This window comes from Nesoenas mayeri (assembly GCF_963082525.1).
Source record: "Nesoenas mayeri genome assembly, chromosome: 2".
Taxonomy (NCBI): domain Eukaryota; kingdom Metazoa; phylum Chordata; class Aves; order Columbiformes; family Columbidae; genus Nesoenas; species Nesoenas mayeri.
Window position 1 is genome coordinate 56,696,861 of NC_137543.1, and position 144,179 is coordinate 56,841,039.

The 144,179-nt window shown below is 38.6% G+C and overlaps 2 protein-coding genes across 3 annotated transcripts; both read left to right on the forward strand.

The window, feature by feature from the left end:
* The first annotated feature begins 19,636 nt into the window (after window positions 1-19,636).
* On the forward strand, window positions 19,637-32,579 carry SEH1L (SEH1 like nucleoporin). Of its 2 annotated transcripts, none has more exons than XM_080339109.1 (9): window positions 19,637-19,807; window positions 21,694-21,744; window positions 22,745-22,891; window positions 24,284-24,495; window positions 25,738-25,836; window positions 26,894-27,034; window positions 27,331-27,488; window positions 28,125-28,275; window positions 31,831-32,579. In XM_080339109.1, the coding sequence occupies exons 1-9, from the start codon at window positions 19,697-19,699 to the stop codon at window positions 32,018-32,020; spliced, it is 1,260 nt and encodes a 419-aa protein (XP_080195235.1). In that variant the 5' UTR covers window positions 19,637-19,696; the 3' UTR covers window positions 32,021-32,579. The 2 variants fall into 2 exon arrangements, with proteins under 2 accessions (XP_080195235.1, XP_080195236.1); XM_080339110.1 differs by having other exon boundaries at window positions 30,191-31,964.
* Window positions 32,580-36,566: 3,987 nt separating this feature from the next.
* On the forward strand, window positions 36,567-102,616 carry CEP192 (centrosomal protein 192; the record flags this gene model as incomplete). Its single annotated transcript, XM_080364145.1, has 44 exons — window positions 36,567-36,733; window positions 37,580-37,702; window positions 39,244-39,398; window positions 40,892-40,938; window positions 42,390-42,522; window positions 43,143-43,297; window positions 45,642-45,782; window positions 46,022-46,361; window positions 46,729-46,869; window positions 47,259-47,323; window positions 47,403-47,594; window positions 48,547-48,670; window positions 50,775-50,905; window positions 51,834-52,875; window positions 52,986-53,112; window positions 54,537-54,708; window positions 58,445-59,345; window positions 60,792-60,940; window positions 62,715-62,945; window positions 64,424-64,549; window positions 65,474-65,611; window positions 65,840-65,903; window positions 66,541-66,680; window positions 66,810-66,902; window positions 67,883-67,998; window positions 70,796-70,972; window positions 72,795-72,885; window positions 73,663-73,839; window positions 74,288-74,548; window positions 74,762-74,880; window positions 76,658-76,767; window positions 78,760-78,901; window positions 81,295-81,467; window positions 81,813-81,936; window positions 85,011-85,116; window positions 86,536-86,668; window positions 88,387-88,466; window positions 89,364-89,459; window positions 91,010-91,129; window positions 93,588-93,761; window positions 95,826-95,947; window positions 96,835-96,958; window positions 97,420-97,478; window positions 102,478-102,616. The coding sequence occupies 44 exons, from the start codon at window positions 36,567-36,569 to the stop codon at window positions 102,614-102,616; spliced, it is 7,740 nt and encodes a 2,579-aa protein (XP_080220271.1).
* Between the last annotated feature and the right edge of the window lie 41,563 nt (window positions 102,617-144,179).

Sequence of the window (144,179 nt, forward strand, 5' to 3'; positions counted from 1 at the left end):
GGGTGTCACCTACCTAAAGGCCAAAAATTGGGTGCTGGAGAAATGCTGTCTGAGCACTAGGTGAGCTGAGTTCATGTTCCCCTCCACTGAGGTGTTTTGAAAACACAGGGACAAGGGTCACTCAGCATGATACGAGAGATCATAGAATCGTAGAACAGTTTGTGTTGTAAGGGACCTTCAAAGGTCATCTGTTCCATGTATGTGCAGTCGTGCAGGTAAGGCAAATGGTTTTGGAACAGACTTCTGGTTTTGACGTCCAAATGCCCGTCATCCGCTGTTTCATTTCCTTCCTGTCTGTGGACTGCAGTCCTGTGCTCCAAATACACCAGCTGATGTTTTCCCTCAGGTCCCATAATGAACCTGGTATCCTGTACTATGGGGTTTTTCATGGTGCACCTGTGAAGCATGGCTGATAGGACAGTATGCATCAGTAAGTTAATAGCATGTCTTCCCAGGTGACTCAAGGAAATGTTGCATACAATTTTCTTGAACTGTGCTTCCAAACTTTGAAAGCTACATAGAGAGTAGCTTTTCCGGATTTTTCTGCCTGCAAGACTGAAGGACAGGCTGTGTCTGTCATTCTGCAGGTGTTCTCTAGTTAATCGATGTGCTACAGGTGTTCAGTTGTGAAATATATTAAGACAACATCTGTGAATTATGTTTTTGATTTAGGAGTGCAGAGAAGAAGTACCCATCCTCTAGGTAATTATTATTTTTAATTTTAAAATGTTTTTTTGAATTCATGTTTCAGTGAACAAAAAGTTTTCTTAACCTTAGAAAACTGATCTTGCACAGGCTGGGTATAAGAAAGTAAACGGATACATAGAAACTGCAAAATATCAAATCTTAATTAAAAAAAAAAATAAAATATACAACTTCCTCACTGATTTTAGTCTTCAGTAGGCTTATCTCTGGATATGAACATGCTGACCCATCTGTATTTGCAGCATTTGCTACTACAGCCTTTTTTACCCCTTGCTGGAACTTCCTTTAGGTCACAGACATCATGATACCCCATGAAGCCATCTGACATGGATCACAGCTGAAGAAGGCCCAGTCACTGCCCTGTCAGTCCGGAGAAGAGAGAGTGATGCTGCCCAATGACATGTTACTTTCTCTTTATTCTCGTGCAAAGGCCAGGGAATACTTGGAGGCTGCTGCCTGTGAAGGGTGAGAAGATGTTGTGCTTGAGTTGAAGGACAGCTCTATCAGCTGAGGAGCACCCCATGTGTATCAGCTGAGCAGGCCACTGAGAGGTTTTGAGAAGGATGCAGGAGAAGTGGTAGTTTTGGTATATAAACACAAAAACATGTACTCTGCTCTTCTGATTAGCAACCATTATGCAGATGAGAAGCTTGTGTTTGTCATTGTTCATGATATTTGGGGATTTACAGATGTCTTAGAAGAGCAATAACTAGTAAAGCAGGAGTTTCTGGAGAAATTGCTGTTGTTTGTTTTTTGGTTGCTATTTTCTTACTGCAAATATGCTGAAAACATTGTACCAGTTGTCTGGTTTGGGGTAATTGAGCCCAGGATAGGCCCAGGAGTACAGTTATAATGATCTATGGAGGAGAACTGTGTATATAACATAAGCCAAGTACACTCATTAGAAAACTTCATTTATTCTATTGCCAGCATATGCCAGTTCTGTGTTAGCTGTGCAGCCAAACCCAGATGAACTGCTGCATAAACTCTTAAGCTTTTAAGATTGCATGAGACATGCAAAGCAAGATAATGGAGTTGCTGGAATATGTGGTATATTGTTAGTGTTTTTCTGTGTATAAACATGAACAAGTAGTTATTGCAATGTTTTCTTATTAAAATGTCTGATAATTTGAGAAGCCCCCTGCTATGCTGACAAAACAGTAACTTCAGGGTAGTTGGTATCCACAACAGTTCTGATCTCAAAATGGGTTTTGCTGCCTTTGTTCATGTGAATGAAAAAGATCAATTGTGTTAACTTTAAATGCTGCTTGTCCAGTGACCTTGGCCAAACAATTAACTTTAGTACCAGTCTGGAATGGACTAAGTGCGTGTTCCTCCATCTGTGCATTTTTTGGCTCATTCACTGGAATTACTTAAGTATCATTTATTGGAAATGATCTAGTTTGTGCTGCTTTTCTGAGAACCATTTTGGATACTGGTAGATGGAGAACAAATTCTTCCCTGAGGTGGTTTTATCCAGAAATATACTCCATATCAGTCTTAGCTGTTAAGGAAGAAAGCTGTAATGTGCTTAAGCTTGCCACGATGTGAGAGGATGAGAACATATCATTCCTGATTTAAGTCTTATAGACCAAGGCCTAAAGGAGAAAAGGATCCTCCCTTCTCACACAAACTGGGTAGGACTGGAAACCCAGAAGAGCTGGCTGCTCTTCTGGCATCTGCTATAGAGCAGGAGAAGCAGAATGAAAAGGCCCAATGGTCAGGATGAAATAGGTTTCCTTTGTTCTGTACATTTACAGTGGAGCCTTGTTCAAGTAAACGTTAACATTCCTATTACTTAAAGCGAGTGCCAGTGCAAATACCTGCCTCCAGCTGTGTTATTGATTTCCTTCCCCTGCAAACTGTATTTTGGCATACAACGAAATAAAAAAAGGAAAAGCAAAAACAACAGCAACAAACCCCACCAAAACTTCAAAATATACGTAGCAAAATGCAAATCCTTGTAGCAGCAACAGAAGCAGAAGCACAAGGGACCCTAACATGTTTGCATTCAGCTAAGGAAGTCTGTCACGTCAGTCACAGGTCTACAACAGCGGGATTCTGGTGTCCAATGTCTGTTAAAAAATGGCTATGTAGTAAAAGTGATGGAATTATGTACAGAAGCTGTAACTGTGCTTTGAAAAGAAGGACAACACAGCTGTGCCCAGACTAAATGATTGCCCAAACTGTAGTTTGGAGTTCTGGGTAGAAGAAATTCATGCCCAAGGAAGAAAGATTAAGGTCCCTTTAGGAAGTCCATTTTACAGCCCAGAGCTTTGTGCCAGTCTGTATGGCACTGGACTCCCACGGTGAAGCCAAGATAATTGTGGAATGCCAAAAGGAAAGGGCAGCTGGCAGAAGTGCTGTCACAAATGAATGGACACTAGCTAGCTGAAAAGGCAGCCAGCCAGGATGTCTGCTGGGTAGAGCGACTTTGGGCTCTGCTGTGGCTTTGTGAAACAGCCCTTCCAGCAACCCAAGCTGGGCTGAGCAGGCAGCCGCAAAACCTAAATGCCTGTGAGTCAATGCAGGGGGTGTGGGGTGCGGCTGCAGGAAGAGGAGGAGGGCCAGTTGCCAAGAGAAAGATGACGCCAAGTTATCATTTTTATCACTCTAGAGAGAATCTTGTTTGCTGGGGGTCCTTTTATATGTTGTTTCATTTTCTGTTCCTCTTTTCAGCCCTAGCTACAGTGACATTTATTAAAATCATAGTTTGCAAGTGAGAAGGTCTAATTCGGTGAGTGTCCAGAGTGGTTTAATGTCATTCCATGTTCTTGGCTAGAAAGTAATCTTTCACTAGAAACTGCGTCTATAGAAGCTGCTTATAGCTGGCATAAAGTTCTCACATTGGAAGTTTACTGAGACTTGCATTTGTTAGAAGGTCACTGGCTTAGTAGATTTTAGAATTGTTTGCCTCAGAGACTGAATAGAGTTGTTTTGGGCTGTAGGCCATTTCTAATCTCAGAGTTATTTCAAAGCATCAGTTTGCATTACTGTATAATGGTTAAAAAGGTGTCTAAAATGCAGTTTTGGAAACTGCTTTATGTTGCTGGTGAGTCTTTAATTCACATTCTCTCATAATTTTGAAATCATGTCACCATGATCTTTTAACTTGTCTGTAACACAGATTTGGTGTTTTAGTGGCTTCCATGCTTGACTGTATGTATTTTCATCTACATTCAAGCTTATCTTCCAAATTACAAAATTAAGGGCATTTGCTGAATTACAGCTGAAAAGATTGCAACGCACAGCTCATACCTTTGTTATTTGCTAGGGCAAGTTCTCGTAAGAAAATACTGTTTGGGGAGAAGAAGACTTTGTACTGAGGAGTATCAGTAAATGTTTCTGTTATGAATTTATGTTCTAAATGTTGTGTTCCAGTTTTTCTTTGGGTTTCCCAGCATCTGAACAAAGCAATTATGCTTATTTTCATGGGTGTAAAAGTCTCCAAATTGTGTTTGCCTGTCTTTTCCTCCCCCCAACAGTTTGAAATAATGTAATTAACGTCTTTTTGACAATGCGATTTAGGATTTTAATCCTCTTTGTAATTTATGTTTCTGCATTAGACAACCTGAAGTGCCAATAACAGGAAAGGGGTCTATTTTTTACTACTAGCTGTAATAACAATTTAAAAAATCTTATTGTTACCAGCTTCATAGAAACTTGATTCTACCATGTGGTGATGACCCTTCAGCATATGTTATAATAATTACTTTCTCCTTTCCTGTGCTAGCAGAGGTAGATCTGTGCAAGGTTTGTGATATCTTTGTCTGGTTTTAAGTTGACATTAATATATCTGATTTCATACAATTTCCCGTATAAGCTCGTCCTATTGAGATAATCAGCAGCCCTGGAGGAGCCACATTCTCTGAGTCACTGTTTCAATGGCAGAGTTCCATGAATGTGTGGCAAGTTTTGTCTGCTGAGATGTCCTTTGGTATGTTATACAGAGCAAGGTGTTTGTGCTTGTGTCACTGTGGAAAGGCATTGAATCTTCTAAGGACTGTGGAACACTGTATAAGAATTTGCTTAGCTACATTAACCCGGCAAGGCAGGATTGCAATAATCAATGCACCTCTCTTCTTGCCCTCAAAGTAGATCAGAAAGCAAGGAGGAAAACAGATTTTACCTGTAGGTGGCAAAGAGCCACAAAGGAAAAGTTAATTTTTCAAGCAGTATGATTTCCTAACAAAACCAAATTAGTAGTGCCTGCAAAATTTTTTTCTTTGATAAATTTTTTTCTTGTGAAAATGGCTTTGAAACTTATCTACCAAAGGAAGGAGTCTTAAAAAAACCTGGTTTGCATAACAAGTATATTACTGTTTCTGAATGTACGCTATGTTTTCTTTGGTCCAGACATTTAAAACCTCTAATTCATACCCTTATGGCATATGAATTGCTGTAACTGCTAAACCAATTTGTTTGTTTTCTCAAAGCAAAGAAAAACTGAGTATAATGTACTGAAAGAAGGATCCATAACACAAGGTTTCCAATTGGAATGCTGTCAAGGTCTTTAACATCTTATTTTAGCCAGTGGAACAGTTCCAGCAGCTCAAGTCGTGACACTCCACTTACTGGAATTAACAGCCTGGGGAGAAGAGTGCCCTTGTACAGAACACATCCAGTATCAAAATGGATGTATGAAATTCTATGGATCTTTTGAATTTTAGATCTTGTTTCTTGCTGTCTGCAAAGAGACATCACTGCTCATCAAAAGCTATTATTTTATTTTTTAAAATGCTGTGGTACCACTTCTTAGACAGTTGCAGCTTCTTCAGGGGCAGACAGTAGTACCCTCTAAATATACTGGAAGTCCTTTATCACAAAGAAAATGCTTAAGGTGTCCTAGTACACCATTTTCTTTACTGTGCTACCCTTTTATAAAAGAAATGTCACAACTGTGTGTTAGATCACTCAGATTCTTCTCAAGATTTAAGTATAAAATAATGTATTTACTAACACAGATTTGCAGTAATGGAATAATGCTACAAAGAAAAATAAGTGAGTTATTAAGATTGTATTTGTTAAGAAATATGCTTCAGGGTCACTTTAGCATCTCAGCTAGCTTCTAGCTCCCATTCTCTTACACTAATTTGGAAGCTCTACTCGCTTGAAATTGATTTTCTTTGTCCAGAATGGCTGTGTGCCTCCTCCTAAGCACTGAGCAGGAAAGGTTGGATGCAGAGCGAAGGCAAAGGGTTTTTTTTTCTGTGTGCAAGCAAAACAACCTTAGTTTTGCCCTTTGTTTTTCTTGATTAAGAAACAAAATTTAGTTGAGTCTGGTGATTAGATTCTTGAAAGTGGTTCTGTGAGAAGGGGATTAAGACACATGAGTGCCACAAGCCTGTATCTGCCTACCCCAACAAGTTGGTACATTAACATTTCTATCATCATCAGTACGCTCCTGCTTTCCCATTGCTTCTCAACACATTGCTAATACCTTATACATGATTTGAACAGAAATTATAAATGCACAATGTAATTTCTAGATCCAGAATATATTTTGCCTGATGAATACCATGTAAGGAATAGATATGACACCAGCAATGGCGAAAAGAGAAGACAAATGTATTATTTGTGAAACTGTGCCACACATGCACTCTTGTTTCTAGGAGTTTGCTCTGGGGAACATCACAAGTCCTGTGGTCTCAGTATTTCTTGGTCCCATAAAAAGTGGTAAGGATAATTCTCACCTAATTTCCAGAGTTTGGAAAGTAGGATGAGGCAGATCACTGATGGAGGTGACTCCTTGAGCCATTACAGCTAAATCTGCTGTCAAACATGCATCAACAGTATGCAGCATCAACACAGAATTTACACAATTCTGTCACAACAAGTGGCATAAATCCTGAATATCTTTGGAAAGGAGGTTCCAATGAAATAATGCAATGGTTATATCTTTAAAATATAAATATGTATGCCTTTCAGGATGCCATAAAAACTGTCCTTTCTCTTTCTTTTCCTCTCATTTTCCTGAGAGTGGAAGTAGTTGGGAGTGCTTTCTTCACATGGAAGAGTGAGTCATTAACAGGTTCAGTAATTAATTAGATTATTGAAATGTGATTCAAGTTATAGCCTGCTGGTTACACTAACTGGAAATGTACATGCACAGCATTTTATAAAACTTTTTAATAACGTGAGTTGCATATGTGTACGCATTTAAATCTACCAAGTGTTACCAAATGTGATGGAAATTAAATTAGCTAGAATTACAAAGTGCTGAGTTACATTTTTTTCAATAATTAAAAAATATTTATATAAAAAGTAGGGCAGATACTTTTAATAATCATGCCGATAACTGCATGATTAACTCTTTCAAGTTTACCTCTTTCAACATTAGAGTGTAGCATTCTTGGGGGAATATGGAAATAATATATCCATTTGACTAATCTGTATAATTGAAGAAACAGTGGATAAATAAACTCCATGCATAGAACATTTCGATTCAGCATTTCATGCATGTGTTTATCCTCTGTGCATAATACTTATGTATATAAATATCATCAGTTCCCGCTATCCTCCCACAGAGCACTGCAATGTGCTGCGTATTCTCTTTTTATTTCAGATGTTTCGAGGACATTTGTCAGGCTCAAAAGTTATGCTCAGTACTTGGGGACAGTATATCAGCCACTCACCAAAGCAGCACAAATCTGAAATAATTCGATTTCAACTTGTTCAAAAGCAGATAATTTCTGCGAAATGTTAAATAAGTTGTCAGTAGAAACGACGTCTGTTAGGCAAACAGTGTTTTCTCCACAACATGGCATGTGAGTTACCTTGAGCAGGCAGCAATTGCTGGTAATTAGTGTCACTGCTCTGACCTTTGCCGAAAAGCGAATTCACGGTTCAGCAGCTGCTAATAAGCCTCCACAATAGTGCTGTGCGGGAATGGTCAAAGTGCCGTTAATCCTCAGGCATGATGTGAACATGCCTTAAAATACTCGAGTGCTCTTTGCAGTGTGGTCACAGGGCAGATGCTCTCTCAGCTTTGGGCTGTGTTTGTTTTGACGTGTCCAGAGTTTTCAGTTTAATTATCTGTCACAGCACAAACATCCCTTATTCCTGTAAGGCCGACTAACCATGCTAATTAGTATGAGTCTGCAGAAAAGAGACTTAACAATACGCAGACGTGAGTCTTGTCTTGCAACAATGAAGTTTAGAAATAATTTAATTGAAAGTACATTAACATAAACTATGACCATACAGTTTATGCAATCACAATTTTAAATTATGTAAATTCTTTGCTGCTTCTAACGATTGGTGCCTTGGGTAATCTGTCCTCTTGGCAATTCCTGTTGGAAATTTCTCCTGGTTATGAGTCTGATCTAACAGTACCTCTGGCTTGAGACGTGATGAATAAAGTGGTCAGTGTAATGTATAAGTATAAAATCACTGCACAGTGCCTCTTTGGAGGGAGCACACCCTTGTAGCTGACTGTAAGGCAGTGTTTTTGTTAGTGAGAATTTCACTGGTGGGGAGAAGCCTTAAGTGAGCACAACAAAACATTTTCAAAATTTCCAGTCAATGGGAGATTAGCTGTTGTAGTCATGTGTCTTCTAGAAATTCAAGCATGCTTCTCCTGGAATCTTGTCTGGGATTTAATTTCGTGCTCTTAACCCAGATGTTTCAAATGCTTTGGAAACAATGAACTATTACTATTGTCAGAATAAATTCATCATCTTTGCTTTTAGAAATGTCAGAGGCAGGAGGAGTGTTTAGCAGACCTCCAGGGAGGTTTTCTCTCTACAGGAGTCTGAAACCTTCCTAGATAGATCTGTTCAGCTTCTCCTAATGGTGGTCAAACTAGAAAATTGTCCAGCACTGTCCATTTAACATTTGCTGGTATGTATTATCTGGACTATGTCCTGAGAGTGTTCCTTAGTTAAATTAATTCCATCTTGTTACATCTCACAATGAGCTATATATAACATATGGCATTCATAAATAGGTGATTCCAAATCTATTACATAGTTTACCCATATGCCATATGAAAATTCAAAATCTGAGAGAGAGACATGGTGAGATGAAAGAGTCTTCTAACAGGCTGAAAACTTTGGCTGTGCCCTTCCACGTTACCCTTTCAACAATGTTCCCTTAAAGTCTGAAGTTGTCCCTAAGTACAGATGCTTGCGCTTGCTGGGATTCCTGTTGGCTCTGGAGCATGTAATAGATTGTGATACCTTAAGCACTTGCTTTAAGATATATGAAAATGGCCCCAAGGATTATTCTTTTGCTGGAAGTCAGAAGTACAAGGCTGTTTTTAGCACGGGCCTTCCGTTTGTTAAACTGCTGCCCTTGTAGATGCAGAAATATATTAATGTCCTTGTAAAGCTGCTTAAATATTTTTTTTTAAATGGGTAATCCTGTTGAGTTTGGGGAATATGTGTTTTTTCTACAACATTAATTTTGAAAGCTCTTTAGTACATTGTGGCTAAATAGCATTTTAATGAAGCACGTTTGTTACACTTACTGACAAGAAAAGTATTGATCATGTAACAAGAGTAATGAGCAAGTTACTTCCATAGCTAATACTACAATGATAACATTGTGTTGTTATAATCTCTCAAACTGAATTCTACCACTTCTGCTGCACTAGAAGTTCAGATTTTTACCACAAAAAATGTTCAGATATTATGCCCTAATATAAGCATTTATTCTTCTTTTTCCAAATGAAAAAGAAAACATTCTTAAAAACATTTAATTCTACGGATAGGCAATGCTGATGTTTCCATTTTAACTTTAGAGTCTTTCTTTTATTTGAACAGAGAACAGCAGCGCCAGCAGCAGGTATAGGCAGTGTAGGCAGGTTGCCTATGGATGCAGATGTTTAGGGTGGCAAAATGGTCCAAATAAGCAGAAGCCAAGCTCTGCTTCTTCCTCTGCCAAGGCCTTTCTCCTGTGGAGTGGCAGACCATGTTTTAGCTGTTCATGCTATGTGAGCAACTGTTTTCTATCTCCTGCTGACAAACTCTCTCAGCCTGAGTGATTTGTACTTTTATACTGTATATATATATATGTGTTATATTTATATGTGCTTTATTCTTGCTCTCAGAGGGAGTATGCACCAGTGGCAGTAACAAAACTGACCCTTCTGATTCAGACCTATCTCTGCCCCATCTCTTTACAGGAGCAGCTGAGCCCTGCCAGCCCTGGAGGAGATGTACATGGTGACTTGTTTGCTGCTTGAGAGTTAAGGAGCGTGGGCAAGGAGAGGCACAATCTCCTGAATTGAGAAACTGGAGAGCTGGGATCCTGTGATGGACAAAGAGTCAGCAAAAACGCAATGAGCCTTCTCAGCTTATTTCCCTGCACCTCCCTCTTCTCTTTCCTCCACACCCTTCCACATGTACCTCCACCTTCCACAACCCCCATGTTCTTTTTTATACATACTCTGACTACAAGTGCTGCAAAATTAAAATTTTTGTGTACGTGGAGAAGCCGTGCATCACAACCACTTACATTTTTCCAATTTAATAAGCAGATTACATCAAGTGGAATACTCACTTCTAAAATGTGAGAAAGGAAAACATCAAATATAGGAAAAAATAAGATACCTGTGGTAAATGAAATGAAATCGCATTCAGGATGGGTGGCATCATGCTGTGTATCTGACATCAAACAGCGTCCTGTAAGAAACCACTTGGTGTAACATAGAATCATAGAATCATTTTGGTTGGCAAAGACCTTTAAGTTCATTGAGTCCAACTATTAACCTAGCACTGTGAAGTCCACCACTAAACCATGTCCCCAAGAACCTCATCTACATGTCTTTTAAACACCTCCAGGGATGGTGACTCAACCACTTCCCTGGGCAGCCTGTTCCAACGCCCGACAACCCTTTCCATGAAGAATTTTTTCCTAATATCCGATCTAAACCTCCCCTGGCACAACTTGAGGCCATTTCCTCTTGGCTTATCACTTGCTACTTGGGAGAAGAGACTAACCCCTCCATGCTACCACCTCCTTTCAGGTAGTTGTAGACAGCGATAAGGTCTCCCCTCAGTCTCCTTTTCTCCAGGCTAAACAGCCCCAGTTCCCTCAGCTGCTCCTCATCAGACTTGTGCTCCAGACCCCTCACCAGCTTCATTGCCCTTCTCTGAACCCTCTCCAGCACCTCCATGTCTTTCCTGTAGTGAGCGGCCCAAAATTGCACAGGATTCAAGGTGGGGCCTCACCAGTGCTGAGAACAGGAGAATGATCACTTTCCTGGTCCTGCTGGCCACACTGTTCCTGATGCGTGCCAGGATGCTGTTGGCCTCCTTTGCCACCTGAGCACACTGCTGCTGTGTGCCCCACCACAGCTGTGCCTCAGCCTCCTCAGCACAGGAGGGTTGCCATCTCTATAGCGTCTCCATCCCACAGGAGACAGGCTGACGAGGAAACGTTGTCAGATTTGCTCCTTCCCTCCACAGCACCACTTCCCCCCTCATGAGTGGCTGCTGAGGGGAATGGGAGTTGGCTCACGTGTGGGACACAGAGAGACTGTGGACTCTAGAAGGCAGACAGATGTTCACTGAGGGACATGTAGGTGCCAGAAGGGCCACCATCAAGAGAGGGACATGTGGGATAGTTCAATGCTATGCTGCAGCTTTCGGCAGGCAAAAGGGCAGGCTCCAGGCCATAGGAAGGACAGGTCATCTGGGGAGAAGAATTAGTGGTGTGAGGTCCTTCTTCAAATAGAGTTCAGCAAACCCTGTCCAAATGACTAAGTATTACTATGGTGTCTGGTGATGCTGCGGAATCTTTTATTAAGGCAGTGGTAGATTCTTGTTACCATCCATCAGTAAAGGCATTAAGGGCTTCCTTAGCTTATAAACAAGCACAAATACCCATTCTGTAAACAACAGCTTTAATATTGCATTTTGTGTTAGAACACAACTGTAGTCTGCAAAAAAATGGGTTAGTTTTCAATTTTGTCAGCAATTTATATGCCTTTTCTACTTCTGCTCTTTCTTTCCATACACACCAACGCAGACGGAGGAAAGCCACTGCTGCTAAGTTTAGACTTTTCTGTCTATTCTTACTGTGAAAACTCTCAGGGTCAGTTATTTTCCATTTTGACTCCTACAAGTTCAGTTTCTATTTCCCAACCTGAGATCACTAGTTTAAAGATAGCTTCGATGTACTCACACAATTTGAGATCAACCTTCATATTCATCTGTTACAAAACCTTTAGTATTCCCTTCCTAGCTGTCAGTTTTGTTCCTCGTCAGTCTGTTATTCCAATTTTCCCTCACATTTATTTGCACATTCTTGTGATTGAGAACAGTTTTCCATCCATAAGCCACTTACTCATATAACATCACTTCTGTTTCCCCTTAATTCATCTCTTACCTGCTGCAAAAGCTCTGCTTGGTCATGAATGGGTAACTGTTTTGCTCAAATGGCATTTATTGGTCTAATCAATTATTATTTTGCTTACTTTGTCTTCCTGTACTCTTTTTTACTCTCAGTTTACTCATGTAAAGACTCAGGAACTTTATTTACCTTCATTTTTGCCCATGAAATCTAATTTTTGCTACTAATTTCTTTCCATGACCTCAGCCATGCCTCTTAATTTGACTTACCTTTCATTGCAATAATTGCTGGTATTCTTCTTAACAGGAATGAATCACATATCTTTCAGACACTGCTGGGATTACATGTGCTTTCCTCAGAAACATCCACCTTTAGATTTCTAGTTTGCATGACACAGTATATTACACATACAAGACCACTTGCTGGCAGCATGACTAACATTTTCAAACTCTTTCAAGTAATTAAGCTTCAGATTCTCAAAGCTAAGCAACCTATTTAATGACTGGGTTTACTAGATCTTTCTCCCAAATCTAATTGCTCAATAATACCAATTAGTATTTCTACAGTGCCTTAATCCAGGAAACTCAAAATAATAGAATTATTTTACTCCCTATGGAATACTATGCATTGTTGGGAATCCAGTTTTTAAGTTAAGGAAAACATGGGACAGAAAAGTCTATGAATTTCACAGGGTCAGGCAGATCTTCCCTGTCAACAATAACATTTTTAAAGGGTTATCAGGAATGGAACCTTTAACTATGCTGCAAGCTGCTAGCTGTTAGCATGATAATCCACAATTCTCCATAATGGATCAGCTTCTAGTGCAGGTAAGACTGAAGCACATGATAGAGGCAGCCATATAGAACAGGCTTCATCAGCCTCTATCCTATGCTGATATAAACATCATTAATGCACACAGTTCATTATTTACTTCCTTTTGGGTAGGCCTTTGTATCTTTCAAAATCTCCCTCTATGGCCAGGAACATCTTTTACATGTAGAAGATAGTCAAAACGGAAAATAGGAAAGGTAACCATATTTTCTTTAAATACAAGACAGTGTCAGTTATAGTAATTTTGAATATCCCTACCAATGCTAATACAGTTACACTGAACTCCCAGCAGAAGTAAATTAAGTTATGCAGGTTTATATAGTCAACTTGAGAACAAAATTGTCCTGCTGTGTCAAAAGTGAAAAACTAACCTTATTATACTTTTATTTGTTCTCCTATACTGTAGTTCAATTTAATTTAATCTAGAGATAATACTGAACCCAAATTTTCAAAAATAAATATCAAGATTGTAATAATTCAGTGTGATCTATCTCTGCATGTGATCAAGCAAACAGTAAGGATAAATACAACTGTCTTTTCCACCTTATGCACACCACCACCATGAATTTAATGTTTTTCTTTTCCTTTTTAGCTCCAGCTCTAAGGGGAAGTCTCTGAGATTGGCTAACGGTTGAATCCAAATTCATGGCACAACTGGAAGCTGCAAATTTCCTGGGGTTTCTGTGAGTTCAGGTATGCTCCCATTACCTCGCTACAGGGCACATGGTGTGCTGGTTACCATCCGTAATGAAGGATGCTTGTGATCACCCTGCTGACTGGGATCACCTTGTTGTGCACCAACTTTTCTGCTTTCTAGGCACTCTAGAATTGCAGTTGCAGCACTTTTCAGCACTCAGTCTCTCACTTTCCAGGTTTGTTACATCATTCAAAGGGGAATGTCTTGCTATGCGGTAATCTTGAATTAATTCTTAATTTCATCTAGATTAAAAGAAATATTATTTCTTTAGTACTTGAGGTATTTTTTCACAAGATTGAAACTAGGCAACAGAATAAATAGGTTTATATTACACCTAAATGAGGAAGTAAACCATTTAAACTACATATACTATTTACATTATTTCCGTTTTATTAGGTTGGTGCAGAATTAGTTGCACTTTTGGACCATGAATTTTAAACAATTATAACTACGCTGAAACACATCTTTATTAACCAAAATAGGAACCATTATAGTCAACACATTTTTGCCAACAAGAAATAAGTTTGTTTATTCCTGTAGTGTAAAAATCTGTGCTTTGGGATTTGTTGAACTCTTGGAAAGCATTTTCTGCATCCTGCTGGTTGTGGAAGCATTTGCCCTGCAAAAGTTGTTGAGATGCTTGAAGAAGTGGTAGTCAGTTGGTGAGAAGTCAGGTGAATATGGCAGATGAGGCAAAACTTCATAGCCTAATTTGTTCAACTTTTCAAGCTTTTGTTGTGTGAGGTGTGGTCAGGCGTTGTTGTAGAGACGAATTGAGCCCTTTCTGTTGACCAATGCCAGCTGCAGGTGTTGCAGTTTTCAGAGCATCCTTCTCACATGTAACGGTTTCACCAGGATTCAGAAAGCTGTAGTGGATCAGACCGGCAGCAGATCACCAAACAGTGACCATGAATGTTTTTTGGTGCAAGCTTGGCTTTGGGAAATGCTCTAGAGGTTCTTCTTGGTCCAGCCATTGAGCTGGTTGTCGCTGGTTGTCATATACAATCCACTTTTCATTGTACGTCACAATCCAATCAAGAAATGGTTTGTTGTTGTTGTGTAGAACAAGAGAAGACAACACTTCAAAATCACAATTGTTTTTATTTTCAGTCCATTCACAAGGCATCCACTTAACGAGCCTTTTCAGCTTTCCAATTTGCTTCAAATGCCCATAGAACAGTCCACCTTGGTTCTTCAGCCATTTCTGGTGTAGTTGTAAGAGCATTGGCTTCGATGATTGCTCTCAGTTGGTGGTTGTCACATTCCAATGGCTGGCCACGATGCTCCTCATCTTCAAGGCTCTCTTCTCTTTTGCAAAACTTCTTGACCCACCACTGCACTGTACATTCATTAGCAGTTCCTGGGCCAAATGTGTTGTCGATGTTGTGAGTTGTTTCTGCTGATGTACGACCCACTTTGAACTTGAATAAGAAAATTGCTTGAATTTGCTTTTTGTCTAACAACATTTCCATAGTCTAAAATACACAGAAAATAAACAGCAAGTAATAAGTCAGTAGCAAAAAACCATAAAGCAAGTGCATTGAAATGCTGTCTAATATAACCAACTATATTTAAGAATGTATTCCAATATCAAACAGCAAATTTCAACAATGTAAAAACTGCAATTCCTTTTGCACCAACCTAACACTGTACTACCCTAGATGTCAAGACTTCTGTGGTCCTAGATATCTTATGCTCATGCTACATCATTGAAAACTCCTTCTTTTGCTGTAGCTTGTTAGCTTCTATGGCAAATTTCTTTTATAGCATTGTAAATCTTCCTGAAAAGGTCCAGAGAGATTTGATCTTATACAATAAATTTTATTTTAATTTTAATCCAGGAGGTAGTCTGGCCATTTAAAGAAAAATTTAAATACACATTTTTTCATTTCCCAGAAGATGCAAATGCCTCTTCATTAGACCAGATGTCATCTGCTCTACTTGTCTATTTAATGACTACTTGCCTTAAGAAAAGGTACATCTTGTCCTCTCATCTCTTTGCTAATTTTGATGTTTCACTATGAAGCATTTCCTCTGTTGAGCCGTGGTTCTACATCAGTCTTTCCACTGACAAGAAACACCTGATACAAATGTCTATGTGGGGCAAATATATTTATCTCATTACTGGCTGTTGACTGAAATCAGACACAGTGGTCGACTATCACTCTGGGATAACAATCCCCCACCTATTTCCTGGATTTTTTTTAAGTGAGTGAAGATTTTGGACTTAGTTTCTAAATAAATGTAAACTGGCATACCTGCATTGAGTCTAGAGACCGAGGACAGGGCTAGATTGTATTTAGATGAATAAATGATTTTCTAAGTGCATATGTATTAGAATTTTTTCACTTACTGACCAAATAGAAGGTAAGGAAAAAAGTCTAGGTCTTGATGTGAAGTGTAAAATTTTTGCTGTCAAAGAAAATAAAACTTATAGGTCAAACAAAAACATACATATGTACCATGTTTAAATATTTATATATTACTCAAATTAAACAGGTTGATGCCAATTATTTGTGAATCTGACAATTTTACCCTGCTCCAACTACACCAATATTACTGGCTGAAGAAATAAACTAAATTTAAGCAGTTGAAAATTAGGAATTCACTAGTAGTAACATACTCTGAGTCTTGACAAAATAATTACATCTCTAAAAATTGCAAAAGAACAGGTTTTTGACAGCTGAATCACTGACTGGAAACTATTTTTCTGGAAAAAAAAAAAAAAAAGACATGCATTTTTTTAGAAATATAATCAACAGTTTACAGTAAAAGACATTTCCCAAAAGTAGCTAACAAAATCAACCACTCAGGGACACCGCCATGAATTAAAGAATTTGTAAACCAGATCTAATGTTTTTATTAGGCAATGGCTCTCCAGCTATTTGAAGAAAGCAATAACTGACATTTCAAAGTATAAATGCCTCTAATCATGCTGAAAGAAGATAAAAACAATCTTTCTCTTTAGAAATCCAAATAAGTGCAGGAATATTATTTTTGTTTGTTTTATTCTTATATATGAGTGTTTTCCCTCAAGCATACAAAGCATAATACCTCTCTAATTACAGCACTGGAACAATCAGGAACAATTAACTTTACTTGCTTCTCCTACTGTATTACTTAATTTTTACCTATTACTTAGAAAATACTGAAATTTCAACCTCTAAAGTGATTGCATGCGATTGTGTAGCAGGGGGAATGGGTTTGTTGACCACAGCCCTACAGTTCACAGTGAGTTTTCTGTCTAGGAGGGGAATTGCACAATACCAGTTCATCTGCAGGAGCAGGAAAACATTACCCACCTTCTTTCATTAGCTCCTCGTTTTTTAAAATGCTTTACAAATTTTCTGTGTTGTTCACAAACTCCAAACCAAATTCCACCCTAACAGGTAAAACTTAGATGTCTTGATTTTCATGACAAAAACTTGCAAATTCCTCTCTTCAGCTCCATCTCATCACAGAATCACAGAATGTAACTCTGTAGTATTTTAAAAAATATCATTTTCAAACCATCATGGGCCAATTTAGATAATAATTGAAAACCAGCTGATAGTTTTTCTTTTAAATACTTCCACATTTTCCATTATCTGTAATTAAAAACATGTTCATCGTACGCCCCATACTCGCATAACAAAATATTTTTCAACATGTTAACTTTTCATTAATCCTAGCATTTTCATGCCATAGAATCCCTTCAAGTCCAAGTTTCTTGTAATTTATCTCATGCTTTTATCTCAGCATCTAGTCTTAATATGAGGTCTAGTAATGAACCACATGCTTTAGTGTGTTAAATACTTGCATAATAAGTATACATGCATATTATGCAAAAAACAGTGATCTCTGTTGAAGACAGTAAAACTAATAATCCTGTTAAATGTGTAGATATAACACGTTCTAGAAAAGGTCTGAATTGGATCTGAAGCAAGAAGGTTTGAATATATCTGATTTCGAGAAACCTTATATTTTATTCTCTTCCTTAGTCAGTTAATCTATGATTTGAAAACTCAATCATACACTTAGGGCAGTGAAGGTGTCCTAATGGCTTTAGTACTGTTTTGGAATTTAAATAAAGTACAGTCAAAATCAAGTGTGCTTTCTTTTATATATTACCACATCATCATTTCATTATTATTTTTGCCTCTTAAATCTACTAACTGCATTATTATTTGGGTTATAGTGAATGTTTTTTTATTTTCTCTACGATAATATTTATCAGCTATTGTAATTAGTTGCAGAATAACTAGCAAATAACTTGCCATCATATGCTTATGGATGAAACATTCCTTAAAACCAGACACTGGACCAGTCTTGTACTCAGTGGTATGATGACTGAATGGTATTTGAAAAATACTGGCAATACGCTTCCTAAGAGCTGCACGATCCAGTTTATGAGCTGATACTGCAGGATACAAACTGGAAGGATGTGCTTCTGTGAGCAAGGGGAAGCCCTCAAGATTCTCCATCTGGTTTGGTTGATTTTGTACACTCTCTGATTACGCACTGGTCATTACTGGTCTTTAGCTCCTGCACAGGTTTTCTACCACGTGCAAGTCTCTGTTCTGCTTCCCCTGCTTCATAGTCGGTGATGTTATCCAATACCCACCTTGTCTCATTCAGTGCTTCCCACCTGTCTTTGGATTCCCTCACTGTCTGCATGGAATATGACATTTCATCCTTCCTAGAAATCCTTCCAAACATGCACCTCTCCTCAAGAAGCAGATCTCATGTTCTTTTGCACCATAGTATTGTCAGGGCTGATCTGGTAGTCCTTGTTAGTACAGTAAATCATAAATTAAGTGAAGTAAATCATACTATACTGTGTTGAATGTTTGCTTGCTCATTGATCGCATCATTACAATGAACTCCAACACCCTCAGACACACGGCGTGAACTGTGGGGTTGTCATATGCAAGCACAGGACTTGGACTCGATGATCCTTGTGGGTTCCTTCCAACTCAGGACGTTCTATGAACACACTAAGTAATGTTAAGAGACTTAACAGCACCTGCTAAGAGCGGGGAACTGCGGTGGGTCTGGCAGGAAGGAGGAAGGCAGAAACAGCAGCACCGCTCAGGAGACAGCAACTGGGCTCCAGAAGACGGGAGGCGGACAGCGATAAGAGAAAGCAAGCGGGATAATAGCTGCAGAGGGCTCCTACGAGAGCGCGGAAGCGGCGGCAGGCGGGGCCGGGGTGGGGGGTCACGCGGGGCCGCACCAACTGTCACCGAGCGCCACCTGCTGGAGCCGCTGCACAGCCGCGCGCTTCCCCTGCGTGTCTGCGGGGCAAGAGTCCTCCGCGCAGCGTGTCCGCCAGTCTGGCCCGGGCAGGAGCGGCCTCGGACGCCACACAGGCCGGGGGAAAGCTGGCCGGCCGCATGGACACAGCTCCCGGGGCCTGTAAGGCTCCTCAGTGCGGCTCACCCGCCGCCACCGGCAGAGCAGCATGATCATAACTTCCTTACGCGGCTGCCGCCACACGCAGCGGCGCTGTTCTCAGAACGGAGCGGGAGGCCGGACGGGGGTGGCCGGCCCGCGCCCGCAGCTCAGCCCCTCCGTGCGTGCAGCAGCGCACGCACCCCGCGCTGGGAACCAGGGGCGCCCAGCCCGCGGGCACCACCGCCCCCCGGCGGCGGGCAGCGCACCCGGTCCCGTCCCGTGCTGGCCTGTCCCGCCGCCGCGTCAGAGAATGTTGGGGGTTGGAAGGGACCTCGAAAGATCATCTAGTCCAATCCCCCGGCCGGAGCAGGAACAGCTAGATGAGGTTACACAGGAAGGTGTCCAGGCGGGTTTTGAATGTCTCCAGAGAAGGAGACTCCACAACTTCCCTGGGCAGCCTGTTCCGGTGCTCTGGCACCCTCACTGTGAAGAGGTTTCTTCTCCAATTTGAGTGGAACCTCCCGTGTTCCAGCGCGCAGCGGCGCCCCCCTCGGCGGCTGCGGGCGCAGCAACGGCCCAGCACGAGCCGCCGCTCCTCCCCGGGCGCGGGTGACTCAAGCGCGCCGCGCTCGCGGCTGGGAAGGAGCGCGCACGCGCGAGGGACAGCGGCGGGCTCTGGGCGGCTGCGCGCGAGCGGGCGGCAGCCGTTGCCCCGCCCCGCCCCGCCGCGTGAGGAGGGCGCGCGCCTGGGCCGGGCGAGCGGGCGCGTGGTGTGTGCGCCGCGGCGCGATGTTCGTGGCGCGCAGCATCGCGGCGGATCACCGCGACCTCATCCACGATGTCTCCTTCGACTTCCACGGGCGGCGCATGGCGACCTGCTCCAGCGACCAGAGCGTCAAAGTGAGCGGGGAGCCGCCGGGCCTGGCGCTGGGGGGTGTCACGGCGGCTGCCGGCGGTAGCGCGGTACCGGCGGTGCGCGGCCTACCGGACTTGCCGGGCGGGCGGCGCGGAGCCGTCCCCGGCGCTCACCGGGGCGGCGGGGCCAGGCCTCCAAGCGGGAGCGGCCCGCACCGCTCTGCGTCGCTCCGCCCTGCCCCGCCGGGGAGTGAAGGGCCGCGTTCGGCGCCCGCGTCTCGCCGTCTCCCCGGGAAGCTGCCGTGCGCGCGTTCCGCGGAGGGTCCCGCCTGCGGCCCGCGGGCGGTAGCGGCCGGGAGGCGGCGGCAGGACGCGCTCGCACATAGCGCACCTTGTTTGTATACGCGCATGTACACAAACGCATTTAAAAATACATCTTTTTCTGAGCCGTTGCTGCAGCTGGGAAAATATCCTTAAACTGTTGTGGCTACGGAAGTGCTGCTTGTTGTGGTGGTTTGTTTTAAAATTATTTATTTATTAATTCAGCTGAAAATCTTTGTTTATTTAAGGGCACTAAGGGAAGAAGCCACAGTTTCGCAATGAAGTGCCAATAAGCAAAAGGCGGAGGTGTTCTGCGTGTGCTCTGGTAGATAAGGGAAGCTGTAAAATACTACAAACTTTTAATTCTACACTAAGAAGAAATAATAATAGTTAACGAAAAGTTAAGGACTTTTCCCGTTTTTTGCAGATAGTAAAAAGGTGGACAATATTCAGGAGTTAAGTGGTTGGATTTAAGAAATGTAATTTGCAGCGAGCAGTCATGTATTTTGTTAGACCAGGTAAATGGTTGAGAAAATTGGTTTTCCGTAGAAAACTATAAACAAATGAGCAGCCCCTTCTCCTTGACTACATATTAAAAAACAAACAAAACCTGACGACAAAAAACATTCCCAAAAAGTAAGCCAAAACCACGTCAGTATTTGGTCTGGACTGACTACGTAAAACTTGCAGCCTAAAACGAGTGTTCTTAAGAGAAATGCCAAATCGTAGGTAGAACTCAGAAACTATGTACTTTAGCAAGGTAACGTTCCTTTCCTATCATAGCAATATCTGTATGAGACTGTCTGAAGTATAACTTGAACCAGAGTGTTACCACACTTATAAAACAGTGGCATATCTGGTGTAGGTCCCATTCTCACTAGATGGGGCTTGCAGAATAGCAGCCAGGGAGAAGTTAGAAAGTTTGGCAGCGATGGTAACAGCTACTAGAGGTACAGAATAACAAAAATGAGGTCACTTGCAATACAGTTATGTAGTGAATGCAGGACAAACAAGGAGGGGATGCCAGGCCTCTAGAGGTGTCTTTCATCTAATTAGATTCATTATTTCCTTCACAGTTTTTCTGAAAAGCTCCCAAAGGTGTATGGGAAATCAAGAGAAGGGAAGGTTAATTGACTTGTGTATGGTTATGAACCAAGGCAGAAATATTACAAACAGAAACAAGATCTGCTTCCTCACTAGCTGAACTTTCTTTCGGCTGTCCTGCTCTGTCTTCGGGGTGATTGCCAGGGGCCACATCTGAGCACCTGCTGTGGTGAGGACCATGGGAGGCTCTACAGTGGTACTGGGCAGTGTACTCATGGAACAGAGTGAATGAAGTGTTGAGAACTGTAATAATTGGTATTCTACAACTGATTTATTGTTTAAACAATAGTGGATTTTGCAGGTGTATGCCTCTTCTCCCTACCCGTAGGAGGGATAATTTCAAGTTTGAGTGAAGTGCAGTTGTGTACTGAGCCAGATTGAGTTTTCCAGACGAAAATGTTTAGTGGTGTGTGCATATATATGTATATTAAAGTGGCTGTGGTTTTTAGTACTGTGTAGTAAGCTTTATATACAGATTTTATGAAAGTATTTTGATTTCTTAATAGGTCTGGGACAAAAGTGAAAATGGGGATTGGCATTGCACTGCCAGCTGGAAGGTTTGTATTCATAAAAATTACACAGTTATAACCATAGTTTCTCCTTTATTTTTGAGGAAACATACTTAGCTTTTGCTGACTTGTAGAGCAGAAATATTTCAGTTGTTGTAGATCCTGTATTTCTTATCATAAAGTACTTTTTTCCTGCTTTTATGAAATATCTCTAATGCCTCTCACTTAAAGCAGAGGCTAGTGAGCAGTCTTATATTATTAATTATGTTGGCAGACTTCGTTATCAGTAAACATAGCAATAACAGGTTTTTAAGGAGTTGGAAAACTGTATCTTCATTTTTAATTGAATATTCCTTTTTGCATGTTGTAAGACTTAAAAAAGAAACAAAAAAGCGGTCTGTCTATTCAATATTACAACATCTGATCACTATTTATTTTTTTTTCCAAAACCTTTCTGAGAACTGTATCATATAGAGACTCTCCCTCATCAGGATAATTAATGCATTCAGCTTCTGAATTGTCCTTAAAGTTATATTTGATAGGAGCACAATACAATAATCCCTGTAAAAGGAAATGCAAGTGAAACTTTTGAATCCCCCTCTAAAAAAAAGGTTGACTAGGTATGAAAGAGGAGTTTCATGTAAAGAAGATGATAAGTAGTGCTCCACATATGTTTTGGAAAAGTACAAGCAAGCTAGAAATGAGCCTGGTAATGGCTAAAAGTTGAAAATAAAGCTCTACTTTTTGTGTCAATGTAGAATCTTAGCTTGGAACTTATTGTTTAAATAAATAATAAATAATGCCTTGAAATACACTTGTAATAATTACCTTTTAATCATTGACTAGTAGCAAATAAAGTTTGCATTGCTTATAGGAATGAACAAAAAGTTGCTTTGTAACATTGAGCTTTATAAAAGAAGACAGGTTTCAAAGGAATAGTCTTACCACTTCCTAGAATTTACTTCTGCAGAAAATCATGAAAATGTGTGATCGTTTGGACTAATACAATAAGGATGTTTCTCTATAGTGTTTTCCTGTTCTTTTGCAGACACATAGTGGATCTGTATGGCGTGTGACATGGGCCCATCCTGAATTTGGGCAGGTCTTGGCTTCCTGCTCTTTTGACAGAACAGCAGCTGTGTGGGAAGAAATAGTGGGAGAGTCAAACGATAAACTCCGAGGCCAGAGTCACTGGGTGAGACTTCAACCTATTAATTACAGTTTCTGTATATTCTCGTATAAACAGATTCACTGTGTCTCATTGTTTTGTTTGCTTATCATAATGGGCTGAAGCTTTTAAGGTGTTTAAATTTCAGAATTGAACAGGAAACCGAGCATGAGAATTGTTCTGAATACCATGTTACTGGACATTCCTGGTTTTGCAACATATTTTATATTCCTGAAACGGACAAAGCACCCTGTTTTCTTCTGTTAATATAAAGTGTTCCTGATTTTGCCTGTGTTTTGTTAATTTGTGGCACTATTCCAATATAGAGTAAGTATTTTTAAAAGCATTTGGGGAAAACAGCTAAATGGCAACTTTCAGTGCAATTATTGTCAGTACAATTGGTGTTTCTTAATAAGATGTTCCCTGGCAAACAACCTGCAGACATGAATTCCCATCTACAGTAGAATTCAAGTTGTGGAGATTTTCTTCTGTGACAAGAGCTCATTTGAAACTGTCTCATTCAGGTCTTGGGGGGAAATGGTTTGCTCAGGAGTGGGTTTTCTAGGCAGCATTTCATCAAGGGAATTTGGGATCTAAACAGATTATTTTGCAGCTAGTCTTCATGTGTAATCTTATATAACTTAGTAGAGTGTTCCTGCCTCTATTGTTTTTTGAGTTACTAAAATATCTGCAGTTTTCTACTTTACTGAAGTTCTCTAATGTTGAGATACATAATTGTGAAGAGCTGGGTTGTCAGGACCTTTGGCACCCAGTGGGGTATGAAAGCTGACTTTCTTGTGCAGGTGGCAGCTGTGATGTGTTGTTTTCATCTCAAACTCATATAGACTTGGCAGGAGAGGAGACAACTTGAAAAACGACCGTTTATAATTTTTCTTTCACCCTAGCTAATCTTCCTGTCAAATGTCTGCTGTATTGACTCATTCCCTTATCAGAAATGTGTATTGTTTTGATGCTTCTCTTGGAAAAATGCTTCATGGTAAACTTCAGCAGCCCAGAAATTAGAAACCAGCGTTGCTAGGCACTGCAGTTAATATTGTCACCAGTAGGAATGAAGAGGACAGTTTCAAACTGCCTGTGGCAAATACTGTTGTACTTAACGTTTGTTACTTTTTTTTTCCCGAAGAGCATACTCTAAACAACTCTTTTTTGGTATCAGTTCTGATACTAGTGTATCTCTCTTGATGCTTGAAATTGCATCAATGCGATGATCTATCATTTCTCCAGTTCACTGGTATGTGAAGCTTTGGTGGTGGTTTTTTGTTTGTTTAGTTCTTGATGGGAGAGTTAAGTGATCCTATGAAATGGTGTTGTCAGACTTCCATTAGCCTTCCTTAGGGAGCACATTTTTAATGGAAATGTCTAGCATTTCCTTCAAGAATTTCTGCCTTTTCTTTGCAGGTGAAGAGGACCACTCTAGTAGACAGTAGGACATCTGTTACAGATGTGAAGTTTGCTCCTAAGCATATGGGTCTTATGTTAGCAACTTGTTCAGCAGATGGAGTTGTAAGAATATATGAAGCTCCAGATGTGATGAATCTCAGTCAGTGGTCACTGCAGCATGAAATCTCATGTAAGCTAAGCTGCAGTTGTATTTCTTGGAATCCTTCAAGGTATGTTATTAAAACTGTAGGTGTTGTTTTATGACTGTTTAAGCAGAATGTCCAAGGAGTGAGTTCTGAAATTTTGTAGAATAAATCGTAAAACATGCATGGAGAAGACTGAGTGTACATTATGCAGATCTGAAAGAAAGTGGCTAACATTTCTTTTAATGAAACAAGTTTGGCAGAGCCAGAGAAGTGTTACGAAACGTCCTCCTGTGTTCTATGAGGGAATATTCCCAGCCTGATTATTTTAGCAAGTAATGAGGTAAAGAGCTGTGAAGTTCTCTTTATTAATCCCACAAAACTTAACTGGGGTTTTCATAAGGGAAAATTCCTGTCTATTCTTTTCTTAAGAAAGGTGTTGAAATAGGTAATGATTTTCACACATCTACCAAGAACACACACCGTTGCCAGTGCAACAGAGTACTAGAAGCCACAAGAGTCTTGCTGGCAAAAATACAAAGCCTGAGAGTTGTTCTCAGAGTTTCTTCCTCAGGGGCTCAATGATATACTTCACCTTCTTGAACAGGAAGGAATCAGGAGTTTGATAGTTGGGTTGTCCCCACCCAGGAGAACACATACAAGCAGAGGTTCTCCTTCTCTTCCCATCTCACATCCTCCCCCAGCAATAACAGGAAGGGAAAAACCATTCAGGGCTGAATGGCATTAGATTCTCTTTGTCCAGAAACACTTCATGGCTTTTGCTATAGACATAGTGGTCCTGCTGATACAGTTATTTGTCTATTAATTATTAGTAGTCTGTAGTCCCATTAATGCACGGAATGGGGTTAAAAGTTGATTTAGAAACTAGAACTCATCTACATGCAGCTTTTGTAATCTAGCCTCCAAAACCTGAATAAAATGCTATTAAATCAATAATTAAAAGTACTGCAAACAATGCAGACTCTGGCATGAAACTTGGGGCAAATACTTGACTGCAGATGCATACATAAAATCAATCCTGCTCTCAGGAAGCATCATTTTGAATTGGCAAATAACGTTCTCTAATGATTTCTCTTTAGTGGGTGTATAAAGTGGACTTTCAAAACAACAGAATGGAGATTGTATTGGTAACTGTGAATAGCACTTACTCCTGTTTCCTTGTGATACTTTCTTTTTACCTTGTGAAATTTTTTTTGTTACTATTTTGTTTTCTTTATAGATAATGTGTCCGAAATGTAAAGAAAACTGGCTTGGTGTACTTCTGTGAAATAATTTGTAAATATAACAGTACTTATTTTCACCTTTTAGTTCTCGAGCACATTCTCCAATGATAGCTGTAGGAAGTGATGACAACAGTCCAAATATACTGGCTAAGGTTCAAATTTATGAATATAACGAAAATACCAGGTATGCTAAATGACAGATATAACATTTGAGGAATCCTCAAGTAGTTTGTAATATATGGCCTTTTATTCCTGTCATTAGATGTCAAGTGGAGTAGTAAACAATAATATCTTAATTCTGTTTTGGAGCCATTGGATGGGAGAGGGAGAGTTCAGAATCGTAACTGATGTTCACAGACATGATATTGATAATTTTGTTCCATCTCAGTGCAGAAATGCCAGTGTTTGTACCAGCATTTTAGAGAGATAATTGTTTCTGCTTCTACTAATTTATATGCTTAATTTTGCACAAGGAATTAATAGGGCAAAGTTGAAATTTGTATTGTGTTGCACTAGGCACGGTTTTGTCCAAGGTGGCCTTAAAAATGCTTTTAAATGCATGTTTATAATGACATAAAGTGGTGTGAATTACTGGCATTCTGTAAAAATTCAGTTTATACAGCTTAAGTATTCAGAACCAGAAAAAGCCAGAAAGTGTGTGCACAATCACTTTCAATTAAATGATGACAGAGAACCTGGGTTTCATTCAGGGTCATTGGTGTGGGAAAGGAGCCAAGGTGTGTTGTGGGTTTATGCCTGGCTTCAAACAATGTTCTTGGTGCATTAACAGTAGAGTTGTTGTAACTTACCTGGTGGTAATAAAACAGTGGAATAGTGTTTATCATTCTGAGAAGGAGGCAGATAGTGGTCTGCTTACAAGCACAGAAAATTTAGTAAGTTTCTGAGATACAAATTCCCTTTGGATTTGTGAAGGGAAGAATTCTTTTATTTCTCTCTTTGAACTGTAGACAAAAATTTTCTTTGTACTGGAATCCTTGCTTTGTTTTATGATTTAGCATAATGTTGTTAGTAGTTCCTGTATCCAATATATTAAATTCTGAAGAAATCAGTTTGTAATTATTACTTATAATTAAATTTTATGTTAAGAAAACGTTTTTATTTTTGCAAGTTTCATCATGTGTACTAGCTCCTTTTTTCCCTGTTATACTACATCTGATTTATATAATTTGCATTACTTGCAATTTTGATGGTACTAAAGGTTGATTTTTTACACTGTACAGGAAATACGCAAAAGCAGAAGCTCTGATGACAGTCACAGATCCTGTACATGATATTGCATTTGCTCCAAATCTGGGAAGATCCTTCCACATCTTAGCTGTAGCAACCAAAGATGTACGAATTTTCACACTAAAACCTCTAAGGTGAGCTTAAAAGGAATAGTTTGGTATGATGTGGTACATGCTATGTAGTCTTTTTTTATCTGCAAAGCAAAAGTAGTAACTTTTGATGCATGCAGGATTCTTTTTTAGCAGGTTGATTTTTAAGATGACAAGATTGTGAGCGAGTGTGTAATTTTGTCTGAATACCTCTTAATATGCCTGAGCTAGGAACGATTGTTATGTAAACTTGAAAGATGTAGTCCTCTCTTCTTGGCATCATGTTCAAGCCCAGACCTTTGAACAGTTGTGTGCAGAACTGTCACTTTTCTCTTAAACAGGAAAGAATTGACTTCATCTGGAGGATTAACAAAATTTGAAATTCATATTGTGGCACAGTTTGATAATCACAATTCCCAGGTGTGGCGAGTGAGCTGGAATATTACAGGCACAGTGCTTGCCTCCTCTGGTGATGATGGCTGTGTTAGGCTCTGGAAGGGTAAGGTCACCCACCTGAAATACATTAACTTTGTAGTATGCTGAATATACTTGAGAAATTCTACTAAAAAATAATTTTGGAGTAAAAGTTCATTTTAAAATTGTGAATGAAAGGTTTTTATCGTTCTGTGTACGTTTCAGAAAAATGAATTAACTTTCTGTGCTGGAACACTTGCATGATTTAGGCTGCTGTGAGTAGTTGTTACTCTACGCTCAAACTGTTTCACCAGACTAGAGCTATGCAAAGTTTTCATTTTCAAAATTAACATATGTATTGCATTACTATCTTTGCTTGCTGCCAAAGCCAGAAAATCTACATTCAGTCACAGCATTCAGGCAAAGTGGCTTTTTCTTCTGTTTAAATTTCTAAAAGCAACAGCAACAAAAAAATCTAATTTGTTTCTCAGTATTTTAGTAAAGGAAACTCATTCTGGCTGCTAAACAAAATTGAGTTTTGGATAGGGAGAGAATGTCAGACAGGTAAAGGGCCAGATCCACAGCTATTTGGAATTTATGTCTTGGTATTGAACTTCAATTCTAATTTGCACCAGGTGTGTAGCAGTTGAAGTATCATAGTTTTATCAAAAGCTGAGCTTCAGAAGAGAAACTAACAGGTTTTATATATCTCTATTGGCAGCTAATTACATGGACAACTGGAAGTGTACTGGTATACTGAAAGGTAACGGGAGTCCAGTGAATGGTAGCTCTCAGCAGGGAATTTTTAATGCCTCCCTAGGTTCAGCCAATACAAGCCTACAGAATTCACTAAATGGATCGTCTGCCAGCAGGTAGGTTAATTAGTAGAGAGACTGAAATTCAGTAAATAGTCTTTTTTTTGGCTTGGCTCTCCTTAATTTCATTTAGCTTTCATGTTTATTTTATATAGTAATTTTAAGTGCAGTGTAATTTATTGCATGAGTACTTCTATGAGCTCTTCAAGTTTTGCTCTGTCATGTTGTCTTATGCCAGTGTTAAGAGGAAAATGAACAAGGCTGAAAGCCATAGTGATCATTCCGTATATATGAGCAATGTAAACAACTATTTTCACTTTGTTCTTTCACATTACTAAAAATAACTCTTCTGAAATAGTTTCAAACAAGGAGCAACTTTGTCATAGTGCTCTGTAACTGCCCTTTTGCTTTAGATGGATGTTTAAAAGTGAAGCAAAAATACCAGCAACAAATTCTGGTTTTCACTGGGATAATGTAGCAGAAAGGGAGGAAAAGATACTTCATCATGTATGGTTTCAACAATTGTATACTAGAGTTAGTTTACTTGCATTTTTGCAGGCGTAACATCAATCAAATAAGTTTTGGGGTTTCTTTTTAGTCTTCCTCATATGTCATTGTTATTGCAGATTAATTTGCTTTCTGTATTTTTTATTCTGTAATAATTGCTTTTTAGTAGGTAAATTCATGTGCCTCTACTGAAAAACATTTTAATTTGTGTGCACCAAGATCTAGAAATACGCTGAGCCCTGAATTTGTACAGTGTAGTGTGTATAGTCAACTTTACAGGATGTGTCCTGTGTAAGGACCAGCTGTGGCCAAATTCCATAGTGGCAGCCTCAAAGTTTTGTGGCCACCTTTATTTTTTTCAAATGCCTTGGGATAGCCTCCATTAACATCCATATGCAGCTACTAATATGGTAATTTTTTTTCAGTTTAAAATGCTAATCTGTGAAGTACTATGACAGTTTGCTTTTGAAGAGTATCTCTTGCCCACCCCCTCCTCCGGCCCCCCTTTAGCAGTCAATCCTGACAGGCAGTTCTGGCTTCCAGATCCCTGGCTGCCTTGCACAAAGGGATTTTCCTCACAAGATAAAAGGGAGAGCAAGAGGTGGTAATGGTTTCCAGTAAGAAAAGAGGCCAAAATGACACTGGTCATCTGGTCCCAGGGGGTACTTAATGTAGCAAAAAATGCTCAAATGCAGTCCTGTCTTGGAAATGTGATACCTGAAGCTACAGAACTGTATTTGCTTGGGCTCCTATAGGTAGCTACAGGCCATTTTATACCTCTTTAGCATAGGGTGTAGTTTCACAGTCTCTTATATCTAAGACTATGCTGCTGCCAGCAAGAGCACCCTACCGTATCCCATTGGCTGTTCTCCCAGAAGTTGGTAGTAAGCCGTTGTGAAACTGAAATTTCCAGCATTATTTTAGACTCACTCCATTGCTCTGTATTTTGAAAGTGGGTTTTATTTTTAATCTTGGCATAAAGTTGGAATTAACTTTTTGTTGCAGAATTAAGTCTATGGCTGTGGAATTTCAAAATATATGGTGTCTTGTCCTAGGATTGATCCTTACTATAATGATGCACTTAAATACATGTTTTCTGTTGTAATCACATTGGCTTGAATTGTATAAGCACAGTTGCTAACTTTTTTTAGTGTATTAACACATATAATAAAGACGGATGTACTATATTTGACTAAAAGGGTATGCTACACAGAATTTATTTTGTCTGTACTGTCCATGCTATGTTTCAGTGTCTATAACACTTAGATAAAGCACGGGAAGGTCCGTAAAATTTTGTTGAAGTGTGTTCACCAAGCTGGATTTCTAATCAAAATAGTTTCAGAAGAGATGATGTAGATTGTTGGAAAATAAGTCAGTAGGGCTATATTGTTATGTTCATGTAATTGTGTGTCTAGATTTATGGTACAATTTCGATTCTCCATTTGTATTATGTCCTTTTTAACAGAAAGCAGAGCTGATACCAAGCTAACTGGAGTAACTGGTGTTTTGCTGCTTGTTGCATGCACACAGGAATGGAAAACGAACTCCTTTTTTCCCTCCCTAACGGCGTTTGACCTCTCCCAAGACACCAGCAGCCTGCTAACTACTAAATGCTATTCAAAAATCCTTTTTAAAACATGTTGTGTATGTTTTTTTGTACTAGCTCACACAGTTTGATACTGTTGGAACTCCTGGTAGAAAAATATTTGGAGAGGCTTCTTGTTTGGGAAAAAACCCACAAACAACCAACCCAAACCCCAAAACTTCCATCAAAACAGATTTTTTGAAAGCTTGTCAAATTAGAAGACTAGTTTATGAGTAAAAATGATAATTTTTGTCCTTGATTGGGATGGGGGGAGGGAAGTGACCATTAAAATTTTCATTAAAATTGTTTTGATAATTAATTTGGTTTGCATTTCATAGTGTTCAGCATTTGAGATTCCTAAACATCACAAGTTTGTAACTGCTTTGTAATATAATATACAAAACTGTTAGTTTTAAAGGAATAAGAAAACTGTTTTGACAATTGTACAGACGGTAGCTTTTGAATAGTTTGGTATTGCTTCATTTATAACTTAGTATGACTTCAAATAAATGTTTTGTAAGTATTGTCATACTTTTTTCATCTTAAGAGAAGTACTTTTTCTGATATGTACTTGTACATTCCTATGGTAATAATTCCATGGAGTGACTAAAATTCTTTGAGCATAGTATCTTAAAAACAAACAGCCATACAAAGATTGAAACCAAAATGCAGCTTGCTGTGGATTGTCCCATAATTCCATTAATCACATAGCTGTTCATTTATCCAAGTCCACAGAACTTGTAAACAAGACAGAAAACATCTGTAGGTATTCAATATAGATATATTAAAATGCATTAAGTATTACGGGTAAGTTCTAATGAAAACAGCAGAAAAATGACATGAAATGGTATGATTCCAAGTCTTGCATTCACCTGGAATCTTAAATTTACTCTGAGGATTTTGCAGAAATATGTAAATACATACAAAAGCTGTATTTCGCTGAAAGTAGTTTTCTCTGTAAATGTATATTATTAAATTTAAAGTATTGTAAAAACAATGATGTTTTTATGTCTATTCTAGAAGTGCTGTGAAGTTAATCTGAATTAGATGCATACGCAGAAAATGTACTTACGTAATATTTAATGTATATTTTGTGTCACAAATGAAGCGTTACTAAAAACTGTCGACAAATCACAGGAGTTCTGGGAGAACAAAAGCCTGTTAATAGCTGTGCTATATCCTTTTTGATTTCCAAAGCAATCTGTTCTTTTGTAAAAATGTATACTAGGATTATTATCACAGAATTCTTTTCTATGAATTTCAGTGGAAAAGACTGGATTATTTTCCTTTAAAGAGCAGTTTCCAAATTTGTCTTGTTTTGAATTAAAAGCCTTGATTTCTGCTATTATGTTCTATTGGTTTTGGCATGGATATACTAAAGCCTTTTTTTTTTTTTCTAGCATGTGTTTTCTCCCCTTTGGTTCTCCTTGTATTTACTACCTTTCTCTTTTTTCTTGTTTTGTTTTTTGTTTTGTTTTGTTTTTTGTTTTGGTGTTTTGTTCCTTTCTTAATTGTTTCAGGTATTTCTTTCCCCCTCTGGATTCCCCACGGGCTGGATCGAGATGGTCCAGTCATGCCCAGCTCCTTCCTCCTCCTCCTCTGATAGAGCACTCTTGTGATGCTGACTCTGCCAACCTCCAGTATCCTCACCCTCGCAGACGATGTGTATCTCGGCCTCTTAATCTGTTACCTGAGAATGAAGGGGTTTAACATGTGGCTTTAAATAAACTCTGAAGGGCCTTATTCTGGCATTTGTGAATGCTTCCATTTCTGGCTACCTTTTGTATTTATTCTCTGATACAGAAGATTTTTTAAAAATTGGGGACTTCATGCACATGCATGTTTTACAAAGCAAAGTACACCATTTAGAACATGTTATTTATGTTTGTTTATCAAAGGAGCATTTTAATCTGTACCCTCTGAACTATGGCAACACATACAAACAGTATTAATCATGAGCTATTTACAGAGTAGCTGACTTCAATGTGCCTGTCCCTTTTAATTTTTTTTTTTCTTTTGTTTTTGGAATCAGTGTGGTCTTGATTTTTTTGGTATATTGCACTGGCCAATGTGAAATATATTCTCAACATTAAACATACCTACAAGCAGTTGCTGAGTAACTAAAGGATGATATTGGATCAACTCCTAAAAGAAACAAAACCATTCCTGTGTATACTGCAGCAAAATAGTTGGGGGTGTTTGGTTACTGAAGAATTTTGCATCTTGCTATATAAATATTTAAATTTTATAATTGTGGTTGACTAATAAACTTATTCTAAAAGGTCTGTATTAGTATGCTTTTTCTTGTACTAGCTGTGCCTTTTTTTTTATTAACAGGCTTCTGATGAAGGAGCTGGTTTTGATTTAGGTGTCCATTCTGGTAGCCTGCCTTTTGTGAAGTCATGTGCCATTCTGGATGCTCTGTTGTGTATTACACTTTTCTGCCATAGGGTCTGCTCTAAGTTTTCACATGGGTGTATTGAAGGTCTGCAGAGACTATCCATAAGTGAGTTGGATTTCAAATGGTAACTCTTTCCTAGTGACTGAATGATTCACACAGGACATTTGGATGAAATAGTACTGACTGAAAAGCCTTTTTTGATGTGTTGGCACAGGGACATTGCTGTGGATCAGCATGCCGGCATTGACTGAGCTTTGGCTGGTGTGATACAGGCAGGAGAACAAAAGGGAGCAATTACTACATGGTGGTGTTAGGTTTTAGCCTTACTGTACAGGGTGTAATTGCTGAATTTGTTTGGTAGATCTTGGCAGGGTGAAAGGACAAAGGTGGGCTCTGTGCAGCAGAAACCCAAAGTGTAATACTGTATTTGTATGCTTCAACATGGGCTTATGCTACTTCATGGACTAGACCAGTAGAATAAGGTAATGGAGAGGGCAACCTACATTCTTCCAACTGGATATAAAGTCCCTGTGAGTCTTACTTATATTCTGAAAACATTATTTACTCATATGCCACATTTTTACTCAGATATGCCACATTTGTTTCTTATCTCAGAGGAATCTGGTTTTAATAAAAAGCTATGAGGGGTAACAGTGGTGTCACAGACTGCTTGCTGTGTGTGGAGGTAGGCTGCTGCTATTTTTTAACCAGCAGGAACAGAACTGGGCGGGGGGGGAGAGGTTTAGTAAAAGCAGGTACTTAGACCTTTTTACCAAAATGTTATCTTTTTTGGAACCATGCCCTATTTTGTATGTTACACACTGGAAATGTTACATGATTAAAAAATAAGGTTTAAATGGGGGTAGAAAGTAGCAATATTTCTCTGTGGAAAAATGAGTCATTAAATAAAAAACACAACCCAATCTATTACACTGGGATTCATTCTGAAAACAGAAGAATGTACTTTTGAAGATTTAAGCCACTTGCAGAATTTGTCTTAACCCTTTAAAAGGTCACTCCCTTCAATCCAGCAATTGATCTTCTTACTGCACTTCTTTTTGTACGGAGAAAAAAATGAGGGCTCCTTCCTAAGCAGCCATCAAGAAAAGGAAGGTGACAGTATCTAGATGTGCTGCTGTTTCCCTGTGCTAAGTTTGTACTGTGAGACCCTACAGTGTCTGTTACATGTGTCTCAGTTACTGCAGTTTAGCAAAAAGTAGTGTACAATATACTCAAAGATAATTCTTTACATACAACTGTCCTTGATAAATCAAATCTAAGGGAAAGATTCCTGCTTGCAGTTATTTTTTGTCTTTAAATTTGCTTCTGTTATTCTTTCGGAGCCCAAAATAACCAGTTATGGTAACAATGAAGTAATTGTCAACTTTTTGTAGCTTTTGATGCATTTGTTTATAGTAATGGTCATGTTATTTTCCTCTGTGCTGAGCATGTACTAGTAGTATTAGATATCCTAATTCTAGTCATGCTTCTTGCTAATGGAAACACGCTGTTATATTTTCACAGCAAATAAGTCACATTTCCAATGGACTGGCCAAGTAGGTTGACTTCGACAAATGAACTCATGCTGGTTTTGTGGCCAATGCTTGCCTTGCCCCCCTGCCTTCTACTTTGCTTTGATGGCTGCACAAGACCTTTCACTCCATATCCTTGACTGTCCATCTCTACCTCCTCAAACTCTACTTTTCTCACTCCCGTGACGCGAGAATATGAACTATGCTTCTCTGGAAGGATCTGGGTCCTTGAACATAAGCAGCAGAACCCTAGGGAGGGAGGGAGATTACAGAAGGGTTTAGAAAGGGATGATTACAGGAGCTACTGTCAGTATTTTAAATCTACCACTTAGTAAGGCTGCTGTCTCTTTGTCTTTCTGCTGAAAGGAGATACATGTTACCCAATATGCTGTTTATCTGCTTGGAGCACATCTTAGCTTGAACTTCCAGGGCTGAGTTTTTGGACTTCGTAGTAGCTAGGTGGTGGCTTTGGTTTCCTGTCATTGTTGGTTGCTTTGTTTTGAATATATTTGAACACAGTATAAAATCCTTATGATGTTGAGTGTGTGATTTTTTCACTCTCATTCTAGCTTTTTGCAATCTCCATACCAGGAATGCAACTGTAGGAGCTGGAGTAACACTGAATTTGATTTAGATCTTTCAAAGCTGTCATATATGCACATACATCTATTCCTATGCACCTTGTGTGGAAACCACTGTCTGCCTTCTCTACTTGAATGTGACATTTATGCTTCAAAACTGAAATAAAATTATCCGGGTACTATATATAAGCTGCGCATTACTCAACCTCATCTGAGTGACTCACATAGCAACAATACGACGGAAAAAAAAAAAAACAACAAAACAAGTCAGGAATATAAACAACACCTGTCTCATAAATATATATCACACCAGTAAATCCGACGAAAGCTTTTTCCTTTCCAGGCCATTATGCCTTGTCCCGGGGCAGCAGGGCCAGACGTCACATCTCGGGGGAGGTCGCCGCTCTCCCCTGACAGACCCCGAGCTACTCACCGGTACCGAGGTTCAAACCTCACCGGTCCGTAAGCAAATACCTCAAATACCCGGCTTCATCGCCCCCTTCCGAGAAGCCACCCAGTCGGCCCCTGCGACCAACGACCCAGCCCCGTTCGCTCGGCGGCCGCCTAACGGACAGCGGGGCACGGCCCGGGGGGGCGGGGATGGGCGGTGCCGCGTGCTCCTCACCCAATCAGCATCCTTCTCTCACTCTCCCCCTTCAAACTTTTTCCCCTTTGCCCGTCCTACGTCGGCCAATCACCGGTTCCGGCTGGGGTTCGCCCATTGGCTGGGTGCGGGCGGCGGGGCGAAGCGCGCGCGCGGGCTGTGGAAAGTTGGGGGGGGCTGAGCGGCGGCGCTGCGCACGCGCCACTCGCCAAGGGGTTGTTCTGGCGTGTGTGGGGGGCGCTCCTGGTGCCGTCGCTCGCCAGGTGAGTGGCCGGGGCCCGCCCGCCCTCTGGGGGGCGCTGCGCAGCCGAGTGGCCTGGGCGGGACGGGGCAAGGCAAGGAGGAGGGGGCGCCAGTTTGAAGTTTTGGCGGTTGGGCCGCGGTTCCTCCCGCTCCCCTCAGGCGAGTAGCGGCGGGGCGGGACGGGACGGGACGGGACGGGACGGGACGGGGGGTCGGGTCGCTCGGTCTTGGCCGTGGCAGCCCCCTGGGGGGAGGGTGGGCCTATCTCCTCCCGTTTTGGGGGAAAGGCGTCGTTGGCTTCGAGCCGTTCCCCGTCCCGAGTGCCGGCGGCCGCCTCCCCCGGCGGGGCCATCGTGCCGCTCCCGGGCGGCGGCGGGTGAGGGATGGGGGGGTGGTGCCTGCACCGAGCGCTGAGGGGAGCAGGGCCCGGGCCTTCCGCGGGCAGGTCGGTAGCGGTCGGTGCTCTGCTGCCGGCCCGAGGTGGTCGCGTCTCGGAGTCCGCAGCTCCCCAGGTGCTCGGCGCTGTGGAAATGGGGGGAGGCTGGCTGGGTGCAAGCGGCTTTGCTGGCTAAATATAGGCTGGCACGGGCTGCAGCGCCGGTGTTCTTCACTTGCAGCGAGTGCTCCTCCTTTTAGGAAAGTCTTAGGAATGTTATAAAACTCCGTGGCCTCCGAAGGGTTTGAGGGGAGAGGACTGGAAGTAATTTTTATGCGTGTTTGTGTATAAGGTGGTGTGACTGCCAAAGAACATTAATTAGTGATCTGTGAGTAATGTATTTTTGACAGCGTTACTGTGGTTTATATAACTGTTTAACTTGCTCCTGCTTTCAGATGCTGCTGGACCAGGGCTGATCGTGTTGCCGAGCAGAGTGCTATTTTAAGCAGCTTGTGCAGGATGATGGAAGAGTTCAGAAATATTGCTGATGAAACATTTCCAAGCTTCTTGGGCTATTCACTGAACAGCACTTCAAGTGCTATTGAAAATGTTACTATTTCCTCAAACCCTGGCTTACCTGTTGCAGCCTCAACTGTTGCCAGGAGTAGAACAGGTTGGGACAACAGGTAAGACTATCAGTTAATAGCAATTAATATTTAAAAACGAGTTGACTGATTTGAAACACTTAAATTTGGCGAGAAAAAAAAATATTTTGACAGATTATTTGGTAAATGATAAAAATGTTTACTAATCAGTAGCATGCTAATTGGCAAACTGAGGGATTATTATGTTAGTGGTGAAGAATCTGCATTACATTCATAACTTATAAGGCACTTTTATTAAAATTACCCTTTAAAATAACAGCTTAGTTTTTATACTGATAACCATCAAGTTCTGTTCAACTTGACTCTTCCGCTTAGTATACTCAAGTTTGAAGTGATGTAGAGAATAATTTATTTTTTACATGTGTGCTCTCTTCATTCTATTAGCTTTTCATGTAACTTCTCTGAATCCGGCACATTTTAGAAAGGGTAGTGTAAGAACTAGTGTTATGGATACCAATTAAAATTTAACACAATTTATAATGATTTGTTCAGCAAGGAGTAGAGCAAGGAGTAATTATTAGAAGCCTTTGATCACTGCTGTCCTGTAACCTAACAAGAAGATCAGACTTTTGTACCCTTGTCCAGAAGTGAGTGTTCTAAAGGGGACAGCACTAGCCACTAAAAATGGTAATGTGGTATTTCTCTAAAGAACTTAATGCGGAAGACCGGAAAGGATCATTCTGGGTACATACATGTACCTGTAAATACAGACTGGCTGGAAAATGCTAAAATATTCAAATAATTGAACTTATGGGAGATGAGTGGTCATCAATATGATTTTTTTTTTTTTTTTTCCAGTTCTGTGGAGAACAGGAGAGGTGTATATTAGAATGATTGTTGCGTTTTTTTTCCTCCCCTCCTTTACAGGCTTTCTGATGTCCTTGCATCCTATTTAGAAGAGCAACATTCACCTCCACCAGGAACTCCTCACAGTAGTCATTCAGATCCTGAGCCTATGGGGAAATTTGCCATCAGCTTTTGTGATGACATGTGAGTGAGATAGTTAAAATCTAATTCTGTCCTAAAATGCATGTACCAGCATGTAGATTTATATGTACTGTCAGGTAATTCTGAAATACTTCAGAATTGAATTGCTCACCTTTTGATGGCAGTAACTGGAGAGCTCAGCACTGCGTTAACCCATTTGCTTACAGTGTTTGGCAGCCAAGGCAGCATTTGCTACTGAAACAGCTCGTCCATGTTTTCTGAGGAGGGACAGTGGCAGCTTTGTGGAAGCATCCAGTAAAATGCTACCACTTAGGCTGTACAGCGCTATATGAACAGCATTCTGCTGTTTAATTGACTAATTTGGCTTCATGTACATGACAGGAATAAGCCTTTAGAAGTGTGGGGTTTTTTTTTAAACTGTGGTGTTTTGTTTTGTTGTCACACTAATTAAAAATTTCCTAAGCTTGATTAATTAATTTACTTATTTGAATCCAGCTTGTATTTACTTAGTTTACATTGCATAATCTAGAATTAAGCTGATGTTTCTGGTTCACGTCATGTATTTGAATAGTAGTTTGCACTGATTTAAATCTGTTCCAAGTAAGTATCCTGTAGTTTGCATACAGAAAGGAACATCAATTTCTATTAAATTTAGCTTCCTTGTAGCCTCAGTGATTGCTGTTCTGTAAGAAATAACTAGTGTTAATGAAATAATTTAGAGAGCGTTACTAAGTGTTGGAAGTGTTAGAGGCCATTGGATATATTTTTCTGATCAAGATCAAATTTGTTCCTACTGTTGCGATAGAAACCACAATGTGCATCTTTCTCACTGATAAAAATGCACAATAGGAAGTATGTCCCTATAAAAGTAAAGAACATAATATTTAAGAGAGTTGGCTTCTCTCTTGTATTCAAATTAAAAAAAAAATACAAAGCATGAAATAATTGCATTTTAAACTTTTAGATATATAAACAAAGCTGACATTTGAAATATTAAAGCAAAAGTATGATCCCGTTCCCTCAACGCGGAAATTTTAACACCTTATGTTATTAGCTTATCTGCCTGTGTGGAAATCCTATGAAATCAGAAACAAAAAATAACTTTCCCACAGAATTATAAAAGCTGTTATTTAATGGAGCTGTATGGGATTTCAGTGATTTGTGTTGTTTATGATATAGTCCCTAATTTAATGTTACAAAAGGCATGCTGATATTGTGGACTTAGGAAAGTCTTGTCTAGTGTTTAACTTGCTCTCAAATGGATCATAGAACTTGCCAGGAATAGACGAGTTTTTTCCCCTTATACTTTTCCCTCTTTTTTTGCAGAAATGAAAGAGAAAAGAACAAACTGAAAAATGTAGAGAAGCATGTGTTAAGTTAAATTTCATTATTAGTTCATACTTTGGATTGTGAAACTGAAACCCTTGTAATATGTTTTTTTACAAGTAACAGAACGGCTGACTTCCTAGAGATGAAGGCATTAAAATTGGAAAATTTATCACATCTTTATATAGAGAAGTGTTGTATACTAATGTTTATATATCTCACTGAGTTATTTTTCATTGAAATAATTCTATTTCCAGGGAAGTTGCTACACAAGTGAAAGAACCTCAGTCAACTTCTATTAGTTTGAAAGAATCCAACTCAATAAACAGACAGCAAGATCAGAATGTCATTGAGCATTCAAATCATAATCAAGATACCTTGCTTGAGGTATTGCCAGATGAACGATTGGAAGGTATTAATATTTGAGAAAAAATGTTTACTTGGCGTAATTAGCTTATTATGCTATAGGTGTCTCCTCTTGACCCTTTCACTCTTTTACGGCATAGTGTAAATGGGTTTTGAAAAAGAATCTCTTAGATTTGAACAAACGGAAAACAGAGATAGCTTGTGGCTGACGTTGTTGTTCTTAGATTTCTCCTCAAAGTACAAAACTAGACAGAAGCTGGTCAGAATGTTTGCTATAAAATACCATAGTTAGAATGGTAGAATCTGAATTCATTTCAGGAACTTTGCTTGTGGAAAAAGTGTATGTAAGTTGTTTTCTACCCCTTCTCTTTCAGTAAGTGTAAGCCTGTGAGATTATATTTTGATGAATGTCTCTTTTCTTGCTGTATTCCAGCCTGTAATAAGTGATTTTTAACTGCAGTTATGGAAGCTGGAAACCTACTTTTGTTGTGAGATGATGCATGAAAAAGTAGTTCAGAATTCTTGCTGTGAAAACTATGTATGAGTGGAGTAGTGGAAGCAAAATAATATTATGTGACTTATTTTAAAAAGGTGGCTATTGGCATTAAACTTGTTTGGGTTTTTTGCTACTGCTGGTCCTGTGATAAAATTCTACTTTCTCCTTAAAACTCAGTAAATATACTTAGTAAATATATACTTCTAGTCATTACCCTTTTCTAAGTTCTGTCGGAATATTTGCATAGGTTTTCACAAGGAAAGTGTTACTAGTTTAATGGAGAAAGTACTATGGTTTGTAATATAAATGGGTCCTTACAAAACACACTCCTAACAGTGAAGTGTTGACATCAGTCACTTATTCTTGTAGATCTAGGAAGTGGTAGTAACATAGCAACAAAAATCAAGATGCTTTGGAAAACTGAGGCTGACTTGATAGTGCCTGATCATATTTCGTTAATTGGTTTTAACATTTTATTTATTCAAGGTTTAGGATTCTGTTCCAGAAATTGCCTTTTATTTCCATCTGTTATTTAAGAATTAGGAACCTTTTTTGCTATAATCTGTATGTTCATGTCTAAAATGTTCTCTGTCTTGTGGGACTTGCAATTGGATTATGGGTAGATGTAACAGCGACAAACAGAAGCTGCTTACAAGTGATCCAAAAAAAAAAAAAGAATTGGCCCAATGGGTGAAATGCAACAGTGGAACAGAACACTTGTTCCTACTTCTGCTAGTGCAACCTGTGACTCCTTTCTTGTGCTGCCTTACAGCAACCCTTAGGGCAGTAATTCTCTTGTATAATTTTTACTGTTCTAGCCCTGATGAATCCTTGCCTTTTTAAGTACTCCCAGATACTTTTGATCATTGTTATAAGAACATGCAAACTTTGGTATTGTGATAAAGTATATGTTTCAGGATTATGTTTATGGTATATGCCAAGACCTTCAAGAATTCAGTCTGCTGTCTTACAGAATAGTTAGCATTTAGTAGTATACCAAGAACATAGTAGAATACTGATTACGCTACTTTCTTTTATTCCAGATTTGTCAACTGGCATATGTCCTCTTCCAGACAGTAAGAATAACAAGGTGAAACCTTTTGTGTGTATAGCGAAATTAAAAGTTTTCTAATAATAATCTTTTGCTAGACTTAATTTTGTGAGAGGAAGAGGGAGGTAATTGAACTGTGTTTGTCTTATGTCATGTATCCCTTAAATTTGTAACAGTGCCATCAAGCTGACTCTGTTATGCCTCACTTTGCCTCCTTTTTGCAGATCATTTAGCATAATTAGTACCATGGGAGCATGACTCCACCTGATCTTTCTCAATTGTGACAGTTGTTGTTTACTCTTTCCCTCTGGTGTCTTGTAGTTCTTTATCCATATAAGGACCTTACATTTTACTCCAATTGTAGTCTAGCTTAGTAAAAAGCCTTTTGAGGAACTTCTTGGAATGCTTTTGGAAATTGAAGTACAATATCCACCTGATTTGGCTTGCCTCTGTACTTGTTCATTCCTTTGAGGAATATGAATGAAGATGTCTTCTTCCTGCTGCCTCTGTATTTTTTTTTTTCTTTGTGTCTATGCCAGACCTAGCACATAGCTGCAGGTATTGACAGGCAGAGCTGTACTTCAGCTGTTTTTATATACTGTGTTAGACAAGGTGACAGTTACAGGCACAGAGGTACAAGGCAGACAGGAATGGGAGATCTTGTGTCCCTTACTGAAAATATGCCTCGGGTTTCAGCCAGGTGCTGTCTGGTATGTGCTCCTTAGTGTGTCAGCTGGTATTTACTAAATTGATGTAGTTTTCTTTTATTTTATTTTTCTGGGGGCCACAGTAGCCAGTGGGTTGCAGTTGAATGCTCACAGGCTATCATTTGAAAACTATAATTCAAATTCCTTTCTAATTCTTTCCTTTCTAATTCTTTACTTTCTGAACTTCAACTTTTTTTGCTGTCAAAGATGATCTATTTATCACAAAGAATGTGAGACTAAATCCAAACCAGACATTACATTGTGTTGTTTTTAAAAATCAATCAGGTATATAAACAATACAGTATTTACAGTTAGCTAGATTTAGCTGAAATGCTACTTTATAAGTAATTTAGTGTGCTTATTTGAAGAAACTGTCAAAAGAGGGTTGATCTGAGTATATGATTTCTGAAGAAGCACTGTTGTAGCAGCACAGGAAACTATTGAGAACTTTCTTTGTGTTTAGAAATTGGGATTGAAAGTTAACGAAGGGGGGCAATTTTTTTCAAGTGTAAACTCTTAAATGCAGTTGTTTGGTGTTTTGTTTTTGAGGTCTTCTAAGTTTGGTGTCCCTCAGATGCTTTTTCTGTCTTTCCCCTTTATGATCCCTCTGTTTTACGTGTGTATGCATTCTGGAAGCTAGCAGGCAAAGTCCATTGAAAGTAGAATGTTTGCTGGGATAAGTATGAAAAAAAAAGGGAGGGGGAAGTTTTGGAATATCATTAACTGAATTTATACAACAACTAGTAACTCCTAGAAACATTTCTGTGTGGGTACTTTTTGCAGGTTGGTCCATCTGAACCTTCTGAAAAGCTGATGGAATGTGAAATCTCAAGTGATCATCTTAGCAGTAGCCTTTCAAGCTTTTTGGAAAACGAGAAACTCTCATCTCTCACAAACTCAGAAGAAGATTCCACTGGTAAGTGTGCTTATAATTCTGGGTGGTTGAGTCTAGAATTCTTACTCAATGTTATTGTTGCAGACTCAGGAAGAAAGGTATTGTTTTACTGTAGTATTTCATACAGGATTATGCTTGGTCAAAAACTAGTGTTAGGGATATTAAATCTGTTCATTGGGAAACTGGCTGTTTTAAAATTGTAATAGGAGTCGGTGGCTATGGAATTTGTCAGAGAAGATCACAACTGGAAGTTTAATCTAAAAAATTAAACTACAGCCCTTGGTTACTGTGAATCGAAAATGCAGGTAGAAATGTGGGCATTTGTTTAATAAAGTGGTAACCCTAGCTAGAATTTCAGTTTAGATTAGTGGAGATAAACTTCTGTGCTAAAGAACATGTACATGCAGTTAGAATTTTGAGTTTCAGTTCAACTCTCTTTAGATGCCATGCATTCAGGGTGGTACCCAAGTTGGAAGACTACAGGGTGTTTCAAAAAGATGGGCCCACTTTCAAAGCAGTCTATATTTCAAATTTGGTCCATCTTTTTGAAACACCCTGTAGTTTACCCATACAGATAAAATTGAGAGCTTGAGTTCTGTGTAACTAAACAAGTTTTGGAATATTTTCTTCTCTTTCAATAGATGATGATATTGATGATGAAGTGTTCTTTGATAACCAACTAGAAGCCTATTTTGAGAAGCTGATACAACCAGAAACGGCAAGAAAAGGCACCAACATACAGAAACTCTCAGAATACTGTACAGCGCTGAAGCTTTCTGAAAATGGCATACCTCAAGTAGGTTTAAAGTCAAGTTCAAAGCTCAGCATGCCAAATGGCCCTAAAAATTGTTAGTGTCATGGAGGGCTATCTGCCAGGGTGAACTAGGTTTTATTTCTTTCCTGACAAACCCAAATACTGTCCAACAGGTGGCCTGTACAGCACAGGATTCTTTTTAAATTTAAAGATAGCAAATACAGCTCTAAACTAGAAACAAAGCTGTTTGAATGAGCTTCTGAATTTTTCTGCTCTCTCTGCAAGGGCTTTCCCTGGGGAAAGTAAAATAAAACAAAAAAAGGAAAGAAGCTATGTAGCTGGTTTTGTATTTTTTTTGCTCCTCCTCGTAGCACAGACCTAGCAGCTGATTCATCTGCTTGTTACAGAAAGTCTTGCTGCATATGAGATAAGGTGGAATTAGGGAAGCAGCTGGCTGTCCCAAATAGCATTGGTCTGGAGCAAAGCTGAAGGGTTTGCTATTATGGTGTCTCTTTTATTCAAGTCAGGTTCAGGTTTCCCACCCCTGTCTAAGCCTGCTCTTCGTGCTTCCTTTGCCCTGTGCATAGCCTTCCCTTTTCTCCTGATAAGCATATCTGCTAGAGAACCTTATGCAGCTAATTCTGTTTCCTGATCCTGCAAAGAAGGAAAAAAAACCCCAAACTCTTAAGTCTGGATTTCTGTCCTGTCTCTGGGATGATAGAGACTTGTCCTCAGAGAAATCTTGTAATTAATATAGCATCAGTTGTATTTCCCGAAGGTGGACTTTACAAAAGTAAAAATTAATTTTAGAGTTGTGGATTGTTTATGGTGGTCTGAACTTAATGTACCTCTGAGGCATTCTCTTGAATCGTTTAAGGTATGAATGTTTCTTAAACATATTGTTTCCCCTCTCAGCTTCCTAGTGGTGGTTTTTAGTGTCAGGGATGGTAAAATGTTTGTAGGTAAATCCTTTGGATCCTCTCAAGTCCACTAAGGGAAATAATATAATTGATAACTAATTGGAAGCCTCTACTGATATTAGTTACTGATATCAATACATTGTCTTGTGATGGCATAATTTTAATTTTGATTACCAGCTTCTGAATGCAAATATTTTTTTGACAAAAGATAAATGTCTGTAAAAAAGCTAATACCCATTAAATGCTTGCTTTACACTGTCCCCTGCAGCTCCAGCAAGCTGGTCAGCTGAACTGAAGCCAAGGCCGTCTTTTCATCTCACTTGTGACTTTCTTGTAATGTGCAGGAGATGGTCTTATTTTCTGTGTAGGAATTGCTTAATTTTAATCTGATGATTCTGTGACAAAGCTACTATTAGTAGTTTAACTTGTTGGTCTTCTTAAGTAGAGTTAGTTTTAACTGTAGCTGATTCTGTTTTATTTTTTGTTTCTATAACTGGAGAAGTAACATTCTGGCAGTTCTTTTATATCATACAACTAGTTTATAAAATCTTTTTGATCGCTGGTTTATTGTCTTGGATAGCAATGTCCAAGGTTTTAGTAAGTGTATATAGCATTACAGAGACACTTTTTTTTCCAGCAGAGTAAGTAAGTCTCTTAAATAACTGCTCAGTGTGTGAAAGGTAAGTGTGGAGCAGCAAACTGCTGGCTTGTGGTTTGCCTTTGAGCAGCAGTTAGCTCCATAACAAACAGATTGTGGGGAATTAGGTGCCTTTCCATTTTCTTGGCTTTGAAGCAATGGACGCAATTCTGACCAGAATGGGAAAGTGTAATTGATTTAAACAGTTAAATGAACTGTAGCTTCTGAAATTTCAGAAACTTCCCAACTGACATCAGGGTTTCCAAGCTGAGGGAAGTGATATTTTAACCCTGTAAAAGTAGTCTGCGTAGGTTGCCGGTTGCTGATGTATGGCTGTATGTGAAGCGGATAGGTGGTTGTTTGAAGAGCGAGAATCACACAGTTTCGCTCTCTGACTTCAGGTCTTTTCTGTTTGTGTAAGACATTCCTGCTTCGCTGCCATCGTAGATAGGCAATGGGATAGGTACAACTGGTTCTGAGTTGGATTTGGAGTCCTCATCCAGCAGCGGGTCATCCAGAAGGGGAAGAGGAGTAGCACAGTTCCCTTGTTAAAGGGAGTGAAAGGATGTAGCAGGAATAAGAAGAGGTCCTGCATCTTCTTGCTGTGTGTGCCCTTGGAGGCAGATGCATGGGTTGGCATAGCCAGGGACTATTGTCCTTGGTGGTGGTGCTGTTACAGCAGCTAGAGATGCACCTGGGTGAACAAAGTATGATAATTTCTTTACTAGAGAATCTCTTAACACTGTGAAAACAATTGTAGTGTTACTTTTTTTTTTTTTTCTTTGGTATACCTGTTTGAGTGTAACTGAAATCTTCTTTATTTTAAAAGGAGAACTTTAAGGTTCCTGGCACTTACCAGGCTGTGACAGGAGCAGACTCTGGAAATGCTACTGATGAAGGTTCACAAAATCAAGCAATAGCTGGATGTCCTGTGCAAAGAGAAATGCTGCCCAGAGCAGCACGGCAACAGGTATGAAATTGTAATTTAAATTTTTGTTTATCATATAGAGTAAGACTGCAGTAGAAGATGGCAGTGCATTTGAAAGCTTGTTAGAGGTTGAACTAATAACCCAAACTTCCTTTACAAAAAATTCATAACATCATTTTGGTTTTAGATACATTTTTCAAACAAGTTAATACCTGGAACTGTTATCACAAACAGTTAAAAACTGCACTTCTGACACTTTTATATGATTATTGTTTTCTAAGAATTCCGTGACTACTGGGGATGTGCTTGATTCCTGCACTGCTTCTGAGCTGCGATTAGATTCACTGTACCTTCAGTGCACTGACAGCCATAAAGCTGATGTCTCAGGTGTCCTTCCAAAGCAAGAAACACAGTCCTCTGAGCGTCAGTCTGCTGCTTCTGGTGCAGAAGGACTACACACAGCCAAAGGATTTTTAGGGCCCTACACCACTCCTAAAGTTCTTCCCAGTGCAAATGCACCTCAGACAGATGCAACTGAAAATGAAGTCGGTCTTGCTGATACTTACCTGTCTCCAACTGCAGATAGCTGCGAGAACATAAGTTTAGCTACAACAGACAAAGGTAGGTTGCTTTAGATGTAACCCATTTATACAATTGTGACCAGAATCTGTTGCATGGAAAAAGAAATAAAATTATAAGCTATGTATTTTTCTTTAGTTGTACAAACTGATAATAAAAATGTATGTAGCATGAATAAATTTTAACTTGTTTTTTTTGTTTTAAAAAATACTGACTGATGCATATTGTACTTGACTGTTGTTTATTTGATGATGAAACTAGTTTAAGCTTGCAGTTGCAGCAACTTGAGCTACATTTTTTTAATTTATTGTTTACTTCTGCCAATTGAAATCTTTAATCTAAACTTAAGAGACTTTGCCATATTCCTTTTTATTTTAATCAACAATGTAGCATTTGATGTATCTTTCAGGTGATTTACCACACAGCATTGTCTATCAAAATGAAGAGGGCAAATGGGTGACTGATCTTGCGTATTATACTTCATTTGATGAAGAACAAGATTTAAATCTCTCTGAAGATGATAAAATAAATGACGAGTTCATTACTGGAGGTATGTGATCTGTTTTCTTTTTAGTTAGCTGTTATCTGTAATAGTGTTAAATTAAACTTTCCTCCCTTTTGTTTTTTTTTCCATTTCAACAAATCAGTATTTGGTGTTGCGAAGCCTCCAGGCTTTAGATACTACAAATTACTTGCGAGCTGTTTTTGATACTAGCCTGTAATGATATTATCATTAGTTATAGTTGTTAGCTTCTTTCTGTGTTTCCTACTCTTCCTATGAAGAGTCTTTTGTTTCAAAAAGCATTCCAAACTGTCTCAGATATAGAATTAAATACTGCAATATCTGTCCCTCAAAATTTAGTTTAATGATGCAAAATAGTAATTACAACACTTAATAACTTATGCCTTATTTTAATAAATTTTCTCTTTGATTGGAAGCTGAAGCAGCAGCTATGATTGCAAAAGACCAGGAAGAATTTGAGAAAGCACACAGACTTGTGCAGGTAACTGATTATCTCAGTGTAAACAGAATAGTTCTTTAATTTATTTGCTGTTTACATCTTCTGAAATCTCTGTCTGCAGGTGGAAAAAGTAGACATTGCAAATGCATCTGAATTAGCAGATGCTTCATGGAGATCTCCCAATAGCTGCATTCTGCTGAGAACATCTGATGTTGATAAAGATGCCAGTTATTTACGTTTGTCTTTGGGGGAGTTCTTTGGTCAGAGATCTGCAGCTCTTGGGTGTCTTGGTGGAGGCAGTGATGTGAAACGGGTATGTATCCTAATGTTAATATTAAAGCAAGGAAAGGACAAGAACAACAACAGCTAGCACTACTTTTGGTCTTTTTTAATATTGTAACTTTTTTTATGAGAACTGCTTTTCTAAGTTAATTTGCGAAGGAAATTCTCTATGTGTGACAAGTCTGGATTGGCTTTTGTTTTCCAGTGGGCGTTGCTGATGTGAAGGACTGGCTGGCTGATCTTCATCTTCACCTTTTGGCCAGGAACTAATTATGTGTAGGATTAGAGAGAGAAAAGTATACCATATACAGGGTACACAGTGGAGGTCCAAGCAAACAGTCCATACAGCAGTTGAATGAAAAGCTGCTCAGACAGGGGTATTTGAACAGTGAGGGTATCTCTGAATGGCTGTTGATTGTTGATGTGCTATCTAGGTGAATGCCCAACTTCAGTAAAACAGTTATCTAGACTCTAACCTGCGTACTTCTGTGTGCTTCTTGCATCTGTCTGATACTTGTCTCTTATCTGCTGTTGGAAGACAGCACTTCATTTGTGTTGCAGACAAAAAAAAAAAAAGACAGGGAAGTGTGTAAAATGGGAGGAAGATGTCAAACATGCTTACAAATATGTGTAATTTAGTCATGTCCTGGTGAATTGGTAGAGTTGGCATGTTCTGTCCTGGTGTGTTCAGAGGATGAGAGGCAGATCATGCCTCCAGGCAGAGATGATGAGAGCATATGTACTTTATTTTGTCTAACTGGTATAAATAAGTTGTTAGTTTATTTTATGTGTATATTGAATATGTATGTATTTGGATTAGGTATTTGGGATGCTAGGAGGCATATGCTATTTCTCAGTCGTATGAGAGCCAAACACCAACTGGGGAGGCACTATGGCTGAAACTGCTTTGTAAGCACACAGAACCTATTAATTAATGATTTTATTTACTTATGCTGTATTCTGGGATATTTTTGTTTTTATAGCCATCTTTTGGTTACTGTATTACATCTCCGAAGAAAAGGCAACCTGTTGCTTTACTAAGGCAATCTGATTCATCAGGAGCTGACACTGGCCATGAGATTTCACAATTGTTTGAGATGTTTCCAGGTAATTAGAGAACAGAAGGGTCAGCCTTAGGCAGTGGTTATAAGAGTAGTTAAGAATTACTTGTATTAATATATAGCTATTAAAGACTATTAAGAGTATTCTGTGACAGAAAGACTCTAGTTTTCATTCAACAAATACTTCACTTTCTGTTAGCACTTCCACTCCACCACCCTCCCCTCAGAAAAACACAGAACCTAAACACTTACAAGAAAGAAGGTTCCAATGCCAAATACTACCCTAAATTGTTTTGGATATTTCAGCATTTTCAGATACTGGATAATTACCAGAATGTCTTGTAATAATTAAAGTTTGTTCAGAGTTTTCCTGTTGAAAGAGCTGTATAAATGCATTGCCAACAAAAAATCAACCGAACAAAAAAACCACAGAAAATTGGTCTGTTTGCTCATATAATTGTAGAGGATAGGAAAAGGAAGGAAAACAGTTTGGGTTGTAGCTGAGCTGACTGTATCTGCATAAAACATATTCTACATTTCTTTCTGCCATCTTTAAAAAAAAAAGTAACAATCGCATGGTATCTGTTTAACTTAAATAAATCATTTAGGAGATTCCTCCAAAATTCTATATAGAAAGATCACAGCATGCATTTTATATATATATATGCCTATCAATAAGGTTTGTTTAGGAAAGGATAAGTGCATTTTAAAGCATCTCTACTGATCTTGATAGGATTGTGGCAACATCAATCTTTGTGAATCTTCTTGTACTGAAAGTGCAATGACTTAAATTCTTTTTTACATTGGTGAAAAATATCAGGCTTTCATGGAGCCTGCTTCTTTGAAACAGCTTTACAGCTGTAATTTTACTCATAGTGGGACCTTGCAAATATTTTTAAAGGGTCTCTAATAATTATTTTTTTTAAATCTAATGTTGGTGTACTTAAATTCACTATACAATAGTCTGAATTTTTGTCAAAAATACCAGGATTTCATTGAGTTCATGACCTCTATTCAATGAAGCTAGAGTATAATTATTGCTTTGAATAATAGAAAAATAAGAAGATGTATGTATTTTGACATGAGGGTTGCTATAAATGCTAGTGAAGAGAGATATTTAGGTCACTTTTTGGCTAAGATATTCATAGTTATTGCTATCTGATTTTCATTAGTACTGGCAATAATAACCTTCGTGAGCACTACCAGTATGCAATTCCTGCTTAAGGAGCAGGGGATGGAGAGGAAGCTGAGGGGTGACCAGCCTAAGGAGGGTGTTACTTGAAATACAAAGTATGTCCAAGCCCTGAATATCTACTACAAGAACAGAAGTAAATAATAGTAATAAAAAATATATTAAAAACCAAACAAACAAAAACCAAAAACAACAAAAAACTACAAACAAAAAAAACCCCAACCCACAAACAACTACACCACAACACCCAACAACAAACAAAAAATAAGAAACAAAACAAAACAATACCTTCCCCCAACCAAATGAAACCAAAACTATTGTTTCATACTTGTTTTCTCACCTGTCTTTAAAAGCTGGTTTTAGTGTTCTAGGGAATCCAGATATTTTCCTTCAAGTAGGAATAAATTTGTTGAAATGGTAGCCTCTGGATCTTGTATGAATAATACCTCCTAGTTTGGGTTTCATCTCCCAATCAAGAAGATTATTCATGGCATTGATCATTTCAGAAACAAACTGTCCCTCCTAAACATAATCCTTCTAAGTCACCAGTTCCCTGCTATCTACCTCAGTCAAACACTGTGTCCAGCATAAGAAAGTTGACTTTGCTCAGATGTAACTGTTCTTGTTTTCTGTTGGAGTTTGGTCTATGCTCATATTATGTTAAAAACACCATTGTATGGAAAGGTTTGTTTAGCTTATGCTGTTAGGATAAGCTACGTGAAAATAAAATTTGAAGTGTGTGAGCATGGTATTCATAATACCAGCTAATTTTGTGAGTTGAGTGTAAACTTTGAGTACTGTACAGGAAACAAATGATGCTTTCAGTATTTGGATCTGTGCCATTATAACAGCTCTGTTTTCTATAGAGCATTAAAGGAACATGTATATCCCAGGAATGCAGGTGTTTAGACAATTTACTTACTGTGAATTAATTCCCTGTGTTTTGGTTTGTTCTTAGGTGACTTAGAAGCAAAAACTAAAGAACATACAAATTCTACCAGCTGTGAAGATGCATGGCATAGCATGGATACTGTAAGTGAAATACATGAAAGCATGAATACAGAAGCTGCTACCAAAAGTAAAGCTAAGGTATTTCTTTTGTTTTTTTAATTTCAACTGTGAACTTGAGCAAAATTCAAATAACTCAAATTATTATTGTTTCTTTGCATATGGCTAAGTTTGGACTTTCATATCAAGCCACTACTTTTTTATATTGATCATTTGAACCCTAGCAGGTGCCACTGTTTGTTAAGATAGTTTGATTAGAATGCCATGATCCTGTAGTGCTGGGGTGTCAAACTCATTTTCATTGGGGCCCACGTTAGCCTCCGCGGTTGCCTTCAAAGGCTGAATGTAATTTTAGGACTGTATAAGTGTATGAGCAGTTACATTTATACAGTCCTAAAATCACATTTGGCCCTTTTAGGCAGCTGCAAGGCTGATGTGGCCCCCAAGAAAGATGAGTTTGTTGTCCCTGCTATAGTGAGTCAGGTGTTACTATCACCACCTTGTTTTCCTTTTTCTCCCTTCTTCACTTTTGTAGCTACTTGGTTTGTCAGCCAATAGTTTTTCAGATTCCTATTGACATAATGTGATCAAGTTTCTGATATTTGGCTGTGTCTTCCCTTTTTTAGTGGGAAGACACTGTATTTGGTCATAGTCACTGCTTCTCTGCTGTTTTTTCCTGATGGGATTTTACTCCCAATTCTTGCAACTGAATTAAAACATTTTAGGATTTTAAAAGTTTTATAGGAACTAAGGCTTCCTAGTAGGCAATCTTTATTTAATCTTTAAAAAAAAAGCAAGCAACTTTGTGGAGTAGACTTAAAAACTCGGTACAATGAGAATTATGCCTATTGCAATGTTCCTTCTTGACAGGCAATTAAAAGTGTAACAACTGGAAATGTTAATATATTACCATATACCAAAATGCAAAATAATGAAACAAAACACAGAAAACAAAGCAATAAACAAAAATGTCTTGATTTGGTACTTAAGTCATATTGGTTTCTTGTAGGGTGGAATTCAGGAAGACAAGTTTGAAGACAACGTATCTAATAATTCTGACTCTGTCCTGAGTATTAGTACTATTGCATCTGCTATTGCTAATGCTTCCTCCAGTGCTGATCCTTCCCAGCTGGCTGCTATGATGATGGCACTCTCTAAAAAAAATAAAAGAACGTGTTTCCTTCCTGGAATTGTTAAAGAGACGGAACTCTCTACTAATCAGGTCTTATCCAGCATTGTGGAAAATAGAGAATTTGATATGGAAAAATACCTCAAAAAAACAGATGAGATTGGACATGAAAGTGAATGTGAGAGCATTGTGAAACATGAAGCGTCTGTACAGAACTTTATGCCTGATGCCTTTTTACTGGGCAAAGATAAAAATAAGGATACTCTTGCAGAAGACTTGATAAATAATCATAGCAAGCAGCAAGAAATAGAGAAGCCATTTGTGGATTATTTTAATGAAAAAAACAATATTCAGAATTTCTGTAGTCCATCTGGTGTTCCCAGCCGTGAAGATGTAACTGCAAATAGTGTTAAATATTCGGAAAAGTTATCTGGTTTAGTAAATAGTGAGCATTTACAGTCAGTGAATGCTGATCTTAGATCAGATACACTTGATACCCATACCTCACCTACTGGAAATGAAGCACAGATGTGTGGAGTTCATTTAGCAGCTGAAGTGGAAGTGGCACGGAGAAGTCTGCTTGCTTACCAGACCAATGATCACACTGGTAGATCTTGCATCAGGGAAGATGCAGGAACAGTAGATGACGCAACGAATGCTGTTCCTGGACCAGGTAATGATTTGGTGGAGAGAAGTACAGGAAGTACTCTGTCAGCCAGCAACTTAAAACCTGACAAGCAATCTAGTCAGTATGTCTCAGTAAGTCCTACAAAAGCAAAGCCTAAGCAGAAATTGAACACTGATGAAAAGAAGGAAAATGCAAAAACAGAGAAAAGAAACAAAGATGCCGGTACTGATTGTGGTGGGAATGTGAAGCATGTAACTTTTGAGAAGCTCTCCCCAACCTCCCAGAATAGTACTGGTAAGTAAACCTATATAAATGTAACCAGTTGCTGAAAAGCCTTTTCTTGACAGTAGACTTGTTCCCTGTGCTTAAATTAATACTGTTATTAAATTCTGTTTATTTACCAGAGCATAAACCCATTCTACCTGAATGTGACTTGCAGCCTCTAGACGATGATCAGTGTAGCTTCAGACCTTCAACTTCACCACTAATTCACTCTTCTCCTAGTGAGGCTTCTGGAACAGCATTTTCAGGGTAAATGTCTTGGTGCAGGTTGTAAGAATTATTAATGCTTCATGAGGTTTTTTGAGGGATCAAATTTTAGTTTGATTGTTATCCTTGATCTCTGTTTATAGAAGATATTTATTAAGCTAAGACTTAATTGTTGGACTAAGCTTTCTGTTTGCTTCTATTATGTGTATGGGCAGGCAGTCTAAGGAATTGTTAACTTTATTTTTCCTCACTGCCCTGATAAGACAGAGATGCTGTATGGGAACATTGTTGCTATTTCTGCTCAGGATTATCCAATAATGCAAGAGTACGAAATAGCCAGTCAGATACATAAAACTTTGTGTTAATGGATCTATAAATGCTGTGTTTATTTATTGTTATTCGAGTGTAACTCATACTACTTGGTTGGGGGTTATGGTGTTAATTATGTGATAACAAAGCTTGACATTGTATAGGCCAATGAAAATGTGTTTTTTATACTTGCAAGTATTTAACTCAGTTTGGTTCTCTGCTTCACACCACTGCTTGTTGTGAGAGGGAATGGGTAGAATTATTTGTATTCCTTCTGACCATTTTGTATTTTGGAATTGCTACTAGTGTCTAAGATTTGAGGCTTTTTTAAAAACTGAAAGGGCAATGTTTTTTTTTAAATGAGGTCCCATAACAATAAGTGTTATATAAACTATAAGATTACAGCTAAGTTGATTTTTTTGTAGTCTGAAACAAAAAAACATCACCAGTAGCCAGTGGCTATGTATATTTTAATAAAAAGAGGAGGCAACTGATTTCTTTGCCTTAAATTTTAAGTTCACTGTTTGATATTTGACCATAGTTAGAGTATTGCACATGATATTAGAATTAAAGGCTGTCTGGCATTTCTGTGAAGTTAAAATGAGCAGAAGTATATGTATTTTTATAAGTGTGTTATATAGACATTAGGATTTTCAGTTAAAATTGTCAGTGACTTTAATTGGTTTCATGTTATCTCTTCTTGTTTGACAAAGTGGTGAAAGATCCTGTGTTTTCAGGTGTGTGAAATGACGAGAATCTCAGCAGTGAATAGGAAATAATAATGTGTGCTGCCTGAGATATTGAATGATTTTTTTTTTTGACATTGTTCTGTCTAGGTAGATACAAGTATATTGATTCACCTTTTTTATTTTAATAAGTTGTTGTTTCTGTGACCTTAACAACTGAGTTCAGTTGTGGAACTCTGATGCTTTGCCTTATGGATTTATATCCAATGAAAATGATTTTTATGTACATGAAAGACAGAACTTGTAAAGGTTGATTGAGACCTGATTTCTCATTCCTGTTGACTGTACTAAACAGAATGGCTAAGTAAGTTGACTTTTAGAATAGTATAGCTAATGTGCAGCATTGATTTTTCTTGGGGGCAGCATTAGAAATATATTCTAATATTGACATACTTTGAGTCTGTTTTTCAGATCTGAAGCTGAGTTTACTTGCACGTCACGTTATCAGGCATCTTCTTGCAAAGAGAGTCTACTGCCCCAGTCAGTTTACTCAAGTCCTAGCATGAGCAGATTAACATATGTCTCTGCATCTGACATTACCTTTAAGAACACAGCTGAAATACATGATCCAGACACATACTGGGTAAGCAAATTTTGAACTGTAAGTATGTATTAATTCCCTTTCTTTAAAACAAACAAAACAACACCTTCCCATAAACCCTAAAACAAATCCTTAAATGTTCAAAATAATCCTAAATTAGAAAAGCCATAAGGGTTTCAGAACAGTTTAGGACATGCTGTGCGTAGGGAAAAGGTTCTGCACCATTCTTGACTTTCAGAAATTTCAGTTCTGAAATAGATTGTGTTAAATGCACAAATTCTAATCAACATAAACATAGTAATACGTTCAAAGAACTACTGACTTTTGAAAAAAGTTAGTCAGTGTGTTTTTCCCCTTTTGTTTTTTCCTCAATTCCTTTTAAAGTCATTCCATTCTTGGAATGCAGTGCAGTGTTCCAGTAGTAGTTTGTAGGATCTATATCTGATTTAATCACCCCTGAGGCTCCCTTTCTGCACAGCTTCAGTTGTTAGGAGAATATTTTTTCCCCACCTGGAGAAACTTTTATAAATATGTCTTTCAGCTAAACTTCTTTTTTTCAGAACTGAAGCTATCATTTTCTACCTCTGAAAGTCATTCTGACTGTTTTTACAGCTTTAGTAAAGAGTGTACTCTGAGACTGAAACTTTTGTTCAGACTTGCAATCTTATACTGGTTAAGATAATTGGCATTTTTATATCTAAATGCATGGGTTCTTTGGAATCTAAAATCTTTGTCATGCATCCTTCCTTCCAAAGTGTTTGGAAATGTGGATGGAGCTTTAAAAACCAAAGCTGAAAAACCTCTCTGACAGCATCCATGTCTGTGTAAATCTCAGCAGTTGCATTTATTTTGTAGTATCTTTATCAGTTGTGGATTTCTCTATCCCAGGAGATAGCAGTGCTATTTACTATGCACCTTTTTTTTTTCATTTGCAGAGGATGAGGGTTTTGAGGACTGGTAGCTAGTGAAAGCTTAGTGAAGCCTTCTCTTCCTCCACCAGCAGCAATGTTCTCTCATGCTGAAAGCATCAAGAAGAAGGAAGTGTGTGCTCTGGCCTATAGCCCATTTCGTTTTAGGTCTAGTTGTTCAAGTTACACAGGGAATATCTGTTCTCTTCCATCTTGATGTTTCCAGTGTGAATCGCGGTCCCGTAGGAAGGAACTCAAGGGCAAATTTAAATGGGTATTTGTCTGCTGTCTGTGCTGGCATAGCATTGCCTCTTGGGTCTGTTTCACATTTGAAATGCATGTGGTTATAGATTCCTGTCATCTCATGGTGATGAGTGGCTCTTGATGCTTTGGTGTAACTGGCTGCATACTAGTTTGTCCCCCTGTCTTGAAGAGATGGTGCTGTTTGAGTGGTCAGCAAGGAGATCCTCAAGTACTTTCCTGAAGTCTTATATTAGTATTATGAGTACATTTATAAGTCACATGTATCATGCTGCAGTCTTAATGTATTCCTTTGGGTTAGTAATTGCTCATGTTGAGAGAGACTGAGAGATCTGTCTTATTTGTACTTGTTAAGAGCCACTTTCTTGTCCCTTGCCTGAAGCTTCTTACAGACAACAAGAATGGTTGTATTGGTATTATCTTCACATCTGAATACCCAGTCTGGCATTATCTCTTTAACCAGTAGTGCCCTCTCCATTTAATGCTAGGGTCAGGTTGCCTTTTTTTTTTCTTGTGTGGTTGATTTGACCTGGTGTTACCACAGGCAGCTGGCCCTGAATGCCCTTTTTAAAGGATTGCAACTCACATCTTACCTTTCTACAACATTGTGAACAGCTCCTTTCCCTTTCTCATGCCTTTCCCTGCCTCCCAGGTCCTATTTACTTAAACTGAACAATTGCTTTATGCTGTAGATACTCATTATCATTTTTTGTATCTCTCTTCTTCCTGTGTAGGAGTTCTGTAGGTAAGCCTGTCCTGAGCTGATATCTGGTTGCTTTGATACCACACTGTCTGGTTCTGGTTTTGAAACTTTTAAAAGTTACTTTGAAAATTGAATCGGTGATCTGGATGTACTTTACAAGAAAAAAAATAACGTTTGTAGCACAACTAAAGAACGCTTTCATTTTCCAGATTGGTAGGGGAGATACCTGGAGTTCTATCCACTGTATTGCAAAGTCTACCAAGTGTGATGCCACTTGTGGGAGGGTGGTTCTCCCATGGTCAGTCTTCTGCTGCTGATTAGTGCAGATGCTGCTGTTAGTAGCCATGAACAGTGCATTACAAAGTGTAATCAATTCTGCTTTTGACAGTTAACCCAGTAGGAAAGTTCTTGAAACACATTCTGTGTGCTTATTTCACCTACACTGTGCATACCTGCCAAAATGGAAGGTTTCTGGGCTTTGATTTTTTGTGTGAATGAACAAAGAAAGTGTTTGTGTCAGTGCATTTTCATGTATCTCAAATGAATCCTTTTTGATTAGAGATTTGATTTAGGGCCATGCAGTTGTGTTTGGTGGTTGTTGTTTTGTTGTTCTTGTTGGTTTTTTTTCCTCCAAAAATCTGCTATGATGTCACTGTAACTTACTACTTCTAGGTCCTTGGCTTTTAGTAAAAACCCTAAGTACAGATTTGATACCTAATGACATCAGCTTTTCGTTAGTGGACTGTTAGTACTTGAGGGATTCTCATTTCTTGTTACATGAAACTTAGACCTTAATAGGCGTCTTGGCATTCAAAGGCGTCATAAAGAATAAGGAGAGAAATTATCTGTACTGCACTAGGTTGCTGCTATTTAGGACTGATTAATGAATTTTTAAGTGTGAAAATCTTCCTGGTATTGGATCCAAACACAATAAATAAGACAACACACTGCAGGTCTCTGTTTTTTAGAATAATGTTTGTGAGCCTGTCAGTGAGTTTAAGAGTCTGCTCCTTTTGTGTGGTTTGGTGTTTCTATGTGAGTGGTTTGTTTGTTTGTTTTTTAATAGTACAGTTACCTTTCCGCAGAATGGTTTTCTACAAATCCTAGAAAGTCAAACATTTTTGGCCCTATGGAAACTTCTAGTCAATGGTAACTTCAGAGAGCAGAGCATTCTTTTACTATCAATGCCTGGATGGTGGTGGCTTGACCCCAGCTGGTGGCACAAGGGATTGGAGCAGGCAATTGGAAGGGCAAAAAGGTGGAGTGGGTGACTTGTGGGTTGAGATAAAGATGGTTTAATAAATGAAGGGGGAGGGGGAAAAGTGATGCAAAGGCAATCACTTGCTACCACCAGACCAATGCCCAGCCAGTCTTGAAGCAACAGCGACTTTGGAAAAATTCCTCCCCAGTTTTATTGCTGATTTTATTACATGGTGGAGGTTCTCAATTTGGTCAGTTGGAGTCAGCTGTCCTGACTGTCCTCTCTTTCTTGCTCATCCCCAGACTACTGGCTGGAGTGGCAGAGTGAGAAACAGAGGCGACCTTGACACTGTGCAAGCACTGCTCAGTGATAGCTAAAACACTGGTGGGTTATCAACATTGTTTTGTTCGCAAATCTAAAAATACAGCACCACAGAGGCTGCTGTGAAGAAAACTAACTCCATCCCAGCCAGACTAAGAACACCTGTCTAGAATGTGACTTTAGATAGCAAACAGGTTGAAGTTGCAGGCTTTCTATTTCAAGGTCAAGAGCCACAGATGTTACAGAACCCAAACTTCAGATAAGACTTGACAAACTGGATTGTTTCTATTGGATAGCAATACCAGTATTAAGCTCTGTCTTGTTTTATGTACCCTATTTGCTTTTCTAAAATTTGTAAAACTGTGTATTGTATTTGTGTACTAGGATGAAGATGATAGTGAACTAAGCACAACAATAATTCGAGCCAGCCCAACTCCTTCGCAGGAACATAAAAATGAAAATCTGGAAGACCACTTACGTCAAGGAAAGAGAAAAGACGCACTGCTTAGCATTGAACAGAAATCAGAAGAAAATGAACTTGCTGGTCTTAAAAGAAATCTTGATGATGTACTGAGTCAAGAACTGTCCAAAGAAGGCTTTCCAAAGAATGGAAAGCACCTTGCATCTGTTCCTTCAAATGTGGCAGGAAATCATGAAGAGCTAGACCATCTTAAATCAGCTTTACCAAGTAAGTTTTGCATCCTTCAGCCACTTTCTCTTAAAGTTGATGCACAAGAAGTGTGGCAGAATCGAACAAACACAGCACAGAGACAAGAATTACCAGCCTTAAATATACTACCTGTTATTCCTGGATTAAGCACTTATATGCCATTCAATCAGAACTCCCCTGGTGAACAATATGTTTTCATTTCAAGCTTTAAATCCCATGTCACTACCTCTGACAGTCAAGCAGTTTCTTCTTCTGTTCCCACATTGCTTACAGGACCTCCTCTTGCAACAGCTCCATTTGCACAACAGCATGTGGGAAATCTACCATCAAGTGGAAATACAGTTTTGTCTCGGTTTCATGGCTGCAGCTCGGCAGGTTTTGGTCTTCCAGCAGGACTTCCTTGCTCAGGGATCCCAGCAGGACATGTTGAGAATCCACTTACAGCAGGAATTCCTATAGGTCCAAATATTGGTCCTGGCTCTTTGGGTGCAGCTTCTCTTTGTAAGCCACATTCTGCTTCTTGGAATGAGAATATCTTGAATATAAAATCATGTACTGGACAACCTCTTGGAACTGGTAGAAGTGAGTGGGAGTTGTTAAAGTCACCTGATATTGGTAAGTGTGTTTTTAGAGTCTGTTTAAAATACAGCTGTGGACAAGAATGGTGATAATGTTGATGCTAAGATACAGTAAATAAAATTGACTACTAAGTGTAGCCGCAGTTATTCTTTATGCAAACTTTGTTATTTTAAAAAGTGGAATTGGTAATTTTCCTTATTTAATGATGTTCTTGGAATTCAATGTCTATTCTTACGGTCCTGCTAATGGTCTTAAAATAAATTTTTCACAATCTAGAAGAAATTCAGTATTCTGCTTCAGCATTTGGTAGTTTTGTATTTGTTTAAAGGATCTGGCACTGTCTTTCATAGGAGGAAATCTTAGCTGCAGTTCATGCTAGGCAAGACACGTTGTGCTCTGGAAATTCAGTTTCAGAATTCTGAAATTTCGGTCTCTAGCTTAACTTGGTATTAGCAGTCAGTTAAGCTGAGAAATTTGAGAAGGAGCGTGGAGGTGTAGATGTTTTTGAACTCTGAATATTTATGTAGTCTAAGCTTCATTTTTGGCGAACTTGAGTTTTTGAACTGAATTTCCAGTGATGTTAGTCTTACTTTATATTTTCACCTCCATACTTGTGCTAGACTTTCTTTTTTGGAGGGGAATAAGAATGTGTGGCTTTATTTTAAAGCTTGTTGCTCAAGTAACTAAAACTACTTCAGGTGACCATGTGTCTAACAGAGAAGTGAAATTTTTTATTTGACATGAGTACTCATTAGTGTGTTTCTAGATGTAATGATGATTGATCGTTGGCGTGCCAGAGAACTCTTATCTCCATTTGAGTTTTGAGTTGCCATTATGATGTTGCAATTATGCTGAAAGAGTTATTTTGAATATTTTGGAAGTAAGGACTTCCTGGAAGTAATAATATTTGAAGCAGGATTTCTTTTTATTTGGTGACAGATTTGATGATCACACTTTTACAGCAAAAATCTGGTCTAGGAGTACTCAGTACTTTCTGGAGCAAAAATTTCCTGAACACCTTTTTGGGGAACAGTTATACTCTGGTAAAAAAAGAAAAAATCCTTTTTGGTCAGTGTAAATGTTTTAAAGCTGATGTAATACTGATATTAATATTTTCTGAGTGGGACTGGTACTGGTTAAACTCTGAACACTTAGTATTTTTTCTATATTATACATAGTATATATATCTATACATAAATACATGTACTTGTGGGTTAGTGTCTGCATGGGATATGCTACTTCCGTGAATATTTTTGTTCATGATACTAGAACTCCAAGCAAGAAGCAAATTACAAACAGTTGCTTGAAATTCTGAGTGTCAGGCTTATGGAAAACATTCTTATGAAAAGTGTAGGAGCCGAACATTTTGTTTCCATAACAAAGAATTTGTTTAATGAGTTTACGAACTTGACATGATGACAGCCTGAGTGCTGATTTGCTTCTGGGTACCTGGTACTAACAGGATTGTATTTTCTTCCAAAGGACATATAAAAGTACCAGAGGAATTGAAGTTCCCTAATGCCTGTTGTGTGGGAATTGCATCACAGACAGTTCTTGGCATTTTTAATCCAACTGAACGGTGGTTGCAAGTCAGCATTGGAATACTCAGTGTTTCAGTGAATGGGGTAAAGGTAAGAGTTTGGTTTTTTTCAATGAAGTTATAGGCATAATGCTGTAATCTTATCAGATGTTATATGTAAAATTAGAGCCCTCTGTACAGATCTGTGCAGATTTTTCCCGTTTTATAGTTAATATGCACAAAACCAGTGCTACCTTCTTTCAGCCAGCCCACCTGACCTATTCCAAGGGGCAGGAATAGTGCACGTAAACGCCACATGAGGGAATTGACTTGCCGAATTGTTTCGCCTGTGTAAATTGTGGTAGATGTGAGTTTACTGCTTGTTCATTCCCACCTTTGTATGCAAGAAAATTCAGCCCTAGAAAAGAAAACATCCACGCTGGGGACTCTTACTGCTGAAATGTTTTGTAGAGTTTGCTCCCAGTTTTTATGAAATTAGGGAGATCCTGTGTGGCAGAGAAGAAGAAATATTTGAAGCAGGCTTCAAGCTGCATGGGTTGCTCTCCAGGTTATATGTGGCTTGTAGGCCACAGATTAGGCACCTTGCACTCCAATTTTGTTAAATTCTATCTACTTCTGTCAGCATAGTAGTAGTTCCAAAGGTAAATGATCTCAAGAACAGGAGAATGAGTTAGATTAAAGGTCCGTTAGTATAATTTAATTTTCTTTACTGATAAATACTCTTAGTAGAGAGGAATATAACAACAGAACAAGCATAATATATTATGAGCTTCTAGCAATTTGATGTTTGGGAACTTCTGAGCTAGGTGTTGTTTATGTTCTTATTAGTTTTTGGTGGACTGATCTTTAATCAATTTTTTGAAATTCTGTAGTGATGTTGGCAGTTCAGTTGTGGATTCTATGCACTACTACTTTTTTTCCCTTTAAAAATCTGGTTCTTGCTGGTTTTGTTTAATGGTCCTTGTTACTGAAAAATGACAGACAATGTATTTGTATTGTTTGTAAGTTTTATAAATCTTTATCTCTACCTTGCGTGTATTTTTTCCAGCAGATGTAGCACGTGTCTTTCCAGGAGCATGACTTCTGGTTTGGCTTGTTTTCCCTGAATATTTCCTCTTTAAAAAACACCAAGGCATGATTCTGTGTTTGTGTACATACATATATGTATATATGAGAGTTAAGATTTCTTATGTATTTTTCCAATTACTCAGTATCATAAGGTTGTTATCCAGCTCTTCAAACCTGAGATTCTATTGTACCAGGAGGTGCTTTTTTCATTGAATTACTTGGCAGTTGACAGTCCCATTTACAATTGTTTCTGTGAATAAATATATGCATTTAGTTTGTTTGCTGCACAATATAATTAAAAAATACTTTCTCAGTAAAGTTAATTCTGAGATATGCTGATTATGAATGGCAGTCTGTCTCTCCTGCATGAAGATTATCTATTAATAAGTTCAACATAAACTTTAAAGCATCTACACTGGGATTTACTGGTGACCTCTGTCCACTGACATTTCTGTTAAGAATGAACTTTATTTTTTTTGTACTGATGTTCTTTCTCAAAATCAGGATTTTACTTATGAATTAATTTTCATATGTAATAAATACTATATTCCTAGTGTTAATCTTTCACTAGATGCTGGAAAGGAAGTCCAGCAACTTTTTGGGCTGACTTGTCTAACTTCTTAAATTAGAAGAAAATGCCCATAGTAGAGTGAAATGGAAGTGGGACATGAATATAAAGATGTAATAATATACAAAATTTCTGTGCTGAGCAGTGGTGCCAGTTAAATGTGGTATTTTGAAAGAAGCTGTCCTCTGGCAAGACATCTGCTGAAAATGACAAAGATTTTGTTTTTCAGGTGGATCCCGTGAAATACCAATGCCTGGTTTTCAAGAACAAAACCATCGTAGGATCCTATTCTACCAACGATCTGAAAATACTTTTCTTACCTTGTCATTCAGGGATCTTCCAGTATATTCTCAATGTTTCATCTTGGCCAGTTTCTGCAGATGCCGAGACGATTGTTCAGGCAGAAGCTTTGGCGAGTAGGGTAGTTCTGACAGCAGTTGCTGAAAATCCTGATTTAGAAGTAAGTAACTACTTATTGGGGGGGAGGGGGTTATGTGTTGTTGTTTTTTTAATTTTATGAATAGTTTAATGGCACTAGCAAAGAACAGGAATTAAAGGTTGTTCCTCAAAGGAACCTGGAATTTCTCATCTTTGGAGTTAGGAGAGAATACAAGAGAATGTTTATGATAAGCTTATAACTATCTGGGATGTTTTAGTTGTGGAAAAGCACCTAGCTGGAAATGAAGAATTATTATGCCACTGTCTGAAAAGAATACATTAAAAAGTATTACTTTTTCATTATTAGAAGAATGGACGAGTTCTTAAATGTCTAATGCTTTTTAAGTATCTGCCATGTTGGATACCATTGGGCATTAAAATATAACAGAAAACATTTCTTTCCAGTTGTAAGGATTTATTCATTTTTAATGTCAAGTAGGCCTTGTCTTGGTTACTTACTACTTTCAGCTCATTTATTATAACAGAGAATATTTTCTTATTTTGGACTAATTAAAAATTAATTTGAATGTATAAAATGAATGGTCCTATGTGTTATCATGAAGAACAACCATGTGGGAGACAGTGTGACATTAAGAATGAAATCTGGTTTTATGTATTCCTAAATTAAAGGGCTTGGTCAGGCAGAAATGGGCTTAGTGGTACTTTTGGAGGTGCTGGAACAAATTACATGATAACCTGTGACCTCACTGATAAATTCAAATTTTTAGTGATTAACTACAGCTAACAATTTTTTGTTCATTTTAATGTGATCTGTTAAGCTGCTTTGGGCTAAGTGTGTGTTTTAAAGTAATTATATTCTATTTGAATACATATGAATGGGTAATCTTTTTATGCTTCTTCCACAAATTTTAATTTTAATGTATTTTTTAAATACACAGTTTAGCAAAAAGCCATCATTCCTCATGGTATAGTTCATTCAATCTTGCTTCATATTTAATTTAAAATTAAACCCTGCACTAAATCTCTGCATATCTTGTTATATTTCTGAGACTGGAAAAAATACCAAAAAACCCCCTGTATTTTGCTGCAGATCACAACACTTGAGTATTGTTATGCTATTGAAAAATTAACTAGTCTTTTTTTCTGACGTTTAACTTGCTAAAATGGCATTTTATCTATCTAAAACTGACATGACATTACTTGCTAGCAATAATGATAGTTTAAATTTTATTTTAATTTAGGCAAAGTAATTTGATTGTGCACTGGATTTTGGTGGATAAATATTACATTAAGATTGAATTAGTTGATTGAGGCAAAATATGTGGGAGAAAGCCAATGGGATACAACTCCTTGTGATATCAAAGGAAACATTTTTCTTAGACAACTCCTGCCCCTGGTAGGAGATGTGTATTATATACAGCTGTGGCGTTCGCGGGATAGAACAGGTGAACAACAGCCTTACTTTCCTGATGTTTTTGTATGGTAGCATGTTTTGGAGGTTTCTCTTCCTTATAAGTTCTGTTTTTCCCTTGAAACCAGGTGGATACAGGAAAAAGAGATTATCTGGATTTTGGTGACTTGACTTCTGGCAGCTGGAAGGCTCTTCCGCTAAAACTTATCAACAAGACACATGCTTTTGTGCCCATTAGACTTATTATTAATGCAGTAAGTACTGTAAACTTCCCATATATGAAAGTTATCTTCTTGTAATACTGAATGTTAATAACAAAACACTTTGGTTTTTGTCATTACGAAGCATACCTTGGACACTAGGTGTAAAATTCCCAAGAAATCTTTGGTTAGTCAGGAAATAAAATGTGAGTCAGCTATGATGTTACTAACAGAAACGCTTCTGGGATAGATGTGTGAGTGGTTTTTTTTTTCTGTGCTTGTGGGGTGGGTTTTGTTTTTGTTTTATTTCTCACAACCCAGCCATGAACTGCTGCTTCTGTATGGCCTGATCTGAGAGCATAGGGCAGCAGATGGCAACAGGGTTGTTACCTGAACCTTCCCTTTGAGAGGCTGGACATGTGTTCTACTGTTCAAGTGGAACAGCTGACTGTTAAAACAAGCAACCAAACTGGCTTCGTAGCAAGTTTAACGTATTTTTTCTTCCTGAGCAGTAGCAGGTCGCTTTGCTCTCTGCTTTGTCTCTCACTGGACAATAACAGCCTGTGTTATAGGCTACAATATGCTCCTCTCTGCTTTTCTGTGGCAATGCAGGTTTCAGGTTTTTTGGCCAGGCTGGTTGCTGTTCTGTGCTGTAGTAAGAGCTGGTCTTGTATTCTTGTGTGGGGGGACAAGAAAGGACTGGCCTTATGTTAAGATTGGTTCAGGTCATCTTTGTGACTACTGAGGTTTGGTCTTGAACAGCCGAACTTCTAGAAGGTTTATACTAACCAGTTCCAGCTTCTCTTCATTTACTGCCTAAGAGTTCCTCACTTTTAGAGGGTTTGCTGGGCTATGACATAGCAACTGAAATTACACGCTAATCCTTGATTACTTTTTCAGCAGTACCTTGCATTTTTCAGCAGTTTTGTTATTGACAAGAAGAGATTTAATACTTTATATACTTTATTTCTTTGACAGAATGCAGTAGCTTGGCGTTGCTTCACATTTTCAAAGGAACCAGTTAATCCTTCTAATGAGCTCCAAACGGATGCAGTTTCTCAGACAGCAGCTCCATCAGTTTTAAATCATGTTATACATGCAAGCTATGATGGGCAAGTGAGTAGTTTGTGCTTGACCGATTCTTCATGTTACTTGCTGGCTGAAATGATGATTCTGAATGTCTGAGTTCACAGTAATGATTTTTTGGGGAGTCTGCCTATTTGAACGGTATAGTTTTGTTGCTAGGTTATGATTTTGTTTTTTGGGTTTTTTTGTTTGTTTATTTGTTTATTTTTCAGTAATTATCTCCATCATGTAAGATAAGTCAACTAATTTCTTTTTCAGGATCCTGAAGCTTTAACGGTTTGGGTTCTGTTCCATGCACCTAAGAAACAAGTGTCTTGTTCAGGTATAGCAATTTGATTTTCATTTCAGTTAAAACAAATTTGACTTTTTATGTATGTGTCAGAATTACAGGAACAGGCTGAAAACTTGGAATTAAACATTACATCTTTGGTTTGTATGTCCTAGTACTTCAGATATCACGTTCAGTTTTAGTAACTGAGGGAGGCAGAATACTTTGTCTTAATGTTTAGATGTTAACAGAGGTATTTCTACTTCAGTATCAGATGGTACACAGTGGTTATCTGCTACAAGATGTGTGAAATTTGCTTTACTCCTTTTGCTGAGGGTATTAAATAATCACTTAAGAAAACATTGTATTGGTTGCAAAACAGATGAGAAATTTGAAGAAGCCTCTGAGTTTTTCTGGCTTCCTAAATAGTAAATACATGAACTAGCTTGGTTAGTATGTTAAGATTTGTTGTTGTTGTTTGCTTTAGGGACACTTCAGACAGAAAGATAAAACTCTTAAATAAGAATCTGTGAGACTTTCAAGAAAAAAAAAAAAGTGTTGCCAGGGTAATGGGAGGATCTTCTGTTAATATCAGCACAACATTAGTATATAAAGATTGGACAGTAGCTGAAGTGAGACACGGATCCATAGGAATGGCCTTTGCTGCCAGCAGACTTGCTTTTGTTCCTAGATTCCTTGGGTCTAGCAGATGAATTCTTGGCCAGAGTTGATGTGGAAGTGGATAGTCCAGGACCCAGCAGTGTGATCAAAAGTATTCCCCTCCGAGCGAGAGCTGGAACAGCGAGGATACATGCTCCAAAGGACTTACAGGTTTGCATGTATTTACAAAGTGTGTTTTAATAATAGTTTGCCTCTCTTAGCCTACTTCTTTTGTGATGTTTGGTTTTATTATATATGTATATATACATACATATATACACACTTCTTTACTTTTTCCAGACAATACATCTGTCTACTAGTGTGAATTCAACAGCTAGACAGCAGCTGCCATTGAAAAATGCTGGAAACATTGGTGTATATTTGAAAATTAAGGTAGGTTGGCTTCTCCCCCTTGAAATCGTCAGTTGAAACTAGAGATGAGCCTTGGGATCCTAACTCAGCTGTGTGGTTTGACAAAAGGTTTACAAGTTACATAAAGAAAATGAAAGATAGCAGAGGTTAGCTCACATTATTGGAAAAAGCATATGGGAGTTTTGTCGCTCAGCTTCAGTTATATTTGTTTTAACAAGAATACTTTTATGTTTGTTAACAAATAGATTTTAACAAGTGTATAACAAATAGGTAAAAGTAGTGAATCCTGTGCTGCACAGCAGATGTTAGTTAGCTAGTGGAGTAAAGGCCATTTAGAGCAAAAAGGAAAATTAGCCTTGGAAGCATCTTTAGTTTTCAGTGGACATCTTGTCCATGCAAGTATGAAGCAAGTTCTTTTCAGATATGTGATCTCTTTGCTTTAATTTTCTTGAGAATCCATGGAAAGTATTGTTCCAGACTGAGCATTTCATGTCAACAGAAGAAGCAGTTAGTCCCCTTTTACATTTAATTTAAAAAAAAAAATTGTGAGCCCATCATTTCTCAAGCGGAGCCCATGGAAATAGGATGCATGGCTAGTATCATGAATGTCACATAAATGTGATTATATTGGATACTAATTGATACCAGTAATGGTTGGTACCACCATTGAGACTGGTGATGTTAACTTCACTAGTGGTTTATGAGTCCTGTGTTGTACTCACTGTTAAATTCTTTAAATCTCTCTGTGGCCCCTTCAGTGTTGTATATGCAGCTCATGTCTTGAAATGCCTTTGTTAGGGGTACTTGTACTATGGTGTCCAACTTTAGAAGAGTGTAACTAGTGCAGGGTTATGGGAAAATTCTGAAGCTGCCAGGTGTATTTGAATTGTCTGAACTGTATGTACAACAGATGCACAACTAGATTTTATTACATGTTTTGGAAATGTTTACTCCCTTAAAATAAGTAACCAACCCTCCCTTTTCCCTTTGTCCACCTTCAGACAGCAGATCAGAACAGCTGCTTTGCTGTTGAACCTGAGGATCTTTTCCTTCTTCCTGGAGAAGAACGAGAAGTGACTGTCCTGTTTCTGCCAAAAACCGTAGCGACTACAGAAAGGTAACAGAACTGATTTTTGTGCTGCCTATGCTAAACAGACCTGCTTCTGACCTTAAGGTTATTAACAAATTGGAAGTTTTACCCACAGGGGAAAGAAACTTTGACTTGAGAGTGCTTATTATTAAAGAGTGGATTTTTTTTGCTGGGGTTCACCTGTTCCATATTATCCCTGCCTCTTTTGCTGTATGTAGCTAGTATTTCCTATCACAGATAACCAGATGACCGGAGACTTGTTTAGTGTAAGTAAATTGAATAAATCCCTGAAGCTCTTTATATGGTACTTGTTTCTGAAGTACAGCAAAGTTTTAAAATACTTGTCTTCAGCAGCCTTTTCAGTTGCTTCCCTCTTCTTCACTTGGCTGAGACAGGGACATGTTAATTGTATTTTCCATATGAAAAAACTCAATGTTGCTGTTTCGCACTGGGCTGGCAGCTAAACAGCAAGCCAGTTGCTCACTTAACCTTTCCTTCTCTGGAGGGAAGGAAGGGAAAGAGGAGGAAAGACTCATGGGTTGAAATAGAACCAGATTTAGTAAAACAATAGTAAAAAAAAAAGTTTAGAAATGATACAAAGCAAATACTTAGCCACTAGAATGTGTGCTCCCAGCAATGAACACCAGCAGGTGGATGCTGCAAGCACAGTGAGCTCAGTAAAGATGCAGAGAGCAACAGCAGGGAACAGGGAAAGTACTGGGAGCACAAACAGGAGCAGGACCCCCTCAGGGATGGTGGCCTCTGAGGAAAGAGGGCTGTTCCCAACAACGTCCCACTTGAGTATCACAGTATAGAATACTTCTGTTGGCCAACTTGAGTCAACTGTCCTGTATCTGCTCCTCCCAGCATTACACACTCACTCACTTGCAAAACATGAGAAAGTGAGGGATGACCTTGGCTTCCCTATCAATAAGTATCAACATCAGTGAATTCTTCCTTTCTTTCTAAGTCCCAAACACTGAAAGTTAGTGGAAGAAAACATCAACTCCATCCCAGGTTGCTATCTTGTTTTGAATGTAGTTTGAGAATAACAAAGGACCATACTAACTATCAACAAGAAAACTAACCTCATGGAAAATTACTGTGGTTCAGCCCAGCCAGCACACTCAAGCACAGATCAGGATCAAAAGTATTCCTTAATTTTGGATGCCGTAATAAAATAAGTTTGGCTGTAAATCCTGTACAACATTAATGTACATGTTACTCTTGCAGATATAAGCATTTGTATTAATATTTTTGCACATTAGCACCTGTCAGTCCTCATTCTGCAGAATAGACTTGATTGGTTTAAGTGGCCATTTCGGTGTCATGGAAGAGGTTTTGGCAATCACTTTTCTCCAGAGCAGCTTTTTCTCTTTAGAGAACATGTTTTCCAGCTTCTGCAAGAATGGACAAAGGAATCTGTCCAAAATATGTTAAGCTTCACTATCTAGCTTTACTGGGCCTACTCAGTGCATTAAACTGTGAAAACTTCTGTGCTAATGACAGATGATCCTAATGGACAGTCACTTGAAGTGATTAATCTTTGCTTTCCTGTGGCCTTATGTGTAACTCTGTTGCTTTATAGCCTCTGGGTACTCAGCAGAGTTGGAAACTTTGCAGTCCACTTGCAAGTGCTGCCAAAAGACTAATTAACTAAAGCAGTAACAAGAGTTCATGTTCCCCACTGGTAGGATGCTGGGCTGTGTTAGTAGGCATCACAGGGATTTAATGACAGAGTAGAGATTCTTGAGTTTCTTTCCTGGCTCTCAGGGGGTCTGTGCTACAGAAAATGCTGCAGCCTATTTGTTAAAAGCTTTATTTCATTCCTGCCCTCTACTTTTTTTTTTTCCCCCCTTCTGCTTGGTTTTTCTGATTGTTTTTCCTCTCGTTCCCTGTGTAGTTGGTCAGATACTTCCAATCTCCACTTCCTTTGCCATATACTTTAACCTTTTGTTTTATTTCTCTGACTTATGTCTCCATTAGGAAAAATAAAGTGCTGTCTGGTTCCTTTTTTTTTTTTTTAATTTTATGTGTATGTGTCTAATTTCTTCTCTGTTTTGTTACTACTTACGTTCAGCTTTCCTATCCAGTACTAGCCCCTTTATTTCCACTTCATCACTTGTAGCACCTGATGCTCTCCTTCATCTCTTTCTCCGCTCTGCCTGAAGAATGCAGCAGTCACCTGCGCTGTGCTTGTGTCCTGCAGGGTAGAGACTGTATCAGCAGTAGCCAGCTGTAGGTGGCTGGGTCCTTGTCTGTGGGCTCAGTGTTCTTTCTGACAGCAATTCCAGCAAACAAAGAGAGGAAAAAAATCTTGGCTTTGTGGCTTAGAATACTACAATTGTTAACAGAACCCAGAGTTTAATTTTGATGCTTCTGGGTATCTCACACTTGTAACACTTCATTGAAGTTTCACAGGTATTTCGAAAGGTGTCTCTTTATTGTACATAGAGACAACCAGATTTCGTTCCTCTCCAAAATTATTTTGTCAAAATAATCAGAAGTTAGCATAGGCAAAAAATAATTGGCCTAGTTGTAGTCTCTGAAATACTTATCTGAACTGTTTTCAGATGAAATACTTCAGAAGATTGCTTGAGGTACATATGGCATGCATATTTGCAAACCAAAGGATTTAAATTTTGCTATGCCTAAAGCTGGCCTTCATCATAAAATTAGGAAAAAAAAAATATATATTTGTATTTTTGCCTGGAGAAGGTAGTTTAAAAAGGCTTATCTATATATTTTTTTTTCAGTTATGTTTTCTTTCATCAGCTATTATTTTTCCATTGTGGAATTTAAATTTATTTGTTTCTTTTTAAAGTACTTTGAAAATCCTTGTGCTGCCATCTGGACCTCAGTATGAGGTGGTGATAAAAGGTGAGGTGGTGTCTGAGGCAAACAGACCTGTGTCTACAGCTGCTTCCTGCTCGGACATTCCCCCCATTCTCTCTAACAAGCAGTTCATTGCCTGGGGAGGAGTAACGATTGGCGCATCTGTGTAAGTATAAACTGGGCAGCCGTTCAGGTGAAATATTGTGTTACGTTGTTTTATATTGCACTTATTTGAAGTAAAACTACCTTACTGTCCCTAGGCACATTAGTAATCCACAGGTGATGCACTAAACTGTTTTGTGACTCAAGTGAGAGAATCAGTATATTACAATTAATTTTTTTGTGCAAGAAATTTTTGGAAACAAACTGTGATCTTGTTTGAGCTTTTTGAATTCTTCAGGGCTCTTTGGTTATTGTTAGAGTAATATCTGATTCTGTAAGATTAGTTTGTTATGTAAGTAGAAATGTAGTGGAAAAATATTTTCTAATCAAGTCGATTGGAAAAATTCTGTTGGATCTTTCAACCCCTACCTTTTGCTAGAGATAAATCTCTATGCTTGTTTTTATTAAATTCATCCATCAAGACTAGAAGAACCTGGTCTGGCAGTGTAATTTGACTATCTGAATAGCACAGGCTGTTGAATTTCCCTGAATTGATTTATTTGAATTTGATTGTGTTCCAATGCTAAAACTTTTAGTGAGGGAGAATCCATTGCATCCCTAATTATTATTAACTTGTCCTTCAGACTAGTCTGTATCTGAACATTTTTAGTTTCAATTTTACAGCATGAGTATTCCATGATTAGTGCAACTGCATAATTGTTTAGATATAATCTGCTTCTTTTGTATGTAAAGGCTGCAAGTTTTGCAGATCTCTGGTTGTGTAGTAAATATTACTTTAGGGAGTAAAATCCACTGTTGTTTTGATACTGAACTTTTTGAGCAACTTAATAATGTTCCTGATTGTTTGAAACTGATCCATGTTTGTAGCCAAGAACTGTTTCTATATTCCTATTTTTCTGTTTTGTTCAGATAGTCTATTTCTAACATAGTAGTTTCAGCTGTTAGGTGATTAGGAAACAGTTTCTCTTCCCTGTATGCTGCTACCTTCTTATTTTCTGTTCCTCCTGAAAAATAGTTTTGATTCACAATTGATTTTGGGAAGCTGAAATTATTTTCAAAATTTTTGTTCCAACAGAATACAAAACAGTGTCTGCCACTGAAAAGTGGGCACAGGATTTGTGCTCTCTCTGTCTTCCTCTTTGATTCTAACTGCATGATCCTTCATCTTCTTTTATGTTTTTACCAGGTTTAGGGCTTGTCACATCCTTCTGTGATTGTTATTTGACTTGTTAAAACGCCAAAGACACTCTTCTTGCTGTAGAGATTTCCTTCCTATGTCGAGGAAGGATCTGAGTGCCAGAAGCCAGAAAAAATATAGGAGAGGAAAAAATGTACTTTTTGGTCAACCTGTTACTGCTAAGTGGCTGTAACCTTCTGTGGTACTATTGTATTGAAAAGTACATGAAAAGGAAAAGTTATCCTTAATTTAGTTCTTTATAACTGTTCCAGTGAATCTGGGCCAGAACTCATAAGACTCTGTTTCTGCATAACTAAGTGACTCTGGATAATAAATTGTAACTGTGTCTTAAAGTGTGTTGTGTTTTATTTTTGTATTAAACCAACTTGCTTTAAAAGTTCAAGCTGTTAAGTGCAATACTTGAACTTTAGAAAAGCTGTGTTTATACATATTTCGGGGTTTTTTTGCTATATGAGGACTGATGCATAATGGCGTATAATATTGTAAGGTCTAGAAGTTAAAAAATGCGGAAATTACTTTCTAGCTAAAATATTCTGTATCAAGAGGTATTTCATTTTCATGAAATAACTTCAAAAATTGACTGTCCCATTTCCATTGTTTCCATGAATAAATATATGTAGTTAATTTACATTTGTTGTAAAATATAAATAAAGTTCATATTTTTCAGCCAGAAGAAGTTAACTCTAAGAAATGACTCTCCATCTGTGACCCAGCATTTAAGACTGGTGATAAGAGGCCAGGATCAAGACTGCTTTCAGGTAACCGCCATGAAAATTTCTCTTTAGTGTTTAAGAAAATTATCAGGATATGTTTATTATAAAAATCTTTTTGCCCTGAAGTCTTGCTTTATAAGTGTCAGTGATTTGCAGGCTATGTAAGTATTTGCTATGAAACCGCAGAGAAGGACATAGTAGCAGAGCTTAAGCTGCACTGGCAATCTTGGGAGGAGCTGAAACCATAACAGTGCTGCAGCAAGATGGGGCTCAGTTTACAGCTCTTAACCTGCTGTAGCCCAGCAGGGTCAATATCTAGTGAAATAAACATGGCATTTCTTGCAGGAGGGATTCCAGACCTCACTCTGAGGGACTCGGTGTACACGAGCGAGGGAGGAAAGAAAAACTGGAATTAGCCTTTGAGAATTACCATAACTAGAGAGTTTTTTTGTTACGTAGTCTGCATAGATTTATATCCTGTTTCTTCCTCTGATGTTCAGATTTTATATCTATAATCTTGAACTGAGAGAGAATTAATGTAGTGCTGGTTAAGTTCAGCCTTAACATATTGTGGATTGAAAGCAAAAAACTCTTATGGTCTAACCTGAGAGCCATCAATATGTTCATTGTGGGAATACAAAGTATCTTGAACTCCATCTTTTCTGTTGCATATTAAGCTTTGCAGCCTTAAATATGTGCCTTTGTCAACCGAATTAATTCAGATTTTGAAGAAGTTAATTTCGGGTTACTAGTGAATTAACTTTTATTAGTGTATGTTTTTCCCATTGTAGTCACTCACTTCCGATGCCTTTGTTTTTACAGTTGCAAAGTATATTTGGATCAGAAGAACGCCTAACTAGTAATTGGGAACTCAAAATCCGTCCCAAAGAAGATACTAACATATACTTGATGTTTACACCTACTGGAGTAACTTACTTCTTTGCAAAGCTGGAAATCAAACAGCTGGGGATTCGATCACAACCAGGAATTAAGTTTACTGTAAGAGTCCAAACCTAACTTCTGATAACTTTAAACATACATTTTTCATAATTATTTTAAATCTAGCACCGAATAGCTGTTACTATGAAGAAGCTGAAACTTTTCCAGATATACACTGTGCATATCTGTATACTTGTTAAAAATTGTATGGACACTAAGTTTTACAGTTTGAACATTGTCTTCAATTTTGCATGCACTTTTTCCCCTATAAAGGAAGAAACATTTTTATGTACTATGTTAAAAGTAGCCCAAGATTTTGACTCTAAACCTGTCAAAAAATCTGAACTGGTCTTGTTTTTTAGGTAGGCCTTAAATGAATTTTCACTGAAACTTGAATCAGGTTGAATAAACTTAGGCTTTTCTATTTCTTGCAAAGTCTTTTCAGTTCACATTTTAGGCATTTGCATTTGTCTTTCTGATTTTTTTTTTTCTTCTTTTTTCCCCTCAGATACCATTATCTGGATATGGAGGAACAAGCTATATAACTTTAGAAAATGTCAAAAAACTGTCAGATAGTTACATGGTAACACTGGATGGATTATCGCCCACAAGATTCAGGAAAGCTTCTTTCCGCATAAGAAATACAGGTTCTCGGGCTGCCTATGTTAAAGCTCTGTGCTTTGCAGACCTAGAGACAAAAAGAGTTATGGAACGTCGCATAATGACGGTATCTCCAGAGAAGTTTGTACTAAGAGAAGGAGCACATGAAGTAAGTATAATACCTGATTATGACCAAGTTTTTATTAATTTAAATTACATTCCCATTGATCCCATTGATTTTATCTGACTAGTTCTTTATTAAAATATCACTTATGTAAAATCCTGTTTCACTTGTATTGCAGTTATTTGTTGACTCATGTTCCAAATGTTAATACTAACAATAAGAATTTTTTCTGAGTATGTTATCTATTAATTTTATCAGGTAATTACTATAATGTGGAATCCAAAGGAAAACAAAGAGAACTTCCACGAAACAAACACATTGGTAACAACAGTATGTTTTTTTTGTGGAGATGAAGTTTCCAGACAGCAGTATCGCAGGTAAGATGTAGTTTGCTATTGTTACAGAGACAGATGTTTAATAAAAAATTAAAACTGGAGGTGTATGCTAACACGAGTATGGTTCCTAAAATGCTTCCAAAAACTGCAGGAACGAAGCAAAAGACATTTATATGGAGAAATCTAGTTAAGTCTTACATCTGGTAGGTTGTTTGGTGGGGATTTGGTTTGTTTATTTGTGGTTTGTTGTTGTTTGGGTTTGGTTTTTGTTTTGGTTTTTTACATACTGCAACTTCAATCCTAGTTAAGGGGTTTATTTTCTTTTTACATTATTGAGTTTGAGTGTGTTGGATTTTGTGGGGAAAAAAATGTTCTTTTTTGTATCAGAAGTGTTGTGTTCTATCTTGGTATCTCTCTAATATGTATGTAGGTTTTTTTTTTAAAGAAAAGGCTCACGAAAGAAGTAGTACTGAAATTAGATAGTATTAAGTTTGGAACAAGATTCACATCTTGGTTTGTTGAATTCAGTAGATAAAGACAGTGTTTGAGTAGATGTGTATGTGAGAGAAATAATATCCACATATGCTTGTAACACCCTAAATAAATTTGTAGAATATATCTTATGAAGCTTATAAATAGAGGCTGTGTTACTTAGTATTTCAATTTGCATAACTCAAATGCACAAAAATGGCATTTTCTGCTTTTAATGTCATAAGTGGCACTTTTGACTTGTGCTGTGTATAGTGGTAATGCAAAATATTAAGGACAGAACACTAAGGGTGCTCATGATCATCATTCAATGCAAAATTTCAGAATGGCAGTATTTCAGTCTTGCTCTTAAATGACATTGCCTGAAAGTTATTGTCTTTATTTTAATCCAAATAAAGTATTAAACATAACCGAATTTAACTGCAGGACTTCCAATAAAAAGCTCATGGAAGAGCTGTGTGTATGATCTTCTTGATAGCAAATTGGCCTTATCTTAGATATTTCAGGAGATGCTTCTTACTGATCTTTTTATGAACTTTTTTGCTGAGGCAATGCTCGCTGTCATTGAATCCTTCTCAAAGGGCAGAAAAACTTTGGTAAAAGTTTTGATCTACAGATCAACAGAAAACCCATTAAAAAGCTTTATGCACCTGTGTAGGTAGTGTTGAAACTTTTTATTTTCATTTGGCTTCTGGACATTGGTATGTGAGTGAAATTATTTGTTGCTGATTTTTAGTCAGCAGGTATAGTATTGATTATTTAATGGGGTCTGGTTGGTTGGTTTTTTTTCTTGATGGGACCTCCTCTGAAGTCTCCTTGATAATTTAAAAGAGATGCTTATTTCTTGAAATGACCGATTACTGTAAGCCAGTCATAGAATCATAGAACAGTTTGTGTTGGACAGGAGCTTCCAAGGTCATGTAGTTCAACCCCCTGCCACAAGCAGGGACATCTTCAACTAGATCAGGTTGCTCAGAGCCCCGTCCAGCCTGGCCTGGAATGTCTCCAGGGATGGGGCATCTACCACCTCTCTGAGCAACCTGGGCCAGTGTTTCACCACCCTCATTGTAAAAACTTTCTTCTTCATGTCTAGCCATTATTTCAATGTTTATTTTTACTGTGCAGCAATAGAGGTGGTGTTTCTTTATTTCTTTAACCATTGTAAGATTATGAAAATATTTCAGTTTAAACAAATGCTCCCAGGTTTGAGCTTGGTGTATTCCAGAAATGATACATATAAAATTATGCTAGATTCGTATGAATCTTTTCAAATTGTTGTTTCCAATACCTTGTGTAATTTAATGACTCTTGTTTCTTATTTCTTTAACAGAGCTATGATGTATAAACCTCAGGTAGAGAAACACATAATCCCAGAAAACAGCTTATTGAAAAATGTTGTATTTGATGAAGAATTTCAAGGGGAGCAGCTTGTGACAGAAGGTAAGCCTATGACATGTTGAAAGAAATACATAATCACAGAATCACGTTTTGAGTGGAAAAATGTGGTTTTAGGCTTGAATGCTACTTATTTTTCCACTATTTCTTTTTTGAGAAGTGTAAAAGCAAAATTCTCGATTTGGACGGAACTTGCGTTCTTTTATTCAATGCCTATCTATTTAAACTATATACTGTACTTTTATCCTAGCAGAATGAAACTCCAGTCTATGAATGTTACGGCATTAAAAATGCTGTTTATTAGGAGGGTATTCATCTTACTGTTAATAATTGTGAAAAATACTTGAAGTTTCATTTTACTGAACATTTCAGTTTCTTGTGCACAGATATATTTGAAAATCGAGAGGCAGAAACTTTGCTGACATTAAAATATATATTTCCCCTCTCAAATAACTTCATATTTTTTGCACTACTGCTTGTGTTAGCAAGGAATTTATAAAAAATAAACAACTCACTATATTGTAAAGGTGTCCTTTAAAAAACCACAACAAGCAAAACCACAAAAAAAGGCTAAACAAACCAGTTGCCCCCTCAAAACTCTTCAATCCCTTAAGTGCTATGAACAAATATACTTTCAAACCCTATTTCTTGAACTAGTTCTATTCACATATGGAAAGATTTTACTGTTCTAAGGCTACTACACCTGAATAAATGTTATAGTCCCTTTTTTTCCCTATAGATGACATGTTGTCTTTACTTGGAAATGTAAAGGTAGTCGATTGTTCATCTTGAGTGAGGTGAAATTCTAGTGAAGATACTTGGGTTCTTGAGTGTGCTCTGAAGTTTTTAAGCCATTGTTAAAGCCCAGGCATCCTTTATTATCTCTTATTGCCTTATTACTAGAGTTTTGCTGATGCTAGCTTAATTTTTTTCTGTTTCTGTGGAAAACAAGACCTACCTTTTGCATCCTCATGTTTTTCTGTCTCTTTTTGAGAGCATGCTTTCCTGAAGTTGTCAAATAGAGCTTATTGTTCCCTATTTGGTCACAATTGTTTTATTTACTTGTATTTATCTTGTGTGCACTGCAGTCTTGGCATTCAAAATATATCTTAATGATATCATGAAGTAGCCATTTTGATATTTCAAGTTGGTGAAAATAAGATGGGCTGTAAGAGTCAAATATTTTAACGGGATATTTGGAAATGATGATTTCCTGAACTGAGTGGATTTCAGTTGGGAAGTGGGATAAAAGAAACTTAGAGTAGAAATAATGGTCATCCTAAAGGAAGAATATATTTCCATACTGGATTTTGTTTTATATATGAGAAATAAATTATTTCTTCCAAAAAACGCAATCTGCTAGACATCCTTTTGCAAGACTTAGCTTTGTTAAAAAGTATCTAGATGCATGTAAATTCCAAGAACACTTCTACAACAGATGTTGCTCTGTCTTATCTGTAGCTCAGTTGTAGAAGCTATATATGAATATTAGTAATTCCCCTTAGAATCTATTACTCAGCAAAGGTAATAATGGTTGGATCAAATGTATCCTGTGTGAGAAGTATTCACTCCTTCATTCTATCTATTTAACATGAAATAGCTCAAAGCAAGGGAGAAAACTTTGACTTGATTATTAAACATTTTGATTAAATATTTTATTTTTGAATCACACTCTGGTATTTGTGGCCTTTTGGACATTTACAGGTATAATTAATTAAATAATCAAGTGTTAGATTGAATATACTGAGTAATTCAAAAATAACTTCTCTCAAGTTGAATCCCTTTCTGTGAAGCCTTATGAATGTATTGGGTCTTCTGTCTTGTAATTAAAAAGTCAAAATTGGTGTATATTTAGATTTGTTACATCTCATGTTAATGTTGATTTATGCCTGATAACTGAACTTGTAGTATGTAATTTTTTGAATGATCTAGGATATCTTAGCCAACAGATTGTTAACTAGGTCTATATCTCAAATATCTGTGTAACTTCTGAGTATTGTAGGTTTGTTCTCATTAGAATTGCTCTATTACTTTTAGTATGTGAAATACCACGGAGGACAAATGATATCCATCTCTTCTATGCAAATATGCGAAAGGTTATCCTTTCTGTGGTTGGATATTCGCCTTTTGATCAGGATGGATGTCAGCAGTCTCCTGGACATCATTTGGAAACAGACAGGTAATGTAACTATAAGGATAGCTCTTAAATAATGCCTAACTGCAGTGTACCTCCTCTCATTTAAAATCATAAAGATTAAAATCTTTAGTCAGTAATGAAAACTGAATTGCTTTACAAGTGAAAGAGCTGGCTCTAGAATGAGAATGGCCCCAAATAATATCTAGGTGGCTCTTCTCACCGTTTTGATATAGTCTGTTTAAAGTGTTAAAGTAACGTTGAAACTGTTCCCTTAACTGACATCATTCACTTTATCTGCAACTTCCAATTCTTCATCTGAAGAAACTGTTTGTGGTGGTGTTGTATGTTTTGTTGTTTTGGTTTTTTTGGTTTTTTCCCTTCCCCATAGACACTGCCAAAGTGCATTTGTTGTTGTTGTTTAGTAGTACAACTAAACCACTTCATTCCTTGTAATGAATGTTGGGAATCCGTGATGGAAATAGACATATATTATGAAGACTTAGCCTGTATGCCAGCATTTCAATGTAGTTTGTACTATACTCATCAAAAAAATGATGGCTGCTCCACCCCTGTCACTCCCTCAGATGAAGTGGTCTGTTACTGGCAAGATTTATTTGGAGGATTGGCAGAGACCTGGTCTTTAAAATGGACCTGTCACTTCTATTTAGACAGGTTGCTGTAGTATTTAGAAGCTCTGAAAAGGTTAAGAAACATCCCAATTCTGTACAAGTCCTACTTATAAAACAATGCAGCATAAACACAAAATAAAGATGGGTTAACATTACCACTGTGAGGAACGTATTTATATAGGTTGTTTCTTGAGTTGTCTTGTTTTTTTCTTCTTGAGATCATGTTATGTAGGTGAAGAAAGTGTCCTGCCTAGTCCTGGTGTTCAACATCTGCATATGTAGATGTAGTCTTGGAATTGCTTGTACCTATTGAACTCTAGATGCTGAGCACTTTGGAACACTTGACAGATTTATCGACTAGCAAGGTGTTTGTTGGGCATAGTGGGATTGTGAAGCCAGAGATTGAAAACAAATACCTGCAGCAGCAAAGAGGTCATTTCTCTTATTTGGTGGTGGTCTTTTCTTCTTTTCTCCCTCCTCCTTTCCTCTTTCCCTTTTATTTTCTCTTTTTTTTTTTTTTTTTCCCCACCCACTTGATAGCTTTAATGGTTCTTCTAGATTTGAATTTATTCCCCAGCTAAACATCATGAGGATGTTCATTTTCTGAGTAGACTGTAATTTGTAGAAGAGATCCGAATATTTTAACTACCAATCTGACTTACGAAATTTCATGTCAAGCAATTATGTGAATCAGTTGCCTTCCTGGTTCCGTTGGTATCTTAAAGGATAAATTGTCAGCTGTCCTGAACTGAGTCAGGATTCTCAGAAGCATTAAAAATAGAAATAGAAATAACAGGAAGAAGAGCTGAATGTTTGCACAACATTGTATGGAGCAAAAGTTATGTGTTTTTCCTTTAATTGTTGATTTCTGCTTTTGTTTTAGTATTATAAATCAAGCTTGTTGTGAGTTAAGCTTTAACTTAAGTAAATTTGGTGAACCATAAAATATTGGATTCCTAGCTTTCATATATGAGCTTATCTGCCGTGTATTTAGCAAATAAAGGTGTGAAATGCTAGGCCATGAAGATGATGAGAAGATTGGAGCATCTGTCTTGCAAGAAGAGACTGAGAGCTGGATTTGTTCAGTCTTGAGCAGAGAAGGCTTGAGTGGGAGGATAGATCTTATCAATGTGTATAAATACCTGATAGGCGAGTAAGGAAGAGGAAGCCAGAGTCTTCCCAGTGGTGTCCAGTGACAAGACAAGAGATGACAGACACAAACTGAAATGCAAGAAACTCAATTCAGATATCAGAAAACTCCCTTTTTTCTGGTGAAGGTGGTCAGACACTGTAACAGGTGGCTCAGAGAGGTTAAAGTCTCCATCTCTAGAGAAATTCAAAACCCAACTGGACAATGTCCTGAGCAACTTGTAGCTGATCCTGCTTTGAGCAGGGGTGTTGGACTAGGTGTGATCCCAAGAGGTCCTTTCTGACTTGCAGTATTCTGTGATTCTGTCAAGCACAGTTTGCCCGGCCTTATTTCTCTCTTTCATGCCTTCTTAATCTGAATACAATATGTATAGAGAAAGTATTTTACTTTATTATCACCAGAAGATAATTGTTTATTTGAGCACCTTCCATTCTAAGTGGTACCTTCTGCTTCTAAATGTTGTATGAAAAAGCTGTGTCATGATAGAGCTGCTGAATTGATTTTTGTCTGGCTAATGGAGAATTGAATTAAATTGAAGGTGCATGTAAACAACACTGTATTTCAGTATTAAATTTTGAGATATACTAAAAATAGGCTATTATAATTACTCATGTTATTTTTATTACTACTTTTGCTTAATGCAGTCTTATTTTCAGATTTGAAAGCTCTGTCAGACATATCAATGCAGCTTTGGATGTTCTTCCTGTTAAAGGACCTCAGGGTCCTTCATTACCTGTGAAAACTGATGATCTGGTTCAGAATAAATCAATCACTCAACAGACTTGGACAGTTACACCTGAGCACTTGACTTTAACATCTCCTTCTATTAGTAAGTACTTTTAAAGTTAATAAAATAACCATTTAAGTATTAAAATAACTGTACTACTTACTGTGTTTGTAATTATTTTGTGTTTGTAAATGTGGCTTGGCCAATACTCTTGCTGCACTAATGTTCTATCTAAACAATAAGCTTGGTTTGGGTTAAATTGTCAGATAGTGTGCTATGTATGTGTATGCGTACAATATCAACTGCACACCTATGAAGATTTTAAAGGACTGTAAATGTAAAAATAGGGCAGAAGATGCTTTATCTGAATTGGTGTATCTCTGAATCTTGGGCGCTTCTGTGGATTTTTGTACATATTAGATTTTTATAGCTTTTTTTGTATTACAGGTGGAACAGCAGATACTGGACAGGTACAAGTTTTCAACAATTCTAATAGGCCATTGGTATTTGAGCTTTCATGGCCAGCTCACTGCCTTACTATAACCCCACAACATGGAGTTATTGAACCAGAGTAAGTTTCTTATAGGTTTCATTTACATGTGGAAGTGTGTTGAGATTTTGGAGAAATTTGGTTTAGTTAGTTTAGGAATTTAGTTAATTTAGGAATTTTAGTTAGCTTTTATGAATTTATTTTAGTTTGTTTAGACTATACCCTGGAACTAAGTAGAATAGGTAGCTTTTTGTTAGCTAACTACCTTATCTTTTCATAGTTCTTTATAGGAGGAATGTTCTGCCACCTATAAAGTTACCTGGAGGCCAGGAGTTTTCTGTGCCTAGAGATACTATTATTCTTGCTTATTTTTCCAGGAGCTGGATAGCCGTCAAAGCTGAAGTTTTAAAAATCTTCTTTCACAATAGTTTTTTTGTTTAGAAATGACCTGTGTTTTTAGAAGGAAAAAGGACTTCTCCTTCTCCCCCAATAAAACAAACAAACAAAACTAAAAATACCAGTTATTATAGAATGTTTCTCCTCTTGGGACTTATTGGTTTTGTTTGCAAATGTGCTGATATTCATCAGAATCTGATTGTGAGGGGGTGGGGTTTGTATTCTGACAAAACTCTTTATTTCCACTGAACTTTGGCTTCTTGGTGCCTGTAGGTATGAAACGAATGACAAACCAGTGTCAGGTCACAACTGTCTTACCTAGCAGTATTACTGCACCATGGTCATAACATCACTGCATGTGCATATGACTTTTCAAGGATGTCAGCAAAGTCTTTCAGAATAAAATGCATGAAAGTTCTGACCACTTCTCACTTCTGAATTTTTTTGTTTTAAGAGCAGTTCAGAAAGGCTTTCAAGACCCTGTTATTAAACTATTCTCATCTTCAAAAAGAAGTCTCATGTTCCACAAAAAATAAGTTTTGCTTTTTAAGTTTTATTTAAATAGTTGCTTTAACTTGGTAGGTGTTTGCCCAAAACAGATATTTTCTTTTCAGTCCTGCATCACTGTACAAGATGTGATACATTTAAACAGTTAATTCCATGTTGATGTAAATTCTTGTAAGTTTTGCTGGGGAACTTTCATCACTAGTGAGAACAAAATAAAAGAGGATTCTCTGGAAGGGCTCAGATATCTGACACTTCTTGCAGATTCAATCAGTGCTGAGAACAACAGTTTCTAAAAGAGAGAAAAATGAACATCTTGCCAGTAGCTATGGAAGTAGGGACATCTCGAGTGTGTCATACTCTAGAATCGGGACTGCCTGTGGAATAATTTCTTAAAACGGGGGAGTTGAAGGCCTTCTGCAAGCAATTTTCTTGCACTGCATAATTTTAAAATGTGTTCCCTTCTCTGGAAAAGGATGAGCTGAAACCTCATATGTTGAGTCCGATTAAGTAGTCTGGATGAAGAACAGAGGCCTGCAAGTAGGAACCAGACCTGTGGAACCAGCTGACTTAAGCAAAGCAAGCTGCCCTTGCCTGGTTTTCTGCTTTTCATGACCATCTCCCAGCAGTGCCAAGAGCAGTTACCTTGTCAGGACAGGAGCCAGACAGAGTCATTTAGACTATGCATTGCGGTGGCTTGGGCCAACAGAATTCTTGAACTGATTTCAGCCATGGAAGGAGGAGTTCGAATTTCTCAGTGATGGTGAAAGAAGGTCCTAAGATCAAGGACTGATTCTGCCATGCTAGAGTAAGCAGACCAACCCCTGATTCACCTTGACCAAACCTCTTAAGTTCCATGGAATGAGTTAAGGCAACCTCTAACTTACCTGACTCTGGAATAATAAAGTCCTGAGGCCTTACTGAAATTGGTAGCATTCCCACAGATTTTTCTCATGGAGGAGAACTGAAATTAGCCTCTGACACATTGCTGTGCCTCAGTGTTGAGAATATTGGTAAGCACTGTGAAGGGAATTGCACTTTTGAGGCAGAAATTGTTACAATCTCCAAAGGCTGCAGGAGCTGACTTTGGAAAGTGTTTCTTCCCTTGGCTCTGCTCCTTTCTATGGCAATGCAAGTGCTGAGAGGTGGTGTCTTTAGGTTGAATATGATGCTTCTGAGAAACACATGGCTTGTTGACCTTGTGCAAGTTGGATTTGCATGAGAAGTTTGCAGTAAATGTCAAAGACAAGCTGGTAGGAGCAAAGACAGTGGAATGGTTTGTGATAACAGATAGTGTGTCTATTTAGTAAATCATAGTCTCACATACATGGCTTTACATTTAATATTTACATTTAATATTTATAGGGCATTAACATCTGTTAGTTGAAGTTTGTAAAGATGGTCATATTGTGACAGTGATTATGGAACTGACTTTCCCATGGGGACTGATCTGATTCCTACACTAAACTTTTCAAATATGAGGTGCTGTGCTAATGACATCTTAACCTGATTCTTCAGGTGTAACTTGAGTGCTTTTGCTAACATACAACCAATGACCTTCACTTCAGCAATTTTTGTAATAGTTTTTCAAATACTTCATTGCTTTCTTTTTCCCCTCCTTTCTTTAAATGTCTCTAGTATAGAATAAGGAACATTGTAAATCAGAATTTATGTTCTCACTGATCAAATTACTGTGTAGTGCCATAACTGCTTCAAGTGAGTTTAGACTCTTCAGTCTCCCCTACACTAAATAACTATGGAAAGCACTGCTAACTTTGAAAGGCTTTTCTTTTTTCCAAAACCAGTTCTGCATGGGAAGAAGGAAAGCAAGCTGCCTCTCTGAAACTAGAATTAATTTAAAAGATACTTGAAATGCAATTTGTGCAGTTTATTTCATTTGTACAGTATGATTCCCTTGATGACTAGCATTGAAGCTTATTTTTCTGAAACGTAGTTACATGTTATATGTGGCCTGACTGGTTGTATATGTTAACAATAGATAAGATTTTCTCTATGACCACTTATACAACCATCAATGAGAAGTTTATAAAGTGTGTTAGTGTTAAGTTTCTACTACTAAAGCTTGATAATATATCAGGTATCTGCAAACCTTACATTTAACTATCTCTACATCATCTTCACCTACCTGCTATCTTAAAAGTGTATTTTTTGGGGGGCAGAGGGCTAGTGAGATCTGTTGTAGATACTTATTCTAGTATGAGGATCATGCTAATATTTTTTTTTTCTTTTATTAGGAGCAGTATACTAATTCTGGTGAGTCCTAATCCATCACTTGCCACAAAGCCTTCCATGATTCCTTGGAGCGGCCAAATCTATATCCTTGGTGACAGTGGAGCAAAGGTACATGGCTTACTTGGGAGTTGTGTTTGCAACTGTTTGTTTTACTTAGGGTAAGGTCTAGGAATGTTGCTAAAACCTTTTTAGGTATGAGACAGAGATTCTGCCAACTTTCATTATTCTTTCTAATTTTTCTCCAAAGGAAACTCCAAAACCCCACAACAAACCAACAGCATGGTTAAGATGCTGGTTTGCAAATTGAGACTCTTAGTTCATTCATCACTGAAGAAATGTTATGTTGTGACCACTTAAACTGAATTGCCAACAAAATGGCATCTGTATACCCAGCAGACTTAAGCATAATTTTCTAGAAATGCTAAATATATATATGTACATGTGCATATATAAAAGTAGTCTATATAATATTTTAAAATAAGGGGTTAAAGGAGGTTATTGGACAAGTTACCATAGTTTCTTTGTGTTATCAAGGTAAACAACCATCTGGCCAACAAGTCTTTGATAAAGAATGTCTAGAAAAAGTTCTTGCTCTTCATGCATTTTAAGATTTTTTCCCTGATTAAATTAAGGCATATAAATAAAATTTATGAAGCCAACAGTTTCATCAACGTAAAAGCAGAAAGACTGCTTGGTACTCTCCCACAAAGAAATAGAGACACCTGGCTTTTATTTTTACAGTCAGTGTGTATTTTGGGTTAATTGTAACAATGTATGGAGGGAAAAATAAAAAACACTGAAAGGATAAAACAGCATATCTGCTTTCCTTCTCCATGGAGGAAGTTGAGGTGTGATACAGGATTGGAAACTGTCTTTTACAAGCCCAAAACAAATGGGAAAGTTGTTGAAAAAGCAACTTGAGAAGGAAATGGAGACTATGCATATATTTAACTATGTTATGTTCTACAATATGAGACAAGGATTTCAGAGAGGAAACACACTAGGACAAAAGTAGAGAATGTAGCAAAACAAATCAAATTTTAAGAGTTCTGGTAGATAATAATGATTTTGCCATTTCTTTGCTATTAATACCTATCCAATTAAGCAAAAAGCATGCTAAGATTTTACTGTCATTAACTGAAGTTTTTAGAAGTGCTAATTATGTAGCAGAAGTGAACACAGAGCTTGTTCTGTGTGAGGCAGCCTGGTTCCCATTCTCTGTGGGCAGAGAATATCATAGGAGTTGTCAATTAAATTAAACTAATTTACATTATTATTTCTATTGAAGTAAAATGTCTCGATAGGAGAACAGGAAAATTTACTGAAAATTTGCTAAGTTAAACTTGTCCTAAAAATATTTAAACTTAGTGAATTGAAGTTAAACAAGACCTGGTGATTTAACTTACCAGACTCTTTCTCTGTTGGAATGTAAAGTTGAACATGAGCTCAAGGAAATAGAGCGAAATATTTGTTAATGTATCAGCGTTCACTATTTAAATCTTCCTTTTTCTCCTAATTGTGCAAAAGTGTGTTAAAGTGGATATTCAAGAGACAGTTGCACAGAGTAGACCTGAAGCAGACTCAGTGTTCCCTCTAACAAAAATGGAAATAAAAAGCAAAGAAGTCTTTTTTCCTGAAACAATATCTGGCGAATGCTCAGGTAATATTGCTTATTTAGTACATGTAACATCTGTATTATCTTGTGTTCAGAGTTTTTGTTTACTGTGTTGCACATTCGGGAACTTGAATGCTTTGACATTGTTTTTGTTCTTTTAGTGACTGACCAGTTCCACTCTTCTGACTTGAGTTTGTTATGTTACTCCTTGTGATGGAATTCTATTTAGAAGTTTGGGATTATTTTTTCCCTTATCTGTGTTTTGTTTGTTTGTTTTTCTTCTCCTTATGCAGTATAGCCACACTTTTCCTCACAGATAGGTTTGCATGCAGACAGGTGAGTTGCCAATCATTTCATCAACTCTGAAGGCAACTGTACTGTGCCTGGGCAAAGAGGGCACTGTGAGGTTACTGCATTTTGTTGAAACTCTTTTGGGTCACTGCACTTTTGCAGTAGACCGATTCTCCTCATCTGTGTATGTGTCCCTAAGATGTGAGGTCAATATATCTGTCTGTAGCAGAAAAATAAGCGTTATTCCTTAAGATGATAGGAATGTCAGCTATGAGTCTGGCTGTCCTTGTCTTGTACTTAATGATCGAGGAGGACACTTGATAATGGAGTCTCAAATCCTCAGTCTGTACTTTTAATTCCTGTAATGCTTAAAATTCTCCAAATTACTGTATGAAACTGTCATTCAAGATACCAGATTTTTCGGTAGTGCTTAAGTTTCTAGGTAATGAAGATTTTTTTTGGCAATGATTTACTGATGCTACATTTTTATTTAACAGACTGCAGAACTTTCAAGGCTTAATATATCAATTACATCTGGGTTTTTTTGCTACCTTTATGAAAGAGGAGTATAATACAATACTCATTCCTAATTTTATAAATGTCCCATGTAATACATATGCATTTCCTGAAGTCCTGCTCTAGACTGAGATGATCTTACAAGAGTCCTGTTGATTCTTGGCAAGAGGCACATTTCAACGTGTGAAATATGGTTGTTGATGCTATTGTAGTTGGGATTTTCTGAGAATGTCATTGAGTTGTTCTCCTGTCTGTAAGTCAAGCATAAGCTTTTCATTGAGGTTTTATACATATGTGTATATATATATATATATATGTATGTATGTATGTATATGTATGTATGCTGAGTAACAAATCCATATTAGGATGAGAACAGATTTTATTTGATGCAACTTTGATTGGTCCCAAACTAGAATACTGTCAGTGTTTTTCCCTGAACAGTCAAACAACATCTTGGGACAGAGTTAGGCACCTTGTAGGGGTTTTTTGGTATTTTTCTATATACTGGTGGGTGAAGGTATCTGCCAAAAACCTGAATGCAATAAACTGAAGCTGTTGGAAGTGACTCAGATCTCTCTATTTACCATGTTCTTGATTTATAAGAAGCTGACTTCCTACTACCAGCAATACATTCATGTAACATTCTTTGTTGTGCTTCAGGTTCTTTTAGAGGATTAGCTGTTATTGCTTTAGGGTTATTGAAGGTGAGATTTAGGTCTCACTTTGTTTCTTGTAGGCATCTTCAATCTGATTCTTCACTAGAAGACTTCCAAATTTCTTTTGTATAAGCTTTTGAGAATTTTATGACAGTGAGCTTTGAGTCTGCTCTCAGAGTTGGCATCGTGAGAACTGGTGCCATTAAAATTCTGTGTGTCTGGAAACATAATTTCTGTTTAAACTCTTCCTGCTGAAGACATTTGAACATTTGACGTATTAGTCTGGTATTTCTCTTCTAGAGAGTTACCTGGAAATGGAGAATAAAGGGGATGAAAATGTGAAGTGGCATTTGTCATCTTTTACACCAGCCTATGTTAAAGTGAGTGAATACTTGCATTGTTAGTTTTATGCAAATATCTTGTTGTTTCTGTGGGGTTTTTTTTGTTTTGGCTTGTTTTTTTTAAATCTCCTCTCTTCCTACTGCTTTCTTTCTCCCTCCATCCTCTCAAGAAAGAATATATATTTGAGCATGAATTTGGCTACAAAGATTCTTTTTGCCTCTGTGCACGTCAGGGACTTGTTTTACTCCTTTTTTCATCACTAATATGCTCCCTGACTGTGAATCAGTGCTCTGTGAGACCGTTTTTGGTTCACTTACTGGCATATAGAGTTTGCTTGTGCTCATCCAGTATAGTCATTCAGATTGCATTAATTAGTTAAGCATATGTGAAAGATGTGCGTCCCTTTTAGCTCCAGAATACTAGATTTGCCTTGAGAATCGTGCTGCTGGAATTACACTGTACATGGTATCTCTGCAGGTAATTTAAGTTAGGTCAAGGATATTTGAGTTACACTGCTGTCACCTGTGCAGTTACTGTAGCTGCACCATTGATATTTGTAAATGCTTCCCTGTTTCTTTGATAGCCTGAAATGCTGTGGTGGTCACTTGGATTTTATGCTGGAATTATTATGGTCTGTTGTCATTAAATGACGAAAAATGGTTGTGTTATTAACTGTAGCCTAGAAGACTGAGGATGCTGTGTTCCAGCCACTGCACCACCTCAAACTACAAGTCAGTAGTCATGGTGAATGGCCTAGATGTTGTAGTAGCTTTAGTTCTTATTAATTTGCTTTCAGGGAGTCAATATTATTACTGGAAAGCATTTTGCTGGGTGTATTTTCTTCAGTCCTTTGAAAGGGTGATCTGTGTGGGGGTGTGCTGTGTGGTGGTTTTTTGCCTTTCCCTTCTGAATCTGACTCATAACTTTATTTACAGGGTGTGGATGGAACTAGTTGTGTTCATAGAGTTACTTACTCCGCTTTCAGATGTTCCCGTGTTTCTGGTACTCTTGAAGCTCATGAAAAGGATAAGGTAAACTGACATTTATAAATATTTCAAGTATATTAATATATCTCAGTTGTGAAATGCAATGTTATATGAGAAATTTTGTAAAATAATGTCTGAATTTTTGAAGCTGGTCATACTTCATCTGATAATGATAAAATGTTGGCCTCTCAAAACTAGGTTTGGGGTGTATCAAGTAGGCAGTATCTATTTAACCACAGCTGTTATAATGTCAGCTGACTTGATTATAAGAATTCCTACCATCTGCAGTTTGACATGGTGGTATTTTTTGGTTTGTGGGGTTTTTTTTAAGATAAATTATTTTAGAACGGAAAATTATTAAAATTGTTTTAAAATGTTTTGCAAAAATCTGCAAGATAAACACAAATAATACTGTGTTCTTACAAAACTGGTGCGAGAACTGGTTTCCTTTCCTTAGAAGGAGTCTTGTTATATATGTTCAGGAACAGTTGTCTGTTTCTAAAGTTAATTTCATTTGAGTTACAATTTTATCTCCTGGCCAGTAGAGGGTTTCATAACCACAGTTATAAAGCACAGCCAGGGACATACCCAGTGGGTTTCTGTGGGGCTTTTGTCCCTCACCTTCTCCCTCAATGCTACTTCAATTCTATCTGTTCATCTTCATGAACACCTGTCTTTTAATCAGTATGAATTATTATGATATTCCTTAGCTACGTTATTTCTATGATGATGTGATTTGTAATCTATAGACAAGGAATAAAAATCATACTCCTGTACAGTTTCATAGTTATTTCATAACATTGAAAATCAATATTGGAGTTTAGACAATTGTCTTTGCCTTAACAATTCTAGTTCAGGCCTATTTGAATAATATTTACATTATTGGCATGTCAGGCTGTTGGCTGGAGCTGATAAGGTACAGTGCTATCATGATTTGCTTTTTTTTGCAGTGGGTATGATAATATTTGGCTGATTAGATACAGTTGTAGTGATCTATCTTAATTTGTTGCTCCCCTTCTCTTTCTTCCCCTAAGCTCAACTCAGAAAACAATACAAGTTTACTCCTGCATTTATGTGGTACAGCACTATACAGAGACAAGCCTTTGTTATGTAGGTGGCCTTTAAGGATGATCAAATGCGTAGCCTGCAAGTTGGCTTAAATTTCAGACCTTCTGGTAATTGTAGCACAGTGTGCTGACAGACTTGGAGCTGGAGGAGTGCAGTTGTTCACGGCTGAGCTGACAGATGAAGGAAGCTATTGCTGGCCTTCAGCTGCACGTATTTCCCCTCCTGATCCCCTTCTCCTCCATTGTACTAATAGAAATAATTGTGCAAGCACTTCCTGGGTTTACTTAAAGCAGATTAGTTGGACTCAAATGTTGAGATCTTTTGCACAACCTGTTTGATTAGAATTGTCTCTCTTATGGGCAAAGGAGGACAAACTGTATTGTTTTCTGCAAGATGACTTGTGTGTGGAATGTATGTTCTGCAGTGTATACATTTTGTGCTTAACTGTAACTTTGTGTAGGTAAAATTGTGAAGATGTACAGATTATCTTAATAAGCTGCTGCAAAATTTTTCACTTGTTTTGGTAGATTGCCGTAATGTTTTTACCTAGAGATAAAGGAGATTACTCCCAGTTCTGGGACATTGAGTGTCACCCAGTTGAAAAACCTAGTTGGAAACACAAATTAAGATTTCATCTTTCTGGAACAGTAAGTATATAAATGTGTTATAAACACTGTCCTGAGTGTGCATTTTTGATAACATCTTAATTTTACTATACAGTACTCTTTCTCATAGGCACTGGCACATTCTGAAAAAAACCCTGCTGATATTTTATTGGACTAAACTGTACTGTTTTTCTTATGTTACAAAAATACCTTTTTTGCTTTGCTTATGTGATAATGCATTATCTTTTGCCATTTAAGAGATAAGATTTTATTTTGTTTGGAGAAAGTAGAGACAAACTTGCCTTCTGTGGTAATTGTTGCTGTAGATGCAGATTTGTTTGTATCAGACGCTACCTGGATTGGTTTTATTTTTGTAAATAAATGGCAAAGCAACTGACCTTTGCTGTATTATGGAACTGAACTTATTGGAATTTTCAAACATCCATATTGGAGATACGGATTTGTCTTTTATAGAATCTATTTGAGTATTTTATCAGAGTAACAATGTAGGTGGGGGTGGTATTTGAGATTGGTACACGGGAGCGATTTTGGATTTTGCGGGAGCTGGGGCTCTTTAACTTGAAGGAGACTGAGGGGTGACCTCATTCATGTTTATAAATATGTAAAGGGTGAGTGTCATGAGGATGGAGCCAGGCTCTTCTCGGTGACAACCAATGGTAAGACAAGGGGCAATGGGTGCAAACTGGAACACAGGAGGTTCCACTTAAATTTGAGAAGAAACTTCTTCACAGTGAGGGTGCCAGAGCACTGGAACAGGCTGCCCAGGGAAGTTGTGGAGTCTCCTTCTCTGGAGACATTCAAAACCCTCTTGGACGCCTTCCTGTGTAACCTCATCTAGGTGTTGCTGCTCCAGCAGGGGGATTGGACTGGATGATCTTTTGAGGTCCCTTCCAATCCCTAACATTCTGTCATTTTGTGATTTGAACTCTTCTTTGCTCCCATATTGTTCCTCAGTTCTAACTTTATGGTGAGGCTTGGAAAGAGGGATTTGAGAGTTAGAACTGATTTTCTGTGCTGTCACTCCTTGCTTTGCTTTTCATGCCTACCTCACCATCCACACAAGAGGAATCTACAGAGGACAGATAATCTAGTACTATTAGGAAGAAATAATTCTAATAATTAGTTAAATGAGGTGAATATGAGGACTTAGTGCATTCAGTATTGTATGACTGCTATATATGCTTTGCTGTCCTCTCCAGAGACTGACTTGATTTTTCTAAGAAGCGCAGCTGAAGATTTGGGATCTTTCTTTAGAGTATCAAACCTTTTTGTGTAGTAGGAACCTTATTTACCCTTCTTGCTGGGGTACCTCACCTTTTATTTTGCAGAGTCCTTGTTCTTCCCAGTAGCTAATTGTCTTGAAAGGGGGCTTGTTACAAAAGTATATTTTAAATAGCTTCTAATTTTGGCATGAAGAATGAGACCTGTATAATGTTTGGTTTGGGAGGAGTTTTTATTCAACTTTCATCTAATTCTCTGAATATAATTTTCCTTAAGAGGAGGAAAATGTCTATGCTGTTTGTCTGTTTAAAGCTTGCTGAAACTGAGAGATTAGTTCTTTATCAGAAACCCAGAGTTGTGAAGAATTCTCTTTTTAAAACATGACTAGTTGTCAAGAGTTGTGTAAATCTGAGCAGCACAACTTGATATTAATGTTTTTGAAATACTGTGTCAGATTTGTTCCTCTTGATTCTTTTCAAAGCTGTTAACAATTAGATCTTTCCAACATCTCTGTGCATATGGGAAAGAATCTGTAGAAATTACGTGAGATGTCACAATCATTTTGAAAAAGAGTTGAAAGGGAAATACTTTGTTTATCTGCTAGTTAAGGAACTATACATCTCTTTGGAAGAGGGGTCAACACAGAACTTTTACTTAAATTGTTGCAGCTTTTTAAACATCCACTTTTGGTAGAGAAGACAACTCAACTATAATTATTATGTCCTAATGATTAAGAGTTTAGACCAGGGATATTAAACTCATTTTCCCCGGGGGACACATCAGCCTTGTGGCTGCCTTTCAGTGGGCCAAATGTAATTTTAGAACTGTATAAACGTAACTGCTCCTGCATTTATACAGTCCTAAAATTACATTCGGCCCTTTGAAGGCAACCGCAAAGCTGATGTGGCCCCTGGTGCAAATGAGTTTGAAACCCCTGCCTTAGACTGTGTTACTACAGCTTTCAAAAATACTTGGATCCTGCTGGGTTTCCTAAGGCAGAGGGTTAGGGTTACTAGGGCTCTGGCTAATGTGACTTTTGATAGAATGAAGTGAGAAGACTGACTGACTGTCATTCAGAATTGACTGAGTGGTACTTATTTATAGCCCCACTTCAAAAGAAACGAAAAATCTGGGAGAGCTCAGGAAAGAACTAAAAGAACAAGGTGAAGTTAGGAAAATCAGTGGATTTCACCACTTTTATTTTTTCCTGAAAAAACAGTTAACTGTGACTTTCATTATGCTCTGCATGCGTTTACAGTCCCCACCAGTGGAAACCATAGTCAGGAGCTCAGAAGATCGTGTCTCCAAAACTGATCCCAGAGATAAAGAAATGGAGGATTCTACATGTGCTTTGCAGCGCCAACCTCTCAGCACTGGCCATTCAAGCTTAGTTTTTTCTTTCGCTGAGAAACATTTGTTAGGCTGCTCTCAGGTATTGTTCTGAGATCTTTGAGCTAAGAATGAGTATGACCATTGTGTGCAGGAGTCTTGGTTTGGTATTTCGGTCTAATTATTGGTCCGTTCTGGGTGAAACTGGGAACTAGCAAGAACCTGGCAGAAGGCTGAGGCAGCACCTTAGTTGCCATTGCTCCTTTGGAGGTAGAAAGCTGAGGACTGCGTGAAGAATTCCTGCTGTTGTTTGAAGATATTATTATACAAGTGTTAAGTGCAGACCATTTTTAAATGTACATGGTTTATGTAGTTTAGTTATGTAACTATGTGACTTCTAAATGTATCATTTTGCAACAAACTGAGCTGAATTTCTTAATACTTAACACAAAACATTCTGCTAACTAAGAGTCCTGATTCAATTAGTAGTATTAGTATCAATAGTACAAAGCTTCATCTTCTTTGGGTATCCCAGGAGTGAGAGAAGGAAAAATCTTTTGAAGCTCTGTGAGCAAAGTAATTCCAGTTTTAAAGCTAAACAAATTTCTATGCTTTTGAGGTTGCTTTGAAACAACAGCACTCAGTTGTAACCATTTGGACAGTATTAACACACTGCTTTCATTTGGACAGGAAAATACAGTATGGGCCACGGTAAAGGGTGCAGTACTTCAAGATGCCCTTATAAAGACCAGGGGAACTTCTGATAGTTTTCCATAACGTGCTTTATTCTTGGGCTGTAAACTTGCCTTATCGGTAAATTAGAACTTGAATTATAACACTGAGGCACAAGACCATCATTTTTCCCTACGTGGAAAACTGAAAGCTCTTAAAACAAGATACATGTACAAATCCTTTCTTGTCTTTATTGATTGGGTTCTACTGTGGTTCATGGATTATTTGCAAATGGAAAATATGCTTTAAATAAGTTTTTTGGGGTTTTTTTTTGGCTGCTGCTATTTCTGACAAACTGTTTAGCAGCTCTTTCAGTAGAAGAAATGAATGTCTAGAAGACGAGTTTGTCATAGCAGGTCTATTGAAGATGACTCTTTTTTTAAACCTTCCCTGTGTAAGGGAATCAACTGGTTGTCTAAAACATCAGCAGAGTTTCAAAAACTCAGGTGGTGTTCTACAACGGTAAGTGTAGGAGGTTCTTCTGGTTCTTCAACTTTGTGCAAGATGATGTGACCCAAGAGGCTTCAAACAATATCTGGCTATATTTGTGAAACAACACAGAATTTGAAATCGGCTATTTGGTGAAGTATTCCCTTAGTGTGATCTGTTCTCCTTGTGTTATAGTACACTGAATGATGGTAAGTATTTTGGCCTAATTTCTGAATGTTAACAATTGCCATATAATACATTATCACATTCAGTTTCTCTGGAGAGACCGACCTTTCTTTGAGAAGGATATATTGTGGCTAATATAAAATTATTCCAAAGCTTTTTGCTGCTGTGAGACTTCAAGCTACAATAATGACTTACACCTTCCTTCTTTTGAGCAGTTGTTAGCCACCTGCTGTTCTTGAGGCATATGGGCAGAATATCTGCAGAGGAATTGTTTTTTTGTTTTGGCTTTTAGTAAAATCTTCATTTCTAGCAGCCTTCTTGAGATTCCACCTGCACTGCTAGTTTGTTGTGAACTGGCTTTTAACTTTTGGGTTTCTTTTTGTTGTGTTTTGGTTGGTTGGTTTGTTTGTTTGTTTTTTACAGTGCAGGTGGTAAAACACTGGCCCAGGTTGCCCAGAGAGGTGGTAGATGCCCCATCCCTGGAGACATTCCAGGCCAGGCTGGATGGGACTCTGAGCAACTTGATCTAGTTGAAGATGTCCCTGCTCATTGCAGGGGGTTGGACTAGATGAGCTTGGAAGGTCCCTTCCAACCCAAACTGTTCTATGATTCTATGAAATAAAGTATGCATAAGACACAGAAAGCTGTTAGAGTATTCCTCCTAAATCATTGCTTCTATCTCAATGATCCAGACTCTGCTGTTACTGAAAAATGATACTTTAAATAAAAAGTCTTGGATTGGGCAAGAAAAATGACATATTTGATAACTAAAATACTTTTGAATGCAAAGGTTAAAGACTTTCTCTATTTTTGCCAATAGGGTACTAAACTAGAAAATTGCACTTCAAATGCGAAAACTTCTGCACGTGCCTTCACGAAAACTGAGCTTTCAGTTATACCAGAAATGAAGGTTTGCTCTCCAGCACGTACAGCTAAAGCAAGGTATGTATGAACAGAACTTGAAACAAGAGAGTCTGCAGTTGGGTAAAAGTTGGGAGCAGGAACCCACAACCAAAATCTTGTTTACCATTAAACCAGCTATATGGTGGAAAAGGCTGTGCAGAGAGGCTGCGTGATCTCTGTCCTTGAAGGTTTTCGGGATCTGACCTTACAAAGCCCTGAGCAGCCTGGTCTGACCCAGCTTGGAGCAAGAAGTTGAGACCTCCTGTGTCTCTTCTGACCTGAATTATCCTACAATTCTACGTTAAAGAGTAAATAGCTGCAAAACCCAGACTCGCCAAGCCTTTCAGTGGCTTTGTGCTGTTCAACCTCCCGTGCCTTTTTAGTTGGGTTTCTAGGTTGCCCAACCATGATTTACTGTTGTAAATGAACTAGTATCAGCAGCAGAATCTTGTGTATACTTATGTACTCCCCTTTTGGAGACTCCATAAAACTCTAATGGCATTTCTGAGAAGACCACTGGACTGTATGTCTTAACGTTGCTGTTCTTCAGTCTGAAGTTGATTTCCGGTTCTTTTACTTGGGGGTTGATGTGAGTGTGTCAGGGGAGTAAAATGTTTTGTTTAAACGCAGATTCTCTGAGAGGAGTGTCCATTTCTGTAGCAAAGCATATGTGGAGAAAATGCAGATTGTGGAAGTGTGTTTAAGCAAATGTCTATATATTTATGCCGTGGTGATGTTTTCATTCTTTCTGGCTAAAATGTTTTTGCCTATAAAATTTAAGGCGTGAGAGTGTATGCCTTCAGGATCTTTCCATTTTTTGTAATTTAGTCACAAAAAATACGCCTGTTATTTTGACGTATAAAATCAATATATCCAGACCATATAAGTAGGAAATTTTAATATCTTTAATTCCTTTTCCAAATCAGAGAAGAGGAGGTGCCTCGAGGGGTGTATGCACCAGAAGACCTGTACATATTTCCTCCAACTAGAGTTGGAGAGTCATGCACATTAAAGGTCAATTTGCGGAATAATTCCTTTAAAACACATGTGGTAAGTTTGACAGATTTTATTTTAAATACATTTTCATGAGTCCTTCTGGCAATTCAATGTTTTTTTTTAATCTTGACAGAAGACTGCAATAGTACAAGTCTTAGTTTGTTAGTTTCAAAAGTCAATATTATATTTGAAGAATTTTGCTCTCCTGTAATTTTTCTCTTTTCTTTTGTCTGAATCAGTGAGTGTATTTGTAATATATATGCAACTGAAAAAATAATAGATTATAGTTTGCATAGATTTGTTGTTATCCTGATTCTTTTTTTTTTCAACTTCATTAAAATATTGAGATGTAAATTTTTCTTACTATGCACAAATCTGGGCATGGTTTCTTTTTAAACCCTGGGTCTCTGTAAAGCTGTATTTGTAAGTGACCTGATTTATCTTACGCATGTCATAAATTGAATACGATAGGCTTAGATATAGTGCACTTTTAAGCATTTCGTATTAAATTGCAGCTGACATTTTTGAGACCCGGAGAGCCTTTCTACATCAAGCACAAGAATTACTCTCTAAGGTGAGTAATGCATATGCTAACATTATCTTCTAACAAAAAAATTAAACAAGTAATTCAATAAGATAAATATCTTCTCTATATGTACAGTGCTAAAATGCAGATGTAATTATCCAATGTTCTAGCTCTCTAGTTAAAGGTGTGGTTTTGGTTTTTGTTTGGTTTTTTTTTGTTTTTCTAAGCTGTACTCTGTAATCTTGGTTAGAAGCAGAATGAGCCCACACAGTTATTTCTGCATCTGCCAATTTCTTCCCTGCAAATTGTTCCTAACAGTGCTGCTGCTTTTAATGCTAAGCCTAATGCTTCATTTAACCATTTGGCATGCTGTGCACAATCAAGTCATTCCTTCCATTTATACTTTCTGCACAACAGACTAGGCAAATTGCCTTCATCATGCTTCTAATTTGACAAACCTGCAGAGCTGCAAAGATCCTCTGCAAATATAAGGTTTGGGCAGCCAGTGGAACTGCCTGGTCATAGCAAGTATTTCAGCGTATTACCTGCATAAAAAGAATTTTCAAGTTGGTGATAACAATCCCTCAAAATAAACCCAGTCATTTTTAGAGTTCATTACAATGAGTATTTGACAGTCCTATTAGTCATCTCTCCAAGAAGTGTAGCACCTCACGTGCTTGTCTGTAACAGGGGGGTTGTCAGGAAGTCGGAAACATTACTATTTCATTTGAAGTCACACAGCGCACATGTTTAAACAGGTCCCCATTTTAAAGACGGGGAAACTAAGGGTGTATGGAACAGAGATTGTGAACCAACTCATAAATGAAACTAGATACTCTGGCTCCTTAACTAGTTTTGTGTCTCCCGGTGGTACGTAACATTTATTTTAAAGACAGGGCTGTGGTAGTGTTAGCCGCAGGTGTTCAAGGGATTCTTAATGGTGCTTTTCAGTGCAAAGTGTTATAACTCCACTTAGGCATGTGTTCCAGTGTTTTTACTTAACTGGCATTTTCTTATTAAATATGTTACATCAGACAGAACAGAAGGGTTTTTGGTTTTTTTATGGAGGCAGTGACCAAGATAAAATCTATTCAAAGATGACTAGCTAGGTCTGTCTTAGTCTGTACAGCTACAGACAAAGGACAGCTTGACTTAATTGTCTCTGGAAAAAAAAGATGAGTGACTTCACTGGAAGACACTTAAATATTTCAAAAATATTCTTGATGAATTCTGTAAAATCTATCTGGTATATTTTCTGAGAGATTATAAACTCCTTTCGGTGTTTAAAAGTATCCAAAGTAGAGTTAACAAGTTTAGAATTCAGTCTACTATTCTAAAGGTTATCAACTGAATATACTGCACTTTGTAGTAACATTCTACAGCCTTTTTTTCTAGTAACTCTAGCTGGTTTTTCTCCAGCCATAAATATTAGCCTTCCCAAGCTTTTTAAAAATTCATTTACCTGAAATCAACATAGCTCTCTGAAGCAGCTCTTCCCATTAAGAGCATAAAGCACAGAAGAATTACTTGGATAGGTGCTTTTAAAAAAGTGTTAAAAGAACTTTTAAAATGGATTTTATTTGAGAATAGCATCGAGCAGGGTTTCAGGAAAGCCAACGTTAACTGTTTCCAACTAAGCTAGGTTAACAGGACATCTTACAAAGTAATGTTCAAAAGTAACTGGATAAAGAAAACTTTTCAGGAACTTCGAATATTAGCTTGTAGATAAGCATGTAAAAATAGAGAGTACCACCTACCTGTATTTTTGGACCAAAAAAGTGTCATGTGGTAAACATGGTCTGTTACATGCTCTTCACTTCGAGGGCCAAATTTGAAAACAATCCAGTGTAATCGGGTTTTAAATCTGGATAATGGAATTGCAAGTTTGTATTTGATATTAAGAGTCTGACCTTCAGAAGTTGGTATAGTGACTTGCCAGTTCTTCAGTTGGTTACATGATCACAAGTACTAATACTTATCACTGCTGGTTCCTTCACCACAGTTTGCTGAGCTGAAAATAGTAATGGGCTTTATCCAAATACAGTATCTTTCAACCAAAACTGTAGGACAAAAAAACCAAAACCAAACAAAACCAGGAGCCCTCCCCCCCAACCAACCAACCAAAAACACACAGAAAAAAACAAACAACAAACACACACACCAAAAAAAGAAAAAAAAGGGGAAAAAAGAAAAGGAAAACAAACAAACAACCAACCCAAAACTTCATTAAATATCTTAAACTGTATATTTTGTTTTTTAAGCACAGAGATGTCATTTAGCTAATGTTGTAAGTCCTATAAAGAATGGGTGAGAATGAATTGTCTGAAATTCCCATTCAAAAGTGGAGTTCTATTTTTTTTACTGCAGAGTGTGTACCTTTAACAAGATCACTTTCAGGTGTATAAATGTGCAGATGAAACATCAACCACTTGGCTTTTTAAAAACTTTTGCCGAAGTTCTGTTTCAGGAAGGACCACCAGGTTATGCCGATCTGAAAGAAGTTTGAAAACTAAGGTGTTTCTATTGCATTGCCTTTAGAAGCCACTTGAAATCAGTTGATTAGAGGGTAGTATACATTTCAGTTATTACTAAAAGATAAAACTAGTTTTTGCTTGACTAATTATTTTTGTTTCCAGTAGCCACTATTCTGGGTGTCAGGAGTCGCTATTTTTGATGATAGATCTGGTTGCTGTGGCTTAGAGGCAGCTTACCCAGATTGTTCCTCTTGAACTTACATGTTGCTGCTGTTGTGTTTAGAAGATTATAGTATTGGTTTGTCTAAGAAATGTTCTCTGACATAGCTGACTTCCCAGAAATACCACTTGAAATTGATGCAGCAACCTGTAAAGGCCATATAGTATCCATAGACTAATTGAGCTGCAGGCATAATGAAAAGGTTGAAGTAAAGTAAAACTTTTAATTAAGAAAAAAAACCAGTTAACTGTGAGGGGAACTCTTGTTCTTGACTAGTTTCTGGCTACAGTACTTCAGAAAAATATTCCAGGTTGCTTCTAAGAACAGTTATGCTTTGTAGTAGCTGGAGTCTGAACTTTCTGATTTTGTTAGTTGAAGAAAATTAAAATAGGGTATTTCCTTTTGGATTAGGAAGCATAGGAACTCAAGTGTGTTGAGCCTTATCCCGACTGTGAGAAATCGACTGCTACAAAACAAACCCAAAGTAATGTCCAGTTCTGCTTTTAGAGAAGAGCAATATTGTGTATAGCACCAACCAAATGGACACGTGAATTTAGAGGTCAAATAGAGTTGAATGTAGCTGTCATATGCTTAGAAACTGTGCTCTGCCTCAGTATCACTGAAGTCATATAGTACATATTCTGGAAATTAATTTTTGACAGCCAGATGTGGCCATCTCTTTAAAAGAGCAATATAAACTTCCTGTGAAGTTTTTGTTCATATAAATTTGAGTTTGGTTATATTGTTCTTTTTTAGTAAGTATTTGGATATGTAAGGAAGCATACATGTATTATTTTGGAGATGATGATATGGGCTTGTGCATCCTGTCTGGCTTTCTACTGAATTTACTTTTATTTTTATAAATTCTCAGATGGCCTGGCTGAATGCAGCTTTAGACTCTATTCTTACTAAAATTTGTGGGTTTTTTAATACAAAGTATCTGTTACAGATTAAATAGTCATACTGATGTTCTTCATATATAAAATGGACATTTTTTAATAAAGCTGAAGAAATATCTTCATCCCATATATTATAGATGGATAGAGACCGAGCATACCAGGCTTGTTACACAACACTGAGCAATCGAGTATAAGACATGAAACCGTGATCTGGCTGTACTCCTCTGCTGTATTATTGATTGTAGTTCACTGCAACAGAGTTAGCGCCTTGTTTTGGTATTAATCCAGTTAAAGAATACAGTGGCTTTATTCTGAAAGTGTGTACCCTTAAGTTACGTGATGGACCAGTATCAGTTTAAAAAACCAAAAACAACCAAACATTTGCTAGTGTGACTGTTTTAGCACTAAGGATGATATTACACAAATAAGGCTGGGATCAGTCTTATATGTAAGTCTAATATTATGATTTCCAAATGTAGGAGAAGGGTAAGAGTGCAGACTGATTATGATAGGTTGAATTAGTGTAGATGAAATGAATATGAAAAGGCAGGAACGAAATAAGAAAAAGTAGGGAAAATAAGCACATGCCAGGGGACGTTGGGTAGTACTAAATACTGTTAAGGGGAGAAAACTGAAACTACAATAAAAGAAAGAGAAAACTGAAGCTACAATAAAAGAAAACAAAGCTGTCTCCTCTTTGGTTGTCTTACTGAGTGCTGCTGTTCTTTTTCCCTTATTTCAATGCATGCCTGTTAATGTTATGTGTCTGTCAGTGCTGGATGTTTCTGTTGGATGCGATGGAATCCAATATGCCGCCACTCTGCATTTCCACCTTATTGCTTGTATAGCTCGTATTTTAAAACATTCACTCTGGGCTTTTGGCAATGAGGACAGCCACGCATTACATTTAGTATGTTTGTTATGCAATCTGAATGGAAGAGGAATTATATCACCTAAAAAGGTGTAATGTGAAGTCTTTAAAACACTGTTTGAGGATGGGTATATTGACTTGCAGTGATTCAGCAAAATGTTTCTTAATGTGGAGGCAATTAGAAGTAACTGAAATTATTTTACTAGCTTCAAACTGATGGAATTTTTAAAAGAATTAGAAATTTTAGTGTACTTGTCACGTGAGTTCTAGAAGGAAGAAATGTAGTAAATTTGCTCTAAATATAGTTTATGCAATGTCCATGTTATTGTTAAGAGGCAGACCAAAGTTATATAGGTAAACCAGCAGCAGAAAGGTATTGTGGTAATTCAGTAGGAAAGAATGACCTTTACAATCAAAGTCCCTCAGAAGAATAATACGCAATCAAATGTATTACAAACTTGATGATCCAGTGCACATCCAATATACTATTTTGGTGAAAATCAAAACTAAACAAGAATTTCTGTATCTGGTAGGATTTACTTGTTCATTAACAATGAATATGCACATAATTGTCTTTTTACAGGTCCTATCATTACATCAATGTGCCAGTCCAGTTCAAGCCAAAGGCAGAAGGAACATTTGAATGTCTCTTTTTTGTGCTGACGTCCACCCATGCCTCGGTTAATATTCGGTTATGTGGTACAGCTATTGCAAAAAAATAGAATAGTTTTATAACTGTTTATAATAATTTATAACAGTTTATGCCATTTGAAATATTCTGAGATTTACTACTACATTTCTGTACTAACGTCCTACTTGTTTTGCCCTGTGATGCTGCTTTGATGGAAAGTCTTCTGTAAGATGAATTATGGTGCTTGTTTTACAAGTCTGTTTTGTTAGTAAAAACACTGAGAAACAACATTGTATATTTTAAAGTTATCATGTTCTAATTTATGTTTTTGCACTTTTGTTGAAAAGGGAAGTTTTCTATTTTTGCATTTATTGGGAATAGCTAGATACTGATCTATTTTATTGCAAGCATTGTAAATATGGAAATAAAATCTATGTGTTAACCATTGATTCTACCTGTTTTCTGTCTTTGGTTAGAGAATTCCTTGTTGTAGGTGATGGATCTAGCTGCCTGCTTTTAGGCAGTGCTTTTTTGGGGATGTGTTGGGGAGTAGCGGGAGGGATCACAGTACAGCAGCTGACCTGTTAATGTCGTGTCTTCATCTGGTAAAGCTGGAACCAGACTGATCTGACAATCAGCTCTTAATTTTTACACAGTTCAATTGCAGGCATAAGCGTTTTTATAACTATAATAATGTGAAAACACTGTAAATTAAACATGAGCAATGGTACCTTCAGCCATCGGAACGATTCATACAACCCAGTATTCTGCCTCCAACAGTGGTGAAAAGATGTTGCTTTGGGAGATGACATAAGCCTGGCCGCTGCCTCTGCTTCACTTCGCTTGCATTTCCTCAGCATCTGCAGTCACTGCATTAGGGATGAGAGGTAGATTCCCACTTATCCCTTTTTTCCATTTATGGACCTGTTTGTGAGTTTATCTGTTTACCTTTTTGAACCCTTTTGACACTTCATTTCTACAACTTTGTGTGGCAGCAAGCTCTGAAAGTTTACTGTAGGCTCTTTTAATGAAAGTTATTTTTTGTGTGCACTGAACTGGCTTCTAATTTTGTTGAGTGCTCTCCAGTTCTTATATTGTAGGATTTGACAAACGGCAGATTCCACAGTCAGCTCACCCCTTGTTACCACGTCCTTTGTCCCCTCTGGTTCTGTTTGCTATTTTATTTCTACAGCATGGAGCTGTACGTCTGAAGCTGCCTTAAGCTAGAAATGTAGCTTTTTGACAGCATAGTTCTGTCATAGCTTATGTATATTATACCCTTCATCAGGCTGGTAGAAGCATGAGTGAAAATTCTTTCAAGATGAGATTGTTTGTTTAAGTGCTTTTTCAAACAACTGAAATCTGAAAAACCTGTGAGGAAGAACCTAAAGTACCTGAAGTGCATTGCCTTTGATACATGCTGCTGCTGTTATGATAAAGCACGCTAAAGCTGCCACTTCTTCATAAAACTATGTTTCTCAGCAGGTCTGAAAAGAAGGAAGATTTACTAAAAGAAATTGAACTAGACATGGGAAGACTTGCCACCTCCTTATTCTTCCATGAACACTTAAGCTCCTGTCTGCTAGATGCTGTGACCATGTTCGTCTTGTCCTCTCTCTGCCAGATGTTACCTGCATGTTTCCCTGGTTGGTGCCTCTGTAGTTCTGAATACAGAGTTAGAATGGAGGGAATCTTCTGTCTGCTGCCTTATCTCAGCAGGCTTGGCTGCTTCCTTTGAGAAAGACCCTAGTGTCCAAAAGCCTGTGTTGGTTCAGTTTTAGAAGCGTAATCTGGTGTCTCTTCCAGATCTGGAAAAAAGACAGAGCTCTATGTCACTATCTTCAAAGCCTCTGAGTTTTCTAGTGTAATATCTTCCAGCTGTCCTCTGTTCTAAAGTTGTCCTTGCCTCTTGCTAGCCTGGAGTAATCCTCATGAGATGAAGGTAGTATGGACTGCAGGTCATTACCTCCAGCTGTTCTACAGTTTCTCTTTTGGTCTTTCACATTAATGCAGCTGAAGTCTTATTTATTGAAGAGAAGGCTTGTGATTTGTTGTACATAGAAGTCATGTTCACTATACATTTACTGCTTTAGCAGCTATTTTTGACCATCCACATTTGGTTTGGGGTTTTTTTGCTTGTCTTGAGGAAGAGAGGGTGAGGAGAAGGAAAGGAGCACTTCAGTGGCAGCCCAAGTCTTGGGTAGCTGATTCTTCAGTTCTGAGTGAAGTTTATCCCCAGTAACGAAGGTGCAAGAGCTGGAGCATGGCCAATGTATTTTTACTTGTGAAGTGAGAATATTGGTGAGACTTCAGAAGTCTTGAGGAAGTCTCTTCAAACTGCTCCCATTCTTAGTCCATAAAACCAGCCTGTTTCCTTTCCCCATGGTTGCCTTATCTATGTAGTAAACTTTTGTCATCAAGGCAATCCTGCTTTGAGTTGTCCAGTGCTTACTATGAAGAAGACCTGAACTCTGTCTGTGCCTCTTTTAGGGATACAGCAAAACAGAACAATTCTGATCAATTCTCAAAGACTGCAAATCGGATTTAAGAGTTTAAACCATGATACTTCTGATAAAAGAATCAGAATTAGCTTTGGGTATAATTCTTCTCTCATTTTCAGTCATCGTCTGTTTTGAAACTTATTTCAATTTTCTCCCATTGCTGGATGCAATCCTTTGTCTCAGACGGGGAAGACTGGCTCAAACATCCCAAGCAGGTACACTTTAAAAAAAAAACAACCTAAACAAAAAGAAACCCTAAACGATGTGTCTTTAATTAATCTTATTTGTTGGTTTTAAGACTAGTTAGAGAGAAAATTCATAAATAATTTTTAAAAAATTCATTAAGTGTCTAACACTGAGGATGTCTTTGTACCTGCTCAAGCTAATTGGGATATTAGTAATCATAATTATTCAACAGCTTTGTAAAGTTTTCACATCATTGCCTACAAATGGAGTTATAATACATTCCGTACACGTGCTTCAGTGTGTTTTGGAGATTGTTGCCCTGGCATCTGAAACTAATTAGCGTTCAGAAAACCTACTAAATGTGGATATTGAGGCCTGGCTGTCTGGAAAATCATTTTGGATCATATAAAAGATTAAAATGGCAAAGAGAATTTTGTGAGGGATTTTTTGTGTATTAAGTAAGTTATTGAAGGCAGTGCTAGCTTTTTGAAGTAGAACATTAAAGACTTTGGGGCATTTTCGTGGGCCGAATGCCTGTTAAGTGAAATGCTGCTCTATTCTTGCCCCTGTGATTTGTGGAGGAGCTTGGGGCTACAGGGTATTGGAGTTCACTATGAGGTTAGTAGGTGATGTATCATATATATGTGAAGTATGTTAGCCTTCTATATTGCAGCATCTTTGGGAATGAGAAAAGGCATGGGAACAAAAGTCCTTGCAAGCTAACGAAAGAGTGGACTTACAAATTAAGATCAGTCATCCCCGGGACTGTAGTTGAATATCCTGATTTTTATTCACAGCTATCTTGTTCTAACTTTCCCCCCACCCCAAACTAGGTAATAGAATAACATAGAAAATGAATGTCTTATCAGTAAGACAGACATGAAATATTTGTGTGAAGAATCCACCTGCCTGCAGTGGTGCCTCGTATTCAGTAAGAAAGATGACATTTTTTTTAAGCGGCAAAGTTTGCATCATACCAGTTTTCTCACGAAATTTACCAGTTAAGTAGAATAATGATTCTAGCTTCCCATTTGAAAATTTGAGTTGACAGTAACAGTAAAAGAGATTTTTCTCAATGTGCTTTTTAACATGAATGGCTTATTTAACATGGAATCTGGGTTACAGGTTCCTAGCTAGTGGTAACTTAAAGTACGGAATAAACAAGGGTTGCAAGTTGGAACATGACAGATTAAAAGGAAGGTTTTCTTTAAACATTTTATTTACTTAAACTGCCCCTTAAACCTTTTCAAACTTAATGTAATGTGCTGAATCTATAGTAACTGTATGAACACCTTGCAGCATAAGAAAGTTAAGACAGAGAATGAATAATTCACCTTCCAATAACATACTGTTTGACCACAAAGCTTTCCTAAGCATATCCTTCAAGTTTGGATGTTTTATTTTTGCTGTATGATTGTCTGAGGAAACTCTTACACAAGTAGTTTTTAGATATAAAATCAGATTAACATAAAGCATTTAAATTGATTTTTTTTTGAAATATTATGTGATTGTCTCCGAAAACTGGATGCCTGAATTGCACATTTGGCTGTGGACCTGTAGACATTCCAGTTTGAAAATGGTAGTTTGATATCTGCCTCTTCTCTCTGACTCTGGGAATATGTAATTTCTGAGGCTGCTCAAAAGCTCATAAAGATGCAACAAAATCATCTGTGCTAAATATTCAGTATGTTTAGAAAAATCCACTTCATCCCTCTTCCTTAATGCTCTCTCTTTTTTGTGGGGAAAAAAAGGAAGTCAGTGCTGACAAGATGAATCTTTTAATATAAAAATAAAGTTGCTTGTCAAGCACTCCACCTTAATGTTTTTCCTGATTAGTGTATTCGTTACCGCTATTGTATTAGCGAATTATTTGTAATACTACATCATGTCTTTACGGCTCAAAACGCTGAATCCTGAAATAGTTTGTGCTTGTTTCCAGCGGCAGCTCATTGTCTGGGAATGACATTTTCAGGTATATCTTTCCTCCCAGGCTCTCATCTATTGCCACCTGCCTCGGTCTGACAGTTGAGCACCAGCTGGGAGTTATGACCCGGAGAAGCATAAAAGGGCCGGAGAGAGACAAAATGATCCATCAAGCGCCACTTTGTAAGTCAGGTCTCCAAGCATGCGTTTTCTACTCTGTGACTTGAAAATTAAAATACTAATGGGCGTTCTTTTGTATTCATCCGACAATGGGTTCATTAGGTAGGTATGTACAAAGAGGCTCTGCTTGTCAATGCTGTTTGGCTCTAAAAGGAGGGGGGAAAAAAAATCGGTAGGGGTTAGACTGGTGGCGAAATGCCCCCACCCCTTTTTTACCTTCCTTGCACGCTTGTTCTGTGGGGCTGGCGGTAGGTAATACTCATCCTGCATAGAGCTGGTTCGCTTTGTGAGTGTTCTGTCACCAGTCACAGCTGTCAGGTATGTCAGTCATGGAGTATTGTGGCAGTGTCAGAGACATAATCAGAGAGATTAGGTGGCCACAAAGAGCTCTGAATGAGGTGGTAATTGCGTGCAGGGGGAAAAGAGAGTTAAAGAAAGAAACTTTCCTTTCTCACAAGATCCATTAAAGAGGTGACAGCTAATATATTAAAGCTGGAACAAGATAATTGTGGTAAGAATCTTTGTGTGTTCTCCCTAAAATGCAATGTGCTCACAATAAATATTCAAATGCTTATTTTGTGTTGTGAATACCAGATAACCATTTACAGTGAAATGCAACCTCTTTCAAAAAGTTTAAATTCGTTGCCAAGAATGTCCTAGGAACAGTTATAAAACTCAAAAGGAATATTGGTGCTATACTGAATCACAAAAATGCCATCTTCTGAAAGCTTCTTTGCAGGGATTATTTTCAAATTGGTCTAAGTGATGGAAAAGAAATACTGAGATGCCAGCCGTGGGCTGTGCTCTTCCAGACTTTACTCCCTTTGAGTAGTACTTTGAATAGTACTTCTCACCCTCCTCTTTTTTGCTCGCTCTTTTCTTAAACAGTGAGACTACTTGACTGTCTGTTTACGTTACACTTGTGTTGTATTAATGCCGGGCTTCAGATCTGCTGCTTACCTGTAGGATCCACGAAGGAATTCCCATTCCCTCCCCTCACTTCTGAAAGAGTTTTGTGTGTGGTTTTTTTGGTTTGTTTTGGTTTTTTTTTCTCTATTTTTATTTTTAATCCTCTGTTCTCATTTCCCGCCCTCCCTCCTTCAGAAGCACTGAAGACTGCTATGAGTGTACACACAAGGTGGGCAGAGCAGACCGATGCTTTCTTTGGCAGTACTTTGAAGCACCTGGTCGGTGTATCTTGCCTCCCATCACTAGATCTGGGGGCAGGTCCCCTGTCCCCTCCAGCCCAAACAGGCAGAGACAAACATTGTGGTTTCCCTTCTACAGTTTGAACCTTTTCCTTTGTACCTCTGGGAGCTCTTTTAAATCTCACCTACTGCAAGAACTTAGGAAAGTGTTGAGCTCTGCTCTCTCCCGCTTTTATGCTGGGGCTCGCATATTATCAATTTTGGTCATTTGATGTGGGCCAATGGACTCCTGGCCAAAAAGGATGCTAGAAAAAAATGTCAACAACTTTTGAAGTATTATATAGTAACAGAAGAGATGTTACATAGACCTTCCTGAGTTACGAATTAATTCCATGGCTGGTTGTGACTGGAAAAACAAGTTTCCGTGACCAACTCCATGTTCCTTATGATCCCAGTGAACAGCTACATTAATTCCCGGGTGTTGCATCACTGCTGACATATTGAATGGTTAACCTGAAACCAACAGCGCTGCTGAGTGTTCTCAACTATCAAGGAGTATAAAATCTACGCGTAATAAGTATAAAAGCTAAAAGCAACTACGAGTATCAAAATCAGTCCCACAACAAATTTAAATAATGTCAGACATCGTCCACCTATTGTACCGTTTGCCATCGGAAAACATGAAAAACACAGTTTAATTTCTGTCCATTAACTTCTTGGTATCTTACTAGAATTCCAATGTTGACAGAAGTAAAAACCCAACCTGGCAATCTTCCCTCACAGAACTCTCACAGGCTTCAATGACGACTACATATGTACAAGAAATGCCATACTAAACCCTATTGTGTCAAATTTTTCATGTCTCCTTTAACATTCAAAACAATACTTTTCCATTTTCTTTCACAGCACCATGTTCTAGCAAAACTTACAATGTAGAATGAGAAATTGGTGACAGCAGGATAACAGTGTTAGCCAGAAGATTTTATTTGACTGATTCTTCAGATGAATGAAAGTAGTTCAACATTTGTCATGATGTTTATGGACGGCAGTGTTGGTTTTCCAAGCCTTCTTTTCTTGCTATCTATTCTGCTTTATGCTGAAATGGTCATCTCCAAAGACAGGGCAAGATTTGACACATTTCTATTGTAACAATCCTGCAAGCACTTTTAGGATAGTTGAGCCACCATGTGTTGGTCTAATGGATTGATCGGTTTGATTCTTTTGATACAGGTAAATCACTTAGGTGCAGGTTAATTCAAGCTGTGTTTACAGAGGTTATTCTGATCCCTTTTTCAAGCTGCTCTATGTGTTTTCAAAGAAAAAATACCCAAAAACCTTCAGAGAATGAAAACCTATTCCTCCCTATTTACAGAATGGTATTTTTTCTTTCAAGCTGGAAGCCTACAAAATAAGTCTTACGTTTTCGTCGTAATCCTTTATGAGTTTTAAATCTATTTTTTAAGTTGGCAATTTCGAATGGTTCCTGGTGGGTAGAGCCCTGGTGAGCTTCAAAACCACACACGGTTTCAATGAAGCTGTGTGAACCTGCTTCAGAATCTCTGCAAGTTTTCCAAGCTTTTATGCTCTCGTATGGTTTACAGACAAAAACCTACAGGGGTCCCATTTAAAGCCTCCAAGCAGCTAAAAGATAGAGAAAAAAATGGCTTTTAAAAAACCTGAAGTACCCTCTTATGAGTGCATTAAAAGCAATTTTGTTTGCTTTCCACTTTCAAAATGCTTCAAGCCGCCAAAGACGCGATGTTAGAAAATGACTCATGAGTATTAGAGAGAAACAGTCTTTGAAAGTTTGTGCGTAGTAAAGGATGATAGCTCGGCAAGTGGGGTTTCTGTATTCAGAAAGAAGTATCTTGTGTCCTCATATTGCAGATTATTTTTTTCCTTTTCAATAATTTGTTCACCTTCATCTCACAGGTTTTCAGCAATTGTGTGAAAATCAGCTTGGAACTCATGTGTGTTTGTGCTGGTGGATGCTATCGGTGTTTGGAGACCTCCATGGGGAGGGAAGGCAATGCCAAAGAAATCAAGGCCTGTAATTTAACCCACTGGCAGGTGTAAGATCCAAAAAGCAGGAAAACTTTTCTTCCTTTCAGGTAAATCAGGGCCTGTCAACCTGCTGATTCTCTGAGAGTATGTCCTGTAGGGTTTAGGAGCTTTTTGTATTGGGTTGTGGTGGTGTTTGGTTGTGGTTGGTTGGTTTGTTTAACTTTCATTGCAGTGTTTGGTATCGGAGTGGTTTCTTGTTTTGTTTTCTCTATGGGAAACACTGGGTGCAAAGACCAAGTATTAGAATGTCACCTTCCCTTCGATATTGATAAAGACAACAGTATGGAGTAGACTTTCCAAAATTCAAGAATATTTGGACCTTTTGTTCTTTTCTAGGCCGCTCTTGAACATACTTCCCTTTCTAAATTGTTTTACCAAGTGTTAGGGACAGAAGATCCATTTAATGGAATCTAGGGATGATGTGACAACTTGAATTTTAGTGAAATATTAATGTTTATTTTCTAATGATTTGAACAGATGGTACCTGTAAATCTCTCACAAAATCATCCCTTTTGGAGAGTTACTTTGCATACTTTATGGTTTCTGCTATGGAATAAACAGGAATTGTGCATTAGGATCAGAAGGACATTTATTGTAGTACAGTGCAACCTCGGTTTTATTGCAAGTATAAATTTTACAGATGTAGATTATATAAACATATATGTCGTCATTATCCGAGGATAATTCTAGAATATAGTTAAAAGCTTATTTTTGTTTTATATAGTTGATTGTACTGGCAATTCAAATAAGTCTTTCTTCTAAACGTAGCATATTTTATACAAAAAAAAAAAAAATGAAGGAAATGGACTGACAACATTAAAAGTTAATGGTTTTTGTTTTAAATTTTTTAACTTCACACATTCACCATCCCCTTAGCTTTCTCTCTAGAGACTCAAAAAGAAGAAAGCAAAATTTTAATGCACTTGGTTGAAAATGATAACTGAAAATTGAATAAATTTTGCAAAAATTAAGGAACTAAAAGAATTAAATGAAAAGACATACGTAGTAGTACAAAGTATCTAAGCTGTATCGTCCTTGTGACAAAGCAGGAAGATGTGTTTGAATAGGATGTGAACATAACCTAACATCATGAGATAAATATTCTTACCTGGTTTTAATTGTGAAAAAAGGACCACGAGCATAAAAGATGTCACTGGAAAGAATGCTGGCTCACAGGCTAGCAAAAAGAGGTTTAGTATTCTTAGAAATCAAGAAAATTAAATCATGGGATGGAATTTCCAAAGCATTTGCATACCTAGAACAATAACTGGTGCTTAATCTTGCCATTTAGTTGTATAAACCTCTTAAGGTAGGCAAATTATGTACTTCCCCCAAACTCTTTTACTGCCCCTTCACACCTGCATAGCTGTTCTGGGGTTCAAAGAACGCGTGTTAGGCCGCTGGTGTATGTTAGGAAGTAATTTCAGAGGCTGTACCATACGGTGCGTATTTCTCGCATAGTCTCTATAGTTTCTGTGTACCTCTCTCCCTTGGGGTTGCCCTTGGAGTCCCCAGAGGAATTACAGTCAGAGCAACTACTCTTGTAGCTCCAGCCATCTCTGTGTGGCCTATAGGATCTAGTCTCTGAGCATTTTCAGTACTGCTGTAAACAAACATGTTTGTGAGTTTAAAACAGCCCACCAAACTCCAAAAACAAACGAACAACAACAACAAAACCCACCGAAGAAATGAGGCTATTTCCCAGAACTGCTGAAAGAGTACAGAATTATTTTAAAGAAGTCTAATCACTAGTAGCACCAGAAATTAAACCGGCTATGCTGCTGCAACATAGTAGTTGCCCTCTCAATAAGGATCTAGGTAAGATACTTCTGCACCACTTCAGTAAGGACGTTATGCTGGGTCTTATTTTATGGCATGGAGGTCCTTGTCCAGTCTTTTGTAGAAAGATGAGTTTTCTTTTTGTGTAACTCTGAAAGCACATTTATGAGTGTAGAGTGAAATAAAAATTCATATACTGAAATGAAGATTGCATTTAGAACATTAAAAAATAATTTTAAATAGTTTTTTTTTATTTTGGTGTCGTAGAGGATGAGCCAAAGAGGTGAAAAATATTAACTGATTGAAGCTAAAGAAGTTGTGAGGTCTTTTAAACAAAGGTTTTGGGAAGAGACTTTGGCTACTTTGACACTTGCCTATGCAGAAAGAGAGTTGTTTGTGGATTAAGCATAAGATGTTAGCTTTAGCAATGCAGATGAGTAACATAGTATATATATATGTTTTTTCCAATTCCAGCAATGTGTAGAAAATAAGCTGCCCTTTAGAAGACAAACTTGTAATTTAATGAAGTCATGGGCAGATGTCACTGTCTGGATCTTGCTGTGCTTGCAGAAGAGGTAACTGCCCCTCAGCTGCTTCTCACCATCTTTTCAGCTGGTAACTACCATCATCTCAGATCTGTTTGTTGTGCATGTTGTCATTTTCAAACTTGTCTGTCAAAATGAGTTAGGGTAGAAAGACTCTTCTATGTTGTTTTTTGTTTTAAGTTAGTTCACTTTGAAGGCAACAGATTGTGGAACATTTGTAATAAGCGCCTCTCCAGCAGATAATCTCTAGCAGAAAGGTGATGACAGGCGGCTGGAGGTTGTAACCGCTTCTGAGCTGGGGGAGTTTTTTAAGACACATTAGTTATTCCAAAATTTGGGCAGGAGTAAGTGTATCTGCTGCAGGGACAGGGGTCTTGGAGACACCCCTCACCCTGGAAAGCTGCTTCTGGCATTTCCACAACCAGGAGCCACTCATGCTGCTGATCTGCTGCCTTCTATAGGCACCTGACTTAGAGCAGGGAGTCAGTATTTAGAGCCTGTTTGGGTCAGAAGGACATGGTGGAGTGGAAAGCTGGCCAGCTTGGAACAGTGATGCTGAGTATGAGGATGGCTTTGTTTCAGCCTGGAGAAAAGAAGGGTCTGAGGAGACTTTATTGCGGCCTTTCAGTATTTAAAGGGGCCTATAAGAAAGATGGGGACAGACTTTTCAGCAGGGCTTGTGATAGGACAAGGGGTGATGGTTTTAATCTAAAGGAGGGGAGATTCAGGTTAGACATGAGGCAGAAATTTTTTACACTGAGGGTGGTGAAACACTGTCCCAGGTTGCCCAGAGAGGTGGTAGATGCCCCATCCCTGGAGACATTCCAGGCCAGGCTGGATGGGGCTCTGAGCAACCTGATCCAGTTGAAGATGTCCCTGCTCATGGCAGGGGGTTGGACTAGATGACCTTGGAAGGTCCCTTCCAACCAAACTATTCTATGATTTGTCAGCTTGGCTGAACTCCAGCTCACCTACAAGTGCATTTTTTTCTGAAATTGGTGAGATTGAGTTGAAACCCAGATGCACAAAAGGGGGAACAGTCGCTGCAGCAGCAGCATAGACTGAGACTATGTGGTCTGTTAATGCCCTGGAGTGTGCTGCAGTTCTTAAAAACTTGCCTCCTCAGTAATCCAATTTATATATGCTGAAGTGATAACATTAAGGTTGTCCTAAGATGCTTTTTTTCTTAATTGGGTCATGTGGGAGTTGCATGACAATTGCCTTGGGGAACAGTGGGCTTCATACACTGCAGTTTTGACAGGTAAAGCCCACACTGCTGGCTTAGGCAGATTCTTGTCATGTGAAAGGCTGTTGTCAGAGAGTCCAAGCATGGAGAGCTGCACCTCTGCACCACCAGGTTAGTCCCTTTTTGAGCTGCGCAAAAGTACTGTTTTAGTCACTTTTAGACACATCAGGACAAAAAGCCAAGAATATCACAGGTCTGTGAAAGAGATGGTATCCTGCTGCTTAAACAGGGAGGGAAGCAGCCTGTTGTGAGATCAGCTTTTGATGAGCAGCAGTTTCCAACAGATCTGTAGGCAATGCAGAGAGGCGTCATGTGCCCCACCTGAAACAACTAAGCCAATGCAGGTCAGTGTGATAAAGCATTTCTGCTTCCAGATGCACAAGTAGTGGACTTGATAGTATGGGAGGCAATAATTCCTTTCCACAGAGGAAGAACTCCACAGGGCTTATCCCAGTTAGTTTGAAACATCATAAATACTGGTGTCTGAAGGAGGCAAACTTTAGTTCCTCTTGCCAAGAATTTGCCCTACTTGATTATCCAGGGATAGGGTGAGGTCCATTTGCTGTGCTAATATGATAGACTTAAGATCTCAGACAAATATATGGTACCTCAAATGGATCTTCCCGTTTGAAGGTGAAGGCGTATTTGTACTCAGTCCCAAAGTCCAAGAAGCCACGTCAGGAAAAGCAGATAAACAGCCATGCCTGCAGAGTCAGGTGTGTCAGATGCAGACTCTGAATTTATAAAAGAAGGCAAACCAAATCTTTTAGATGAAATACAAGTGGAAAAGGTGGGAGTGCAAGGGGAGGAGTGCAATCCTAGGGCCACAAGACTATGAGCTGGAGGAAAGGCGAGAAGTCTGTTCTGGCATAGGAAGCGTTGATGTGCACTGCCACACACAACTGGGAAAAGTAGAAGGGCCTGTGGTGGAGATAATGTTTCACTTGCTCTTGCCTTCTATAGTGATTAGGGTATGGGCTCTATCTTGTAACTCCACGTTCCTGAATCTCCAACTTTAATCACCAAGAACAGTGTATAATCACAAGGACTTCAGGCTTCTTAGTGGGACTTGGAGAACGCGCTGGCTGTTTAATGCAGCATCCTTGCATCCAGATCAGTACTGCTATTTCAGCATCAAGCTTCTGGAGGTTGTCAGTCGTCATAAACTGAAACTCTCAAAGCGCTGAAGGGTAACACGTTTCTATTGTAGCTGACTCTTGTGATGTTTGTTTTAGAAATGACTCAAGTATTCATGTCAGCTCAAGAGTAAGTGTTAAGTTGCTGAAACAACCTTCTTACTGGGGTGCAGCTGAAGGGAAGGATTTTTCTTCCATGCAGCTATTGTATCTGATCATCTTTTATTCACTTTGTTTAGAACACTGGAAGGAAGACTGACTGGGGAGAAAGTCAGTAGCTCAAAAACTGTATCAAGAGTGGTAATATCTATTGCAATAGAGATATTTATTTATCATGTGAGCACAATGTTTTCTTCTAAAAATAAACCACATACAAACCAAACACCCCTATAATAATATTGCAATTTTATTTCTGAAATTTGCTTTGCTGTCACTTACAATCTAAACAATTGTTAATCAAATACCTGCAGTTGAACAGAAAGCTACATACAGGATGTCTTCACAGAACTTCAAGATGACCATGCAGCAGAAAATATCAGCACCAACCTTTAAAATAAACAGGTGCTCCTAAGGTGCAGCTGAATGTTCCTGGCTACAAGACATCGTTAGGCACTTTCTGAGATGGAATTTTGCAAGGCAACTGGGGGGCAACTGATTGTAAAAGGCTTATTGTGAGGTTGAGGCATTGCTGGGGCTGGATACTCTTTGAATGGCATCTCGATGTCAGCCCAGGTCCATGCTGATTTCGCTTGCCTTCTCGTTTTTTAGGGAATAGCTAAATGACACACATTCTCCTTCCTGTTGAAGAGGTAAATTGTAAACATCCCTCTAGACTCCGAGATTCGCCTTCTAGAGTGATCTGTCTCAGCTGCGGCAGTGCACAGTTCCTTTCATGCAATTAATGGGACAATTATATCAGAATGATGAGATCATGTGTTTTGCTGAAAAGAACAGAGATCTTTCATGGACAAATAGAGCGGTATTTAAATCTTTGCAAATAAAGCACCATTTTATTCAGTGAAAGTGGGTGACTGCTACAATTTGGGTAGGTACAGCATGGCATGAAGGCAAACTCACTCTGTAGAGTGGTAGGTAGAGCTTTGGGATGGCTGTCTCGAAACAAAATAAACCTTGTGTGTGTGCAGAGTGGTGGTAGCGTGCAGGTGGTCTATTATTACCTAAGATAACTAAAGTCTGTTGGAAGTAATTTAATTTGTTTGCTAAATAAATATAGAAGACCCATTGTGGTCTTTTCCAGTGTCTCGAGATTTTAATGTAGGTAGATATTGTGTGTGTAAATCAAACTGTAGTGGTAGATAGCTCTGTACTCTGAGACTCCCACTGATCCTGAGTTATGAGCCATATCCAAACAGAAACATGCAAAATATTTCCACTCTTGATTCTTCAGGCTTACGTGTTTCCACAAGAGAAAAATCTAATGACATTGCTAAGAGAAGTGAGTCTGAGATATTTTTACAATTCTTTCTTTAAGCTGCAAAGCGTATTTTTTTTTTCTTTAAAAAGTAATTTGAGTGCTAAGTTTAGTCTGACTTTTGACATGGTTCTAAATGACGTCTGGATTTCTTACAAAATCATATTCCTGGTACAAAGCTGAGACTGCCCACTGATAAATAAATTGCTCATGTAATTCTCTTCAAGAACAGACAAATCACAGCCACACTGACTCCAAAGCTTTTTTGGTTCTATTTCTGTTGTTCTCAGGGGCTGCTTTGAATGCACTCAGCATCTCGCCTGTGCCTGGATGGTTGCAGTTAACCAACAAGTAAAGTCTGTACCGGTTAATAGGAGGACTTGCAGATGGGGAGAAGCCTCCTTGGTGTCACTACAACCTCCACCGAGTTACACACCGAGGGTGTGTGGAAGCAGAGAGGCCCAGGAAGGCAAGAGCATCTCTTGTGCTTTCAGGATGACACATGGACCACAGCAGAGAAATAAACCACTGTAAAAACAAAGCCAAAAAGACTTAGCAAAACTAAACAATAAGAAGATAGTTCTAATAAGCAGAAACAGCCTTTTTTGTCTATTATTTGTCTACTTTCAAAGCAATTATCTTTGGGTAGTCACGTGCTAAAAAGCTGTGAGCAGCATAGCTACAAATAAACCATAAGCAGGTATTTGCCCATTTATGCGGATTGGTGAAAAGTCTCAAGTTTAAGGAATGGGAGATTATTTAATACATTTATCATCTTTCCAGAAAGACATAGCTTGAAGAAGTGAATTTTTTTGGAACCAACGTAACTTAGATTGGTGTAAGATACAGGTGTGGCTGCATTTTATAAAAATGTTGCCAGACTGTCTGACATAATGTAAGTATACGTATATTGAGAGGACATATATATATATATATGCATAATCTGCTCTGTCCCTAACTCCTTATTTTAAATAAACTACTCCAAGTCAACTGTTTTGCATTAACTGCCTGCATGCAAATAATTATTGTCAGCTCAATATGAGCTAATTTGAAGCCATTTATTTTCTTGGTTAAAGACCCATTTCTTTTGCATGCATTGCTGGAGCAGAGCATACATTTTGTAGAACCTAATTGCAGATTAACTGGTTTGTAGTAAATTTTACATCCTTGCTTAACTTGTGACAATTTGTTAATGAATTCCTGCTGTTAGAGTGTGGCTTAGTGAATGTGATACTTAACAAGAGCAAGATGTCCATCTGTACAAGTGAAGGAGTACAAGGAGAACTTCTTTTCATATGTATTCCCAGTTCATCCTTTGCGCAATCTCCATTCTATGCAAGGAAGGGGAAAACTACTGTAGAAATAACATGTAAAAATGGAAAATCATCAAAAATAGAGGCTAATGCCACAGTGTAAACTGACTTGTATTTCTGCGAATGATGATACAGTATCAGAATAATTTCCAAAATGACATTAATCTGCAACAGGAGTTTTTCAATGTTAGGATTACCATCCATCCTCTCACTTAAAAACAAACAAAACTTTAGTATATGACATCACTACCTATGGTGTAAATAGTTTCCTAACCTAGGAAAACTATTTCCATTTTTACTTGTGAAAGTCTCTGTTACATAATGCATAATGTGTAGCATTTCTAATGAGTTGCAGAGGACTATCCTTGAACATAGTACTTTGTCACTCCTAAGATCTGAGAGACAAATATAGGGGTTTTCCTTCCATCTCCTCATTGTTAAACTTCTGAACCAGGATATCATTTCCACAAGATGACAGAACACATCTTGACACTTTAGCACTCACTAGGGAGACATGCGAGTGACCTGTTAGGCTGGTACCTATAATGACGATACAGAGCTTTGGAGTTGAACTCATTTTAACTACTCCTACATTCGTACAGTCCTAAAATTACATTTGGCCCTTTGAAGGCAACCACAAGGCTGATATGGCCCCTGGTAAAAATGAGTTTGACAACCCTGAGAGCTTTGTAGATAAACTTTTGAGATATACTTTTTATTTTTCACCCGCAATTTTTGAATATATTCTCTAGTAGTGTCTTATTTGAAGTGGTTCAGCTATCCATCAAGAGTGCTGAAGGTGCTTGCCAAAGGAATAGTCAGTGTATTAAAGGAAAAGGGATGGAAAAATCTAACATTTGTATGCATTTTTCATTCTTGTAACTTGTTATACTGATGCTAAAATAACTGGGAAAGATAATTTTTAGTGTTTTTCTTTTAATAGACCTCTATCCTTGGTGTCTGTAAGGTATTTTAAGATCTGTAGGTAGCCTGCTTATAAATAAATGAGTAGCTAATGAAGCACCTGAAAGAAGAGACAGCAAGTTATTGGAGGAACTCCTGTTAATACATTCGTACAGATCTGAGCACTAGAGAACGGTTTGTCCTTTTTCAAGCTGCTTGTGATCTAGTGGTTGGAGTTTGAATGCAGGAAGGAATTCTGCCACTCAGCCTTCTCTGTAGTTGTTTTCTGGTCTATAGAACAGGAATAATGCTTGTGTGCGTCTGGCTTGGTGAGACTGAACTGATTAGTGACAACAAAATGCTTTGAGAGTCTTTAATGGAAGGCATTAAACAACTGTATGCAGGTTTTCAATATTAAAAATATATTACAGACGACCAGCAAAAGCAGTGGGGAGGATAAAAGAGGTCACTAGGATACGTTTAACGTGAAAGGGCAAAGAGCCAGTTCTGAAGATCCTTTTGGGAGGAGGAAGCCAGAAGGGAATAATGTCACAGCCCTATTTGCAGTATTTCTGTAAGCAACTGTAGAAACATTTTTTCCAGACATAAAAATATACATCTGGTGACAGTGGCAGATGAAGAAAATCAAGCATTCGGTCAACAGCACGTTCCAATTGTTCTCCTTACGGACAAGACTCCTATTCAGCAGGCAGGAGTTCCTGAAGGTGAGGTAGAGCTGCCTGTTAAGGAGGAAAAACACTCAGCTACCATTCATAAGACAATATATGCAATTTGAGTAGTGTAATCTGCCCAACCTGTTTGCCTTAATTTTTATTGTCTTCTGTCATAGGAAAGCCTTCTGATTTTTCAGTGCTGCATTAATGCAAAGACTTTAATTTAGGAGTCCAAAAGTGACAGGGGTTGGGGGGGAAATAAAGGAGAAAGAGAAAAGAGAAAGAGAAAAATTGTAGGAAGTGGACACTGGAAACTTTTCAGAGCTCTCCAGCTTTACCCTTGGAGAGAGTTGAAGGGCAGAACTAAAATAAATTTATTGCAATGTAGGGTTCTTAAAATGAAGGCAATTATATTTTAAAGTTTAAGCATTGACCAGGTGCTCTGTACTGCACCACTGACAAAGGGAAGATGATCCTAATAACAAAAAATCAGGAACTTTTTTTGAAGTGTATAAATGGAAAGAATTATTCTGGGAAGCCCTAAACAAGAAGAATAAAGTAGCTTTTAAACACACATGGATGTGTCAAGTTTAGTGGGAAGGCTCTGAAAGGCTAGGAGTATGGGCAGCTGAATAGGAATGATTATATTGGTGTACAAAAAAGAAGCTTATAGATTATAATACGGATTCTCCCATTACGGTTCAGCATAAGATGATGATGCTGTTATGGATAATCAGTTCTATTACACACCCTTCTCATATGATTTCCCTCTTTTCATTTAAGACTATCCAAAGTTTTGGAGCCTTTTGGCACAGTATTCTTTGTCAAATGCTTTTTCTGTAGGCTTTGTGTGTGTATGTGTATAAAATGAGCCTGATCCTGGTCCTACTGAAGTCAGTGGGATTTCTGATGTGAACCTGAAAAGAATTAGGATCTTTTCTAAAATATTTGGCAATTTTTGCATTTAAAAGTGCTTTGCAAACTAATTGCTCCCGTCACAAGTAACATAAACCAGTACAGAAGGACGGACAGCTAAAAAAGTAATTCTGGCTATGCTTTTGGAGAAAAAAAGGGGTTTGGGTAGTACTTTAAAAATAAAAATTTGAATCATAGAATCATTTTGGTTGGAAGAGACCTTCAAGATCGCAGAGTCCAACCATAATCTAAATCTGGCACTAAACTGTGTCCATAAGAACCTCATTTATGTGTCTTCTAAACACCTCCAGGGATGATGACTCCACCACTTCCCTGGGCAGCCTGTTCCAATGTCTGGCAACCCCTTCCATGAATAATTTTTTCCTAATATCCCATCTAAACCTCCCCTGGCACAACTTGAGGCCATTTCCTCTCATCCTATCACTTGATACTTGGGAGAGCAGACCAACCCCCTCCATGCTACATCCTACTTTCAGGTAGTTGCAGACAGTGATAAGGTCTCCCCTCAGTCTCCTTTTCTCCAGGCTAAACAGCCCCAGTTCCCTCAGCTGCTCCTCATCAGACTTGTGCTCCAGACCCTTCACCAGCTTCATTGCCCTTCTCTGAGCTTGCTCCAGCACCTCAATGTCTTTCTTGTAGTGAGGGGCCCAAAACTGAACACAGGATTCAAGGCAGGGCCTCACCAGTGCTGAGTACAGTGGCACAATCACTTCTCTAGTCCTGCTGGCCACACGATTCCTGATACAAGCCAGGATGCTGTTGGCCTTTTTGGCCACCTGGGCACACTGCTGGCTCATATTCAGCTGGCTGTCAGTCAACACCCCCAGATCCCTTTCCACCAGGCAGCTTTCCAGCCACTCTTCCCCGAGCCTGTAGCACTGCCTGAGGTTGTTATGACCCAAGTGCAGGACCTGGCACTTGTCCTTGTTGAACCTCATACAACTGGCCTCAGCCCAACGATCCAGCTGGTCCGGATCCCTCTGTATGGCCTTCCTCCCCTCCAGCAGATCAACATTCCCACCCAACTTGGTGTTGTCTGCAAACTTACTGAGGGTGCACTCAGTCCCCTTGTCTGGATCACTGATAAAGAGATTAAACAGAACTGGCCCCAATACTGAGCCCTGGGGAACACTACTTGTGACCAGCTGCCAACTGGATTTGGATCCATTCACCACAACTGTTCAGGCCCAGCCCTCTAGCCAATTCTTTATCCATTGCCGAGTACACCCCTCCAGGGGTGCAGCTTCTCCAGGAGAATGCTGTGGGATAAGGTGTCAAAGGCTTTACTAAAGTCTAGTAGACAGCATTCACAGCCTTTCCCTCATCCACTAAGTGGGCCACCTTGTCATAGAAGGAGATCCGGTTGGTCAAGCAGGACCTGCCTTTCATAAACCCATGTTGACTAGACCTTATTGCTTGGTTGTCCTGCATGTGCTGTGTGATGTCACTCAGGATGATCTGCTCCACGACCTTCCCTGGCACTGAGGTCAGACTGACAGGCCTGTTGATCCCAGGATCCTCCTTCCAGCCCTTTTTGTAGATGGCTGCCACATTTGCCAACTTCCAGTCAACTAGGACCTCCCTAGTTAGCCAGGATTGCTGATAAATAATGGAAAGCGGCTCAGTGAGCACCTCCGCCAGCTCCCCTCTGGCCCCATAGACTTGTGTGTGTAAGTGGTGTAGCAAAATTGTAGAATAACAAGCAGTGAATAGCTGCTTTTTGGTCCAGTAGGCAGAATGCTGTGGAATAAACCAGGAGAATTTGGATGAGTTCCTGATTCTGCCTGTTCTCATAGTTCATTAAGGCAAATAATATTTAATTTATTACTTATATTCTCTATCTGTGTCATGGAAATATTAAGGCATGTCCTCCAACACAAATCAATCTGAGGCTTGGGAATGAAAATGAAAACATATTTAGGAAATTCTATTATAAACAAGAATCTTGTATCTTTCACATGGTAAAGACTTTGTTTTGCAAGGCAGAAAATACACCTGTTTGTAAATTGATAATGACAGAGTACATTCTGTGTATTAATTAATATGCTAAATTACTGAAGCAGTGTCCAAAGTGTGTTAGTGCCATGGGAGAGTTTGGAAGTAGCATTTTATTGTAATTATTATTCTGCATACTGGAGGCTTTTTTTCCCCTGATCTGAAAAAATTACTGACTAATTTGAAAGCAGATAAATGGATGTGAAAGCATATGGAAGTCACTAAATATCTTTCTATTTTAATGTGGTAGTGCTATCAACATTTCAGCAAACTAGACAGTTTGGTATTTCAAATACTTATAAGTCAGAGAATCAATTCAAAACCATAGATGCCATTTTTACTTTAAAGGAATGCTGTCAAAAATAAAAACTCCATTTCGGGTTAGGATTCCATTCTTTCAGTCTGTGCTGCCTCATAAGGCACTTGGTACATCCATAAGGATCAGCTAACTCCAAGAACAATTGTTTCAGGTTCTTTTATAAAAGAAAAATGGTCAGGTAAATTATAAAAAGATAGCTTCTTATTTGATGATCAAATATTGCATAATTGCAACATACGTTTTTGACTCTATATAATAAGATGGTACAGGACTCCATTTTGGATTGCTGTTCAGTCAGCCAGCCCCTCCGAACAGGGAATGTAATTTCTTTCTTTATTATGGTAGTGTATGCAGTATTTGGTGGCTTATGTGATACAATCTGATTCCAGCCCATTACTCTTGGTTCCTCGCAGAGGGTTTCCACATTGTATCTTTCTGGGCTAATTGGAAGCTAAAGCCAGACCTGGCAACCTCATCTGTGCTCATTCCTAGTGGAGTTTTTTTTTGCATTAGGCCCTCTTTTAGGAAAAAGAGAAAGGCATTACAGCCATTATAGTTTGGAGATTCTTGGGGTTGCTGGTTCCCTTAGCTGTGCATCAGTTGTGAAAATTCAGAAACAGTGAGAGTGGCCAGAGCTTCTCATCCACTGTTTTTTACAAGTTCCAAATTCACTGGTGTGTTGGTGTTGTCTTCTAGAAATTTCATGGTGACCAACAGTACAATTTTTGGAATTTCAATAAGTGATTTAGGATGTGCATCCAACTGAGATTATTGCCACACCTCTCCCAAATTCTTGGATTACCTACTGGGGATGGTAGCTGGGAGAGTTCCAGTCTGGACTCAGCTGATTACCGTCTCTATAGCACTTTGTCTAATTATGTCCTTTCCAAGTCTTTATATTGTTGAGAACAAAGAAATGTATGCTCTGTAATGCTGCATTATTGTGAAAACCTGAGGATGCAATCCTAATACTCACAACGCTTATTAAGTTTCCAGTCTGACATTGCATTTTATTTAGTGTGAAAACCTTTTTTAGTCACGTCCATCATGACAAGAAAACCAAAACATCTCTTAAGATTTGTGGGATTATCTGGAACTGAGATTGACATCTAGTGGAGGGGTCTGCAGGTGTGTGGGTGGAATTGGCCGATGAACAACACGCTGCAGAATGCGTGTGTGCGCGCACCCATGAACGACAAACTAGCTGGAGTCTAATTTCAGTGAATGACTGGAACAGACAGGGAATTTTGTACAACAGCAAAATGCTTTAAGTAATCTTCCTTGTGCTGCCTTCCTTACATCCTTCCCGCCCCACCACCACCACTCATCATTGCTTTAATAACTACCACCTACATAACAAGGCACGCAAAGCGGTCCTTTTCTGTGACAGTGCGGTCACCGGAGTGACAAAATTACACATCACAATAACACTCTTGCAAATACAGTCTGGGTCCTGGAACCCCGTGTTTGTGGTCAAGAGGGCCCCCCAAATCCATCTGGGCACATCTGCTGCTTGGGCTCTGAGGTCTTGCACCTACTCCAAAGTTCAGTGCAGTGAGGCCTCCACCCCCTCTGTGACTGAAACGTTAGAATTTGTGTTAAGATCTTGAATCACTTTGGGAAAATTTCAGGATCTTTTATCAAAATATTTGTCAGACCTTCTCCCTTTGAAATGACCAAAAATATTATGGCAACTTTGTGGTATGTTTTTTGGATGTTACTAATTTTTTTTAGGAGATTTGATTGGTTGCTATTCGTTCCATAAGCCACTTAATATAGAAATTTCCTTCCCTGACATATTCTTGTTAGTCTAATCAGGAAGGAGAGTGGAAGCCCTTGAAAGGAATGACCTTCTTGGGAATCATCCAAGAGAAAGAATATAACTTCCTGGCGCTAGTGAGAGAGACTTGTCATATCTTTCTCTTTTGTAATGTCTTCCCTCACTAGATTCTGCCGTGATTAAAAACCCAAAACAACAACAGTGACAAAAATCAAACCACCAAAACCCAGTCCTTCCCACCCCAGGGGCTTGATTGAGTTGTGTCTTTTGGAAGTTAGCATATTGAAGATTTTTCTGTCCCTATGTGCTGCAGGGTGCCAGTAAGACTGCAGACCTTTTTTTTTTGCCAAACAGCAGCAGGTTAGGATTATGAGCAGTGCTTATCTGCTCGTGGTGGACAACTGGGAGATGAATCTGAAGGGCCTCTTGGGTAAAAAACCCTACCGAATACTCTACTAACTAGTTTTCGGTGGTGTTTTATTTGTAGCATGCTTTTACATGTAGTTTAGTAAGACTGGCTTATCACACACACCCATATGTTACTTGGCTATGTACTTACTGCGGTTTGAATGTTTTAAATTTCTTTTTCCTTGTTCTCTCAGCATAACAGATAATAGGAATCGGTAATACTTGAAATACACTGATCTGTGGCTTCCTGGTGGGAAATAAGATGAGTCACTAGTAACTAAAACCAACAGCTATGATGTCCTTGGCTTCAAATTCGTTCTTCAGTCTAACTGTTCAAACCCTTGCTTTCTCCACTGGCTTCCTCCCTCCCTATGGAGCATGGATATGGACACTCAAGACCGCACACTTCACCAGGTTGTGTATCTCCTACCATATCTGAGAGTGTGATTGAGCCGAGTATTGATTATAGAGTCAGCAGAGAACCTATGTCCCAGGTTTCCTTGGTTCTTTCATTGGGGTTCTGGATGTATTAGTAGCAGGGGCGATTGCTACACTCTTAGGAATGCAGTACCATGCTGTCTGGCAGTAACAGTGAAGTCGCTTTTACTGTCAGATGAATGATAAATTAGTAAAGAAAAAAAAATATAAAAACCCCCAACAGTCCATATGTTAACTATACCATTACTAGGTTTAAAGAAGTCTTAGAAGAAGATAGAAAAATGACACACTGATCTGCCTATACCTTAAATAAACTTTCTCTTGTTTATCCAGGCAACAGTCAGGATGCCTATAGAACCTCACGGATATGAAAACTCAGTATCGTGATACTGTGAGTATTCCTGTCACTGAAGAGGTGTGCGGTTGGTTTGGTTTGTTTTTGTTGGTTTTGTTTGTTGGTTTGGTTTTTTGTTTGTTTTTTAATATTAGTTTCTTCATATAACCAAGCTCTCTCTGTGTTTCTCTTTAGAACCTCTACATAGCTCCAAGATCTCCTATGATTTATAACGTTATGAGGGGAGAAATGTTACCACTCCTTTTAGACTGTCTCTTAAGTTTCAGAAACACCGACATCCTCCAGACATGTTTAAGTGGAGACAGACACTGAAAGAACTTGTAATGGTAATTTTGGTGGTTAAAAGGTAAAGGAATTTATATATCTGAGGAACTGTTTTCCTCTGGCAGGTGCCAGTATATTAGGTTGCAGATTATCTCATCCAGGGATATCTTGGATAGGAACAAGAGTACCAGCAGTATTGAGTGTTGTCTGCGTTTCACTTTCCAGGTGTGGATCAATACATACATACATAGCGCTTTCTGAGTATATGCCTAAATCTATATGTTTATATTGGGTTTTTTTGCTGTCCTCCTTCTACGTGCATAAAATATCCCAAATTGCTGCAGTTTTTTCCACTGGTGAGGTAGTGTATTGAGATAACTTGTTATTTGATAGGCGGTTTTGTTATGCTTTACAAAGTTTTACATGGGTTAGGGATATTTCCTTGCACGTGGCAAGAATCTATGACGTAAGTGACTGAATTATTCTTTTCCCTGAGAAGTCATTGAATGGAACACAGCAGACACATGTCAAACTCATTTGTTAGGAAGCAGGTACAGATTGCTGGGGCACTCTTGGAAATGGAGCACTTTACTCTCGAAAGCAAACTATAGAGCAAACCTGAAATCACGGTTCTCTCAGTTTGTCAGATTATAAATAAATTATAAATACCAATGTATGGATTGTAAGTAGTTGATTATGTGAGTGTCAACCCTGTGACCTTATGATGATTTTTGCAACTTTCAGGACAAGCAGCCCAAACATATAACCCAGGTTACTGAAAGGTCTTTCCTGTATTGTTTGACATCCCTTTGGCTCCTTGTGGCTTAATCCAAAATATATTTGCTAAAATCATCTTTCACTGCTGATCTGAGTGTTTCTCTGTTTTGGAACTGTTCCATTGGTTCCGCATTTCCCACCACATGCAGTGACTCGCAGCACGAGCTGGTGGCTGTCACCTCCTTGATCTCCATTGCTTGGTGCTCTTAATTCTGGACTGGGAGATTCCTGGCTCCTCCAGGCATTTGTCTTTCACTTTGCAACTAGGGGGAGGGGGGAGGCAAGAAGGGAAACAAACTACACTTAAAAAGCACATTGGAGTGGAAAGCGCACATGCTTCAAGGTAGCAACCTTTGCAATGCATCATGTTACCTACTCCCTGCTATTTATTTCTTCTCTTCATTCTTAGAGTCACACATTCAAAACTGGGGAGTAGTCTCAAGAGTGGACAGGAATAGCGACTGTGGCTGGTGATCTGAGTTAACAGAAATAGGGATTTTTTTTTTTTTTTCTGTGGGAATGGTGTTGATAAATATTTCTATATTTAAACATATATGCACAACTTCCAGTTGTTAAATTTGTTCCCACCTGGTTCAGGCATAGCTGAGATTAAGGTGGTGGATTTACATAGTGATTTGCACCAGAGCCCCACATCCCAAAGGATATTCATGGAGAGAAGGGGAGACTGAGGGCAAAGGAAAGCTTGATGCCTTTGTACAGGACTGTGTTACCGACTCCGAACGGACAGTGTCTGCAAGTGAACACAGGCAGGGCAGCCTGCCTTGGGTTCCTGCCTGCCGGGCCGTGACTAGAACTGGGTTTTCCTGTCTTGCAACATTTTTTGAAATGTCAAAAAATTTCTCATTCTGCGTGGGACAAAGTGTACTCTTTTTTTTCTGCCCTCTTCCCCCACCGCAGGTCGAGCCCGCCCTGAGCAGAGGAGCGCAGGCAAGGGCTGCCTCTGGGACAAGGGGTCCGCTATTGGCCATGGGGGGCCGTGGGGACCCCTGTGCTGGCAGGGCTGGGCCCCCAAGGGCAGCGGGGGGGCTGCCTCATGTTCACTGAATCACACAGAATCACAGAATGCTGGGGAGTGGAAGGGACCTCAAAAGAGCAGGAACACCTAGATGAGGTTACACAGGAATGTGTCCAGGCGGGTTTCAATGTCTCCAGAGAAGGAGACTCCACAACCCCCCTGGGCAGCCTGTTCAGTGCTCTGTCACCCTCGCTGTGAGGAAGTTTCTTCTCATATTTAAGTGGAACCTCCTGTGTTCCAGTTTGTACCCATTACCCCTTGTCCTATCATTGGTTGTCACTGAGAAGAGCCTGGCTCCATCCTCATGACACTCACCCTTTACATATTTATAAACATTAATGAGGTCACCTCTCAGTCTCCTCTTGTCCAAGCTAAAGAGCCCCAGCTCCCTCAGCCTTTCCTCATTTGGGAGATGCTCCACTCCCTTACTCATCTTCGTGGCTGTGCGCTGGACTCTGTCCAGCAGTCAGTTCACCTCACCTCCACCCGTGCCCCATCTCCACCCCCGCGGCCGTGCTGGGAACCGCAGGGGCGGAGCGGGCCTTTCCCCGCAGCGGCTCCTAGAAGCCGACGCTCCGCCGTGATTTCGAGCGTCACCCCCTCCCCTCGCTGTGGGGGCCCCGGTGCCGGCCCCGCCGCCGCGCACATCCGCCCGGCAGGTGTCAGTGTGGGCTGCGGGCCGGGCGGCAGCGCGGAGCGCAGGGAGCGCCGCCGCCCCTCCCCCGCTCCCTCCTTCCCCCCCCGGCGGCGGCCCCCGCGCCCGTCCGCCAGAGCCAGACTCGCTGCAGACAGGCGGCAGCCAGCGGAGCGGGCAGGGCGGGGGGAGGAGGAGGGGGCCGAGGAGGAGGAGAGGCTGGGGATGAGTTGGAGGCAGGCACAGCCTCAGCGCAGGGAGAGACGCTGCCGGAGACAGGCAGGGGGAGGCGGCGAGGCGCCCCGTCCGCTCCGGAGGAGGCCAGCCCGGCGCGGGGGTGAGCGGCGGGGCCCGCGGAGAGGTGAGTGCGCACCGGCGGCTGCCCGCCGTGCCGGGGACAGGGGCGGGCGGGGGGGCACCGCGGCACAAAGTGCCGGGGAAAGAGCGGGGAGGCCCGAGGTGAAGGGCTGGGAGCGTGCGAGGGACGAGGCGGCGGCTGCCGGGGGGCTTCGCCGGCGCCCTCCCTCCCGCCGCGGGGGTGCCCCCGACCCCCGGAGCCGCCGCCGGGGCCGGGCTGAACGCGTCCATCCGCGCCCGCTCCCCACCTGCCCCCCAGGTGCCCCGGAGCGTGTCGCCTGCGGGGCTGCCGGGCGGCCGTTGGCCGGCGCCAGGGGCAGCGCTGACAGGTAGCGCCGTTAACTGGGGGGGCGGCCTGGGCGCCCTGCCGCGCAGCCTGCCCGGGGAGCAGCCGGAGCGGCAGCCCGGCGGCGCGGCAGGGACAGCCCCGGGGCTCCGCGGAGGAGGCGCCGGCCGGCAGGGCGCTGGGGAGGACGGAGCGTGCGGCACGTCCTTCCCCGGCTGCTCCGGAGGAGAGACTTGCTGCTCCGTATGGACGCCCCGCTCGCCTCAGGACTGAGGGACTGCGGCTCGGCCGGCGGTTGTGGCGGGGCAGCCCGGGCGCGGTGTCCTGCCCGCCCCGCGGGACACATCCTGCTCGGGATGCCCGCGCCGCGCAGGGAACTTCTACGGGGAGGAAAAGCAGCGGTGCGGCTGCCGGGCTCATGCACAAGTGACCTGCATTTAATAAAGTCCTTCCTTTCTTTTTTTTTTAAAGTTTATTAGCAGAAGTCTAGCTTTGCCGAAATGTGTCTGTTGCCTGCTTGCATCGTTGTTATTGAAAATATGCATCCCAAATTTCTGAATGGGGTGCCAGGTTTGCCACCAGGTAGGTGGGCAGGTAGTTATGCACAGGCTGTAACTCGGTACTTGCTGAAGAAACAAATCCACCCTCGTGTGTAGGTTTAAGTTGACTAAAGAATAAACAGGAAACAGGCAGAATGCAAAAATAACTTTTTTTGGTGTTAGATCTTAACACCTAGAATGATAAGGGTTTTAGTGAGACTTTTTTCTTTGTTGTTCAGCAAGTGGTGGCTGTGCAAGAGAATAGAAATGAGGTGAATGGTTTCATATGACACTAGGAATAGCTTTTGGTGTTACAGAAGCTTCTTGGTCTAAGATATGGGCATCTTCTTGTCAGGAAGGAAAACTTACTTTACAGGGTTTGTTTGTTCTTACGTACAAAAAACTTGCATTAAAATGTTTATTGACTAGAAAGGTGCACCACGTACCATGTAGAGTGAAGTGTATGCAGCATCACACATCCGACATCTGCCGAAAAGGGAGAGAGTTTTTGCCGGTAAGAAAGCCCGAGGGGCAGTTACTGGTAGGCATGGATGAGGTCACAATGTAGATGCTGCATAAGTATGATAATGTTGCTTTCTGGAAAGTGTCTCTTGGCTTTCATCCTTCAACCCCTGAGTATTGTTGGTTAAACCAGACTTTTATTCCTCCTTCCAATTTCACTTCCAGGGTAACGTTTTAAGAAATCTACTCCTTTTATAACGATCTGGCATTGTTTAAATAACATGTGATGCACTGTTGAGTGGAGTTGAATAACTGTGCAGGTGATGCGCATGTGTATGGTTCCACTAATGAGAAGATAAATATCATGGCTTTGAGACTGTAAATAAAAAGGGAAAAACAGTGTGCTGGTGGGAAGCAGCCTAATCAACATCCCCTTGTCTGTGCTAACCGAAATAGTGATGGTACTCTGAACATCTATATTCCTACTGGTGTTTTGGCACCATGTATTAAGTTACTGTGATACATAAAGCCACCAATGTGAGCAGAACTTAAATTGGAATGCGTCAGCTATATGCAATTATGTATAGAAGTAAAAATACATATTTTTATATATTCTATGTTTATAGCAGCATATTTAATTCAGACTCTTAGGTATGTGAAAATTGTTGTTGCATACACATAAGGCATATCAGTATTCTCCAGTAAACTCTGATGCCTGTGGGGGCCTAAATGATGATAAATGTATAATGCAGAATGAGTTAACAATGTGAGACAGTGTATTTCAGGCCATGGGTTTATGTTAATTGAAACATTACAGGCACTAGGCAGCGTTTGACTGATGGAGTTTGAATTCAGTCTTCAGCATCTTAGACTTGTTACAAGAAAGCTTGAGGAAGTAGAGAGACATTCGGGTTGAAGATTGTGGCACAGTTGTTTTAAGTTTGATAAGGTTAAAACTATTGAACGGTAGCTTAACCTAAGGGTTTAGAACTAACCTGTCTCTTATTTTTAAGTAGGTGTGCCACTTTCTCTGTATACGACATCGAAGCTGAGACTTGGAAAGATGAGTTGTTAGTTTTTCGTGCAGTGCAAGTATCTTTTGGGTTTTTTTGGGGGGGAGGGAGGGGTGTAGGGAGGGTGGGACTAGGGGGAGAAGTTTTCTCACTGATTTTCTTGACCAAAATTTAGTTCTTTTTCACAGCTGCCTTACAGTGCTCTGCCCGGTGGCTGCTGCGCTGCCACCAAAAACTGGTCGCATTTAAGCGACACTGTCTAAAATGATTTGGAATACTTTCAGTATGTGGTGTGCCAGAAAGAAGTAAACTATTACTGAAATAATAGAAAGATATCTTAAAAGCAATTTAACTCGGTGTAATTTCTAAGAGAAATGAAGTGTTAAAAAGTGCATGCCTGCTCACTGACTGCAAGGCGTTGTCAGGGATGGTTGTTGCATTTAACTTGTGAGTGGTCATGGACAAGTTTTTTCTCTTCCTGTCTGGAGTTTATAATAGCTCAAAACAGCTCCTTGCAAGTGAATTGGCAGTTACGGAAGACAAATACTTCTAGGAGTTCAGAGATGAATTTTTCTGCAGATTGGTTCTGTGGTAACCGTGAAATTCTTCAATGGCACCAAGCTAGTATCAGCTGCTCGGTAAAAGCTCTGATGCCAGAACAGTGGTGCATCAGTTGCTGGGAATCCAACTCTGTAGTGAAATGATTCATGCATATACATTTTCTTTTCTCAGTTGACAGCTATTTTTAAGAATAGCCGTATTGCCTAGAAGCTTGCTATCTAAGCAAAGGCAGCCTAGATAGCTAAAAATTTATTTCCCACCAAACATAATCTTATTTTTGCCAGACTTTAATATGTACACTAAAACATCTAAATGGAATTGATTTTAATTGATTCCTGTCAAGTCTGATGCTAATTGGTCCTTATAAAGGAATCATGACATTTTGGAGGTGCTGTCAGGAAGTCGGCAATTCTTTGCACAAACCAAGATGATGAGTTTGAAGTAAATGTCAGTTTGAAGCAATTTCTAATAATAACAGCTAGCAATATCTAAATGATAGCGGATTATCTATGTAACTTCTTGAAATGAGTGGGATTTACTAGGTATATAAGTCGTCAGAAATTGTCTAAGAACAAAATCATGACACATTTGTCCAGTGTACTTCAACTTTTTCTGCACAAGCAGAACCACAGAATGTTAGGGATTGGAATATTCCAGTGAAGGAAAGCTATAGACCTTTTTTTTTCATTGTGTTCTTCTGAACTTTGTATTTGAAAGAGAAACTTAAATTCTTTATTTTAGAGAGGAGTTTTATTTGCTTATTTCAGTTGAGTAATAGTAGCTGTAAGGAGAATGCTTGCAGGTGAATAAAAGTGATTACAATATTACAGTGTATTCTGTACTTCATGCTGGCAAAATGTATTCATAATCTGTATTTAATATATGTATTTCAGTAGCCTATGCCTTGATTAGCATATTTGGAATATGCTAAATGTAGATGCTTTTTACTAAATGTTTTTTCTTATTGTTTAGTTAAGCAATGGAAATTTGCAAGTACCCATATCACCATTCATTATCACTCAACATAATAATGGGTAAATTTAATCTTCCTAATTAAGATTATTCGGGTCACAAGAGACGAGGGAATGAAAATGAATCATTTTCTTGCTGTTGTGCTATGTCTATTTTGTTCATATCTGCTTTTCTTTTGTCTAAAATCCTGCTACGAACAGCACTCCAACCTTTTAAACTGTGTTTGTGTGATCTTGCTCTACATCAAACTTCACTTTCAGATGGGAGACCTAAGAACCTAAGTGCAATTTCTCTTCTTATTGCCAATGGAGAGCTTTCCTAGATTTGAAGTGAGCTTTCTTTGTGCCAAATGGTTGACTTTTCTAGAATAAAATCTCTCTGGGGTATGCAGAAAGTCCTCTGGTTAATATATTGGCATTCCCAGAACCCACTAAAACTCAGGCAGGTTGCCAGACACCACTTAATGAGGATGCCGAATGTCTGGCACAAATCTGCATGAAAACCAGCAGAGAAGCTGGGGGTGGAAGTGCGTGCAGTGGGGAGAGCTCAGGGAAGGCGACACTTCCACACCCATAATTTATTTTTAATGTCTGCATTTTGCAGAGAAACTGATGAGAAATCCTTACCACTGGATTCTGGAAACTCTGGATGCAGGAGTCCGGATGCTCCAAATTGAGGTAGCTGTGTTCTCATAGGAATATACTTTTCTTATAGAAGTAATTTATGGGTTAGGAGTGTTAGTTTTTGGGAGAGCACCAAAAAAGGAGCGGAAGTGATCGCGATTTTGTGTTTTATTATCTGCTAAAACTGAAGAGCATTTGAAAACGTTGTTAGACAATTTAGGAGACAATGGCAGTCAGTGACTGCCAGCATCCACACAGAAAGGCTGTTAAAGTTACATAGCAGGGATAAATAAACTACTGCTGCTAGAACACTTAGGCTCAGCGTAAACCTGTGGTGGGTGGCTCTGCCTGATGCCACTGTGCTTAGGTTTTGCTACACAATGAGTAGAATTGCAGGTGTAATAGACTCTGATGGCTAGATAACTGTTAAAAAATAGTCATATGCCAAGCTGAGGCATTTTTCCATTAGACTGCCATTAGAAACAGAATGTATTGTTCTGTGTTGAATCAAATGTTTAATCTTAAAGGTTGAAACTGACTAAGCAGACTTGGTTATATTTTGAACTATTATCTCAGACATTTAAAGCAGGAACATTTTTAGCATTTTTCCCAGGCTTCAGTCTCTACCCTGCCCAGCCAAAAAAGCATTAGTCCCATATAGACAGATTTAAAAATAGACATTTGGTTGGTAGACATGACTGATTTATTTTTTTCAGTCTAAAATAATTCTAATAGGAGTTGTGTGGATTTTTTTGCACATGGCTGAATTCAGAAACGTGCGTGCTTGTTACTTGCTTTTCAGTAGATGTTTCAGTTATGTATTTTACAGTTTTGGAGAACTATTCCTTTTTGGAGGAATTTTACTCCCTAGGATACTAGCATGTAGTTGATGTGTGCTTTTTGCTAGGAGTAAATTATAATCTAGGTACTCCTGTTTTGTTTTGCTAAGATAAGATAGTGAATGAAAGTCATTTGACTTCAGTGCTGGTTGCAGTGGAAAAAAAGGAGAAATTATTCTGACAGTTGTATGGGGATCTGTGTAAAGTTTTATCTGTGTTGACACTGACTCCTACCTGTCTATAGGACAGGGAAAACAAGTGGCGAGAGTGGTGGACATTGTACCTACATGTTTAAACCAACATGTGTTTAGGATTAGTTCTAAAAGGCAGAACAGTATCTCCTAGAAAAGCTACACCGCTCAAATGCTGCATGTGAGAATGAAGTGGGTTGATGAAGTGTCTGTAGGAATTTCATTGTGTTTGCTTCTCCTAGTGCTCTTGATTTCTTCCATGCTAAACACCTTGGTACCCTTTTTGTTGAAAACTGATGATAAATCTGCTTCTCAAAACGTAGTCACAATGTTGAACTTAGTATTGCCTATAAAAGGTGAGCTCAGAGCTTTTTGTTCTTTTTGTATTCACTGTTTTGTTCCTATGTTCTGAAATTGTCTAAAAGACATACTGGCTTTTAGGGAAGATATGCTTTTTTGAACATTTGTGTGGTAAATATTTCGAGGTCTGAATGATTCTATCATAATCTTTGACCGCTGAATGGATTTAAGTCGTGATTCTAGAGGACAGTACAAAATTCTGTTAGAACAAATGTTAGTGCTTAATAAAGTAAAATCTAGAATCTCTCCCACATTAGAGAGAAGAGTGGAAACCAGTCTTCTGGATAAACCCTGATTTGTATTCAGAATTCTAAAATAAGAGTTGACTCATCTGCCTAGTATTATCTAGCATATGTCAGTATAAGGCTACTGTGCTTTGTCATGAATTTTCAGCGTCTAGTACTTGCAAGCATCTTCAAACAGTACTCTCTTTTAAACACAACTTCCAACTCTTCTTGATTTCAAAGATTATTAGAAGGAAAATGTGTGATTCTTTTTTAATTACCTTTTTGTGTTGTGTAGCTGAGCCCATTTGGTTTCTTACACCTGTAACCTGGCTGTTCTCCATTTCATAGAGGGAAATGAGGAGCCAGTCTGTGACTGAGATATGAAGCAACCTCTTTAACAACCTTCTTCTTCCACTGAGACTTCTGTGAAATTTTTACTGTGTGTTAATTAAGAGTGGTGCGTTATTACTTTGGACTTGTAAACACCCTTAAACATTCCATTAGGTGTTAATGACACATTAAGCAAGAATTAATATGAATTTGTTAGTCTTGTATCTAGTAGGGATTGACTATATGTAGTTGCCTAAATGAAGCAGTGTTTCTTAAACCATTTGGTGTAAAAGGTATTGCTTCATTTTCTGCTTTTGCTTAACCATTAGTTATTGAGTCTAACGATGAGAATACGTAGAGGGTATTTTGGCCTGTATTATATAGAATTTCAACTGGACATTTACTGTGGTTTGCTTGGGATTTTCATAAGGCAAAAGGGAGTTGTCTGGCTTCTGCCCTGTGGGTCACAGTTGAGGAGCAGAGCAGAAGGTGTGGGAGAGAAGATGTAAGGAACGCTTACAAATAACCTCACTTAATCTCCATAGCTGTTGAACTGGTGCCTTCTGTGAAATACCAAATAGGTGTGTTTTCTTCTCTTATAATTTCACCCTAATGGATGGCTGGTTTGTAGGTTTTGCTTGACTAGCGTTAAGCAAAATGAAGCAACGTTTGTAAAAATATGTGCAGATAAGATACAGTACTCCTAAATTAAAGATTGCACCTGACCATATAAAAGCTAGACTTGGGCTGGCTAATATCCTCTGTTGGTCAGTGCAGTTCATATGTAGATGTTTTATGTTACAAAAGGTTTGTATTGACTGGAATTCCTCACTAGAGTTGTATGAGTAGTGGAAGTGGAAAGGAAGGAGGTTCTATGGATATTTCCAACATGGATGTTTTCTGTGTTTGTGACCCTTTCACATTCCTCTTTGTGTTTTAATAACCTTCCTGGTAGGTTTTTAGAACCAGCACATTTGAGATTAACTTTTTGCAAATTCTCAATTTTCACTGAAAGTTAAATCATGAGTGATCTTTATTTAATTGGGAAGTCTAATGTGATCCATCTATCTAACAAACGCAGCTTGCATAATGTTGGATACAGGTACTCTTTGGTGCCTACTTTCACATAGCTTATAATAATACAAAAATTTTTAAAAAGCTACCATCTGTTGATGAACAGAAATACTGCCAATGTTTGTCAAATGCGTGCTTTATCTGACCTGTTCTACTTAGCACCTTATGGCAAAGCTTTCTCATCAAAGCATTTTACAAATATCTTTATTCGTACAGTGTTTTATTTGACTGATAACAATGGTGGTACCACTTTCTAATGTAGGGATTAATGTACCAAGGATTAGGGAGATAAACATCTCTTCAGTTGTAAGAGGAAGTCACCTGCAGTGGGTAGAGAGATGAGGATTCTGACTCACAGCTGTAGGTGAAAATCACAGCTTTTGGTGAAAACGACTGGGATAACATAACATTTTTACAGTAGTAAGCTCCAATAATCTATGGAGATTGGTCTCCTTTTTTTCATAGGTGGTGCCTGGGCAAGTGTGTAAATGTAAAGCAAGAAACATCACAGTGCTGATGTGTGTTAGTGCTGACAAGGTGCAGTAATGAGTTAAGAAGCACTTGGTTCATGTTTCTTTTAAATTTTGTTTGAAATTACCTAAAAACATAGCAAACCAAGAGGAATTAAAAGAAAAGTGCAGAGGAAAAAGAGGACCTCTGTGGGTTGTAGAGTGGGAGGTAGATGTATAAGATATTCTCAAAGTGTCTTTGGAAATGATGAGTCTGTCTTCAGTTGAATATGCAACCAGCAACAGGCTCTGCCTTTTCCCATTCCTTGTTCTCCTCTGGGTATTGTTAGAGGTGGGAGATAAAAGTCTTTAATCATGTCTACATGGAGACACCAAAGCAAACCACTTGAAGTGTCAAGATGTATATGTTAAAGTCTGTTAAACTTCTGTGTGAATGCTGTCTTGAATGTAAAACAGTCATATATTTAGCTTGGATCAATCAAAGGTCATTTTACATCTGAAGGAGAACATCACTCAGAACATAAGTTAAATTATGGTGATCTAAAACGGTCGGTGTGTGAATGAAAGCCTCTTGACATAGATGTTTGCCATGCTTTAACCTCAGTGTTTTATATTGTGCTTGATTTATCTCAACTTTCCTCCATGTTGCTTGTTATTGATCAGTTTTCATGATGCTGCTGTTAAGAGGCATCTTGGAGCTAATAGCAAACTTTGAAGTGAATATGATTTATTCAGAAAAAGGAGTTCGGAGTTTGTTGAACTTGAGATCTTCCATTGCAAATATTTTAGATTTGACAAACTTTCACTAAAATTAAAATAAGACACAACCTCTCTTTGATTCCTGGTGTACTGTGTTTTGGCCGGAGTCCTGGTGTTTTCAGGGTCTTCAACACAGAGCTAAACTTCCAAGGATCCTGCTTTGTGACCAGGGACACCGTGTTTCGAAGAACATGTGGTTTCCTTGAGCAGCCTGTGTGAGAAGTCTGAGAAATCTGTGCAAACCTACTTCAGATTTGGGGACCTGCAGTGATCTGCAGTATCTACATGTTGAAACTATCGGTTCTCTAATGAGTAAAAGTAAGAAAAAAATCCATTCTCTTTGACAGTTGTAAAACTGAAGCCTTCAGTCAGTAGGAAATGAGGAGATTTTGCGGGTTTGTCTGCTTGGAAACAAATTAATAATATCGGAAAATATGTTGCGGCCCGTGAACTGGCTAGTTCCCTTCTGAGCTGTGTTTCATTGTGCTTTTGTGCATGCTGATTAATATCTCTCTTTGCCTTTCTTTTCAATTGGGAATTCCTCTGAAGGAGCACCTCAGGAGAATCCAAGCCTCTGTTGCCTAAAGGCTTTAATTTACTCTTTGTCATGTCAGCCCTGACCACAGAGGTTTGCATGTTGCACCTCCCTGACATAAAGGAAAAAATATTCTGCAGTTTTTATATTCATTAAAATGAATAATGAAGCATATATTCTTCAGGGTTCTGAGAAAGAAGGGAGATAGTTGTCTTTTTTTTGTTTGTTTTTGCCCAGCTGAACTTGTCTTCTGGAGGGACAGTTGAATTGCAGAGAAGAGGAACCGTCCAGTGGAATTGCAGATGCTGTGTATATAGCTGGGAATTTTGTCCTACCTATGCCCTTACAAAATGGAGCCTTTTCCTGGACATTCCTGTTGAGGTCCGTGATTTGATGGAGATAGAGATTGTATGATTTCCCTAAAGAGGAAGATGATACTCATGTCCCTTTATTTATAAACATTCTATTTTATAAGACGATTCAAGGATTGTTGTAATCTCCTTATTAAAAAAAAAAAAAACCAACAAACCAACATCCTTGTGAACTTTCAATTGGCTAAAAGCTGTGAGTGAAAACTTGGGAACAATTGTATGGTTGAAGATACCAAAAGCACAAGTGTCCTTTTAGAAAATGAAGAGACAAATGAGTTCTGATATATTAGCTGTTGTACATTTAGCTGACGCTTCCAAGATGCTTGCATACTTGTTAAGTTTATGGCCACTGCAGGAGAGGCAGATAGATTTTAGCAGCTTAAGTATCTCCCTGACTCATGAATGTATAGAATTCCAAACATATTCCCAGGGTCAGTAAGTTGATCTGTTTTTAAAATTGAAAAGTTTTGTCACAGGGTTGGAATACCCTCAAAGATCTAACTTTTTTGTTTTACAGATATTAGAGGCAAGAGAAAATATGTATTAAGTCATCTTACTGATAATCCTGAGTCATACATTTGGGTGAAGGTGAAGAGTAAAATTCTTACTGGATACTAAGGATCGTCTCTTTTCACAGTCTAAAAATGTTAAATGGAATTTTTTTTCCCCATTTCTGACCTTGACATGTGAAACACACCATAGCCCCCTCCTGTACTTGAGATGTTCTCAGGTGTCTCTGACACCTACCAAAAACTAAGTGCTCTATGCAACTGGCTCTGTTCTCTCCCAGATATTTCTGCTGGTTTTCCTGTTGCTCCTGTAGCTAAACTTTTCACTCGTTCTCTTTTCTTTTTTCCTTTCCAGTCCTTTAGGACACAGACATTTCAGAGACATCACGCATCTGTAATGTCTAAATGGCTTCCTCCCCTTTCCTTTCCCCTTACACCCCAATCAAGGAATTCCAGATGGAAGCTCTTTGGTGTCAGTAACAGCTGCACAGCAGATCATTTTTTGCATCCTCAGAACTGTAATATTTGTAACTCCATATATGTAGTTATGATATACATTCACATTAAGGATATTGTGGTCTTTAGGTTTCCTCAAGACTCTTCTAATCGTGCTCAATATAGCATTTTCCCCTGTTTTCTGTTACTGGTTAGAAGTGGCTTCTTTAAACAGAAAGAAGATATTCTGTTGTAAACCTGATTTTTAGGAAGTCTGAATATTTCAGAGTCCTATGTTGTGATTCAAAAATTGTGCTCCCTTCTTTCATCTCTAGGGTTTATAATAAGGTGTCAGCAATGATCTAGTCCATCTGGGAGCTTGCATCAATGCTTGGGAGAGCCATATGTGTCTGCCTCAAACAAGGCTATAGAAAAGTGTTCCACTAGCAACCAAGATGTCATCCATCTGCTAGACAATCCTGTAGCTAGTTAGCTTAATGACGTATTTATTTGACTAGAGGTTTCTGCGTAGCAGACTCCAGCTTTCCTCCCTCTTCAAATTAATACCAAAACCCTCCACGCTCTGGAGACAAACGCCTGCCCATTCTGGAGAATGTCAGGAAGTTTGTGGCTCGATGGGTTTGATCTGTTTGTCTACTTCAGGATGTTGCGCTCCCAAATTCAGAGTGAGCCCATTGTTAGGAGATGGCTCCAGCCTTCCTGTGCGGGGGTCCCGTGCAGCGCAGGTGTCTGGGTGGCAGAGGGATCAGCAGACGAGACGCAAGACCTGGGTGACCTTAGATGCGTGTAGAAATCCAATCACGCTGCTACTACTTTAGGGTATTATTTTAGCACACGGAGCTGCGCGAGGATTTCCTCCTGTGGCAGTCAGAGCTGGAATTGTCGTAAACATTTTGCCCGGCTACATGGAATAAACCAAGTGATTATTTCACTCAGTGGCTTTAACAGAAATGTTTATGCAAGATTAAGGGGTTCACAGTCTTCAAAGGTACACGTTCTAACTGTTAGTAGTCTCAGATGGCCCAGCAAAGTCAGAGCTCCAGGAATTGTGGTGGAAATGTAGTGTGGGAAGAGAAGCCCTATAAACTTCAAATACTGCTCATTCTTGCTGTGGTAAAATAGAGCACATCAGGACAGACTGTCATCGATATTTTTTTTTCCAGCCACTCTATCTGCCGTTTATTTTTAGTCCAAAGAGGCTAAGTCACTGTTGCAAATTCGAGGCTGATCTGATTTCTAATCTGCCTGTGAGTCAGAGTTGAGAAGGGGGCAAAACAACAGGAGAAATGCAAATCTAGATGACAATAATGTTTTATGTTAATGGCAATTGTATTAATCTGTGTTGAGGCAATCTAGTGAATTTAATGTGGAAAAATGCATATGTATATTCAGATAAACTACTATATGGTTGGGTCCGTCAGTAAATCAACATTCACATCTTGCAAGGCAGTTAAAATGCAGTGTCACATTCACTTCAATGGGAACTGAGAGACCGTCTCAGCTTTTTCTGAATACAGCTGTTTGTATGATTGGAGCTGAGACAGTGCTGTCTACTGAGTTTGGTAAATGTTACCTGACGTTGTTTTTATCCATGTCCACTATTTTAAACAATCTGTGAACTACAAGGAAAAATTAGTAGTCTGTGCAGGTCCTAAATAGGGCTGAGAAATGTATCCCAGATGAGGCACAGAAAAAAATGTTTTCTTGGCTGTACACTAGAGGCCTCTCTTCTTACAGGTGTAAAATACGTTTTTGTGGACATAGTGGCAGATCTAAGGTGAAAAAGTAGGTGAAAGTAAAATCAGGACAAATCCATGGAGGAGTGTAGAGTTGTCCAGGCAAAACAGAGATTGAAAAGGTGAACTGTATTCACTCTTGCTTCATCTTCTAGGGATACAAAGAGAACTGTAGAATAATTCAGGTCAGAAGGGACTTTCATCGAGTCCAGCCTGCAGTAATAGGACAAAGGCTTTTCTGAAGAAATACTCTTGAATCTAGAAGTTTGATACTTAGATCTTAATTTTCAAAACTTGATTTTTTTTTTGGTGTGTGTTTTGAATTGCTTGTGTTTGGGCAGAAGTGCAGTAAAGGTGAAGTGGAAGAAAATGATGAGAAAAAGACAACCTTTAATTCTAAAGACTCTGAGTAAGTGCCAAAAAAGAGCAAAGTAGACACGAACTCCTGTTGCAAGTGGGAGGGAGTCATGAGTAGCTAGAAGCTGTTGGGTGTGTTTAAATTAATCAACACTTCTGTTTCCTTGAGATGGTCTCTTCAACGTGTTGCCCATGTAATTAGTAAAGAATCTTGCAGTTTGCTTTCTGAGAAGGGAAACAGCTGACAATTCTTCACTGATAAGAACGTCTGGATTTTTATTTGTATCCCTTTTGCCACGGGGGTACTATCCCTTGTTAAATAGAACACAATCAAAGAGTCTTTTCTACCTCATAAAAACATAGAAGTCCTCTCAGATGTAACTCTTTGATGGGTGAGAGTAGAACCGAATAAGCTTTTGGTGAGAAAGGGATTTTACATCCTGCTGGAAAGCTTACTGTATCAAAGCTTAATTGTTTAAAAACAATGAAAAAAGCATTTTTGTATTTTTCCACAACATTTCATTTATATTGGATTGAAGTGTTCTTCTGTAGTCTTGTATGGTACCATGCAAAACAAAAGAAAAAATCATTTAGGATAAACAGTCATGTTACAAAATATTGTAAAATGCCTACCACATAAAATGCCTATTTCAGTTTTTATTTCATGATCAGTGTCATCAAAAGAAAACATTACAAGAAAAATTTCTGTTTTGATGTATTGGATTTCTGGCGGCAAACAGATCCATGGAAGTATTTCTGACAAGAACTGAAAACTTCTTGTTTGGGAGCTTTGCAGTGTATTAGTTAGTTACATTTATTTGCTTTGGTATTTTTAAGTTCCTTTACTTTCTTTGCAAATTTGGGCCTTGATTAGGGAGATGACTAAAACTCTGTTCTGATGCTTCGTTCTTCTTCATATCTGTTTTACTATGAAGAGTAAATATTATTGTATAGAAGATGGGGTATCTTCCTGTTTGGTCTCAGCTATCGAATATAGTTTGTCTGAACTCATTGCTAGGAATATTAATCTTCATTTCTTATATGTATATGTATGGTCCTATGCAAGGTCCTCTTTATTTTTGTAGTTTTTTATATGTCCTACTGCCGATTTCTCAGTTTTGCTTACCTACTGCTAATCCTATGGACTTTAATGGTTCCTACAAATGAAAGGTATGTACAGAAAATTAATCATTTTGAACCCGCGCTATGTTTCTGAACTTTGAATTGAGTCTAATAATAAACCAAATGAGGTTTTGCTTCTGAAGAGCATAGTGCTGGCTGTGTCAGGTCTTTTCCCATTAGCCAGTTTTTTTTCTTCTTCCAGCCCTTCATATATATTGATGTATATGTGATTTTTCCTGTCATCAAGTGTTCCTGTCCAGTTATGTAGAAGTGCTGTGTTGTGAAAGTAGGTTACGGGCTTGACTTCTGCTAAAGTAATTAACATAAAATTGGACTGTTTTCTCCAATGTAGTTTGTGTGTACTAAGATAGCATTGTAACACGTACTGATTGAAAAAAAGGAGATAGAGGATGTTGGTACATCTTCCTAGAGTATTTTTGGGAATCCTGTTGCTTGGGTCTCACAGTGATAAAGTTTTAAGTCCTTGTCTTTGTATTTGCGTATTAAGAATAAGAAAAGAAAATAAAAGAGAAAAGGAAAAAACCAACATACACAAATATTTGACTTTGGAAAGTGTGCTTGATGCCGAGTGGTTTCTGTTTGGCACTATATCGTGTTATAATCTTGATGCTACTTATGTTAAAGGAAAGAGGCTTAGAAAATAGGTGAAAAATATAAGTGTCTTTGACTTTTGCCTTGAAAGTTTAGTCTGTGAGCTTGAATGTGTGATAGACTTGAATGCTGTGAGAGCCAACAGGCTTATTTCAACTTTGCTCAGCCAGGGACTAGACCTTGAATACACAATTAAGGGTGGACACCATGTCTACCTCCAGTAGCGGAACAACCTATAGTGAGTTATCACACCAAAGTCTTATCCACTAGAAATGGTAGATGGTACAAAATCAACTTGCTTCATTTTAAAGTACTTGGTATTTATGTCTGCCAAAGCAATTAGCCACCTTCTTAATTTCTGTGTAGCTGTCTGATTGCTGACACAGCGTAATTTTTTTTTGTTCAGGGTTTTTCATATCAAAGTAAATTACATGCTACAGGGTGCCTTTGTTTTGTGAACGTCACTTTTACAGTCAAAACCTTACACACTGCTGGATAAACAAGTCATGTTGTAATTAGGTATGTCTGTTTTCACCAAAACCATGTCAGAATGTAAAACCATCTAATTAGAATTTGACTGAAGTGGCATGAGTATCATTGTGCAATCTTCTCTTTGCTGGTTCTATGCCTGTGTTATGAATACTGCATTGCCTTTGTAGTGTCAAATGGTCCTGCAAAGAGCTGACCATGAAGTATTTTTTTGCATTGTTTGTTTTTAATTAATAATTATTGTTGAGCAATTATTCATGATGATACTTGTCTGAAAATGTTGTTTTATCTGTTAAGGTTAAATTAAAAAAAAAGTTATGGGTCTTATTAATATTTTTCATCTTCTTTTTAGATAGCCTGTAAAAGGTAAATAGTACAGATACAATACCCCATATAATTGACAGTTACTGATAAAATGGGGTAGAGTAAAAT

Coding starts and splice junctions, on each gene's coding strand:
- SEH1L (XM_080339109.1), top strand. CDS start 19,697: ATGTTCGTGGCGCGCAGCATCGCGGCGGATCACCGCGACCTCATCCAC. Junction 22,892..24,283: donor TCCGAGGCCAGAGTCACTGG/GTGAGACTTCAA, acceptor TTTTCTTTGCAG/GTGAAGAGGACCACTCTAGT. Junction 28,276..31,830: donor AATGGATCGTCTGCCAGCAG/GTAGGTTAATTA, acceptor TAATTGTTTCAG/GTATTTCTTTCCCCCTCTGG.